This window comes from Cynocephalus volans, chromosome 2, assembly GCF_027409185.1.
Source record: "Cynocephalus volans isolate mCynVol1 chromosome 2, mCynVol1.pri, whole genome shotgun sequence".
NCBI lineage: Eukaryota > Metazoa > Chordata > Mammalia > Dermoptera > Cynocephalidae > Cynocephalus > Cynocephalus volans.
Genome location: NC_084461.1, coordinates 173,259,838 through 173,404,016, shown reverse-complemented (window position 1 = coordinate 173,404,016; position 144,179 = coordinate 173,259,838). Strand labels below are relative to the sequence as shown.

At 50.6% G+C, this 144,179-nt stretch overlaps 1 protein-coding gene across 1 annotated transcript; it reads right to left on the bottom strand.

Annotated features, from left to right (window-relative positions):
• Positions 1–29,502: 29,502 nt before the first annotated feature.
• On the bottom strand, positions 29,503–115,458 carry GFRA2 (GDNF family receptor alpha 2). Its single transcript, XM_063087715.1, has 9 exons — positions 115,419–115,458; positions 110,065–110,379; positions 103,792–103,875; positions 78,502–78,856; positions 41,291–41,400; positions 40,357–40,497; positions 38,637–38,809; positions 30,518–30,571; positions 29,503–29,625 (listed from the first exon to the last, which is right to left on the bottom strand). Exons 1-9 carry the CDS (start codon positions 115,456–115,458, stop codon positions 29,503–29,505), a joined length of 1,395 nt encoding a protein of 464 aa, XP_062943785.1.
• Positions 115,459–144,179: the final 28,721 nt, after the last annotated feature.

Here is a 144,179-nt window from a genome sequence, read left to right as displayed (position 1 = left end):
GAGGCGGTGCAGGAAGGCAGAGGAACAAAGCAGTAAGTCCCCAGAAGTGGAGCAGCTGGCCTTGCCGTGGGCTGTGCGGCCACCCTCCCGGCTGAGCTTCCGTGCCTGCCCTCTCACTCTGTCCTCTACCAACACCATGACAAAGGCCACACAGGTATGGGGCCATCTCCCCTTGACAGATGGGGAAACAGAGACCCAGCACAAAGCAAGTGTCTCAGGCCACATAGCTTTCTCTGTACCGTGTGCTCCCAGCCCCAGGAGGGCATCTGTATCTCCTTTCTGTGGATAGAGCAGGGAGAAAAGAAGGTAAAGATTGTCCTCTCCCCACTCCCTCCAGCTGGCAAGCGAGGTGGCAGTGTGTCAGCCACTGGTCGAGAGAACTTCCCATTAGCAGTGAAGACGGGGAGACAAAAGACCTCAGATTAAAGTTAGACTGCGTGATGACAGATGAGATTAAAAACCGGCGTCCCTCCCCAGTGTATGGCCTTCCCAGCCCTTGGAAGGCACCTGGTTATTAACCCTCTTTACTAGGGTGAGAGGGCACCTCTTCCCCACCCCCACCCCACCCCACACTCACACACGTTGCCCTCCAGACAGAAAACAAAAGGCACCCAAGGCTGTCCCATGTTCAAGGGTACAACTCTGGGGGGGCTGCACACAGGCCCAGGCCAGCCCCTGGCACCCCAAACGCATGGCTCACCAGAGAGGCAAAGTATAAAGCAGGAAGAGTTTGGGACCTGGAACCAAATGTCACCTGTCATAGTCAGTAAGTCTTCACTACTGAGGTGAGCTCTCTAAACTCTCTGAGGCTGTTTCCTCAACTATAAAAAGGGAAGTACCACCATCGCACAGGGGTTTTTTGGAGGATCAAGGGGAAGGTTAGACATTTTGCACAGTGCCTGGAACTCAGTAGGTGAGTTGTTCAGCCGCCTCTCCTTCACTCTTTTTTCTTTGTTAAAACATAACAGCCCATTATCTCTAAAAAGTTTTCCCCCAAGGTCAAGCTCCCCAGATATTCTGAGGCCAGGATTCGTATGCCAGCAACTTAGTAAGGAAGTGTTCCCAAGGGAAACCTCTAAGGAAGAGGGGGACACATGACCAAGATGGGGAAGAAGCCAGCACAAGTGGAATTTCAGGCAGAGTCCCATGTAGGTGACCTCAGCCCGATGCCCTGGGGAGCTCTCTAGCGTCAATTACACGTCGGAGATGTCCTGATTGTGAGGCCAGGGAGCTGGGTGCTTACAATCTTCTACACCCGGGTATTGACGAAGAGCTGGGGGGCACTTTGAGAAGTGGCTCCGGTACCCCCAGACTATTGTCCTCAGATACAGGTGTTGGAAGCAAAAGCTCACAACAGCCAGGAAGGGGAGCCCTCAGCGATGTGGACAGAGGGAGCCCCAGCTCATAACCAGTGCCATCCTGAGCAGGCGAGGAAAATCAGGGCGATCTGAGCACTTGGAAGAGACCTTTCCAAGCGTTGGTACACACTTACCCAGACACGCTCTAATCCTCTCTCAGCAGCTTTGGCATGAAGACAGGGCAGACAGCATTACCTTCCATAAAGACAGGGACGTCCAGAGACATGCAGTGATTCACCCCAGGTCACCATCTAATTAATAGAAACCTAAATCCAGGTTTCTGGACTCCCAGTACCTGCCTCCTTCCAAAAATAGTACCTAAGCACATGCACGCGGACACACCATATGGTGATCATTTATATGAGCACTTGGCAGCCTTTCCAATGTGAGGTGTGGTGGACATTAGAGTGGACACTGAGCAGTCCAGGGCCACAAGGAAGGTCCTTCCCACCATGACGTGCAACGGTCCAGTGTGGTTAACAAGCTCCTTCATGTAAACATGGTGGAAATAATCCAGAGAGAACTAATCTGTCCTTGAGACCTTCATGAGTTTTCCTCCAAACATCAGGATACTGTGGGAAGGCGAGGTGGGGGGAAGGGAGGGGGTGTTGATGTCTCTTCCTTCTAGAAGGCTCTGCGGACCTCCGCAGTCTGTGTTGAGACCCGCAGCATTTACTACACTGTCGCCATCACTGTGTTAATTACCTTTTCCTCGAAGGCAGAGCTGGCTGCTCCCCACTGCACTACACATAGCAGCCGCTCCACCCATGCTGGCTGGACAAAGACAGAGTGTCTGTCACTTGGAGTAGGGCTCTGCAGTGGGGACCTCGGGAAACAGGGGGCTTATGCCAGCACATGTGAGGGGGGGAGGACAGGGCAGGGGTCAAAGATAGAGGAGACCCTAAGGGCAGGGAGAGGAACACAGAAAGGAAAGTAGGAAGTCCCAAAGACATCCTCAGCTGCCCATGAAATTGTCCCGGAGCCACAGCTCCCTGCAGCTGCATTTCACACACGCTCGTCCAGCTGCTCTTCCTCAGAGCTCTATGGGCCCCAGTCCAGGTGAGAACTTTCCCACCAGCTGGGGTCTCTGAGGAAGTCCCCCAGACTCCCCAGAGCTGACTCATGGAAGGAAGGAAAGGAAGAAAAGGAAGGGGGTGCACAGAGGCTGAGCAGGGCGAAGGCGCTGGTCCAGGACCCCACGGGACAGCCAGGAGAGGGTGGGTGGCAGGAAATGGGGCCTGCACTCCTGCAAATCTTCCCAAAATGAAGGGAGGGAGGGAAAACGTCTATTTCCAGATGGGGTTGGAGGTGGGACGTGTTGTCTATTCTCCCTGGGGGCCGAGGAAGCAAAGGCTGCACAGAACAGAGCAGGGAGGGAGGGTGAGTGGCTGGGGACGCTGGCCCCTTGTCTGTGGGAGCTTCCTGTCTGGCCTCCCCGCCTTGCTTGCTGCAGTCTTTGCTCTGGCCATGTGAGTTAAACTGTCTGGCACCACTGTGCAAGTCAGGCAAAGCTGCTCTGTCCCCTTGGGCGAGGGGCCGGGACATGCTGTGTTTCCCAGGGGTTTCCACTGGACAGAGGCCCCGGTGCTGGGCGGGGGCCAGGCAGTGCCTCTAGAGATGACTTACAGCAGCCCCTCATTTTTCTGGGAGGGAAACTGAGGCCCACAGAGTAGAAGGGGCTGCCCTAGATCTCACAGCTGCTTCTCCCCCCTCCTACACGATGATGTGTCCCCAGGGGCAGCAGCCAAGCAGGGCGTGGGGGGTCACAAGCAGAATCCAGGAGGGCAGGATGGTGGGAGACAGGGAGCTGCCCTTGCCAACACCACCCACCCAATGCCTACCACAGGCGGGGTTTTGGCAATCAGACCTCTGTCTCTCAATTCCCAGTTGTTCACAGCATGTCCAAACCCCACGTTTTCCAAGGCAGACTCTCATTAGTCCCTGGGGACTTCAGGGAAAAGCAGGAAGAAGACAGACATTTTCCCCCATACAAACAAAAAACAACCTGGAAAATGGAGGCATTTGAGGGTGTGGCACAGTGCCAGGCATAGAGGACCTGTCCTGCCCAGAGTGAGGTGGCAGCTCCTGTGGCCCAGGGCATAGCCCTCTAATCATGTACCCCTTTGACTGCAGGTGGCAGAGAGCCTGGGTGGGAAGCACCTCAGCCAGAGGCCCCCAGGCTCTCCTGGCAGCTTTTTCATCTGCCCAGTGATTTAAGGGGCAGATGTCTGGCACCAGCTCGCACCAGAACACCTCTGGGTGGGTGGAGAGGGACACCTCTGAGTGGGTTGAGAGGGATACCCATTAGAGCCATCAGGATTCCCTGGGGAGGTGGAGGGGGGTTTGAAAAAGTATATCCAAGGTTATAATACAATTCCATATCTAAACACAAAAATAAATTTACATCATTTCACACTGCCAATTGTGGAAGTAAAATGTGACACAAGCCTCTGGCTTGCTGGACACGGGCACCGAACAACAGCACGGTGCTGCTCTGCAGGACCGAGTCCGGCCTCGCGGGGAGCATCACAGGACCTCCAGGTGAAGGAGTGGGATGTTCATGCCCGTCAGACTTGGGCATGGGGCTTCAAGTGTGAGGACCACGACACTGTGTTAGGACCTTCATGAGGGCAGTCTCTCCTGATCGGCTCCTTGTGGCCTCAGTGGCCTCAAAAGGATGAGCTTCCGCAATTTCCCAAACTTCTCCACTGCAGGGTAACCTGGTACTCGTGGGGAAATGTGCATTCCTGGGTCCCACCACAAACAGGGGCCTGGGACTCTGGATTAATTTTAGTAAGTAACCCAAGTGACTTCTCTGATCAGGCTGGATTAAGACACAGACTTCCAGGATAATACATCTGTATTCATCAAAAGTCCAGACTCAATACAAAGACATAACCAGAGAAGACTTGCTCCTTCCTGTACCCCCAAACCCCCCACCTCCCACACCACAGAACCGCTTTTATCCATTCCTGGTTTATCTTCCCAGTGTTTCTCTATACAAATACAGGCACTCATGAATATATATTCTTATTTCTTCCCTTTCTTTTACAAAAGATATGAAATTATTTATATGCTCTGTCCCTTGCTTTTTTCACTTAACAAAATATCCTGGAGATCTCTACATATTCATACATGGAGATTTTCCTCCGTCTTTCTTACCACCTCACAGTTTTCTACTAGGGTGAATGTACCAGAACATATTCATCCTGTCCCCCGTTAACAGACACCGGGCTATTTCCAGTCTGTTGCTATTATACACAATGCTGTAATGAATGACTTTGCACCTGTGTGATTTCATACTTGTGCAGGTGTATCTGCAGGATAGATTCCCAGAGTGGGATCACTGGGTCTAATGACAAATGCCTCTGTAGTGTTGGCAGACATCACCGGCGTTCCTTCTGTGCGGTTCTTCCGTGTCACACCCCAGCAAGGGTGGAGACTTTACACTTTCACCCAACTTCGCAACACTGTGGCTTGTCAAGATTGGATTTTTGCCCAATCTGAGAGGCAAGAAATGATATCTCTCAGTGTGGTTCTGATTTGCCTTTCTCTCACTGTGAATGGCAGCACATCTATTCAAATGACAAAGGACCGTTTGTATTTCCTTTTCGTGAACTCAATGTTCATGGCTTTTGCCCATTTTCTGTTGGAATATGGATCTTCTTCTCGATTTCTAATTCTTTTTATATTAGAGGGATTAGCTTTTTGTGATATGAGCTGCAAATACTTTTTTCTCAGTTCGTCATTTGCTTTTTGACTCTGCATATGGTGTTTTGTGTACATGGAGAATTTGTTTTTATTTTTATATAGTCACATTCATTCATTCTTTTATGGCCTCAAGATTTTGCATAATAGAAAACCCGTACTCCTCCCAGGTGATCCCCATGTTTTATGACTGTTTGTTTTTAACCTTTAAATCTTTGTTGCATTTGGAGATTTTACCAGTGCAGGGTATGAAGTATGGAGCCAAATTTATCTTTTTTCCAAAAATGGCTACTCTCCTGTCTCAACACCCTTTATTAAAAACTCATGTTTACCACATCAATTTGGGATGCACTGTGTATCACCTACCAATTTGTCATATATATTCTGGCCCATCCTGACACTGCCGTTCTGCTCCACTGGTGTGTCTGTCTGTCTGTCAGTACCACACTGCCTTCACTACTGAGACTGTACAGTGTTTTCAAATTGTCTGGTAGGGGCTAGTTTGTTCTTTTTCTGTTTTGGGGATTTTTTAAAGATATTTCTCAGAGGGCCGGCCCTGTGGCTGACTCAGGAGAGTGCAAAACTGGGAGCGCGGCAGCGCTGGGAGCACCGAGGCTGCAGGTTCGGATCCTATATAGGGATGACCAGTGCGCTCACTGGCTGAGCATGGTGTGGGTGACACCAAGCCAAGGGTTGCAATCCCCTTACCGGTCCCAAAAAAAAAAAAAAAAAAAAAAGATATTTCTCAGATTTCTTGTTTGTTTATATTTCCGTGTAAACTTTTAAATACCTTGTCTAGTTCAGGGGAGGAGAAGAAATCTGTTGGTGTATTATTGGGATTGTGTGAAATGTATCAATTAACCTAGGGAGCACTGACCTCTTTGTGATACTGAGTCCTTACATCCAAGGATGTAGAGGGGAAAAGGTGGGAAGAGAGAATCCATTTTAGCTGTAGGGTCTTGAGGGTGGGGCTGGTGTGACAGGGAAGCAATGGGGTGAGTATAAAATTTGAATTCACCATGTTACCCCAGCCCCTACTATAATGGCGTTTGTGGCCAAAGTTCACCCTGGTTTTTCCAGTTCTCTCCTATTATTTATTTGAGATTTTATGAGAGGACATAAGGGGCATTGAAGAAGTTTCACAGGATACACTGAACATGTGATCTAATTTCATAATCTCCTGAACATCCAGTTTAGGATTAGGACTGCTCGGTGTTACTGTGGGTGGTGGGGGAGGCTGCGCAGGCAGAATAGAGGAAGACACATTTGGTGGACGTTTCTTATGTGCTAAGACCAGAGAAGGGGTGTTGCAAGGAGGTACAGATTCTCAGACACCCCAGAGAATGTAGCTGGTTTCAGCAGCTTGTGATAATTTAATACAGAGTGTCTTGGTCTGTTTTGCTGCTATAAGAAAATGCCTTGGACTGAGTAATTTATAAGCAACAGAAACTTATTTCTCACAGTTCTGGAAGCTAGGAAGTTCAAGTTCAAGGTGCCAGTAGATTCAGTGTCTGGCAAGGGAGAGTTCCTCATAGACAGCATCGTCTCTGTGTCCTCACATGGCAGAAGGGGCAAACAGGCTCCTTCAGGGCTCTTTTATATGGGCACTAATCCCAGTCCCCTCCTAATCACCTCCCAAAAGTCCCACCTCTTAATGCCATCACCTTTGGGGTTAGGTGTCAACATATGAAATTTGGGAAACATTCAGACTATAGCACAAAGCGTAGAATTCTACTGACATCAAAGAGGACATGCAAATGGGCTTTAAGTGTTAAAGGTTAGAGAGAGAGGCATTTGTGGATAGCAGAGGTGAACCTCAACACAACATTGAGGTCAATGAAATAAATTTCCCCTGGTCTTTGCTTTGTTTGCTGGTTTTTATAAACACATGCATCTGAGCCTTCCCCAAAGACATATGAGGCTCCTTTTGGCTTTAGGGTTCATCATATTCCAGCCACACCAAACAACTCCAGGTGCCCAGAGCCAGCAGTCACTCTCACCTCGCTGTGTATTTGCACATGCTGTGCTGGGATGCCCTTTTCCCCATCTCTGCCTGGCATCTCTTGCTCATTCTTCCAAACTCAGCTCTAGCTCTCCCCCTCCTACCTCCAGGAAGCCACCTGACCCTTTCCTGTACACCAAAAGTCACTGACACTCAGCCACTGTGACAGCTAATTTTATGTATCAACTTGACTGGGCCACTGGGTGCCCAGATATCTGGTTAAACATTATTTCTGGGTGTGTCGGAGAGGGTGTTTCCAGAAGAGTCTAGCGTTTGAGTCAATAGACTGAGTAAAGCAGATCTGCCCTCCCCTGTGTGGGTGGGCATCATCTAACACATTCAGAGCCCAAGTAGAATAAAAAGGCATAGGGAGGTTGAATTCTCTCTGCCTGACTACTTGAGCTGGGACATCAGTCTTTCCTGCTCTTGGACTGGGACTCACACCATCAGTGCTTCTGGTTCTCAGGCTCTCAGACTTGGACTAGAATTTACACCACTGGCTTTCCTGGGTCTCCAGCTGACAGATGGAAGATCATGGGACTTCTCAGCCTCCATAATCACATAAGCCAATTCTTTATAATTAATCTTATTTTACATATATATTCTACTGGTTGCTTCTCTAGAGAACACTAATACAGCCACCTCCTTGATGCACCCTGGTGCTGTGTGCCATGTACATGCCCTTATGCTATACCCACATTGTATGCATCAAAGAAAATCTCCTCAATTAGACTCTGAGCTTCTCCAGGGCAAGGACCTCATTTGTATCTCAGTGCTGAACACATAGAAGACAGGCACTGTGTGTTTATAAAAACCAGCAAACAAAGCAATAAGCAAGAGGCCCTGAGTGCAAATCCCTGTCCTCTCCCATCACGTACCACAACTAAGTGACCTCAGACAAGGTATTAAACCTCTCTCAGTCTGTTTCCATGCCTGTAGAATGGAGAAAAGAATAACACCTCCTTGGTGGATCATTCATAGGATTAAATAAGATAACACATGTTAAATGCCTGGCCCAGTATCTGGTGCTTAAAAAGTACTCAATTAATGTTAGCTATTATCATTGCCATTAATGAGATTTTAGTTAATGGGGTTTCGAGATTGAGCTTTACATTAGACAAAAGGGTCTCAAGCTGGGCTCAGGTAACAGGGGCATTTCCTATAAGGAAAGCACTTTCTACTATTCTCTGCCCCATTCCAATAAATTGTCCCCACCCCAGCTATGGCCAGAGCCAGGCAGGCAAGGCCCTGCCTCTGCAGGTGGACTCACCGAGTTTCCTGGTTGTACTGTCCCTATGGCAGCTGCCTCCACAACAGAGAGTGCCTGAGCACACCACACAGGTTCTGCAGTCTGGGTTAGCACCTCAGTGGCACACAGAGCCCAGCAGGACAGAAGCACAGTCACAGCACCACGGACTTCCAGAGCATTCATCAGAAATGCTTACTGAACAGCAAACCCCAACTTCACAGACAGCCGCACAGGAAAACCTCTGACAAAGGCCTGGTTATGTGACCGAGGTGGCAAATAATTAGGACAAACACTCCCCAACAGAAGCAGAAGAAACACCCCCTAAGGCCTGAGTTATTCTCCAGAAGGACACAGCAGAGAAAGTTGCTTGCATCAGCCCAAGTGTTGGGAAAGGATTTTCCTCCCTAGACCAGACTTTAAGTCTGCAGAGAACAGCTTGTCTACCCAAAGGAAAGGAGGATTGGCCAGGGCTTGGGGGTCTTCCTAGGGTGGGGCTGCTGAGTGTATCCTCACTCCCTAGGAAGGTGTAGGGAGGGGCTGGCATGCAAGAGTGGATGGACGACCGTCCCCCACACACCAAAGGGAAAGGCCAGGCCACCAGCTTTGTCCTCAGCAGGGATTTTTGAAGAGCGTCTCTTTTGGATTCCCCACGGTCAACACATAGCAGGCTCTGGATAGAAGTTGCTGAATGAATAAATCTGTTTCCCTGCATCTTGGGCTCCTGGCCAGCAGGGATTTCCAGAGGACCAGGAGGGAAAGCAGGTCACCAGGGTGGAGGAGGTTGACTCAGGAGCATGTCCCAGGCCTCCTTTGTCTTACAGGCCCAGGATCTCGGCTTGCCCCCACCTGGGCAGGGAGACATGTGTTTCTGCTAGCTAAGGGTTAACACCTAGCTCTCAGCAATGTGTGGTGAGTTACCGTGTAGATTATAAATCGGTGATGGCTTCATAAAGAACTGCTGAATAAATAGGCTGTGCTTTAAAAACCGATAAATGTGGATTTAATTTTATATTGCCATTCACATTTGGAAAGTTGCTAATTGCCAGTCCGTTCGTGTGCTCAGTTCCCACTCCGAATGGAGGCACGTGTGTGCATATGATGCAGCTTCAGTGGCAGACTCCGGAGCCTTTGCTGTCTACACGTGGCCTCTCCCTTTCCCTCACATTATTAATACTCTTTGGCAATGCTGCCTGTTGCTGCTTTTGACTTTGAACCCAGACCCCTGCTGGGAGGGCTGAGGCCCCATGTGTCCCCAGTGAGCGAGCATTGCTGCTGATGGCCAGGTGGTGCACCCACAAGGCGGGAAGGTATTCTTGCCTGATGCCAGGAGCCCAGGCTGAAGCACCCACCTAGACCCCAATTTCTGCATAAAATGGGGAGTTAGACGACCTGATCTGAAAGGCCCCTCCCAGATCTGTGCTACAAGCCTACGAACAAGACTGAATGCCTGTACATTCTCTCCTGTGGTGTTCCAAAGTTAATTCAAGGATTTGCAGAGCCGATGTGGCCAGCACTGAGACAGGTGGTCAAGGTTGCATAAAAGGAGCACCAAACAAGGCTTCTGACCTCAAGGAGCTTACGTTTAAGTTAGAACAGCAGGGCTTATAGGGCACATCGCATCACTGTGCCAGAGATGAACTTTCACTCTTCGTGAAAATTTGCTGAGCACTTCCTGTGGGCCAAGAATCCTGTTACCCACTTTACTGACATGTGCTTGCTTAGTTTCCACTCCCCTGTGAGGGTAATGTCATTTCCTCCATTCTATAAGTATGGCAGTGAAGGTCAGAGAGGTGAAAGACCTGCCCAAGTTCATGCAGCAGTCAAGTGACAGAGCAGGATGAAACTGTATGTCCTGCTTTACTCCAAAGTTCTTGAGCTCTGGGGCCTTGCTGGCTGGAGTTGGCAAAGAAGACTTTGTGGAAGAGATATGTAGTTATTTATTTATTCATTTACTGACAACCCACCCCACATAATTTTGAGAAGCTTTAAAGTTGTGTTTATAAGAACAGGTGTGTACTCATTATAAAAGGTCAAAACCCATAGAGTACAGCAGGAAGGATAATCGTACCTAAAACCTGAACTAAAATTCTTTCTTCGGCCATTCATTCAATGAGCATTTATCGAGTATATGGTAAGTTCCAGATACCAAGTGTTCTGTGCTGGGTGTACTGAGCTGAGACACACTCCCTGGCCTCAAGAAACTTAAAGGGTTGTGTGTGTGTGTGCGTGAGTGTGCATATGCATGTATGTGTGTGCGTGTGCATGTGTGCGCATGTGCACGTGTGCTCAAAAAAAGGGAGGCTATCCACTTGAGTGTTCTGAGGGAGATCATCGCGGGTCAGCCAGGAGCACTGAAGTAGCCTCTTTCCCAGACGTGGGGAGTCGGAGAAGGTTTTCTTGAAGGATATGTAAAAGGAGGTATGTAATGCAAGTAGCTCAGAAGTGATAGCTTTTGAGCACAAACCTACCTGAATTGTACAGCAAGCAAAGAAAAAAGGGAAAATATGATCTATTCCATAGTAGCCTAACATCAAGGAGGACTTTATTTGTCCTGTACTAACATCTAAGATCACACACAGCTGTATTCAAGGAACATGGTCTACAAAGGACAGTGTCTTCCACAATGGGTTTGCAGAAAATGCTAACCTTCACAAAGCAATGGTGACTTGTAGCATACCCCAAGAGAGCCAAGAGTAGAATTCTAGGATGTCCTTCAGTGAACACATTTGCTGTAGATTGGATGCCCCGCAACCTCAGTGAGGCTTAATCCCCACTGTGACTGTTAAGAGGGTGGGAAATCCTATCATGGTAATTGAAAGGTGGAGCCTCGAAGAGGTGATTAGATCGCAGAACCTGCCTAGATTAATAATGGTGGTCAGGGGAGGACTTTAAAAGGAGAATGCATGAGGAAGTGTCTCTCTTTCTGCTCTCTCCACTCCACCATTTTCGCAATGTGATACTCTGCCGTCACTGTCGCCACCACCAAGGCTCTCACCAGATGTGTCCCCTGGACTTTGGACTTCCCAGCCTAAGAAACTGTAAGCAATAGGTTTTGTTTTTTGTTTTTTGTTTTTTATAAATTACCCAGTTCCAAGTATTTTCTTATAAGCAACAGAAGCGGACTAATACAATGCTCATGTAGGGAATCCAACTAATGCAGTCCCCTTACGTGGCTTTCCAATTCTCAAACTTGGTTTGCCAAGTGAGCGAAAAGAATGTAGAATGGGCAGTGAGGAAATCAGGGAAAAGGAAATTAGGAGGGAATCTCTTTTTTAAGAGCCTGCTATTGGGCCGCCCCGTGGCTCACTCGGGAGAGTGCGGTGCTGATAACACCAAGGCCGTGGGTTCGGATCCCTATATAGGGATGGCCGGTTCGCTCACTTGGGAGAGCGTAGTGCTGACAACACCAAGTCAAGGGTTAAGATCCCCTTACCGGTCGTCTTTTTTAAAAAAAAAAAAAGAGAGCCTGCTGTGTACCAGGCCCTGAGCTAGACACTTCATGTACATTAGCTCATTCAATACTTCCAATTCTTCAAAGTAAATGTCACTTAACCTCTTTTAAGGTGACAACTGAGAGTTGTGGAGGTTAAGTGGCTTCCCAAAGTCATACAGCTAGGGCTCACTGAAGGACCTGAAAATTGAGCTGGTCCAGATTGACAACTTACAGCCCATCCTTGTAAGTTGACTGCCCACAGCTCTTACCTGTCCCGATCACCTGCTACCAACTACTTATCTGACAGAAGAGGTAGCTGAGGCTGATGGAAGACAAGTGCCCTAGACCAGGAGAGGAACCACAGCCTTGCTTTCCTGACTCCCTGGCAGACAGCTTCTCCCTCCCACCTCTCCTCCAAGGTCCAGCAGAGGGATTGCTCACCCTACTGGAGCAGTCAGTCAAAAGCTGAAGCTTCTGGTACCCCCACTAGTGATGACTTCTCAGTGGAGAGGAGCTCATTAGGACCGATTGGCCCTCTGCCTATGCTCCACCTCAGCGACACAGCCATGTTAGGACAGCTCTGGGGGCCACACACAGGATTCCCCAAAGGGTGAACACATCCTGGACCCATGGGGGATGGGTGTCCAAAATCCTGTACATGTTTTATTAAGAGGCAATCTCCGCCATGTACAGGGGAACCAAGATAAGGAAAAGAAGAAATTCTTCCACCAGCCACCTCTGCAGATGTGTCTTTCCTTCCATCCACCCTTCCTGTGATTTCCCCTTGAATTCATCTGCAAGTAGTTCATGACATTTTTTAAAGCCCAAATGAGAGGCTTAGCTAAATTCTTCACCAGCTGAAAATTATCACAGAAAGAACGTCATCATAGGGCCACAGAGAGAGATGGCCCAGGACTGACAGGTTCTCAGACAGAGCCTGAGGCAGGAGGGCAGGCAGACAGGCAGCAGGACCAGCCCGCAGTGGGGCTCTCCCTCACCTCTGCCAGGCCCAGTCATGGCCCCAGTGGTGACCTCAGACCACAAGTAGCTGGGCCGATGCAGGGCCTGGCCCAGGAGGTCTCATCTCTGACATGGCCATTTTCCATGTTCACTTTGATTTGTTAGCAATCAGCTTCTCCTAAAGAAACTCAAGTTTTGGTTCAGAGAATTGTAAAAGAATAAATAATTCCACCCACCCTGCATGTTTTGCCAACAAGAAACTTCTACACGTGTACATATGTATACCCACTGGTGCACACATACCCACCGCTGTCCCCTTGCTAGACGGGAAAAAGGACATGCAAAGCTCCAGGAGGCAGCGCTCTTGCAGGCCTTTTAGTCTTCCCCTCCCCGGAAAGGACAACATGGCGTCATGCATGCTAAGTACACAACTGTTAGTAAATTTAGAAAACTTAAGACCTAGGGTTCCTGGTTACCCCATCTCCCCTTACCTTTAAAAGTCAGCAACTGCATAGTCCCTGACCAGAAGCGAAGGAAGGAGCCTGAAATTTCACTCAGCTAGTCTGTCCTTCCTCCTTTGCCTCTGACCCCGGACCCTTGGCCCCAGGCCAATGCCCCAGACGCCTCATCACCAATGGATGGGAAAATATAATTATCATAAGAGGCTTTACACCCGAGTAGACTTTTTATGAAGTTATGTTTGTTCGCCCGGCATGTTGGAATCTTTCCATTTGCTCGTTCTCCTGAGATTGTATCTATTTCCTTCCCATTTCGAGAGGCAGCTGTTGATCTCAGTTATAATGGCCTGGTGATTTCTAACAAGCTCCTGGTCCCTCTGCTGATGGCCTTTCTCAATCACATACCTGAACAAGCAAGACTCAATATTCCCTCTTTCTGTTATCATTAGCTACCTCCTAGTAAATAAAACCCACCTGCTCCCCTTCCTCCCCCTCTCCCCGCCCCGGCTCTCTTAACCCCTCCAGGCCCAAGCTCAGCAATGAGTAGATTCTCTGGGGCTAAGTTCTCAGTGCAGAGCCAGCATGCACTCCGGGTGCAAATTCAGAAAGAGGCCTGTTGACGCGTGGTATTTTTGTGCTAGAATGTCATTTTTTAAAGTAGGAAGCTGAGGCTGGGTAAACCAGGACAAGTGGTTATTTGGAGGGACGAGATGGAGAAATCAGACGACCATGAGCTTGATTATAAGATGAGCTGCCTGCACAGGAACGCACCGAGCTTGCTTCAACAGATGTCTAAGTCTCCAGCAGCCTCCAAGACACTCCCCCACCAGGAGGCTCTCATCAAACACCCTCATTCCAATCCCACCGGGTCTAAATCAATGGTGCTTCGCAGCTCGGATGAAAGCTCCCTTTATTCTACCCACAAGAAAAGAGTTTGCAAAGCAAATTAATCATTTTAAATGAGATTACAGGGTATGTATGTCACCACCTAAGAGAAGAAACCATTTTCAAAGATGGGAGAAGGGGACTGGGCTAGGAAATAGAGTCCAGGATCCTGTCTCAGCCCTGCTGTCAACAATACGCTGTGTGGCCTGGGATAAGGTGTAGGCTCTGAACTTGCTTCAGCAGTAAGGAAAGTGTCTGAGGCCACCACTCTCCAGGCTTCCGCTTTGAGACACTAATTCAAAACCCTCTCTGTTCCTCTCCCCACCCCATTTACCCTTGACATCCTACCTGAATACCCTCCCAAGAACCTATGGAAACTCTATGCCTACTTCCTTTCTGTCAATCAACAGACGTTTCCTGAAGTCCCTCTCTCTGCTAGGCACTGCTCTAAGTGCTAAGGACAGAGCTGTGAAGAAAGAAAGAAAGAAATACAAAAGCAGATGAAGATTCTGCCCTCTTGGAACTTACACTCTAGTGCAAGGAGGTAGATCATAAACAAATACACACACACACATATACAAGTATACAAATACGTATGCATATAAAGTCTGTCAAAAGGTTGTAAGTGCTTTAGAAAAGTAAAGTGTTAGAGAATAAAAATAAAAATAAAGTGTTAGCCCTGAAGTAGGGGACAAGAGAGGGAAGGTCTTTTTAATTAGCTGATATTTGAGCAGGGACCTGAAGGAAGTGAGGGGTTTGCTATAACAATGATTAGGAAAAGAGTGTCCTAGACAGGTGGAACAGCCACTGCAAAGACTCAGAGATGAAGTCAGCTGGGGTGTGCAAAGAGAAGCAAGGAGGCCACTGTGGCCAGAGCAGAGTGGCAGGGGGAGGGAAGCTGGACAAGAGGTCAGAAAGGTAGGGGGGCCAGACCATGCAGGGCCTCACAGGCCATTATAAGGGCTGGGGCCCACTTTAAAGAGATTATACTACATTTCTTTGTTTAAGCAAAATTCTGTAATTCACAGTTCTTTATTCATTTAAACAAGTCTCCTTTAAAATCTCCCAGTTGACTCCAGTGAGGGGTGTTTTGCCCCAGATTGGTAAAGAGATGCAAGAAAATGCACAACGAAATTTGGAGAAGCTAGAACCTGGAATAATATATAACCATACTTGGGCATGCCGCGTGGGTGGAGTACAGCTGGCCGACATGCTGACATGCACCTAGTAGGTTTCTTCTCTCCACTCCATTCCACATGGAGGGGACAGGGCCCCATGAAGGGGCTGAACTAGATGCAAGGAGGGACAATTGAGATGGAACCAGAGGGTGGATGGTTAAGGAACTTTGCATGGACAGATCCCCCAAACAGCCAAGAAGAAGAGCAAGCCTGACCCAAGGCAGAGGACTCAGAGGGGAAAAAGCCCTTCCTTCTCCAGGGCCTGCAATGCTGAACACAGTGCCCACACCTAAAGGTGAAAGACAGACAGACAGACAGGAGGAAGAAGGTTCTGAAGGACCAGGATGGAAGAGGGAATTCCTGGAAGAGAATGATTGGATCCCAAGTCTGTGCCAGGCTGAATTTCTAACAGGACACAGCAACTAGGAGAAACCTAATCAGCAGGCACACATCATACCCTGAGTCCCAAACCTGTCTTCTAAATCCCACACCTGTGTGCTTAAGTATTTGGCATCTTAGCCTGACAACAGTGGGTGGGGTGAGGAGAGGAGAAGGGGAGAGGTCTCTGGGACAGCAGCCCCACGGGGTGGAAGTCAGAGGTCTTGAAGAGGACAAACAGAACCCTCAGGAATACACCTGAGAGAGACTCCTGCTCAGGGGGTCCCTGGGAGCACCCAGCATGCTGCCAGAAATCAATCGCTCCATCAACCATGTTGATTGCTGGAGGAGGTGGCACCCCTCTTGAGCCCTCCTACTTTCCTTCCACGTCTAATTTCATTCTGAAGTCGCAGATACCTGAGTCCGCATGGAGATGCCCAGGATCTGGCCCTAGGCTGAGCTCTCCCCAGGAGGTATGGGGAAGAGGCCCTGGGCCACCTAGAGGTCTCCTAGTGGGGTCCTTCAAAAGGCACAGACCCAGCAAGGCAGGTCCTGGGTGACAGGCACTTCCTAGTCCTGCCAGCCGATGCACAAGAGGAAGGAGGCTCATGGGGCTGGCTCAGCCCCACTTTCCCACCTGCAGCAGGGACCAGCAGTTGTGACTGCATGCACAGACACTTCTCAGACTGCCCGGGTTCTTTGTAGACCTGTGCTTTCCCAGGCCGTCCTGGGGCGGCACAGTGAGGTGCAAGAGGGTGAATTCCAGGGGCTAGGGTGGGGCCATCACTGTCATCACCTGGCACCACAGTACTCCTGGACCATTTCCAATTGTTAGTGAGGTCAAGTCTCCTCTATTTGGAAGAGAAGGTTTTTTAGCAGCCTCCCACCACCACCAGGCACCCCAGTGAGAAATGCTATGCACGCACTCCCAAGAGGGATCCGTTCTAATACACTCAGCCAGCTTTCTAACAACGCAAGAATTCAGAGCACTTTCAGGTTGCTGGGGCCCCTTAAAAAGCCCTTTCATCTTCCATTGAAGATAAAAGTGAAGGATGATGGACTGGGCCAGCAGGTGTCATCCCACAAGGATTCGCTTGTCCAACCAGGCTGGACTCTGATTTTTAAATGGAGTAGGTGAAAGCAGCAGCCTTGATCTGAAACTGTTAACTTCCTGTGTGTGAGTGGGCAGGGAGGAGGTGGGAGGGGCGGTCTGCTGTGCGGTCCTGGGAAGAATCAAGAAGAGCTGTCCTGGACACCTGTCGTGTGGCTGCAGGAGCTTCAACACCGAGTGGTACTCACCATGGCGGTGGCACAGACTCCCCTCCTGCAGAGATGTTTGATGAGAAATGGTCACCTTCTGCCTGGGTGGTCCACACTAGGAGACGATGTGGCCACTGACTACTGAGCAGTATCCAGATCAAGGTGATGACTCCAGGGTGCCCTCCCCCAGGGAGGGAGGCTGGGCGGGGGGTGCATCTTGCTCCCTTTGGCACCAGAGGTTGGCTTCCCAAGAAATGCCATCTTGAGGGAGAGGGCTCAGGCCAGAGCATGAGATGTCAGACCCACGTGAGCCACTGGCAGCATTCCTCAGCTCTGCTCTAGACACAGGTGAAATATCAGAGCCACCAAGCGGGCTGGATGTGTTTACTGAAGGAGAGATGAATTCTGTCGGCTTCCAAGCCACTTTGTGCCAGACTGGTGAGTTCAGAAATAGCTGGCAAACCTAGAGTCACAGAATCCCCCTGCAGGAGGGACTTGGAGCAGCCCCTCTGACCTTTTCCTTTGTGGATGAGGACAGTGCAGTCCAGCAGGGCTGAGTGGCCTGCACCAGCCGTGCAGGGCTCTCAGGGGCACGGGCCTGCTCCTCTCCCACTCCTAGAGCAGACGCTCCACTTTCTCTTGGCCACAGGTCCTCCACCAGCACACACACAGGAATCTTTGTGCAAATTAGGAAACAGGGAACGATATCCTCTCTAGGGCTGAGGCTCAGGGCAGGCACACGGATGGGGCAGTTGAGTGTGGCTGGATTTCAGCCCCATGTTCCTGCTGGCCTGATGCCCTGTGCACAGTGGCACACACAGCCCCCACGCTCCAGCCCACACCTATGTGTGCCTGGCCACAAGCCACCCACTTTCTCCCCTTGCACCTCTGTCCCCAGTGAAGGGCTACTCCTTCCAGTCTTCTCTCCCACCAACTCACCTGTGAGTTCACGCTCCTTTCCACAATTGCCAGCCTGCCCTCTCTTCCTCCCACTGAAGGATGATTTCAAACCCATCACCTGTCAGTCACTCCCTGCCACCCACACTCTGTGGTCCAACTGCCTGAGTTTGAAAGCTTGGGCCCAGAAATCATCTAGAGCAGGGTTTGGCAAAGTACTGTCCAGGGGACAAATCTGGCCTGAGCCTGTTTCTGTAAATGAAGTTTCATTAGAACACAGCCAGGACCAGTCACTGACATATCACTTGTAACTGCTTTTGAGCTACAATGGCAGAGCTGGTCACTGCAACCAAGATGGTACAGCCCACAAAGCCTTTCATATTTACTCCAGGCCCTTTACAGAGAAAGTTTGCTGATCCCTTTCCTACAGCAACCTTTCTGAGGCTCTGAGAAGTTCAGTGACTCGGCCAACATCACTAGCTGATGACTGGCAAAGCCAGGGTTTGAGCCTGGGTCCCCTGACACTCTTTCCAGTATATCCCAGACTCCTTGAGGAAAGAAAATGACTTTAATATGTCATCAGACTCTCACCTCACTGTCAGCCTTTTTTCTATAGAAAAAAAGCACACAAAGTAGAGACACTTCTGATCAGAAAGCATCAGGGTGACTCAGACCCCATACCCAACAGCTGCCGCTGGGAGCCTGGGCTCCCTCCCTGCAGGGAGTCCCTGAGAGTCCAAGGTGGCAAAGCCCACTCTGCTCCTGCCTGGGGTCCCATCAGGGACCCTGCATCAGCCTGCCCTCTATGGGTGCTGACATGCCCCTCAGCTCAGGCCCCACGTCCAGTCAGTGCTTCCTGGCCTTGATTTTCTGGTGCTCAGGTGGTGTGGCCTTCATGCATGAGGAGGGGCAGCCAATCAAAGGGACTTAGAGAGTGTGATATTTGGATGTCCTGTAGCTGCCATCCCGGGGAACTTGCAGAGCAAATCAGCTCTGATTTACAAATATGGGGACATCTCCTCTTTTTTCTCTTTACTCTTTCTGCCCTCTGAACTCTACTTGGCAATGCTTCCAAGAGCACAGCGCCGGTGCCTGATACAGTCTAGTTCTCCTGTCTGCTGCAGGGAATCCACAGAAGATTCTTAGGACACAGAAAGGATGGAACTCAACGCAGCTCCACCCACTGCCAAGAGGCAGGGCCTGGTGGGCTGGGCAGGTGCTGAACAATCACGGAGACCTGGGATGGCTCGCTGTCTGGGTGAAGGGTGTGGCATGGCTGAGTGCCCACTATGTGCCAGGCACTTGGCAGGGCATCCCATTTAAGCCCAGAACCATTCCATGAGGCAGGGACCATCTCCATTTTCCAGATGAGAAAGCTGAAGCTCAGACTGGACGTGGTCACCCAGCTGGTCAGAGGCAGATCTGGAATTCAAACCTAGGTCTGCCTGATTCCAAATATATGCACTCTCGTCTTTAGGCTCCCATGTGAAGGCCACACGGTAGGCTGAGCCCTGTATCTGTCGGTGGTCTGACAGCCTTGACCCTTACTAGCGCTGGAGAGGGAGGGGAGGGCACAGCAGTGAAGCCCAGATTAACTGGACCACCCCCCTCCAGAGGAGTGGCTTCTTCCCCTAGGAGGGCACACGCATGGAGGGGGCAGCAGCCTGGCACAGCAGCTAAAGCTGAACCCCCAGAGCCAGCCTGCCCGGGTTTGTATCTGAGCATGGCCACACGTCCTCTGTCATATCCTGGGCAAGGCAGTAACTTCTCTACGCATCAGCCTGCTCATCTGTAGAATGGGGGGTACAGCCCCAGCCCCCCGAGCCGCAGTGGGGATTAAATGAGTTAATAGACATACAATTCTGGAACAGCACCTGGCACATGATGAGGGCTATGTAAGCACTGGTTAAATCTTAAATACATATATTTTTAAATATCTACATTTGTCTGTCTTCAGCAATGCTATTAAAATCCTTCAAAAATATTTGATCCCACTTTCCTGCTCTGGAGGTTATAGCACAAAACCTCCGCTTCATGCTGAAAGTGGAGTGTGGCCAGTAGTGTCCCAGTTCACTGACGCTCTGCACAGCCCTGATTTAGTAAACAACATATTTGTGAAGATTTCAAAGTCCTCACTGCGTGCACATATTTTAATGTAGGAAGTATAATGATGAAGTGGTGTGGCTGGGTTTTTAGAACACACATCAGAACTTAAAAATTCAAAGTGGTCACCTCAGCAACTGGGCTTGCTCAGGGAAGGGGACGTGCTGGGCAGGAAACCAAGCCAACTGCTCCAAGCCAGCCTCAGGGTCAGCCTCCGTCCATCTGTCTCTCTCTGTGTCTCTCTCTTCTCTTCCAGAGCTTGGTTAGAGTTGAGAAGGACTTTAATTATCATCTAACATAACCTTGTAGGTAAGGTAACCATGGTTGAACAAAGTGACAAGATTTTCCTAAAGCCACCCCATAAGGGACTAGAAACCAGCTTTCCCACCACAAAGAATGTCATTGCCCTAATTTACCAGTTTTGGTTCCAAATAACTTTGGCTTTCCCTAAAAAAGGTAATCCTTTTTTTTTTTACTCAAAATATTTTAACATTTACTTGTACATATTTGTGGGGTACAGTGTGTTGTTCCACTACATGCATGTACTGCACAATGATTCACTTAGGGTGGACAGCACACAGTTTTGTACCCGTTAGTTCAACACTTCTCCCCCCACTCCCCTCCTGGCCTCTATTCTCTACTCTCTACTTCTGTCAAAATCACTTTTTTTTTAGATTCCACGTATGACTGAATCATGCAGTATTTGTCTTTTTGTGACTGGCTTACTTCACTTAGCATGATGGTCTCCAGTTCCACCCATGTTTCTGCAAATTATATCATTTTTTTTAATGGCTGAGTAGTATTCCATGGTGTATATATACCACAGTTTTTTAATCCATTCATCCACTAATGAACATTTAGGTTGATTCTATCTCTTGGCTATTGTGAATACAGCTGTGATGAACATGGGAGTGCAGGTGTCTTTTTGATATGTTGATTTCATTTCCTTTCAGTATATACCCAGTAGTGAGACAGCTGGGTCATAGGACAGATGTATTTTTAGTTCTCGGAGGAATCTCCATACTGTTTTCCACAGTGGCTGTACCAATTTACACTCCCACCAACAACACAGGAGGGTTCCCTTTTCTCTGCATCCTTGCCAGTGTTTGTTACTCTCTGTCGTGTTCATAATAGCCGGTCTAACTGGGGTGAGATGATATTTTAGTTTGGTTTTAACTTGCATTTCCCTGACTAGTGATGTTGAACATTTTTTCATGTGCCTGTTGGCCATTCACATGTCTCCTTTTGAGAAATGTCTGTTCAGGTCCTTTGCCCATTTTTTAACTAGGTTATTTGTACTTTTGCTGTTGAGTCATTTAAGTTCCTTACATATTCTGGATATTAGCCCCTTGTCTGATGTATAGTTGGCAAACACTTTCTCCCATTCTGTAGGTTGTCTTTTCACTTTGTTGACTGTGTCCTCTGCTGTGCAGGAGCTTTTTAGTTTGATGCAGTCCCATTTGCATATTTTTGCTTTAGTTGCCTGTGCCCTTGAAGTCTCATTCCAAAAACTGCTACCCACTCCCATTTCATGTAGTGTTTCCTGTTTTCTTCCAGTAGTTTCATAGTTTCAGGTTCTAAATTTAGGCCTTTGATTCATTTTGAGTTGATTTCTGTATATGGTGAGAGATAGGTGGCTAGTTACAATCTTCTGCACGTGAATGTCCAGTTTTCCCAGCACCATTTGTTGAAGAGGATGTCCTTTCTCCATTGTATATATTTGGCACCTATGTAGAAAATCAGTCAACTGTAAGTGCATGGGTTTGGGACGCTCTATCCTATTCCATTGGCCAATTTGTCTGTTTTGTCCTTAACTTCCAAATTCTACCAAACATTCAAAGAACTAGTACCAATTCTTCTCAAACTCTTCCAAAAACTTGAAGAAGAGGAAATATTTTCAAACTCATTATATGAGGCCAGCATTACCTTCAAAATAGCCGGTACCATGCTGTTTTGGTTACTATAGCTTTACAGTGTATTTTGGAGTCAGGAAGTATGATGCCTTCAACTTTGTTCTTTTTGTTCAAGATTGCTTTAGCTCTACAGGGTCTTTTATGGTTTCATACAAATTTTAAGATAATTTTTGCTATTTCTGTGAAGAATGCCATTGGTATTTTGATAGAGATTGCATTAAATGTGTAGATTGTTTTGGGTAATATGGGCATTTTGATGATGTTAATTCTTCTGACCCTGAACATGGGATATCGTTTCATTTATGTGTCCTCTTAAATTTTTTTCACCAGTGTTTTACAGTTTTCATTGTAAGGTCTTTTGCCTCCTTGGGTAAATTTACTCCTAGGTATTTCATTTTGGAGGTAGTTATTGTGAATGGGATCACTTCCTTGATTTCTTCTTCAGCTGTTTGTTATTAGTATATAGGAAGACTACTGTTTTTTTGTGTTGATTTTGTATCCTGCTGCTATACTGAATTCACTTACTAGTTATAGTAATATTCTGGTGGAGTATTTAGGGTTTTCTATGTATAGGATCAAATCACCTGCAAATAGGGATAGTTTGACTTCCTCCTTTCTAATTTGGATGCCCTTTATTTCTTTCTCTTGCCTTATTGTGCTGGCTAGAACTTCTAGCACTACACTGAATAAGAATGGGGAAAGTGGGCATCCTTGTCTTCTTCCAGGTCTTAGAGGAAAAGCCTCCAATTTTTTGTCCATTCAGCATATTAGCTGTGGGTTTGTCATACATGGCCTTCATTGTGTTGAGGTACATTCCTCCTATACCTAATTTGTTGAGTGTTTTATCAGGAAAGGGTATAGGATTTTATCAAATGCTTTTTCTCTGTCTATTGAAATAATCATATGGGTTTGTTTTCCTTCATTCTATTAATGTGATATAACATGTTTGTAGATTTATGTGTTCTTCATTAGAGATATCAGTCTATAGTTTTCATTTTTTGTTGTGTCTTTTTCAGGTTTGGGTATGAGGGTAATGCTGGCCTCATGGAATGAGTTTGGAAGTATTCCACCCTCTTCAATTTTGGGAAGAGTTTGAGAATTGGTATTAATTCTTCTTTGAATGCTTGCTAGACTTTGGAAGTGAAGCCTTCTGGTCTTGGGGGTTTTTGTTGTTGTTGGGAGACTTTGTATTACTGCTTCAATCCCACTACTCATTATTGGTCTGTTTAGATTCTCTAGTTCTTCACAATTCAACTTTGGTAAGTTGTATATGTCCAGGAATTTGTTCATTTCTTCTAGGTTTTCCACTTTACTCACATATTGTTTGTAGTCATCTCTTATGATCCTTTGTATTTCTGTGGTATCAGAAATACATTTCTCATTTTATTTATTTGAATCTTCTCTTTTTCTTCATTAGTCTAGCTAAAAGTTTATTAATTTTATTTTTCAAAAAATTAACTTTGTTTCACCATTCTTCTGTATTTTTAAATCTTTTTAAAATAAATTTATTTCTGCTCCGATCTTTGTTATTTCTTCCCTTCTACTAATTTCAGATTGATTTTTTCTCTTTTTCCAGCTCCTGGAGGTGTAACAATAGGTCGTTTATTGAAGTCTTCCTTCTTTTGTGATATAGACATTTATTGCTATAAACTTCCCTCTTAGAACTGCTTTCACTGTGTCCCATAAGTCCTGGTATGTTGTGTTTATATTTTCATTTGTCTCCAGGAGTTTTTAAATCCCCTTTTTGATTTCTTCTTTGACCCATTCATTGTTTGGGAGCATATTGTTTAATTTCCACATATTTACACTGTTTCTAGTGTCTCTTCTGTTGTTAATTTCTGGATTTGTTCTATTGTGGTTGGACAAGGTAATCGATATGATTTTGATTTTTTAAATTTGTAGAGACTTGTTCTGTGTCCTCACATATGGTCTATTCTAGAGAATGTTCTATATGCTGCTGAGAAGAATGTGTATTTTGCAGCAGTTGGACAAAATGTTATATTCTGAGGTTATCTGTGAACTTACTTTACTAAAGAATTATGTATCTTCAGATGTTTTCTTGCTACTCTTTAGTGTCATCTTCTTCCAAATTGAAGGGCTCCCTTTAGCCTTTCATGTAGGGCAGGTCTAGTGTTGATGAATCCCCAAGTTTTTGTCTGTGTAAGAAAGACATTAAATCTCCTTTATATTTGAAGGTTAGTTTTGCTGGATAGACAATTCTTGATTGACAGTCTTTTTCCTTCAGCACTTTGAATATATCATCCCATTTTTTTCTGGCCTACAAGGTTTCTACTGAGAACTCTGATGAGAGACATATTGGTGCTCTGTTGAATGCTATGTGTTTCTTTTCTCTTGCTGCTTTCAGTATTCTTTGTCTTTGGTTTTTGATAATTTGATTATGATGTGCCTTGGGGTATTCATCTTGGATTGAATTTGACTGGCAACCTATCTCTGAGCTTCCTGTATCTGGATGCTGTCATCTTTCTCTATACTTGAGAAATTTTCAAGCATTTTTCCCTTGAATATACTTTCTAAGTCTCTTCCTTCTTCTCCTTCAGGTATGCCAATTATGCAGAGGTTATTTTGCTTGAAGGAATCCCATATATTTGCTGTATTTGTTTTATTTTTTCTTATTCTTTTCTCTTTTTGCTCCTCTGATTGGATAATTTTGTGTTTTGTTTTTAAGCTCATTGATTCTTGCCTCTGATTAAGTCTGCTATTGGAGCTTTCTATTGAGCCTTTTAGTTCAGATAATGTATTATTTATTTCTAGAATTTCTATTTGTTTTTTTTAAATTAATCCTATTATTTTGTCATTTCTTGTTCTGTTCCTGAATTGTTTTCCAGATATCATTTAATTTTCTGTCTGTATTTTGTTGTGACTCTCTGGACATCCTTAAGAGGGTTATATTGAATTCTCTGCCAGACATTTCATAGATCTGCTGTTCCTCTGGGTCCATTGCCAGTGCTTTGTTTGTTTCCTTTGGTCATGACATATTTCTCGGTTCTTTCTCAATCTTTGTGTCTTTATACTAATGCCTGAGCATTTGAGAAACTGCTACCACTTCTAGGTTTTATAGGTATTCTTTAGTTGTGCTAGATCTTTACTAGTTAATATCAGAGCTTTGACTCTGGTCTGGGTTGTTTGATTTTTTCTTGGTTTGTTTTCCGTTTTGTGATGGATTAACAGCTACCACCACCACTTAGATTCTGCACTGGAATTGACGTGCTGTCCTGTGGCTAATTCTTGAATTGGGGGAACTTCCTATGGGGACCAGAACGTGATCTCTGTGTTTGGTATAAGTTCCTGTTTTGCTACTGAGTCTCTGGGGAAGGCTTTTTGTGCAAATAAGATTTTAATAGTTGACATTAACCACTTCCAGGTCTCGGATGTGTGGAAGTTCCAGCCTGCAACTGAGTCTTTCCTACAGATTGTGCCTCCTGCCGTTCTGTCTCCCTGACTGATTTCCACTGAAGCCAGCTGCTCATGTTGTGCCCCACGTTCCCCCAGAAGACCAGCCTTTCTCCTGCACTCCAGCTGCTTCTCATGGGACAGGACATGTACACATCCCTCATGATAATTTGCCGGCCTCTGGAAAGCTCATTTCTCTAGTCAGCTGTGTTCACTTGCTCCTATGCAGGCCCAGGGGAATCCTGCCAGTGGTTTTTATGGCCTGTGGCCTGGTCTGGTGCTCTCTGAAACCCATCTGTTTCCTGCAGACTCCAAGCAAGCTCACGCAAAGGGTGCCACTGCAGGTTTTTCTGGCTTTGATCCATGTGCTACAGCTACTCCCCACCCAGTATTACACTGGCTCAGAAACAGCCAGGGCTCAGAATGATCAGCACTGTCCCTGCACCCTCTTGCTGTGGCCTCTCATGCCTTCACAAACTCAACTGCTCTCTGCTTTTTAATAGTTGTAAACTGGTTATTTATGGGGAAGAGCAAGGCTGGGAATCGTCTACTCTGCCATCTCGATGATGTCACTCCCTTCATAATCCATTTTTAGAGGATGAATATCTACCCCCACAGATACTCTTTAAAAGAATGGACAGCAGAATACAAACACATCTACTTCTATTAACATAGAATGTGTGGGTGGTTTTATCTAACCCTGACATCCTAGCCCTTTTGGGAAGGACAGCCCACTTAAACTCACTTCACAAATTAGAAAATGCTGGCAAAGGTTTTCTCTAGCCACAGTCAACACTGGAGCTTTGTCCTTCTGTGATTAAAGGAAAGTCTGTCTTATATGGGCACTTGGAAGTCCATGGTACGCACGCACGCACGCACACACACAGAACATTTTAGCATGGTTAAGCCATAGCAGGGGGACCATCAGACCTCAGGCTCCCAGGGTCCCACAGACAACCAGTGCAGGGAGGCCCAGCCAGGGCTCCTGAGTGGGCATCTCAGTGAGCATATGAGCCATGGTCCGGGGCCTGGGGCTGGCAGGTCTGGTAGAGACAGCAGGGGATACCAGTCAGGGTTTGATTCCTGGAAGGACCAGTGAGAGCAGGGTCAGGCCCAGTCCTCAGAAACCTGTGCTGCCAAGCAGGTTACAAAGGCAGGGCCTGGGATAGTGCGAACTAAGATGACAACCCTGTGTCTGGTTTCTGACTTGACAAGGTGCCAGAGCCTAGAAAACATAGGTAAGACAGCCTTGCAGATAGATGCATGCCCCAGATCAGGAATCCCCAGGGCAAAGAAAGCTAATTTTATCTACTTTTCTGACTCTAAGGTAAAGGCACAGTGGGCCTATACAGCATGTAGCTGCACTCTCCCCAAAATAACTCTAAAATAATTTAAAATCTATCTCTGGTGGTCCCTACCAATCTTCTCCTGATTCCATTCCTGTTTCTCTCCCTTTATCTATCCCCCAATCCCAATTTCAATGTCTAGGCCCAAAATCTTAATGTTATTGAGATTCATTCACAACATTAGTTAACATTAAGATAGTAATATTTTACTATTCCCAGTTTTATTTACATATTTTGAGAGGATCATGGAGAATCTTCTCCAAAGGAATGCATACTTAATGGTAAAATTTCAGCCATGTGATACTTGGATCGGGAGATGTTTTAAGGCAGAGTAAAGCTGCCTGGTATCCATTCCTCCTTCGTAATGGCACCTCAATTTCCTTTTGGGAAATTTTTGCTCCAGCATTATGTAGCCCAAGGGCTCACCTCCTATTAGGGACACCAGGCATGACATAACCTCCCTCTCCCACCCAAGTGTGGCAGAGAGTAAGCATAAGGCTCAGTTCAGCCAGCTGGACATTTGGTGGTCATTTCATCACAGAGCCAGCCACATGCTGAACCTGGAGACCCTGCCTTCTAGCCCTTCGGGTGGCCTTTGGTTCCTGCCCTAGTCTCCCCACGTCCTCCCACTCTCCACTCATTCTGTGAGCCACCTCCCCCCATAGCCTTTCAGTGAAGTACTTTTTAAGCTAACCAGCCTTTGCTGTTTGCAAAGAACATGGATCCCCAAACAGACACCACCACCACCTCTACCCACAGTTGGGCCAATGGTGGCTGGGAAAGGGGGCTGGCAGGCCCACTGTCCTCCCTCCATGCAGAGGCCAGAACTCAACACACCACAGTGATCACCACCATGACTAGATGTTACTAACACATGTGCAACCAGAAACAAGAGTCACTGGAAGGGACCCAGGATGGAAAGGCTGGAAAATGACATCCCGGCATCTGATGGTGACAGGATGGGATCACATGCAGCCCTGAATGCCAAGCTGAAAGGGGGAACATGCTCTCACCTGCTAGTCTTCCTTCCTCCCTCCTGCCACGTGCATGCACTCATGTGTGCACATGAACACACGCAAGCCCACACAAGTGCACATGCTCATGTACATGGACACACATGCACTCAGCCAACAGGCATCCTTCTAGTCCTCTGTGGGGAGAATGTTGTTGGAGAAATATGGCAGGCCCAGTGTCCGGGTAGGGCCAGGTGGCACACAGAGGAAGAGGACAGGAAGGAGGGGAGAGAGACAGAAAAATCCCTTGCTCTTTGGACCTCGATCCCAGAACACTCACAATCGTCTCCCTTTTCTGGTTTGTCCCAAGAGACTAGGTCCCTGCCTTCACAATCACACACTATTGCACATAACTGGCTGGGCCACCCAGGCAGCCTGAAAACAAAAACACGCATGAGGCGTGACACCAGGTCCTCTCTCCCCCCACCCTCCCCATGCCCATATTCATTCTCCAGTCTGGGAGCAGCAGACATCTGTGCTGACAGGGAAGGGGACAGGGAGAGACCAAGGCTCAGCACAGTGGGACTTTCAGGCCCCGAGTGCCAAATGCCTCCTAAGAGAACTCCATCCACGACATCGTGTGCACACACGCACGCACACTTCCCCAGGGCACTGGGAGCCCCAGGGAAGCAGCCAAGAGTGGGCCCTGAGTCAAGAAGAAAATAGGGCGCAGGCACCCCAGAGTGAGGCAGAGGCAGCTTGCTTCCTAGTTTGTTTATTGGAGCCTTGGTTAAGCATGAATGTGGATCAGAAGCCCCCAGCACAGCCCGGTCAGTGTGACAGCAGCAGGGCACAGGGGTTGGTTTCCTTTTTTCCCATTATAGACAACATTATTAAAAAAAATAAACTTTACAATAATACAATTTTGCTCATCTGTTGGGGTATTATCTCAACAATTTTGTTTCTTAAAAAAAGGAAACAAAGGGGAAACCACACGATATATGTATATGGATGTGTATATACATATATATTGAGAAAGGAGCCTTGGTATGTACATACAGTTGTCATACATCTTAGAAATGAGGAAAGTCAACACAGAAACAGGGAGAAGAGGAGAGGCCTTGGGAGGCCAGAGAGTGTGCAGACACACGTCCAACTGCGGTCTCTTCTGCCCCTCTCAGCAGCCCCTCTCCTCAGAGGGAGACCCGCCATATAGACCACAAGAAACCAAAAAAGCCAACGTGTCATTTCTCTTTGACTTCAAAATTCCTGCCATCAAGGAGGAAGAAGCGCCCCAGAGCTGGTGCCCAAGTTTCGCCTCCTCCCCAAAAGGGGATCTCTCCGAGGGCTGAGCTCCCCAGACCTCCCAGAACTGGCCCCTGTCCCCTCCCTGCTACAGTCAGGGGGAGCCGGTGCAGCACCACCCCTCCACCAGCATCGGTGGGGGTCCCCACACCAGATGCAGACCCACCTGGCCCACCTGAGGGTAGGTAGGGGGAGAGGGGAGAAGGCGAAACAATCTCCATCCTTGAAGCCAAGAGGAGGGGCTGAAGGTGGTCAGCCAGACCCCCACAGCCCACCCCTGCCAGGTCCCCAGGTGGGCAGCCTGAGAACGCAGCTGCAGGTGTCCCGCCCTCAGCCTGCATCGGCCACAGTCACAGTCCCTTCAGCTGCAGGGGCTTTGTCTTGGTCTCTTGCTTTGGAAGGGTACAGAGCAGAAAACACCAGGAGAAGGTGAAGAGCATTTCTAGAACTTTACACCCTCCTCAGCACTGGGCTTCCCTCACCAGGGGACCTCGGGGCCAGCTCTCAGGCTGTCCGCCTGCTTGTCTGTTTGGTTTAGAAAAACTTCTCCAGAGAAGAAACCTGGGAGCAGACAGGTTCAGAGACAAGGCGGGAAAGAAAACTTTTTTTTTGCAAGGGGTGTGTGGGTGTCTGTGTTTCCATTTCGTCAGGCGGGTGTCCTCGTCTGCAGCGCTTTCAGAAATCTTCCAACGCGGTTCCCAGCGCCTATGAGGCCAGTTTCAGCATCAGTAGGGAGAGAGCAGTCAAGGCAGCCGAGGGTCTGGCTCTGCTGGGGCCTGAGTTAGGTTTGATCACCTTGTTACTCCCTGGGATGATATTTGTTGTGAGCTGAGTCCACAACAGAAGGGAGACAGAAACAAAGAAAATGATTTTAAAAAAAAAAAAAAAAATCAGGCTGGGACCCGGCCAAGCAAAGGATCCAGGAACTAGATTCCTCAAGCCCCTGCCCTCTCTGTCCACCCAGAGGGACTCTCTTTGCACTCTGAAGACCCAGCCAGGCTTCTGTGGAGCAGGGATGGGCAGGAACAGAAGGGAACACTGTTCCTCTGGCTCTGTGCCCTCTGGCGTGGAGAGGCAAGGCAGTGATCTCTAGGAAAACAGGCTGCCCTTCCCTGCACTGGGGCTGAGGATCTGCATCCCAGAGAGAAGGGAGACAGTATAAAGAGCTCCAGGAGAAGAGACTCCCACAGTCCACAAGAGGAGAGGACAAAGAGCCCACACTCGCCCTGTTCCTAAATGTGTTTGATTTCCTCCTCCTGCATGAAGCCTTCCCTGCACGTCTCTGAGCTTCTCGCTCCTTCTTCCACAGCATCTTACACTGTGTTTTCTTCTCATTTAAGTGACCATCCTGGGTCTGTAAGTCACATATATATAAGGAAGGGACTGTGTCTTTCCATCTCTGTACTTCCTAAAAATCACAGAACCAGCACTGAGCAGCTGACCAACACATTTGTCATAAAGAGTACGGAAGGTGTAAGAAGGCCTCTGCTCAGAGCAGCCACACTTCCTGCCCCCAGAGATCACCACGGGCCCTGGCTGCAGCCTTTGCACTCCACTGCCACCTCTCCAGCAGCATGAGTTCCCACCCAGGTCCAGGCAGAAGCTCTGCTGGCCCAGCCCCTGCAGTGGGATATGGGGGCTCTGAGTCTGAGGCTTACCTGGGCAACACACCCCTCTGGCCCAGCCTCCTGCACCCACCCCCACTCTGCCCCTCACTCACCTCTGTGAAGCACATGCTTAACTCTTTGGAGTTGTTGGCCTTCAGCCCCTGCTCCTGCGGGAGAGAAGGCATTAGTAAGGACAGGTCACCAGGCTTTTTCTGCCTGGGCTTTGTCCGGTAACCTGCACAAGGTCCTGCCATCCACCACTGGCATCAAGCTCAGAGTACAGAGTGAAGAGTGCCCAACCCACACAGCACAAAAGTCCCTGCCCCTTTCTGATACCCTCTGCAATTAAGTCCCGGCTCCTCCAGGCTCCTAGAGAAGAGATCTAAACTCTGTTCTGCAACGTACGATATATGTAGTAATTAGCCATTCACATGTCTGTCTACATGCTCCGAGCTCCTCAACAGCAGGGACCATGTCTTCTTTTCCTCACGTTGAGCAGTGTTTGGCTCATAACAGCAGCTCAATAATTTACTAGATGCATGCATGCATGAAGGAATGAATGAAGGAATGACACAGATCAGAAATGGCATCTGCGTACCAGCTCCTGGTAATTTGTGAAGGCTGCTGGAGGGCTCCATAGAGAGAAATCATGAGCTCTCTTCTGGGCTCAGAGGGATGAGAGCTGTAATTGATTAGTGATGTCTGCCACTGGCACATGTCGGGCAGACAGCTGGCCACTGTGCCAGGCCATTTCCACCAGAAACAGATGTGCAGCACCTGGGAGCTCTAGGACAGGTGAGGAATGGGAAAGATGGTGTGCTGATGACTCCAGTATTCTCCACCCTGGCCTCACAACCTGGATGCAAGACCTGAGGGTACACACGAAGAACAGTCCTCTGTTATGGTCCTCCTAATCATGATCCATGGGAACAAGCTGGGGACTTGGTATTCTTCCATCCTGGCTTTGAATGGCTCGTTCTCCGGGCAACGGCAGGGAAGCACTGACCACCAGAAGCAACTGGGAAGCCCAGGAAGTTATGCCTAAATCATTGCTCTTGGCCAGAAGTATCGATAATCCCTCAGACATCACAGGCAATCTACCACCCAGGGCAACTAGTCAGCCCCACAAGGACTCAGCTGTCACATAGACACCGCAGCCAAGAGTGGAGTCACTGCCAGTGGTGGAGACAGGACCACGGTGATGATTAATACATCAGGCACAGAGCCAGGGACCTGACCCAGGAGGGTCCTATTCAAGAGCATAGCATCAGTGACTCCAGGTGCCCAGACATGGCCCAGCCACCCACCAACGGCTGCCCTCTGCAAAGGCCGTATGCTCTGAGACCCTTCCAACCCCAAGGATTGGATTCTATACCCCAGGACTTGGCACCACTCCAGCTAGAGCTGTGTGAGGCCACTGTGGAGACAGAACACGGCCCACTAGTTCAGAGGTTTGCTGTCGTCCCCACCTTCCACCTGCCCTCCCTCATCCCTTTGCTAATCCTCACCCAATCACCTCAGTCCCCACCTGTGATTTCCTATGGCCTGTCGGGTCTGCAGGGTATAAATAGCACCTATGTACAAATAGCACCTATTTATAAGTAGCAACTATTTATACCCTGCATTAGTTCCTGCTCTGATAGTCTTAGGTATAGTAGACCTGTCCCACCCCCCTTGGAGGTCCCTGTCTTATCTGTGTCCCACCCCCATAGCCCACGCAGAACCACAGCGACAGACAGCCCAATGGGACTCAAGGTTCTCACCCCTTTTCAACGAAAAAAGCTCCATTTTTATTTGTTTTAAATATTCGAGTTATGCATAAAATTGTTTTAAAAATACTCCACTGCTTAAAAAACAATAAGGTTTCAGAAAACAACTAAACTAGGTGGCCTCTAAGGAGAGGCCATGTGACATTCTGTGACTGGGATAGCAGCTCTCAGGGAAGCCCAGGGTCCTGGCCAGACCTGGTTCCATGCCAAGGTCAGCTTGCACAGAGCAGCTGGCAAAGCACCAGGACCAGAGTCCCTTTCTCCTGCAGCTTAGCAGGTGTGAGGGGCTGAAATCTGCAGGTGGAACCTCTCTGGAGCACACCTGGCCTGGGACTGGCTTTTGCTCTTCAGAGTGAGCAGGACTTGCCAGGTTCCTCTTCATTAAGGGAGAGTGCAGAAGGGTGTTGGCAAATATTACTCAGGAAAAATGAGAGGGAAGAGAGAATGCGGAGAGAGGGAGAAGTAAGAGGAAACAAGGGGAAAGTAGAGAAATAAAAAGGCAACAGCTGGCAGGGGGAGCAGAGAGAGAAGGGGGGGGGAAATGGAGGGGGAGGGAGAAAGAGGAGATGGGAGGGGGAAGGGAGGGAGGGGAGGGAGGGGAGGGAGGGGAGGGGGAGGGAGCAAGGTGGAGGCAAGGGGCAGCAGAGGACCATTTCATCCTCAATCTGACCCACAGTATCAGGAGACAGTGCAAGCACCTCCCTGGGCCAGCCCCAAGGGACATCCAACCCAGTGTGTGATCTCTGACAGGGGCCACAGGGCCTTTGGTGGGAGATCAGGACTGGCCTCCATGAAGATAAGGGATAATGGACCCATCGTGTGCACCTCTGAGTTGGCAGGAAGCGATGGACACCTCGGTGGGGCAGGCCTCCGGGGCTGGCCGGCCACGCCCACCCAGTGCAGCCGGCTAATCAGCTTCCCCTTGCTGCCCTGAACTACTCCCTGCAAGCGCTGCGAGATTTAGTTTCTAGATTTCTGTCCACACAGACACATCCTAGTCCTTCATTTTTTAGACTGAAGAGTCCTAATATCCTTGGTGTCTGTCTGCACAGCCCCTTGATCCCGAAAATAGAACAAGAAGCCTTGTTCAGGGCCTGAGAGACCACAGCCTGAACTCAAGTCTCGGTCCCCCCAGTGACCCAGGGCAAGCCTGGGTGTCCTCATCTATAAAGCAGGGACAGACAAGCTCACCTGGTGGAGCTACCGCAATGATTAGCTGAGACACCACATGGCACAGAAGTACTCCACGACTCTAAAGGCTCAGTGTCAGTTCTCCCGGGCATGATGCTGAGCAGGGCGCAGGAGCAAGACAGTGAAGGGATGGCCAGGGGGCTGTGAGGAGACCCCCAGGGCAAGCTGGTGGCCTGGGCTGGGGGGGGGGGGGGGGTGCGCTGAGGCAGCCTCCTGTGATGACAGGTGTGGATGCAAAGAGCAGGAGGAAGTCTCTGCTGAGGGGCATGCCTCCCCCCTCTGCCCGCCCTATTTCCAGAAAACACAGAGCAGACAGCTCAGGCTGCAGGAGCCTCCCAGATGGCCAACGTGAGTCCCCTCGCCCAGTCCTGGGCACACAGACAGTTGACCTTTCCTAAAAGCTGATCTTTCCTAAATGCAGCATATGGGGGGGGGGGGGTTACAGAGAGAAAGAAATGCAACCACCTAATGCCGAAACCACCAGTGGCCCAAACTCACTGCCTCCCCTGCCACGAATGTGCCTCTCTCCCTCCCCCAAATTAGTCACAGCCCCGCCCTCCAAGGCTCACACCCTGATAGGGAAATAAACCTCCACGCCAGTCAAATGAGCGGGATGGGGAGAGCAGGCTGCCCCCCTCACCCAGACCCCTCCAGCTGTGGCTGTTTTCCTGAGGTCATGCCTACCTCGTGCCCAGCTCTCCCTGAATGTGCTGGACTCTGGTGGAAGGAATCACAGAGCGGTCCCTGCCCCATCCCTACTCTGAGCCTCTCATCCCCTGGAGGCAAGTTCAGGGCCTGTGTGCACAGTGTCCCAAAGAACACAGGCCTGGGCTGCTAGAACGGCCTGACTCGGAGCTTCTAACAGCAAATCCTTCTGACATGGAGGCAAGCAGAAGAACTTCGTGGGAAGCACTGATGCATGAAAGAACTGGCCTCTGCAGGTGGCACAGGGGGAGGGATGCAGACAGGCAGGGAGGATGGCAGCAAAGGCAAGCTTCATCCTTCTAGAACTTTCTCCCAGAGAGGCCCCTTTGCCCAGGGAGTTGGGAGGAAATTATTGTCTTCCTCCTCTTCTTCCTTGGCCACCTCTGTCCCTACCCACCAGCCAAGCCCAGCCTGGCAGTCCCACAGCCTCACTGGGACTGGTCTGGCCCAGATGCTATTAACTAAGTCCAGCACTGTCCTGCTGGCCGGAGCTGGCGGCTCTCTGCTGTTCCCTGCTCCTGTTCCTGGCCCTGGCCCCAAACTTCAGTGCCCTTGTTCCCCTCCCTCCCTCTGCCCTGCTGGCCAGTACCTGGCCCTCCCTCCTGCACACACCCACTCCAGCAACTCACACCCCCCCTACCCCTCCACTCCCTGCCCACCCTAGCTCAGCCCCTCCTTTCTTACCCGACTATCACCACAAAGATCTCCTAACAGGTCCTCCTGTCTCTCCAGCCTCTCTCCTGCCAACCAATCTCCACCCGCTGTCAGATTAATCTCCCTCAATCACAGTCCCGATCGCAACTCAGTGCTCCCCTGTTCCAAAGCCTTCCAGGGGACCCCTCAACACTCACCACTTCAACTGCTCTTCACATTACACCCACCTCCCTTCCCATGTTTCCTCCAGATCAGGGGCTGGGAAGGGCCAAAGGGCAACTATGTTAGTCTTTGTGGGACATACAGTCTGTCACAATGACTCAACTCTGGCTGTAGCACAGACAATACACACACAGAAGGGTGTGATCCTGTCCCAATGAAACATAGTTCACACAAACAGCCAGACCACACCCCTACTCAACACCCTCTATGCTGTCCTGACCCCACATCTCGGCTCCTCCTTAATCCCCCACCAGGGACGCCCTACCTGCTCTGACCCCAGCTCTATGTCCCATGTATCCAATTCTCCCTGTTCTTCCAGGCCTGGCAGCCGGCTCCACCTTGCCTGTGAGTCCTCGAAGTCCACTCCCAGTCAAAGCAGTCCTCCTCTCCTCTGATTGCATCATGCTTCAGCAGTCCTCACAATCATCTGAGCACACATCCTGTCCCTCACCATCATCTGAGCTCACAAGGGCCACCACAGAGCCAGTCAATCAGAGGCCAGCAGGAAGGAGGGGGCTCACGGAGCTGAGGGACAGGAGAGGGTGCATCTGGGGAGAAGGAACCACACCTGCACCAGCCTCCAGGAGAGCCAAAGTCAGGGACAAGGACTTCTTCACTCCACACTGCCAGTGCCTGGCATGCTCATCAAAAAGAATATAATTAAAACAGAATCAGCGGCCTGCCCCTCCCACTTCTCTGGAAAGGAACCTGAGGAGCGATGGTGGGTGAGCACCTTAGGAGGGTCTGATTCTCTTCCTTACCACCTGGGACGGCTGTCCCTTGCTGTCCTGCCCAGAGTGACTTCATCAATAGGCCCCAAGTGGACAGTCACTGAGGCCAGGCAGCTCCCCCAGCCCGGGACTGATGGCACCTAACATTTGTGTAGCGCTCCTTCCTCAGCTTACAAAGCACTTCCACATACATACAGAACATCCACTGTCTCCACCGGAATCAAGCCAAGATTAAGACAAGCCCCCAGACAGTGAGTCTGCAGAAAACCAGGCTGGGGCTAAAAGAAACCAAGTGACAGATGGCTTAGCAAACTGCTGAGAGAAAACAGGGGGAAAAAAACGGGAGTCAGAATCATCAGACCCTGAAGGGGGCTGGGGTGGGGTGCAAGAAGCCACGGCTTTGAACTTCTCTACACCCACGATGAACCACATTGTCTTGGGAAAGGTCGGCAGCCATTTGCTAAGTCAGCATCTCCCCAGGTGAGTGGACCCAGGTGACCTCGTGGACGGACAGTGGGTGCCATATGGGAGGCTGATCAGGTCCGGAGGGACATGTGGACCACGCCAGCACATGGTCACCCAACAGGTGGCACAGCCCTGACCAACCAAGCTGCCCACCACTCTAGCATGAAATTGAGCTGGCAGTTGTCTGTGCAGCAGGACCCCAAGCCCCCCGCCAGCAGCCACTCAAGCATGCCCAGTGTAATTAGGAGCTGCCCAAGGGTGACACGGGCACTTCAGCCCAATCGGGAGGGGTGGCATAATGAAGGGAGCGGGACATGGAAGGCTCCATGCTGGGCCCAACAGGAGGACATGTGGAGGTCAGCTGTCACTGAGCAGGGGACCCCAACCAGGAGGTGAAGGGGAGGTGGGAAGAGGGCCTCCTAACTGGCACGGGCATCAGGACACAAGCTATTGGTGCACTGGGTGCCAGGAGGAACCAGAGCAGCTCTGCCAGGCCCAGTCCCTGCACACATCCTCCCCTGGCACCATGACTGCCTGCTGTTGATCGCACAAGCCTGCCCCACACACAACCAGTCCTGTTCCCCCACACCTTTGCATAGGCTGGGCCCCGCTGACTGCTCCTCAGACCCCACCAACCTGCATGGCAATTCAAGTCCCAACTCCTTCCTGAAACACTCCCTGTGCCCACTGACCACGACCTCACTGCTCCCTCCCTCCTCTGCTCTCCCTGGAATTCTGCATTTGGCTCTCTTCTGAATTCCTTGTTTTGTGTGTGTGTGTGTTCTCCGCCTAGAAGCAGAGAGCCTATCATACTGAATGGTGAGATGGTATGCAGGTAGCTCAGCAGAGAGAGAGGCCAAAGGGAGCCCTAGACTGTGACTACACAGTGCCACCTGTGTCCCCTGTCATGGCACTGACTGCAGTCAATGTCTAATGCTTACTTAATTGTTTAACCCTCAACAGGACCAGAAAGACCACAAAACCTGGGACTGTGTCAGCCTCATTCACCAATGTATCCCTGGCAGCTTACATATGCAGTACACTTTAGATGGACAGATGAAGTGATGGATAGATGGATGGATGGACAGATGGGCTGAAGTGATGGATAGATGGATGGATAGACAGATGGGCAGATGGGTGGATGGATGGAGAGATGGATGGACAGATGGATGGATGGATGAATTGATGATGGGTAGACAGAAAAATGAGTGCATGGATGGAGAGATGGATGAATGGATGGATGGATGGACGATAAACTGATGTATGGACAAATAGATGGGTGGATAATGGGAGAGATGGATGGGCAGATGGATGGGTGGATGGATGGATGGACGGACGGATGGATGGATGGATGGACAGCAGATGGATGGGCGGATGGATGGATAGATGGATAGATGGATGGATGGATGGATGGATGGATGGATGGATGGACAGCAGATAGATGGGTGGATGAATGGAGAGATGGATGGATGGATGGATGGATGGATTGATGGGAAGATGGGTGGATGGATGGAGAGATGATGGATGGATGGACAGATCGGCAGACGGGTGGATGGATGGAGAAATGGATGGATGGGCAGATGGACGGATGGGTGGATGGATGGAGAGATAAAGAGATGGATGGATGGATGGGCAGATAGGTGGATGGGTGGATGAATGAAGAGATGATGGATGGATGGACAGATGGGCAGATGGGTCAATGGATGTAGAAATGGATGGATGGATGGGCAGATGGGTGGATGGATGTAGAAATGGATGGATGGATGGGCAGCTGGGTGGATTGATGAAGGGATGATGGATGGATGGACAGATGGGCAGATGGTCGGATGGATGTAGAAATGGATGGATGGATAGGCAGATGGGTGGATGTATGGAGAGATGATGGATGGATGGGTGGATGGATGGAGAGAGAGATGGATGGACAGATGGGCAGACAGGTGGATGGATGGAGAAACGGATGGATGGATGGATGGATGGATGGATGGATGGATGGATGGATGGATGGATGGATGGACGGACGGACAGACAAACACTATGGGCTTTGGAGTCAGATGAAGGTTTGAAATCTTATTCCACCACCAGCCAGCTGTGTGATCTTGGGTATATCAACTAACCCCTCTAGGTCAGTTTCCTGTGTGTAAAACAAGAATACTAATACCTCAGTATGTGAGATTTCAATGAGATAGGTAGAGAGTCTACTAGCATACTACTTGGTAGTTGGCAGATGGTTAGTAAACGGTAACCATAAAATTTCTCTTGTATCCCCGTGGTATTTAATACAATACTGTGATGTGACACATGTTTAATACTTGCAAGATGCATTCCTAAATACATGAATAGGTGAAAAACTACTCCCACCAGCTCCTCCTTGCCTCTTGGGCCCCTGATATGAAGAGATGACCTTCAGCGCTCCCTCCCTGGCCCCAGTTTACCCATTTCCCACCCCACCTCCAGTATCATGGTGCTTCCCCAGACCCTCAGCCCCGACCCCTCACCTGGACAGACGTGCAGGTGGCCATGACACTGGTCCCCAGACTGGTGCTATCACTGAGGTCATCTGGCAAAGAAGGATTCTTCTCCACCCGTGGGGCCTGGGTGGCCTGGAATGAGGGGCCTTTAGGGGACACGTTCACATCTGTGCCATTGCCAAAGGCCTGGATGGCATTCCCTGGGGGAGAGGGACAGGTAAATGCAGAGAAATCAGGACCTACCTCCATCACTTCCACCTCTGCTCCCACCTTGACCACCACCTTCCCTGGAACAGCCCAGGGACTCGGGACAGTGCTGAAGCTCCTTTTCAGATATCTACAAAGATCTCACATTTAGATAAGAGAATAACAAGAGAGAGGCTGAAAGACAGAGAAACCAGAACAGAAAGAATACTCCTGATGAGGAATGTAGAAGAGGAAAGGAGGAAGAGACGAAGTGAGAGGCATGGGGAGTCTAGGGCAGGAATGGCCATGCCAAGGGCAGTGTCAGGGCTGCAGACCACTCCTGTGCAAACCCCCAGCTCCCTAGGCTCAGGACCTGCTGGAGCCCTTCCTGTTGTCACTGTCCTCTCTCACGAGCAGCAACTACAGCCTTCTGATGGGACCCTCTGTGTGGGCCACCCGTGAGAATCAGATCCCTAACCCCACTGCCTGCACACCACAAGCAGATGTGGTTTCTGAACCACCAATATGATCGTGACTCCACCTGCTGATATGCTTTCAGAGACACCCCGCACCACCACCACTGCCAACTACAGGACAATAAAATCCAAATGCCTTCAGGTGTGCAAGGCCTTTTTGAGGAGGATGAGCTCAACCTGTTCAGATAACTGTCACTCCAGTCATCTTCAATGCCATGGAGCAAGACTAAGCGGTGTACAGTTCCCTCAATCCACCACGGTCTCTGTGGAGCTCTGGCCCTCTGCCCAGAGTGGACAGGCAGGCCCTCCTCCCTGCCTCTTCCAACTGACCGATGTCCAGCTAGCCATCAATGGACACTCCTCTGAGAAGCTTTCAGGGCCTCCCTCCTCCTGGACAACGTGGGCATCCCCACCCTGGGCTCCTGAAGAACCCTGTGTAGACTTCCACCTAAGGATCATTTGCCTCCTACTGAGATCGCAGGTGACGTCTCAGTTTATCTCCACCAGGCTGCACACTCCTCAGTGACAGGCACCATAACTTGTCTCTCTGAATCCCCTGTGCCGTGCAAAAAGCAAGGAAAGAGGAATGGATGGACAGACTGACAGAAAGAAGAAAGGAGAGAAGGACAGAGGGGAGAGATTTTCAGGGGGACGTGGGTAGCAGTGGATTTCAGGCTGTAAAGATATGATTAGGAGTTTGATGACTTGAAAAGAAAGCACTGATTCCAAGGGGAAATAGACTCATTAAAGGCATAACTGAGAGATGCCTGAGCTCCTCATGAGACAGCTCAGTCTCCAAAGGAGCCTGGCTGAAAGTGTCAGAATAACAGACCAGAAAGCTCTGACCTTGACTTGCAATAAGTTCAGGGCCTCCGGTGGTAAACCGAGGCTGGCCTACTGACAGTTCTGGTGTGAATCTCTGAGAGCACAAAAACCAAGGACCCCGCAGGCAACACCCATGGTGAATAAGTCCCATATATATTACTGGCTATCCCAACTGAGGAAGAAGGAAATGGCCAGGGCAGACTCCAGAGCCCGAGCAGTGGAAGGGTTTCTGGGGATGGGGAGAACATTCCAGAACTTACGGAGGCATGGGTTCTCAGTGAAGTCCCTGAGGAACTTCTCACACTCTTCCTCCATGTTCCCACTGCCACGACAGCTACACCAGGGGGACACCACAATGCCAGTGGGGCTGGAGTCCACGTAGTTAGGTGTCATATCAAACCCTGGGCAGGGAAAAAGAGGAGGGAAAGGAGACACGTGCAGTAGGTCCTTCCCTTTGGGCCTGCAGACCCCAGGCACAGCAGGGCAGAGCTGTGGTACCCACCTGCCCCAAACACGCATACACCCCAACTCACAGTGCTAACTCTGCGCATTACTATCCCAATGACCGTGGAGGTCAGCAGGACATGGCGGCCATAGGCACAGAGGATCCTGGTCTCCTCATTACCAGGAAGGCTGAGCAGATGCCCAGAAGCCCCTGCCCCAAATGGGGGCATTGCTTTCTCCTTCACCAACAAACAGTGTGCGTGTTCTACAATCAGGGAGACTAAGGCTCACACTGTGCTGGATGCCAGTGCCAACAAGGACCAGCTAGGGGAGCCTGCACAAGTTACTCAACTGCTCTATGCCTCAGTTTCCTCATGTGCAAAATGCAGACATCAACCCCTTCTTCATAAGAGCTGTTGGGAAGATTCAATAAGACAGCTGTGTCAACTGCTCAGTGCAGCACCTGGAACATCAGAACCCTGCAATAATGTCACCTTTTCCTCCTATTTCAAAAGCCTTACGAGGCTCCTGGAGCTCTCCCCCACCCTCCTTCCCTGTGATTTAGGAGCTCAGACCCTCCTCCTTGACAAACAGCTGGCCTCCTTCTGGTTTCCTACTGCAGCTCCATCTGAATCTGCTGCAGAGAAGGCTGAGCCTCAGGCTGTCCCCAACCACAGCAGGGCAGGGCTGTGGCCCAGCCCAGTGGCAGCAAGGATCCACTGTGAGCCCAGACACACAGGGAGAGCTTACCAATCATGCCGGCATAGGAGCCCAGGCACGCCTGGTAATTGTCCGCAGGGCAGCTGGTAAGCGTCTGGTAGGAAGCTCGACAATTGGCGTGGAAGTCTGCCAGCCGGGACCTGGTGGCGGGGAGAAGACCCAAGAGAGAAAACAGGACTTCAGTCCAGCTGCCTTCTAGTCTCCTCTACCCGGCCAGTGGCAGAGCACCTCCTCCCTGCAGCTCCCAGGGCTGGAGGAGGCCAGGAAGAGGGAGGGGAGGAAAGTGGGGGGAACCAAGTCTTGGGGTACCCCAAACTGTGAGCTCCTTGAGGACAAAAACTTCCTGGAGAGCCAGGCACATGACGCAGCTTGAAAACTCAGTGGCCAACTGACAAAAAGGACTGACTTCAAAAGGTATAGACACAGCCTGCTCTGCATGGCTTTTGGTCAGAGGAACACAGACCGGACCCAGGGTGGGTTTGTGGAGAATGCCTGGGACATAGCAGGAAAGCAGGGCTCTGCTCTCGGGCTCAGACACACTCCTGGATGATCTTGCCCCAGTCCTCCTTCAACATGTCACTCTTCCCACCTGCAAAATGGGTACAATAATCTCTGCACCAGCTACCTCATCAGATCCATCAGAGAGTCAAAGGAGCCAGCCCCTGGGGGCCTCTTTAGGGGGAGCATTCCCAGCTGGTCTCTTTCACATCAAGTCAGAGCAAAGGCTCCCCTGCCATCCCTCCATGCCCTTCTCCAATCCCACCAGGCAGATCAGCCCCCTGGTGACCGTAGCATACTGTCACCCGTTCCGCTCTGTCGTCACCTAGGACACTGCATCATAACTGCTTGTGTACACTCTGTGCTCCACACTTGGCCATGAGACACATGAAGACAGCCACTGTCTGACCTGGGTCTGCCCCAGGTCCCCAGCACCAGGCATGGATGTAGTGAGTTATGTGGAGTGCAGGGCCCCCAAGTCCAACGTGCATAACAATCCCCATGCCTTCTTCCTCCTGCCCTGGTGACCTGGCCATGGATTGTCACCATCAGCCTGGGCCGGGGGAGGATGCTTCCCTCCCCACTGTGTCTAACAGACATAGGCAGCTCCCACAGGTGAGTGCCCTTTGCCACAGACCCACAGGTCTCGCGTCATCTGCATCTCACGGCAGCTCCAAGCTCACTGGCATTGTCCCCAAGATGGGCACATAGTAGGACCTCAGTAACCATGTGCTCAGTTAGAATTCCACAGCAGCTCGATGAGCTAGCTACAGGAAGGACCCGAACACAGGTCAACCCAGAACCTCAGTGAGGTACCTCACAAAGCCATCGCCAAGGTCACCCCAAATTTAACTCCCCCAGTTCTCCACTGGAACTTTGTCCCATTTGAGAAATGAACAGGTAGAGGGAGGAAGATGTAGGAGGTGGAGAGAGGCTGAGATGGCCTGAGGGAGGCAGCTTTGTACACAAAGGTGCCCAGGGCCTGCTGAGAGCGGATCTCTGACCAAGCAGGCCACAGGGCATCAGGAAGAAAGAGCACTGAACACATCCCACCACTGCACAAATTCCAGTTTGCCTAGAGGCCTCACAGTCCTGGGAGATGGTTTTAAGAGACTGAGGAGGCCCTCTGGAGAGATCCAACCCGAAGAGGCCTTGTAGGTCCCCAGCCCCGGGAAGGTCATAAGCACCACCCTAAGAGTCAGGGGACGGGAATTCTCAGCTCAGCTCTGCCCTAACTCACTGGGTGACCATGGACTCAGTTTCCTTATTTATCAAGTGAATAAAAAGTATTCTCAGTTTAAGGGCCGGCCCGTGGCTCACTTGGGAGAGCATGGTGCTGACAACACCAAGTCAAGGGTTAAGATCCCCTTACCAGTCACCTTTAAAAAAAAAAAAAAAAAAGTGATGGCTGCACAACCATGTGAGCATGCTTAATGCCCAAGTCATACACTTCAATAGTTACAATAGCAAATTCCATTACACATCTTTTACCACAACAATTTTTTGAAAAGGTACTTTCACATCCATCTTTTATCATATAATCCTCATAAACACTCTGTGAGATCTAACAAGCAGTCGTTAGCATTATCCCATTTTACAGATGAGGAAGCTGAGCCTAGGAGAAGCTAAATAAGTTTGCCCAAGATCAAGAGCTACTGAGCAGTGGAGCCAGGACTCAAACCCAGAGCCCCAGCGAGGTTAGTCCTTTCCACTGGCAGGCCCCACCACTCCTTCAAATGCACCTTCTACCTCTTCCCCACCCAGCCCCAACACAGAGAAAAGCAGCTTTTCCAACCAAGCCCTCCCCCTGCAGAATAAGACTCAGTCTTGAACATCGAGATCAACATCTGTCACCCTGTCACCTGGCAAAGAGAAAAGTGCTATGAGAGGATGGGTGTGTGGTGGTCTCTGCCCATGCCCCAGGCCTCCAGAGTCCTAAGAGATGGGAGTAGAGGGGACAGATGGGATTTGGAGACAAACAAAATGAAATCTGTTGTGGGCTGCTTTGTGTCTTCCAAAAAATATGCTGAAGTCCTAATCCCCAGTACCTGTGATTGTGACCTTATTTGGAAACCAGGTCTTGCAGATGTAATAAAGTTAAGATGAGGTCATAGTGGGTTATGGTGGGCCCTAAATCCACTAACTGATGTCCTTATAAGAAGAAGAGAGATACACACACAGGGAGAAGACCATGTGACGGTGGAGGCAGAGAGGGGAGTGATACAGCTGCAAGCCAAGGAACACCAAGGACCGCCGGCCACCCCAAAGCTAAGGGAAAGGTGTGAAACAGATTCTCTCATCCCGTCTTCAAAGGGAGCATGACCCTGCCCACACCCTAATGCCAGACTTCCAGCTCCAGAACTGTGCAAGAATACATTTCTGTTTTAAGACAGCCAGCTCATGATACTTTATTAAAGTACTTTTTAAGACTTTATTATTTGCTTTGGACAAGCGTCTCCCTCCAGAAGGAGCCAAGGGGCTAGCAAGGGGTTAACACTGAGGAGGGCTGCAGATAGACAGGACAGAACCAGAACTGGGCTCCTGTAGGGTGTGGGGCAAGAGGCTGCAGATCATGAGCAAAGACACTGGTTACTATCTTCAAGCCAAAGAGGTACCCAAGCATCATGGGCAGCAAGTTGAACTGTGTCCCCCAAAGTCCAGGTATTAGAAACTTGACCCCCACTGTGACAATGGTAAGAGGGTGGGAAATCCTATTATGGTCATTGAAAGGTGGGCCTTGAAGAGGTGATTAGATCATGAGGACCATGCCGTAGTAAGTGGATTAACCTACTGATGGTTAAATGGTGGTCATGAGCGTGGTTCTGATGGTTTTAAAAGGAGAGCTCATGAGAAACTCTGTCTTTCTAGTGCCATCATCTGCCATGTGATACCCTGTGTCACTGCAGAGTCACCAAGAACAAGGCCCTCGCCAGATGTGTTCCCTGAACTTTGGACTTCCCAGCCTCCAAAACTAAGCAATAAATATTGTTTCTTTACAAGTTTGCCAGTCTCAGGTATTTCTGTTATAAGCAACAAAATGAAGCCCATCCCAGTGCCGTGTGACCGCACACAGGGTCTGCCCCCCTCTGACCTCCTCCCCAAGACCCACTTCCAATGCCTCCCCATGAAGCCCTTTTTCACCAACCATGTGGATTTCTGCCATTTCCTTATTGCAGTTACATGTACATCTGGGCCAGGCAATTGAACACCTAATTGCACACAGGCACTTCATGATACTGCCCTGTCTGTTCTCTGCAACTGGAACCTGAGATCCCCAAGTGGCAGAATCTAACATTTCCTCCTCCACATCCTCCACAGACCCTTTGCACAGGGATGGGGTGGTGGACAGCCACCCATCATTTCTCTCAGTGATGAGAATGGTGTGCATGTCGTCACAATGTCAAAAAGGAAAGCCCAGCTCACGGGTTCGGGGCAGCATGCCTCCCAGGTGAGGGTCCAGAGCTCGAGTGGGAAGTCACTGTGGGCTCACCCTCCTGAGAGAGACAGGAGACCTGAGGGCCCCCACTCTATCTGCAGGCATTAGAAGCCTCACAGACAGCTGCAATTCTCACCCAGAGCACAGGGGGCCCCTCTACCCTCCTGCAAAATTAGTTCTCCAGGCACTGACGCTGGGAACCCTGAGGGTCTTTTTTGGCGTCACCATCCCTCCCTGAGCTTCTCGAAATGTCACTGGTCCCACAGGCTGGATGAGGAATAGAGTACGACTGCGGAGAATACAGCTGACTGCTGCAGGGGCCCTTTGGGGAATCCACAATGTTTCCCTGATGGGTCACAAAGAGAGTCAAGGCCATCCAGAGGAGAGATGGGAAAGAAGGAAGTGAGTCCAAAAACAGATGGTGAAACAGTTCAGACCCCAGGGGGCTGGCTAGAGGGACTCCTCCATGATGAGGGGAGGGGGCAGATCCAGCTGCTGGCAGAGGAGAGAGCGTTGGTGGCATGGCCACGCTCTGTCCCTCACTCACCTTCTGGTGACCGTGGGCCAGCCTGTCATGTCTCCGGTGCTCAGTGCCCCCAGTTAACAAACAGGGAGGGCCACACTTGCCTGTCTCCCTCACAGAGCCAATGAGATGGTGCATGTGGGAGCTGGAAACAGATGCCTGACGCAGACAGGAGGCATCACCCTCGTCTTCCTTCTGTACCCAGATGTCTCGTCCCCAGCACTGTGCCTGCCACTGCTTAGTGAACAGGTTCTCCTGGTGTCTAACACAGAAGGTACCAAATGGGTCTGGGCCCACGCAGGGCAGTGTCAGTGCCTGGGAGAAACGGCTCCCTCTCTCCACCTCACTGCCATGCTCCACAAGCAGCCTGCTGGACCCCAGGAAAACCACAGCAGACCCCACCGCCCCTGTCCATTCCTCGCTGAGGACATGGGAAGGGAAGCACAGGCCCTGGAAGCCAGACAATGTGCACAAGGCCGCTCTGCCAGGCCCCGGGGTGGCCAGCAGGGAAGGCAGCATCTCACCCCTCTGAAGCTTTGGCCTACTTGGTGCCAGGACTACTCAGCAAGGAGAGGGGGACGTGGGCCTGGACCAGCAGACAGCAGAGGAGAAGGCCAGGTGAGGGGAAGTGGCTAAGCCTGCTGTTCTTCCACTTCTCCCTTCCCAATGTCACAGCAGCCTTGGCAAGCAAAAGTGACAAATGAGGCTGTTTAGGAGCATGCCACATCCAAGTCTCCAGGAGGCCTCTGATTGCTCAAGTTTCTCTGCGCCCCTCAATGCATAATGAAGTCCACAGTCACGGGCTCCCTCTGCCAGCCTCAGAGACCAAGTGGTGTCAATTTCCTTTGAAAGCTTGACACTCTCCAACTCCAACCAGGACTGGACCAGCCGCATGAACACTCCCAGCCCTGGTAGGCAGCGTTCTCCAAGGCAAATGTTATACTTTTCATAATCCATGACGAGCCAGTTGGTGGTCTCTGCACCATCTCCAGGCCAGATGTCACTCTTCCTTCATACATTGGGAGGTCACCAGTCTCTTGGACTCCATTCTTGCTGCCAAGAGTAGATTCTTCCTGGGTCAGCCCCACTGCTTTGCAGATTTCTGTCTTTAAGAGCCCCCATGAGAGAGATGGCATAAAAGAAAGCATGAGGGAGACAGACAAATAGAGAAAAAGGGAGAGGCAGCAAGAGAACCAAAATGAACACAAGCCAAGTCCATCCCAGCCGAGATCAAGCAAAGACTGCCAAGTGAGCCCAGGACAGCAGGTGGGTCTGTCTGAAAAACACAAACCCTCTTTGGGCCCGTTTCATCAGCAGCTGTAGCCTATTCAATCACAGGAAAGCAGCAGAAGAGGAGATAAAGAGACACTTGACCCCCGATTTGATGAAAAGGTTTTCATATTAAATAGAGTGTCCAGTTAATTTGAATTTTTTTAATAGTATAAGTATGTCCCATGCACTATCTGGGACATACTTACATGAAACAGTTTTTTGCTGTTTATCTGGAATTCAGATTTAACTGGACATCTTATATTTTATTTGTTAGACCTGGCAGTCCTATGTGAAAAGCTCATGGGCCCCCAGCAAAGAGAAAAACAGCGAGGCTGAGTGTGCAAAGATCGACCCACACAAGCAGAAATCATCCAGACTGGGGGGCAAAGTGCTTCCTACAGGTCAGTGGTCCTCAAAGTATGGTTCACATATTCACAGCATCAGCATCAACTGGGAACTTGTTTGAAGTGACAATTCTCCAGCAGCCCTATCCCCAGACGTACAAGAATTGGAATTCTAGGGGCTGGGTCCAATAATCCATGCTTCAACAAGCCCTCCAGGCGATTCCAAGGCAGTCTCAAGTTTGAGGATACGGCAATCTTTACATTTTTTAGAGCTGTCCTTTCAGACCCCACCTTCTGGTCTCAGCATCATGGCTCAGCCATGGAAGAAAGAAATGTTTCAGGCCACAACCCAGGAAGGCTCATGGTGCATGGCAAAGAGTGCTCTTGTGTGCGTGTGCACACACACTCCTGTCCCCACAGACACAGTCACAAGTGGACACACTTCCCAGTGCTATGCTTTGGTCTTAGCCAGGAGAAAATGTATAGGCACCTGTTATCAGCAAAAGCCTCCCTTGGTCCATACTTTCCCAAGTTTGTCTGGTCTAGAATAATACTGGGGTGAATCACTCCCACAGAACCCCAAAACTTTCCAATGCTAGCCAACACATGGTTTTTTGGTCTGAAGTTCTCATCGACTTCCCAAAGTTCCCATTGACTTCCCAAAGTTCCCATTTATCAGGTTACACCTGCTATGCTGCTGCCATGGAAACCAATGGGTTTCTATTGGTTGTAGAAGTGGAGGAGGAGGAAAGGGAGCTAACGTTTATTGAGGACCTGCTGTGTGTCAGGCACTATCTCATTTAACCTTCTGAACAATCCCACAAAGTAGACGCATTTCACAATGAGGTCAGGGTAGTTCAGAAAGGCAAGACCACACAGTTACAACCCTACAGCCAGCACATGATGGCCAGGCACCTGCCAACGAGCCCTACATAGTGCAAATGAATGGGATATTTGCCAATTACTCACGATAGGCTTCATAGACCATTTAAGGAAATGCAGAAAAAATGGCTTTAATAGATTCCTGTGTCTCTGGAATGGCTTTCTGAGGTCCCGTCCAGCAGTGCAAGGCTTGGTTAAGTGGGTTCAACGTGATGAGACACTGAGAAAGGGGAAATGGATGACACCCATATGGCTGCTTCCATTACCTCCAGGGCTCATCGTGGACATCCTGATCCTCTGTCTTCTCCTGTCTCCTCCAGAAGACGGCCACCACTTGGTTCACGAAATCAAGGATCAACTGGGCTTCCTTCCGTCCTATTTATTCTTTAACTGTGCACTGGATAGTTATTTTCTATCTGCCCAGAATAGCAGCTCCCACGGGGTGGGCTGAGAGAGGGGGGTTCCTCCTCAGGCAAGGTAGTTCTCATAAAGGCTGCACACCACCTCCTGGGCCCAGGGGGACACATGACCACACCTGAGACAACCCCAGAACCCCTTTCTCCTGGCCTGGCCACACTGGTCCCTGGATAAGAAAGTAACACAAACCAGGCCAAACAGTGACCTTGCCTGAAGTTTTCCCAATGGAGCAGACAGGAAGAACATTCTTTTCTTTCTGGTTATGGGACACCACAGATGCGGGTGCAAATCACTGGGACAATGATTCTAGCATCATGATCATGATAAGACCTGCAGAGAGTGGCAGAAACAAGGGAAAGAAGAGACACAGATAGGGTCCTGTTTGCACCCGAGTCCCTGGGATACTCCTCTGCCACTTCTAAATTTTCTTATGTAAGCCAATCAATTTTTTTTTTATTTTTCTTAAGCTAGGTGGGTCTCCATTACTTAAAACAGAAAAATTCTTGACTACTGCTTAGCTTCACTCTCTGCTTTTACATAACCTTCTCTGTCCAAGTTCTAAGTAACCAGAAAAGGCACACACTAAAAAGAACACAGGCCAAAAATCAAACCCCCTAGGGTCTGTCTAACCCATGCAAAAGAGCCAGGATTGCAGGAGCACTTCAGCCAGAGCAACTTCAAAATCGGATGATGATCAAATTCATGAAGGAAGACAGACCTGGCCTTGACTCTTTCTCCAGCTTAACTAGAAAAGCACGGCTCAGACGGATATTAACACCAGGGAAATCTACATCACTATTAAAATGGACAAGGATGAAGATTGTGTCGATATATGAAACTCTAAACATGAAATCATGTCAAGGGAGTAAAAAGCAGGAAACAATGCAGTTTATACCCGCTGGGTACAAACAGGGAGAAACATTAAGTATATGATCTGATGAGATTCAGAAGTAAATTTCAAATGATGCTAACAGAAGATACTGTTCATTACGTTCTCTTTAAATAAAGTTGCTTTAAAATTGTAATTATTTTCTTAAGTTTCATTGAACTAGGCCTCAGGAATCCGGAGTTATTATAAACCATGACTTTTCTAAGCCTTTGGTTAGAGAAAATGTTCTTGGTTCGGGAAGCATGAGCAAATTCAATTGATCCTTTGTCCTGAGTCAAAGAGGCTGAGACAGAAAAGCCACCATCTCAGAGGAGAACTGGCCCCTCACTCCTGGGAAGCCCCAATTCCTAAGAGCTTGCAGGTTGGAGAAAGAGCCTGGTGCTACTCTGGACATGACCAAACCCTTCTGGACATGACCAATACCTCGGGGTGGCTGCCGCTAGTAGAAATGTTCGTTCGCCCACTGAACGTACTGACTTCTTTGGGAATCCATCCCAGCCCCTCCACGGAAGCACGTCTAGTCATGGACATCCAATCGCAATGTCACACTGACTGGGTCTGAACCTGGCCCCAGCTACTCACTAGCTGTGAGAACTTGACTGGTCGTTAAATGAGGCCTCAGCTTCCTCATCTGCAAAATGGAGTCAAAGGACAAACAGCTCACATGGTCTTTGTCAGGACTGCGTGAGAGATCTAACCAGTGAACGTACGTGAGTGTTTGGACAGTGCCTGGCACACCATGGGTGCTCTATCACCTTGCTGTTGTCAGTATTATCATTCAGTGCCAGACACTGTGTACAAGGCTCCGCTAATCATTCAGCGCCGGACACTGTGTACAAGACAGGGGCTCTATGCCTTCAGGCCAAAGGAACATAGTATCTCTGTGCTACTCACGAGCACCTCCTCGGTCAGTACAGCGCCACACCAAGTGCTCTCAACATCAACACATTGCCTCTGATGTTGATATCATCAGCCCTGTTTTACAGATTTTTTAAAAAAAAAAAAGGAGCCCTAAAGAGGTTAATTAATTCACTTCATATCATGGCAGCAAGAGGGAAGCCTTAGGTTCGAAACCAAGCTCCAAAGACAGAAAATTTTCTCTTCCAGCCCCCCTACTCATTCGCCCCCCTCCCAGTATTTTGAAGCCACAGAATGAGAGAGGTTAATTCTCTCCTGGAGCCATCCAACAGAATCACTGGGTGCCACCTTTGTCCTTGGGCCCCCTTTTCCACCCAGTCTGGAGCTCACCCAGCAACCCCCCACCCCTGTCTAGTGGGAATGTAACCATGGGAAATGGCCCGAAGAGGACTTTGGTCAGTGCCACTGGACCACAGCCAGCCAGAAGCAATGAATTAGGCCCAGGCCACCACCAAGAGACCACCATGCCAACCAGAGTGATGGGCCCACACCTGCTCTGGGAGAAGACAGGAAGCCTGGATGGGGCAGAGGCCAACCCAAGCCTTCGTGGATCTCCCCACAGCAGATGGGCAGATCCCCTTTTCTGTTTTTCCCCAATCCCTTCACCTGTGTTCCAGATCTATTATTACCCAGTAAGAGGAGAAAAGAATTAAACATATGCATCATTTGATTTTAATTGAAGGACTGTTCTATTTCATTGAACTGCTAAGTAAGCTGAACAAGAGATTGTGTTTACATAAGCAAACCCCGAGTCACTACAGAGTTGCTGTCACATTAAGTCAATACTTATGAAGGCTCTCTATTTAATTATTCAGTGAGGATTGACTTATTATTGTGTTAAGAGCGTGGTTAGCCTTGAGCTAGGTAGCCAGCCAGCTGAAAGATTTCTTTCAACTTTCTCTGAATGCTGATATGGTTCTTGCTGGTGGTACAAGGTTAGGTTTCTTCCCTTTCTCCCTCCCCATCCGTGCTCTACCTCCTGCTCCAGAGCAAAACGCTCCAGGTCTACCTCCCTTAAGCAGGGGTAGCAGGTGATCTTGCCGTCGTCAACCTCTCAAATGGTCTTCCTAAGAACGGTAATTTGTCCTAAGACCCTGACACTTAAGTCTCATTAGCTTAGTTCTTCTGTTCTTAGTTCCAGCAGTTCCAGTCTTTATTCTTCCCATTCACAACTCTGAGGACCTCCTGCTCAAAGACCCAGACCCCTCCCCAGCTTTGTCATTTCCAACATTTCCCCTCCCTTCAACCTCCACAGAATGTGTTTCTCAGTCTTGGCAATCCATCCAAACCCTATTATTCCATGGCATATTGTTAGAGATTTAGACAACTTCTTACATCAAATCCCATTTCCTGAAACATAACATGCAGAGAAAAATCCAGAGGTGGCTGCCTAGCCTAAATTGCAGACCAAATGGAGAGGCAGAGCGGCATGGTGGTCAAGAGCAAAATCCCAGGCACCTGATCACCTGGCCCAAACCTCAGTTCTGCCAATCACAAAGGGCACAACCTCGGGCAACTTCCCTGCCCTTCTGTGACCAAGCATCCTCATCCACAGGAAGGGGCTGGTAGGTTCTAGGAAGGGTAACTGATATTCTCCTAAAGCAGCTGGGACCATACCCAGCATGCCAGCCTTGGCTTTTATGAGCCCGTCATTTGCCACCGTGATCCCCACCCACAGTCAGGACCTTCTGATCTCTACCATCTCATCTCTCCTCACCCTCCCTTCCCTCTCTTCCACCCCAAACCCTTGTAGCAGCATCAAAGGGCACATGTTCCCCAACCAGGATGTTTCATGTTTTCATCTAGTGTTGTGCCCCCCGCCAGGAATGCCTTCCCCAATCTATGTCCTCCTTAAAACCTCTTCCAGTTAACCCTTCCAAACCCAGTTCAGGTGCCACCCTGAATGCCTTGCCCCAACTCTGAACATGCTTTGCAAACTCCAATTATTGATTACACTTGTAGCATCATATAATTCATATTTTTCATACCTGTTTCTCCCATTAAACTATGAGTTCTTTCAGAACAGAAACCATCCCTTTCATGTTTGAATCTTCAGTGCCCAGAGTAATGCCTGGTACCTAATAGGGACTCAATAGCTGTTGAACAGAGAGAAGAAGGGGTGATGGAGAAAAGGATGGACAGACAGATGGATGGAAGGGTGGGTGGATGGATGAATGGCTGGATGATGGATGGATGGAGGGATAAATGGATGGTGGATGGATGGATAGATGGATGGTGGATGGATGGATGGATGGATAGATGGTGGGTGGATGGATGGATGAGTGGATGGACGAATGGGGACTGTATCTGGAGGCACAAAGGACCTTCCTCTAAGCAGGAGATTGAGAACTCTCCTAAAATCTCCTCTTGAAAAAATAAAATTAAAAGCAGATCTCCAGCTGGCAGCGCAGCAAAATGGGTCAACATTGAATTAGCTTGGACATCAAGAGAGCTCAGCCCCCAAAAATGCCCTCCAGTGGGCATTTTTGTCCTTTCCCCTTCTTCTGATCCTGCATGGTGGCTGTCAGGACATTGGAAAAGTATCTCTGGTAATAACCATTCACTAAAGGAGGCCCCAGTGGCCTGCAAGAATTAACACACATCCTTAAGCACCACTCTTAACATGAAGAAGTGCCTTGGGGACCTGCAGAGGAGAATCAAACGGGTCCCTGCAGAGAAAGACTGGGCAAAGCATCCATTCTCAAACAAGTACAATGGCAAAGGAGGTCAGGGATGGGGCCGAGGATTTGGGTCAAAATGCCCGCTGCTTACAAGCCATCAACCCTGATAACTACTGCATCTCTCTGTGACTATGTGGCTGTGATATCCACAGAGAAGAGTGTTTGGGGGGACACTAAATCAAACCACATATCTAAATGAAACCACATATGCAAAAGAACTTCTGAAAAATAGAATTCACTATGTACATGTTCATTATTTTTCATTTTAGGAATAGTTAAAAAAGAATAAAGTAGTCGGATTGCACCAATTTCTCTTCTTTGGCCGATTCCACAGACAAGCTTTCCACACAGGATCCAGGGCAGGGAGGAGGAGGCCAGTGCAGGCAGAGAGTGCGCAGAGCCTGCCACGGCACCTGCCCTGGCAGCCAGGCTCCCAGCAAGCAGGAAGGACCAGGTGTGAGCAGGGTGTGCTCTAGGAAAGTGCAGGGAGAATCCATCCTCAGAGCCACAGTCTGCAGGTGGCCTGAGGCTCTCAGCGCCCTGCCCATCACCCTCTATTCCAGGCCTTCCAGAGCTAACTGCACAGACAAATATTTTTCCTATCAGGCAAATATCTGGGCAGCTATGCCACGACTAGGAGTCTTTCTCATTATATAGACTAATGAGAACGCTGTGCTTCTCAGGAGCAATTTATCAAAGCAACATCCATTATAAATGACATTTTTCCTGAACTAACAAAGGATGTGGGGCTAGAGAAACTGGTGAAAAGGAAATGTTGAGCTGATTCCAGAAACCATTCAGAAATTAATTACCCACCCCCTTGCTGGCCAGCGCTTCCCCCCCGCGGTGCTCTTCCTCCCACGTGGACTTCCTGCCCATTCTGCCCACCTCCCGCCACCTGAGCTGGGAGCAATGCCGGCTCCTGGGAATCTCCTGTCTCAGGAGGGGAGCAAAGTCCTCAGCAGCAGCATCACTGGAGCAAATAAGACCAGATTATTTGTGGCCCCAACTTGCTGATGCAAGATGAAAAATACAGCAAACGGCAGCTGCTAAACTCAGCTTTTTCTCTTTTTCTTCTTTCTTTCTCCTTCGCTGAGGTTAGTGTTTTACAAAAATGGCCTTTGAAAAAACACAATCTATAATCTGGGGGGTTCCGCTTGTCAGCTTCAGGTCAGGAACACAGGACATATGGGAAGGATGGGACATGGGCCGTTTGTCTCACCTGCACACAGTGAGCCCTCCCACTTCAGTCCCCACACACATACCTGCCACTCCAACACACTCCAGCACACAAGGCCACACACCTCTTAGGTAAGAAGTCCTCATTCCCCCCAATCAAGGCCCTTTCTCTAAGCCCTGGATCTTAGGCCCCCTCTGTTTCTACCCTCTAACTCCACAACAAGTGACAATATTAGGTCTCCCTTTGACATCAGAGGCAGGGAGCCATGCCTGGGACCAGGAGCCAAGGCCTCCTGGTGTGGGCAGTACATGCACCAGTGCTGACTACATGGAGCAAGAGTCTTGCAAAGGGTCAGCTCCCACCAGTGCCTCCTCATGTGGAGTGGGCTGGACAGAAGCCAGAGAAGACCCCACAGACCACTCAGGTCAGGGAGAGCATATGGTCACTGGGTCCCAGTGGATTGGTCACTAGCCCTCTGAAAACCTCTACTATGAAGAAACTGAGCATCAGGACCCTGGAACATCTGAGAATTTGATCTGGGGCCTTGGGCTTCAACCAAGGAGAAGATAAAGTGTCCAGGTAGACTATTCCCATGTGGCAGAACAAAAGATGGTGACTCCTGCGTGAAGACATAACACCAAGCGAGAGGGAACAAGGAGACCCTTAGCTCATCAAGCGCTTGAAGGCATTCATCTCAGCACAAGCAGATGCGGGGCCTGGGAGAGTTCTTCACTTCTTCTACTGGGGTCCATCCCACATACACTGCAGGGCTCTGCCAACGCTCAAGTTCAGGGGGCAGAGAATGGGGCCTAGGAGTACAAGGTGGAAAAGAAAGAAAAATCTGAATCAAAATCAAAACACAGATAAGAGCAGATCCAGGAAGAGAAGGAAAGCCACCAAGGTCAATGGTACTGCAGAGAGCAGGAAATGGATCCAGCAATGGGAAAGTATAAATGAATGGATTTTTGCCATAGAATCTAGAGAGACTCTCCAGAGAGTCTGGATAAATGAACAGAAGCCTTTCCAGGGGACCTGAGCTCCAGCCCAGGGCAGAAGGAGCCCAAGGGGTCCACCATGAACCTCTCATTCTCAGGCTAGAAAACAGGTTGGCCATAGCACCACTGGACGGCCGGCACTTCCTGTAAAACAAACTCCAGTTCCTTAACCCTGCTTCTGTGGTAGGCATCTTAGTGGATCAGCCAAGGTGAATCCCCACAGTAGGTGGCAGAAGGCAGGGGCTGACTCAATAGGCAAGGTCCCAGTGAAGAGAGCCAAATAGGGCAGAAGAAATGCAGGCTGGTGAGTGGAAAGCTGGAGACCACAGTCCAGACCCACCAGAAAACAAGAGGAGCCACGTGCAGAGAGTCCTACACTCTCACAGCCTCAGAGTCCACAGGGAGAAAAGTACACTGGGCTGATGACCTCTGACCCCAGGCTCCAGGGAACAATCCTCCAGCTTCCTGCACAGGGAGTTAATGTGTCCCAGAAGGAAAGCCTGCTGGTGTCTTCCTGAAGATGGTCTTCCATGGGGGTCCTGCTGTTGTGGTGTTCCTTCTTGCTGCCCCTAAGTCTATTGGAGGTATACCAGATGTCCTCACAGGCAACCTGAATTTCATCCAAATATTGCTGGTAGTGAGGGTGTTGAGAAGAGAGAATAGAATCCACCCATCATTGCTGTGGAGTGGAATACAATGAGTTCCGATATATGTGAATCCATGGCAATATTAGCCCATTTCTGTTGCTTGTAATGAAATACCTGAAACTGAGTAATTTGTAAGAAAACAAAATTTATTGCTTACAGTTTCAGAGGCTGGGAAGTCCAAAGTCCAGGAAACACATCTGGGAGGGTCTTCTTTGGTGGTGGCTTTACAGCAATGCAGGGGTCTCAGGTGGCAGAAAATGGTGGAACAGAAGGAGAGAGATTCTCACGTGCTTTCCCTTTAAAGCTCTCAGAACCATGCCTCTGACCACCATTATTAATGCATTTGCTACAGCACGGTCCTAACATTCTAATCACCCATTCAAGGCCCCACCTTTCAGTTACCATAATATGACTTCCCATCCTCAACAGTTACAGTGGGAATTAAGCTTACAAGATATGAACTTTTGGGGACACAATTCAATCAATCCACAGCAGTGGCCATGTCCTCATTTGTATAGCTGATAGGACATTCTTGGAATACCCAGTTGATAACACTTCTCTGCAGTAGTAGGTCTACAAATAATGGGCTGACAAATTTGCTGTTGGGAGGCCTTAAACAGATCCCTCCTAAACTAGCAGGAAAACTGGGGATGGGAACTCAAGACCGGGTAGCTGGTGATCTGCAAGCAAAGGGTCTCAAGGGGTGAAATCTGACACTTTAATGAAGGTATTAGGGATGCCAAGACAATGGTAAGGTCAAGTGCATAGAACTGAACATCAATAAAATCAAGAATAATCATATCCCAGAGGGATTCAGGAGTTTGCAGGGGATCTAATATTCAGTTCCCTTGGCATCCCCTCCTCCAAGCCACCCCTAGGCTCAGATATAGGTAAGCACACATAATAGCATCATTCAGAGGGTACCTCGTAGAGGAAATCCCTGTGGGACACATTCAATGTCTTGACCAGGCATCAGTGGCCAGCTGCAATAGAGTCATGGCCTCACACAATCCCTGCACACCAGCCTTCCAGGCTAGACTTGCTCCCGCTCACCCTCAAGACCACAGACCTTCTCAAAACCCATACTTCTTGACTGATCCTGCTCTGAAAGGGAGTGGGGGCCAGCACCAGGCACAAAGTATAGGATGCCATCCAAGCTTCCATCTTCAAGGCAGAACCAGCCAGTTTGCAGAGGCTGAGGTACCAGAGACTAATACCAGTTCATCCCAAAGAAGATTCCTGAGTTCCTCCCAAAACTGAGACATTGGAGCTGAGGTGTTCCGATCCAGCTCCTGACGAGGAGTAAGACCTGCAGACCAGCTCCTACTACAGTAGACAGCAGGCTGCTGCGGTCAGCAACAGGAGACTGAAGGGGCGGAGTGGCTTTGATAGGGCAAGTAAGCCAGGGCAGAACCCTCCACAGAGGCCCAGTGCCCAGCCTGAGCGCAGGAGAGCCCCAGGATGCTGAGCCAGCCCAGACACTCAGGCTGAAACCTGTACTTTGGAAACCTGTATTTTTATGCTGTTTATGTTTTCTATAATTATTTCCTTTTAGTCCTGCCTTTGCATTCACTAAGAGACCTACCAAACTAATAATAAATAGCTAACAACGTGGAGTATCTGCTAAGCACCTCTGAAAGCACTAATGCATTTAATCCTCACAAACACCCTGACACAGACAGGGAGTGCGAAATTCCCTACTTTACAGAGAACGGAGCCAAGGCTTGCAGCACAGCTGGGAAGCTCTGGGGCTGGACTGGAACCCGGACCTGCCTGCAGAGTACCCAGGCTACCAGTCCACTCTCCAGAGTGGACGAGCTTGGCCACTGTGTCAATGTGCCTTGAGCATCACTCTCTGGGGCTAGGTATGGTGGTGGCAGCAGAATCCAAGAGCAAGACCCCGAGGTGGGAATGATGGTCACAAGGGCAGAGCCAGAGCCACCTGACCTTAAACACAAAGGCGTTTCCTGTGAGAGTCACCTCCTGGCTACACCCAGAGGGCGCTGGGCTGTGTTGTTGCAAGGAAGGCTGGCCCCTCATAGGGCAACAGCCCACCTGCTCTGTGTCTCTGCCCTCTGGGTCATTCTGCAGCTCTTCCCTTTGCCTGGAACATGACAGTAATCCCATACCCCAGGGCAAACCCCACCCTATCCCCTCCCACGGAGAGTTCTGGCACCCACCACCCCCTCCCCCTCCTTAGCATTTCCCTGCCTTTCCTGAGCAGTACCTGCCATCTGAGCCCCGTCCTCTCTGCCTCTCAGGGGATACTAACTATCATGCATTTGCCAAGTCCCACCAGCCTTAAGGGTCACAGTGACAGCCACAAGCATGTCCCTCATGCCCTGGAGAAGTGTGGGAGACCCTGGCTCACTCTACTGGTTTCCTAGGGCAGTCGTAACAAACTACCACAAACTGGGTGGCTTTTTTTTTTTTTTTTTTTTTAATAAAGATGACCAGTAAGGGGATCTCAATCCTTGACTTGGTGTTGTCAGCACCATGCTCTGCCCAGTGAGCTAACTGGCCATCCCTATATAGGGATCCGAACCCGTGGCCTTGGTGTTATCAGCACCACACTCTCCCAAGTGAGCCATGGGCTGGCCCTAGCAAACTGGGTGGTTTATAATAACAGAAATTTGTTCTCTCACAGTTCTGAAGGCTAGAAATCTGAGATCAAGGTGTGGGCAGGGCCGTGCTCCCTTGAAGGCTCTAGGGGAGAATCCTTCCTCTACTCTTCCAGCTTCTGGTGGCACCTGGCATTCCTTGGCTTGTAGCTATATCACTTCCATTCCTGTGCCTCTGTGTGTCCTCCTTCTTATAAGGACATCAGTCATTGGATTTAGGGCCCATCCTAATGCCATACAATCTCATCCTAACTAATTATACCTGCACAGACCCTATTTCCAAATAAGGGCACATTCTGAAGTTCCAGGTAGACATGAACTTGCAAGACACCATTCAGCCCTCACGCTATCAATCCCCTCCTGTTCCAGTAGTCACTCCACCTCCCTTCCCCCACACAGCCCGATTCAGATGCAGCCCGAAGCCACTGCATGTCCAGAATGGGTGGTCACTCCTGCAAGGACAGGCTTTTACTCCCCAGGGTCACAATCTCTGCTGTCCGCCTGGGGCTGGGCCCCCCCCACACACAGGATCAGCCCCTCCAGTCTCAGTCCCCAGCCCTGCACCCTGCAGTGACTCCCTGAGTAAGCGAGTACCCTGTGCCCATTTCCCCTCTGCTCTGCCAGTGCCGGGGTAGTGGGGGCTGGGCAGGAGGCAGGTGGATGACCATCTGCACATCTCAGGTTCCTCCTTACCCCTGGGCCAGACATGCTCCAGCACGGTGCTTAAAGAGGCGGTGTAGGATGCCACATTTGCAGCCTCATTGTGAGACTCCTTGCAATGGTGGCTGGCCAGAACACTGGAGAGAACACGACTGTCTACTCCTGATCTGATCACAGACAGCAGCCGCCATGTCGGGCCTCCCTCAGTCTTTGAGGACCAGGCCAATCCATCTGTTCTAGTCCTGCCACAGGGGTCTCCCTGCAACGACAACCCATTTCCAGTGCTGTGTGGATTCATGGAAAATACTTTGATTATCTTCCAAAGGATAAGCAAACAGGGCTTATATTAACCGTAAAAACACCAGCTAGATATTAAAACAAAAGTGCGTGATGGTCCATGCAGGTAAATGACAGGTAAATCTGGGCCACTCTCTGTCCACCATTGGAAGAGATCTAGAGAATGAAGAGACGTGGAAGTCACTGGCAAGTAAACACTTCCCCACAGGTGGATTGTGGGAAGTAAATCACTTTGTCAGGCTCCTGTCCTGGGCCCTGCTCCAGGGGCCACCACGCAGCTGATTCCGGGCACCGGCCCCAGTACTGGGCAGGGCATGCCTGCGTGCAGTGGTTCTCAGCCCTCACCACAAAGAAAATCACCCAGGGAGCGGGAAAACTGGCTTCCTGGGCTCCACACACAGGAGTCCTGTTTCCACAGGTTTTAGGAGGGACCCAGGAATTAGCATTTTCATAAGCACTGCTATGGATTGAGACGTGGGATCCACAGACCACATCTGGAGACTGCAGCATCACCCACCTTGTTAGCCATGTGACCTTGGGCAAGTCCTCAGTTTCCAGATCTGAACACAGAGAAATCACAAGACTGCCTACCTCAAAGGTCTATAAAGGGTATATGAGGTTGGATGAAAATTCCTAACACGGTGACAGTGCCTAACATACAACAGCTCAAGTGTTACCTTAGCACCACTGTGCAGAAGGGAAGGTCCCCTCCAGCAGCCTTGCTGCCAGGTCTGGACAGCCAAGGGTCTGTGACCGAGTGGCAGACTCCATGGTGGTGCCTGCCACACGGGGCAGATCAAGATTAGAGGAGGACAGACCCTGCCAGCCCCAGAGAGCAAGCCGGCCTCATGAAAACACATGAAATGAGACAGCCCAGACGCCACAGATTACTCTCTGTTTATCTCCTTGTCTCCCCTGGGCCTTTATTTAGCAGCAATAAACCTCTGAGCCTGGTCCCGGCTGTGCCGTGGGGCATTAGAAAATGGATGTGGACGGGTGTTCCCAGTGGAGCTTGAGTGTCACAGGGGCTGTCCTCTCCCCTTCAGGCCCACAGGGAGTGGCGTTAAGAACCCCAAGGAAAACAATGTCCCTGGAGATGAGGGGCCTGCGAGGCCTGCCTGCCCCTCCTCCCCACTTACAGATGTTCTCTTCTCGCACCCCTGGAGAAACTGGGCTTCATTATCATTGACGAAGACGGCGATTTCTTCGCAGAAGCAACACCTCTAATTCAGAAACACTCTGGGGACAGCATGCTGTCAAAATCTACAAATACTCCCAGCCATGCTCACATGGAAAACCTCCCTCACAAGCCTACACACACCCTCATTCACTCACGCACCCTCTGACGAACACACACACAGCCCAAAGAATCTGCACACCGAGTCTCCCCTTCCTCCCGCCACCACGCGCAAAGGCCTTTGCCACCCTGGGCACAGTCACCAGAGAACAACTTTCTCCTCCCTGCTCTTGCAGCCCTTGGGAACGAAGAAGCTACATCCCACCTTGGCCTGCCTGGCCCCCAAGTTTCTGGGCCTGGGAAGCCCAAACACTACACAGACTTGCTCTCAGACCTGCAAGACCTAAAAGGAGAGATACAGAGCCCAGGATGCTCTGCAGAGGTAACCCATCACAGCTACCCCACCCCAGAGGACCCAAGGAGGAGGCAGAGCCACAGGGCAGACCCCCAGGGCCCTCTCTTGGCAGGTGGGGAAAGTGTTGTTAAGGCATTTCCTGGGTTCTCAGAGAACCTTCGAGAACAGTCAGCCCAGCCCCTCACAACGGAAATGAAGACGTTGCTGCCCAGAGGGGCAAGTGGCTGACCAGAGGTCCTTCTTTCAGCTCTCTCTGCATTCCAGAGCAAGCCTCGCATACAAAGCAGAGTGCTCCATGCTGGTCTCCCAGGGTAGTTCTCAAACACACATGTGCACACACACGCATACATGCACACACAAGTGCGCACCCAGCACTCACAAACACACTGTCTGCATATTCCCATGCAAACTTAAAAGAACCCCAGGACTTGCAGATTGGCAACAAAATGCAAAGGCTTTTCCACCTGGCTGGGTGGCAGGAACTTCATGAGCGCTCTAAGCCCATGTAAACTCCTTCCTCCCCTCCCCCACATTCCAGCAAGTCATAGTTTAGGAAGCACGGAATTTGAGACAAGTATTATTTGGTTCCTTTGTCATCAGATAAAGGAGGAAACCTCAATAGGTTAGAAGCATTCCTTGAGGTTTTCACAGCAAGATGGGGCAGATTTAGGGACAGGACCAGAGTCCCTGGCAGGGCTCTTTCCCCTCTCCATGCAGCAGACACTAACACAGCTTGCACTTCATATGTGAAAAGGGCCTTCCAGCGTGAAGTTCTCATGGGGGATGTAGTGGATTGAATTATGTCCCCCCAAAACTCCCTTAAGCTTGACTTGTGTCCCCCAAGTTTTATGTATTAGAAACTTTGCCCCCACTATGTTGAAAGGATGGGAAATTCTATCATGATCATTGAAAGGTGGGGCCTTGAAGAGGTGATTAGATTGAAGGACCACACCATAGTGAATGAATTAAAAATGGTGGTCAGGGCATGGTTCTGAGAGCTTTAAGAGAAGAGAGAGGAGAGTCTGTCTCTCTGTTCTCTGTCTCTGCTCTCTCTGCTTGCACCATCTTGCAATGTGAGACCCCTGGGTTGCTGCTGCCACCACCAGATAGACTTTGGACTTCCCAGCCTCAGAAACTGTAAGAAATAAATTTTATTTTCTTTATAAATCACCCAGTTGCACATATTTTGTTATAAACAAGAGAAACAAAATTAATATAGGGCATTAATTCTATTATTCATTATTATTATAATACATTATTCTATTATTTCAGAGTCAAAGTTCTGTGCTAGTGCCACGACTCCACCCACTTGGACCAAAACCATCCTCATCCAAATCCCTGGATCCTAGTCCAAAAAGACAGGGTAAAATTACATTGGGACAGGTCATCAAAGGAAGCTGGGGACAATGAGGATTTGCCCATATCCTTTTGCAGAGAAACAGAGAGGAATCTCTGGAAGTCCACTATCCTCACCCACCTCAGTGGCCAACTCTAACTCCAAAAGGCCTAAGCACGCTCTCTTGTCCCTTGCCCAACGTCACCTTAAAATACACATTTTTAATCTAAAAGGGCTCTGCCACAACCACACACTTGTAGGTCACTCATGTGGCAGCCTGCCAAGAATAAGGCAGTCGCCTGAACAGAGAGTACAAAGTCTGTGCATTTCCCTCCTGCAAGAACTCCTTCTCCCTCCACTCAAAGTCAAAGGGCTCCGAGGGCACGCACGATTCTAACAAACTCAGTCATAGAGCTGTCAGTCCCACAGGAAGCCAGCAAAGGAGAAAGGGTGGCAGAAAGAAGCTCCCAGGGGCACACAGAATCTCCAGCAAATACAGTGAAGGAGACAGAAATACCAGAAAAGCAGCCAACAGTGACTCAAAAGTCACAGCATCAGGTCTCATCGGCATAGGGGCAAGTGGTGCTGTGTAAGTCGGTGGCACCTGAAGGCACCACGACATCACATGTACAGCTTAACTGGGTCGAGGACAATACTGTGTCATCAAGAAAAGGTTAAGATGCCGTCTCCAACATCTGTTGAAGGAGACAAGGAGCATCCGAGAACTCCACACGTCTTTACTGCAACCCTGCGTCACGGCAGGCCCTGGGCCACATGCGGAGGTGAAGGAACAAGCCACCAGGCCAGCTCACGGTGTCACCACAAGGAGTGCCACCTACCGGAGAATGTGCTGGAGAAGGAACTGGATTTCCCCTTCCTGAAGGCACATCAGGCAGACAGAGAAAGAAAAAGATCAGAGGTGTCTTCCCTTCCACCTGCCCCCCACATGCCCCTTCCAGGGGGCGAGCAGGATTTCAAGGCTGGGAAGCCTGGGGGTCCCTGCCACTAAGAAGAGGGCTTGTTTTCAGAAGCCAAAAGCTGGAGATGTCCAGGCTTTGCTGAGTGGAGCAGCCAGCAGGGCAGGAGAGAAGGCAAATTCCCCAGGCTCCACTGCTCTAGGGCCCAGATCAGGGATGCTGGGAGCGGCTGAGCAGGGAACCCCTGGCCTTGAGGGAAGTGTCTGGTGGAGGGGGGTCTCTGGGCAAGTCTGGGGTCAATAGAGTTTATAGCCGTGGGGCGCATGAGTCCACCCAGGACAGAGTACCCACCCGGGAGTCCCCTGTGATGCTGGCAGGAAGAGCAAGACACAGACTGAAGATCTGCCCCTTCCTGTTAGCCCTGTGAGCCGGGATCCTGCAGGCCACAGGCAGGGGCAGCATTTCCCGCTAGCCAGGCTGGGGAGGGGAACTTGCAGCTGATCTGGAAAAATCAGGAAATGTGAACTGACCCCAGAGTATTGTGGAGCAAATTCCACACACACAGCAACTGCGAGGCATCCAAAGAACAGCTCTGATAGGGGTTGGAACAAAGAGGCATCAGGGCGCAGGAAACGGAGGACACAACTTATTGGAAAAGAGAAGCTTCCCAGAGGTGGTGACTGCAAAGGGTCATCTACGATGAATGGATGCCTCCCCCTGAGTCAGGAGGACATTCCAGGCAAGGGAGTTGTCTCTGCGAGAACTCTAGAAGCAGGAGAAATAGAGCCCGGGAGGGGTTGCAGGAAAAGCAGCTGCAGACGTGGGGGCCAACGCCGAGGGTCAGGGTATGGGTCTTAGACCCCAGAATCTTCTGGAACCAGAGTCAGGAGGTCCCTGGGGTTTGAGTGCTTTGAAAAGTTCATTCTGGGGAATTATTTGATGCCTGCTCACTGCCGGGCTGTTTGATTGCAAAATCCATTTCCAAATAGCCTGCTCATTTGTGAGGAGCTACCGGGCACTGTTTATCAGGAGCAGCCAAGCTCCCAGCATTCTGCATCCCAGGCATCCAGCTCCCTTGGGCTGCGGCCGTTCCTGTTCCACACGGACCCAGCCTACAGGACTGGACCTCCCTGGCCTTCGCCAAGCTCCCTGCAGATCAGCAGGCACCTGCCCTGTGCCTGGCTCCTGGCCTGCCCAAAGCCCCATATCAGGCAGAGGAGAGGCAGTTCTCATTAGAATGAGTGGATTCCAACTCCCTGCATTTATACACAGTATCCGGTTAGAAAGAAGGGTAGAAACCCATAGTCCCACCTCCAAGGCCTCCACCCAGCACCCCAAGCCTGAGGATTTGCTCGATCGATTCTCCAAGGAGATTGGGGAGGAAGGGAGAGAAAGCTCTCGCCCCTCCTCCATTTTAACCACCTGGCAGGTTACGCCAGGCCCAGCAGGCCTGAGGCTGGGCTGGGGGCCGCTGGAAACCCTGCTCTAGTTAAAATACATCTATCTGCAGCATTCAGAAAATAGCTATCTACAGTATTGCTTTCAGCTATAATGGAAAACTGATGGCTTTTATCTCCCCAACTTTATGACTATTGATGGGATAGAGGCTGAGGTTTGATGACCATTTAATAGCCGACCCCGCACCGTTAGAGGAGCATCAGAAAGCAATGAAAATGCCGAGATGATTGTCTGGCACAGAATTCTCTGCCGAGATCCAGGAAGCAAAACAACCACCCTCCCCAGGCTCCGACAGAAGAAAGAAAAAAAATCACAGTCATCATCACTTCTGTTTCTCCCCCCTCTTTCGTGCCATCGACCTCTGGGAGGTTGATCCAAAGGGGAGGCAGGGACGGGGGACAGGACTGTGCAGACTGGAGCCCTTAGGAATAAAGGGGAGGTCTCTGGACTGCAGACCCCAACTGATGGTCTCCCCGACACCCCACCCCTTCCTGCCCAGCCTTCGGCGAGCCGTGCACCGCCTGTGCTGCTGGCAGGAGTGAGGGGGCTCAGGACAGTCTGCCGGGCTCACTAGGAAAGAGCTGCAAGGAAAGGGAAGGAAGCAGAGGCAGTTTCCCCTTTACCAGGCCCAGGCTAGCCCGAGATCCAACTGGTCTTAGAAGTTCTGCCCACAGTTAGACACCAAAAGCCATCTCCAGGGCTCTGCATGTACCTAAGCACGAAACCACCCAGGCCATACTGCCCTGGACTGCTTCTGGGGGGCTCAGACCAATAGCCCATGGCTGGCCTACCTTTTTCCCACTGGAAAGGAGCCAGTCTGCAGGCCAGCACCGCTGCTGGGAGCATCCCGTTTTTAAACTTTGCAACATTCCAAGTAACTTCATGGCTATTCTCATTTTCTACAACAACCTCATGAAGTGGACAGGACAGACTCGATTTTGTCCATTCTTTTTCAAAAGAAAACAGAGGGTCAGGGATGTTACATTTCCCAAGTCTGGGGCCCAGGTTTATTGCTCACTGTCCCGTTCACCCGCTACCAGGCCAAGCTGTCTCAAGAGTGGGGCTCTTCCTGGGGAGGCAAGACTGATCTTTTGTCTGGATCCTGCCACTCCTGAGCTGTGTGACTTTAGGAAAATCACTTTACCTCTCTGGGCTTCAGCTTCTCCATCTATAAAATGAAATTTTGTCAGGACAATGTTTAAGATCTCCTCTACCTCTATTTCAAGGTGAAATCACAGATCCTTGGGGCTTCATCAGCCACATTTTTAGGCACAACATTGGCTTCCCCAGTCCCGTAGTTGCCACCCTTCCAGTTGGCCCACCTTCCTCCCATCATGAATAAGACTGATGCACACTCAAGACAGAGACACCCCCTCCCGCCCGTGCCTGCCCCCTCGGTATACACACCAGAGACTCTCCTCCACTCCAGTTCTCCTTCAGACACATGCAGGGGACGAGGCAGTGGTGCTCAGACCAGCGGCGGGGCTGTCCAGGGCACAGACAGCCAGCTGAGTGGAGGCCCACCCTTCCCCACCAGCTGCAGGTGCTCCAACGGGTACTCTCTCTGAGGACCCCCTACTGGCCCAACCTCCTTAATGGCACATGCCCAAAAGAAAGCAACAGGAAGACAATGAGCCTGCAAAAGGAGAGCGTACTCCTGACCAGAGATCTGCAGAAACAGGCAGAGGAGGTGCCCCAACCGCCCTCTCCTCCCTGGGCTTCCATGCACAAGTTCCAGCCAGGGGAAGGAGATGACGGGCGGGGGCGTCCCAGATCTGTTCCCTCACACCAGCTTTCTTCCTATCCTGCCCAACTGCTGGAGATCACGGCCCACCCCCATCCACGCACAGTTCTAACCTCTTCCCACCTGCAGGGGAAGTCGCACCCTAATTCCCCCGGCTGTAGCCCCCAAGTCTTATGAGCTCACTGGAGGCCACTTGGTAGCTAATACATGTTGATTTTGTAGGGATTTCCAATCATCCCTGTTGGAGCTAGAGGAGGATTAGCAAGGAGCAGGCAATGATCCCTGCTTGGTTTATTTAAAACTCTTCCAGAGAAACAAAACACTTAAGAAAACTGAGTGGAGGAAATCTGCCACCCCAGACCTTCGAGGCGCAGCCTTGCCAACAACACTCTGCAACTCTCTTGCCAGCCAGCTGATGCCAACACACATGCCAACACACATGAACTTTCCACTCTGGGCATCATCGTTCCTGGAGTCTTTGGATGGTTGCTAAAGAGGCCTCTGCATATTCCAGTCTAAAATTCATTGGTTCTATTATGGTCCTTGCCCCAGGCATTGCCTTAAGAACTTGTAGGGAAACAGATCACTCTCCTTAATGACACCCCCAAGCAGAGAGCCCAAGCCACAAATGGAAACTACCCAGAAACACGCCCCACCTGCTGTGAAGACAGCTGGTTCATTCCAGCTCCCCGTTCTCCGCTTCACATTGGGCAAGTCCCAGTCGGGGACCCAAGAGCTCTCAGGGGCCCATTGCCTGAGTATCCCCTTCCCCCTGGAAAGCCTAGGCTGTGGCAGTCCCCTACCATCTGGCAAGATCCGGTCCAGACACGCGTTTCTTGAATGATAAGAGTGAACGCACGAGCGTGCAAAGACAAACTGCTCGAGCCGTCCACAGGGACACAACCCATGAGGGAAAACTAGACTGAAAAAACAGTAAACCTATATGTGCTGAGATGAAAAACTGTTAACAATGTATTTAGGGAAAAAAAAAAACAGCTTATAAAATAGCACCTATGCATGACACCTTTTTTAAAAAATATGTGTATGCACAAGGAAAAAAAGAAGGCTGAAAGTGTATAATCTCCAACATGCTAGCCACGGCTTATTTCGGGGTGCTAGGATTGGGGGTGATTTCTGCTTTCCTTAGGTATGCCTTTCTGTCTTGCCTGAATTATTTTTTCTAATGAACAAGCACATATCACTTTTATAACCTGCAAAAACGGGAAAATGAATTTCATTTTGAGAATTAGGAAGGAATGAGAGAAAGGAGGAGAGAAAAAGAAGAGAAGTGGGGCAGGTAGGGGAGGGGAGAGGACAGGGACAGGTGGGGGGAGTCTCCTGGATCACACAATCTATTCCCTTCCCTTGCCTGAGGACACTGAGTCACACAGGTTCAGAGGGACCCACTCATCGGATGGGGCAAGGAGGCCCCCAGCCTCTGCTTGTGCACCTCTGAGGTTGGGGAACTTCCTGCCTAACAAAGCAAATCATCCTAATTTCCAACAAGATAACAGTTATCGCAGGGGAGGTATCAGGATTTAGTATAACTCCTAATCCCTTTTCACCCGACTCTGTTTCGTTCTCTAGTTCAGCAACAAGTTTACAGACCCCTGGGTCTGCTGGAGATGGGGTCACCCAGGAAGGAGGTCCTGTCTGCTCGGCATCTCCCAGGGCATCTCAAAGCTCCAGCCTCTCACACTCCCTCCAACCCCACCGTCCCCCGCAAACTCTCCCCCCACAGCTGGCACTTTCTGTTCTGGTCTCATCCTCCCTGCCTGGGACAAGCCATGCTCTGTCCTGCTTCCTACTCCTGACCCCTTCCTTCTCTCCGAAGCTTCTGCCCCCAGCACCCCACTCCTTCCGCCCCAGCTGCAGGACCATCTCCACAAGCCCTTCCAGCTCTCCAGCCACAGCGCTCCCCTTCTCCAAATGCCTGCAGCAAGCAGTTTAATCGCTGCAACACCTAATTAAACAGGGCCTCCTCTTAATAGTCAGTGGTTCACACGGGTGAGCCCTGCCTCCCCAAACGAGCTTAGGTGCTCTTTGAAGGAGCTGGTGTTTACCACGTGCCTATGTGCTGGGCGATGCTTGCTGCTCTTCACACATTATTAACCCTAATCCCATAATCTTGATTCCAAGCCCTGTCTCTCTCCTGAACTCCCAGATATACAAATATTTTTGTATTTGACATTTCCACCTGTGCATTCCAAAGGCTTGCAGACTACAAATTTGAAACCCAAGCATCCTCAATCTATGCCCCAGACCTCCTCCTCCTCCACCCTTCTCCCAGGAAATGGTACCACCCGCCAGACAGCCACCAGGCCAGAGGCTGTGGCATCTTCCTGGGTTCCTCCCCTTCACTGTGCACAACCAACAGGTCCACGAAACTGACCCCTGGAGTTCTCTGATGTGTCCCACCAATCTGGCCCCTCCACACTAACCCTCTCCCTTGGCCTTACCTAAAGCCCCATCACCATGCGGTCTCCTCACAGGACACCCTATGCCCCGCATCCCTCTCCTCTAACCTATTTGTACACAGAAGTCAAAGGAATCTTTCTAAAACACCAATTGGATCATGTCACTCTCATGCTTAAAACACTTCATGGCTCCCCATTGTCTTCCGGAGAAAATCAAACTCCTTGCAAAGTGTACAGGGATGTATAAGCTGGTCCCCCCCCTGGGCTCTCCCGGGCTCCCCCTTTTTTACACACATTCCCTCTGCAAGGAATAGAAGGGCCACCTCCTTGTCCAGGCCTGCCACTCCTTCAAACTCAGCATAGATAGCACCTCCTAGCCCATAGGGGCCAGCCTCATAGCCAGGACTTGCCCATGGGCTCCTGAAGGCAGATCTGTTTTATCTCAGCATCCCGGTTGCTTGGCACCCAGAAATAGAGCTCTCCAACAGTCCTGCTGAATGGGCTACAAAGCTTCCATGGGGGTGGCACTGTCCTTATTTTCACAAGGAAAGCAGAGGCACCGCAATGTTAAAGAACGTGCCCAAACTCAAGCCACCACTGAAGCGTGGATCTGAAACCAGGGCCAAGTGACTGCAGCTCGTCCTCTGCTCCGGTGCTTTTCCTGAGCACATCACAGTGCTCAGCACAACCCCCACGGACATAGAGAAGGAAGGATCACACTGTGCTCAGGAGCACTCCTGCCAGACTGAGGCCATGTGTCCTGGGTCAGGCAAGGTGGAAGCAGTTATCCCAAAGTTTCCTCCCGCTCTAGAGGAGCAACAGACAGATACCTTGCTGCTCCTCTGTCCACAACTCAACATCCCAGTCCTACTCCAGGCAGGAGGGCGCCAGCGGTGGTCTGCAATGCTCACCCAGCTCAGAGACCCTGAGATAACAGGGCTACCGCACAGGGTCTCTGGTCTTCCAAAAAGAGCCCCCGCAACGGCCCTGAAGCTCACAGCTGGCTCCAGGATACCAAGGTTCACATTACTTCACAAGAAGGGGGACAGGGCTGCCTCACCTCTGGGGATCTGATCCGGAAAGGCACAGTACATCCTGAGGCTGGCCACAGGGAAAGTCACATCCCAGCCCCAAAACACCACGGACAGGAATCCCACCACGGGAGCCCCGGGAGTGCCTCTGCATCCACCTCCGCACTGGTCTAAGCCTGTTCTAAAGCAAGGCTCCTCTGGGCAGCCCAGGAGCTGTCTTCTCTTTCAGGCTTCATATCTAAAAGATGCTTTTGGCCAAAGCAGGAGAAGCCGAGTCAGTGGCAACCACACCTTGGCCCCTCCAAGCCCAGGTGGGACGTTCCAGGGTCTGGATCATAGTGCAGTATATGGAGCCAGCACCAGAGACCAGCGAGTCCGTGACGCCCGTGCTATAGCTGTGTCTGTGGCCCTGCAGAGTACCAGGAGGAGCACCTGGGACTGTCCACGATAGCAACATTTCTTTAACACTGATCAGGTTTTTGTAATCACCACTTCCTCAAAACTGCTGTGCAAGAGTCACCAAGGCCCTTCCACGTTCCCAAATCCAGCGGTTACCTGTGTGTCCTCAGCCTTCCTCAATAGCTCTGGCACAGGCGTCCACTCTCTCTTTTCCAGAGCCTGTTCTTTGGACTCCTGGGCACCGTCATGACAACACCCCACACTTATGCACATTCAGGGGGCGCCAGGCACATTCCTGCACCCCCTCTCACATGGACTCTGCCTCAGAGGATCCTGACCATTTCTCTGGCTTTAAACATCATAAAAATGCTAATGACCCCTTAATTTATAACTCCAGTCGAGCACCAGATACAAATGTCTCCAAAGCATCTTGAACTTAACATGCCTGGAATGGAATTCCTGATTTATCTCCCCAAAGTCCTCACTATCTCAGCCAATGGCACATGCACCTCTGAAATGCTCGAGCCAGAAGCGTGTTAGTCACCTTGAGCTCCTCCATCGCCCTCACGCCCAAGCTCAAGGTTTATCATTCCCATCTCCAAAATATCTCCAATTCACCCACTCGTCTCTCTCCACACGGCCACCATCTCTGATCTGGTGACACTAAAATAACCGCCTCCTGTCCTCTCTGCGATCATTTCTGCCACCACGCCTTTATTACACAGTCACCACAGTGATCCTTTTATACCATAATTTTCATCAGGTCACTCACTACCTGGCTTCAGACACTCCTTTCCAACTGTACCCAGAAGTCCAAAGTCCTTGCCATAGCCTGCAAGGCCCTATGTGATCTGGCCCCAGGCAAGGAGAGAGCCCACGCCAACGAGTGGAAAAAGAAACAATCCAGGAGCCCACGGTAAGTGTAAGACCAGCAAAGCTGAAAGCGTTCCTGCCCCACGTGAGCCCAAGTGGAGGTGGGGTCTCTGGCATGTATTGATACTCTCTGCAAAAGTCACATCTCCTTGAATGGGTCATTCCTCCCCATCTACCCAGAAGTGAGCTGGGTCCTCAAGCTCAGCTCCACGTGGGCTGTGGCAGGAGCTGCAGCTCACCTGCCTTGGGTGGGAGCTTTGTGGAGCTGGGATGCCTCCAGAGCAGCCTGCACAGGAAAGTGAAAGACACTCCGTGCAGCCGTGCCGATATGCATGTCGTGGCCATACAGGAAGATGCATAAACCATATCTTGTAAATTAGACATCTAGGTTGGAGCTTCTCTTTGTGTTTATTTCCCCAGAGCCTTTAGTAAAGTGATATTCAACATTCCAGTCTTGTCTCAACATGCCACAGGAAATTCCAGGAAGGGTCACTTCCAGAGTTAAGGGCCCAGATTTCAGGGGTGAGCAGGGCCCCTGCAGACAGCAGCAATGGGAGCCAGTATGGAATCCCCAAGAGGAAGCTGGATCTCAGGGTCTCCAGCAGAACTAAGGATCCCACAGCTCCTCCCCACATAGAGAGTCTCCCTCCACTGCCAACACTGGCGGTTAGGTTTTCTTCCAGAAGGTGGTGACTTCTTTATCCCCTGGCACTCCTAGGTATAGCTCTGCTCTGATGCCAGATGCGGTTGCTGGACTGAGAGCTCTGCTCAAGGCCAAGCAGACCCATCAGCAAGATCTATTTGTCTGTGGCTCATCTCCCCCAAGAACAGGCTGCTCTCTGATGCCACCAGAGTGATCCCAGGAAGACCTAGCAGATAGCAGAGTAGAATCAGGTAATCAGGTATCAGGAGAACCCGAGTGGAAATGCCATCCTCTAATGATGGTGTGGCTCTCCAACCACTGCAGAGGCAAAAACACAGCGTCCTGTCACTAGATTCTAAGTGCCATGGGGGCAGAGACCTTTCTTTACTTCTTCATCAACTCACCAACCCCAAAACTATGCCTGGCCCAAAGCAGACAGTCAATAAATCGTTGTGAAATTAATAAAGGAATAGTCACCTCTATTCCTCATGCTATAGGCAATCCATGGGCCCAGAATGACTGGCTGGGTTCCAGCAGGGTGTCCGTTCTGCCCTCCCATGCCTGTGGCAGGTGTCACTCATCAACCACAGCCCTCAGTGCTGCTGAGCCAGGAAGCAGATTCATAACCTTTCTCCAGGAAGCCAATCCAAGTTGGTCATCTAGAGAAGGCAGAGGTTCTTAAGCCTTGGGAGATCAAGGAACCCATTCAAGGAGAATCTAATGAACACAATGAGTTTCTCTCTAAAAAATACACACAAAACTCTGCATATAATTTCCAAATATTAAAGATCTCTCCTTTAAAAGAAGTGAAGACCTGGAAACCCCACAGCCTACTTACTCCTACGCCAAAAATTATTTGCTGCCATTTAGAGTTAATTTGCTAAAAACATCAGCCAAACAGATCCTATAGAAAGTTTAAAAGAAGCTGAGGGACAGTTCCAAGGAGCCAAGAATCAAAACTCAGGCCTGTTAATCCACATTGCCTAAAGACAGTGCGCACTCCCCAGCCAGGTGAGAGGGACAGCCTGCCGAACGCACCTCCCCATGCCCCGAGGACAGCCTTGAGGTGGGGGAGCCCTACTCCCCCTGCTTCCCGACAGTCCTCTCGGACAAGGACACTGTCCGTTGCGTAAAGGAGCCCAGGTTACCAGGATAGCTCCAGGCTGGAATCTATTTATACACATCCTCAGCACCCAGAGGTTAAATCGCAGCCTAGAAGATGGCACAGGGCCAGCAAGGAACTATTTATATCCTCTTGGCAGACTAAGAGGAACAGGGCATTTTAGAGGGTCTCTTCCAAACGAGGCCTGGAGGGCACACAGTTTACAGGACAACAGAATCATCCTCCCCACAACCTCCAACCACCACTACACACACACGTATACACGTGCACACACACACACACACACACACACACACACACACACACACGCAATCTGAGACCATCTTTGCACTGAGTATAAGCTGGGATAGAAGAAACTAAAAGATTATATGTTTTTTTTTTTTTAAATAGACCATGGCCCACTGGGGGGGGGCTGGAGAGAATCGAGCCAAATTCCATGGATTCATTCCAAGAAGTTCTCCAGGCTTTCCAGGCTCCACATCAGAAGCCCTTTAAAGGAAATTCCTCTTCTGGTCTTCCCTGGCCCTTGATGAGCTCAAGTCTACAGCCCTGAAGCCTCAGACATGTGACCAGACAAAGGCAAAGGGCAGGGTCTGGGCCCCTGGGAGGCAACTTCAAAGCCAGCTGGAACCGTGGGCAGAGCAGGAAGCTTCCACTCCCAGAGTCTCCATCCCTCGGTCACTGACCCCAAGCTGCTCCTGGTCCAAAGGGTGGTGGGAAGATTTAGAAGTGCTTCCAATAACCCCAGGGCCTACCAAGCAGATATCCTTGATGAATCAAGCCTTCTTCAAACCCCAGATCAAAGAAAACCTCCAACATTTTATCATTAGTGATATTTAATAAGACAGCACAGTGGAGCCTGTTAAATATCACATGGGTGATATACGAGGCCTGCCACTAGCTGTGCAAATCAGTGGACTTGCTTTTTTGTAGCACCAGGTTAGTTGGGCTCTGGTATGGCTGCCCCCCAAGAGTCCTGGGCCAAGATTCACTCAGCAAGAAGACTGGACATAACTGGGCCAACTCTCTGAGCAAGAGGAATGGAGTGGGCCAGGCAGGCCTGGCTAGGTCAAGACTAGGTGCCACAGCACTTGAGCATGGAGAATGTTCCTGGAAGATGTCCAAGGACAAGGGTCTCATTTCCAAAGAGTCAGTCCCCAAAGAGGTTTCCCTATGACTCCCATGACTCCCTTCAGGACCAACTTTGTTCATTAAAGTGTCTTGGAAAGAATACCGTGCGGGAGGTGTCTCCAGTTCCTGCTCCCAACACCATGGCATTAGGATCCTCCATTTTCACAGTAAAGATTTCCACCTGTGGCACCCACCCTGGAGGGCAGAAACCTGGAGGAAGCCAAACCCGGGAAAAGAAGGAAGCACAGCCCTTCCTGTGCCCAGTGGACAGCCAAGCCCAGGTCACAAGCCAGGCCTGCAGGGGCATGGGAAGAAGACAGGTCATCTCCTGGCAGGCCTGGTCCTGCAGAGACTGGAGAGAAGGGCCCTTCAGCTACAGCCTTCCCCACACTCACACTGATGAGGCTTCTCTGGCCATTTCCTCTTACACCAAGAGCTCATCTCTCCAGCAATATAACCTCAGGTGGAGAGCAAGAGAAGAGGGAGAAGGCAGACTGGAAAACTACTTCAACAGAATCAGAACCATGTACCTGGAAGATCTGGAAGACCTGGAAGGGTCCCTCAAGATGCCTTGGTTAAGCTTCCTTGTTTGATCAATGAAGAAACCAATCAATGAACTCACAAGGAGTGAAATGGCCCATCTAGGACCACCCAGGATCCCACACAGGTGCCCCTGACTCTGGGCACCATGGCCACCAAGTCCACCCTGCACCTGCTGTCAGTGTTCCCTCAAGGCTACTCCGTCATGTTGTGACATCCCGAAAGGCTCATGCCGGACTCATAGCAAACACGGGTTCCGCCCTCGCTTCTTCCCTGCCTTTTCCAGGACCACACCGTAGATCTGCACGTGGGCAGGGAGCTGGGGAGAGACTGGCTGAAGGAGTGCCCTGCTTCCAGAGCAGCGGCTCACCAGCTGCATCCTGTTGCAACCAGAACATCCTCCTCATGACCCCAGGCCTCCTAAAGTGAGCCATGTACCTAACTCAGTACTTTAGACACAGCGCCGCCATGGGCCCAGGAGCTGCTGCTGTTTACACTCATCCCCCCGTGCAAAGAGCATGTCAACTCGGCTCAGCACCTCTCAGCACTATCAGCCCTTGGCTCCTGGGAGTCCTCCATCTTGACCCTCCCAATACTTAACCTTGGTTAAACTCTCCTTCTTTTCCACAGTGTGAAGTTTATCTCCCAATTCTCCAGTTCCTGGCTCCCCCCTCCTCCAGAAAAACAAACCAAACAACAAAAAACCCTTCTGGCTCTTTACCCAGACAGATGTCTTCCACACCACCAAATGCACCCTGCTCCAAACTCTCCCATCTCACTCAGGGCCGCAGACCCTGTAGGAGCCATGCACTATGGGTCCATCCTTCCTGAAAACAATACTAACAAAGCAGGTGCTGGTGTCCCTGCCACCCGTCTGCTTGAGACTCCCACTGCAGACATTTGAGTGGCCTGACTCCAGGCCCACCTTGCCAGGCCCCTGCAGCCACCCGGCTTTCTGAGTGCACCTGGGGTCCTGGGCTTGGACTCATGCCGGTCCCCAGCCCTCCCTTCAAGGCCCAGTTCCTCGTCTGTTCTGTCCTTCCACGCAGCTGTGGACGATGTGGCCCACCAAGGTCATTTCAGCATTTAGCACAAGGAGAGAATGTGTCTCGATTTAAGAATGAGCATGCTCCTTTCTATCATGCTTTGGGAATTAAGTGACCCTCCACACTTCCCCCTTATCCCAGCCACCAAGAGCTAAAAGCTCAAGTTCAGTATCTGCTAGAATATACGGGTGTCACACCCCTCCCTCTTCCTTTTCTGAGCAGTCGGTTTCTACCACTAGCCCTCCTACCGTTGTGTGCACAGTTTTATTTTATATCACCTCAATCCATGTGTGTAGGCGATAAGGTGCATTCTTTTTAAGTAAGCAAAAGAGAAAAGCCCCCTTCTTCACAGAGCTTTCCCCGAGCCCTGCAGCTAGCTCTGGGATCAGTCCCTTCTTTGAATTCCAGGAGAGCTTGTTTCCAAACCAAACAAAATAGCGCTTCCCCTTCAGCATACATACAACCTTCGTTCTCCCATATTGAAAAGAAGCCCTCCCTCACCCCACAGCCCTCTGCAGCCCCTGTCACTGGCCCTCTCTCCTTCTGAAGAAGGTGGTTTGTACCCAGTGCCTCCACTTCTGCATCCGCACCAGGCCGGGACTACTGCAGTCTGGCTTCCACCACACGCACGTACGCACATGCACGACACAAACACACACGCACACACATTCTGTGACACCACAGCTCAGCCACTCCCTCCCTCAGAACCCCGTTCTCTTCTGGCTTCTGGGCTCACTCTTCTCTGGTTGTCCTCCAACCTCCCCAGCCTCTCATCTCCCACTCCCCTTCCTCTACCCCTCCCATAAGCACTGGTGTTTCCAGTAGAATTCCACCCTCGCTCTCCACACCAACAGCTTCACATACCACCTACACTGAGGATGCCCAAATCTGCAGGCCTCTGTAGCCTAGACTCCTCTCAGGCTCTACCAACCCTTCCCAGGCCATCTCATTCACTGCTGTCGCTTTCCTCATCAACAAGGTGCCCAATCACTCCCAAACCCAGCTTTTGTCTCCAGCCTCATTACTGAGCCCTAGACCCACAAGTCCAAGTGCCCCCCAGGTGTTGCCATGGAGATGGTAATGGTCCCCCAGGTACCTCAAATGCTGCATGGCCAACACACCTCCACTGAATGGCTCCGTGCCCCATAGTTATTCAGCTACGAAAAACGGCAGTCACGATCCACATACCCGTTCAGGCAGTGTTTATGGAGCACTTGCCATGTACCAGGCTGTCTGTACAGGACAAGGTGTGAGTAAACAAAACAGAAACTGTTCCTGCCTCCAGGGGACTTGCAGACAGTCACCCAGTCCTGTCAAGTCTACTTACCAGTCTCTGAGACAATCCACCTTCCTCCATCCCCATAGCCACTATCTTAGTCCAGGGCACTATGCCACACTGGAAAGAAAGCAGCAGAGCTCAAACCCCAGCTCTGAGTTGTATGAGATGTGTGACCTTAGGCAAGTCACTTCTCTGTCTCCATTTCCTCATCTGGCAGGTAAAGGTGATAACAGTACCTACCTCATAGCCCTGTTGCAAGGATTAAATGAGACATAAAGCCCTTAGAACAGTGTCCAGAACATAGCAAGTAATCTGTAAACAACTATGCTGACTGCAATCCCTAAGTCTCCTGCAGCCTCATGTGACAGCCCGCCCCAAGTGCCACAACCTGCAGCTCCCCAGAAGCCCAGGATCTCTCCTACTCTCTAGCCTTTGTGTATGCTTTTCCAGCTGCCTCGTGCCCTGGCTTTCTCCTTCTCCTTTCCCAAGGCTCAGCTCAAGAGCCACCGCCCCCACACCCCCAGGCTGAGGCAGCAGCGCTCCCCTGTTCTCCCTCCCCTGGAGCCCACCGCCTCATCCTACTGAACTGGAATCACTGCTGCCCTGGTCTATTCCCCTGCTGGACTGTGTGCTCCTGGGAGAACACTGTGCCCAGACCTTGGAACCAAGCACTGCATACATTGGGGGCTCAATAAATACTTAACAACAAACAGGAAAAACATAAGAAATATAAGGAGCCAAATTTCAACTCGCTATAACCAAAAAAGCAAAACCTTCCTAAGAATAAGGCTATGCTTGTCAAGCATTCCCTGTATGCCAGACTCTGCACTAAGCTTTGGACACACATATGTAATCTAATGCTCACAATGACCCTGTGATGTGGCTATTTTTATTCCTGGTTTACAGGTGAAGGGACAGAGGCTCAGGAGGTTTTTAAAATTTTCACAGCTAGTAAGTGGTAAAGTCAGGATTCAGACTTAGGCTACAGAATCCATCCTTCACCCAACCCTACACTGGCTCAGAGCTCAGGACAGAATGAGCTGGCTCTCTGATTTAAGAGAGTACCTTCCCTGATAACCCCATGGCCTCTGTTGGGGTATTAGGCAGGGGCTTCCTTTAGAAACAAGATTAAATTCTCTGAAGGTCCCTTCTTATTCCAAGGCTCTAGGAGTCCATAATTTCATAAACTCTTGGGTTGTTCATCTTGGTTTCCCACACAGCTGAGCAGAGAAAGCACATGATAAAACTGGTACGAATGAATGAATGAATGGATGGATGGATGGATGATGACTCGTTTTGTACATGTCCATGTCAGTTTTAACCTTCCCGAACCCCTTTTGGCTGGGCTCAGGGTCATAATCCAATGGGTCCCAGGGAATGCAGAGAAGGGGGTACCCCAGCCCCCCACAGCATCTCCTGCCAACCCCCACAGCACTGTAGCAGGGCTCTCACCGGCACAGGTGATCTGTACGGCACACACTGCGAAGGTCCAGGCAGTTGGACTTCTCCTTGTCCTCATAGGAGCAGCTGGGCAGGATGGTCTGCCGGCGGCGCTCAGCGCATGCCTGGTCTTGGCAAGAGCAGAAGAGCATGCGGTAGGTGTACTCGCTGGGCACGCGGTCGAAGAACTGGCGCAGAGCCTTGTGGCACTTGCGGCGGTTGCAGCGCTCGGTGGGTGAGATCTCGCGGTTGCAGATGGAGATGTAAGAGGAGCGCAGCTTCTTGCAGTTGTCATTCAGGTTGCAGGCCTTGGCAGCATCCAGGCAGTGGTTGCTCTTGGCGCTGACCACCGGCTCCGCCCCTGTCCCTGCAGAAAGAAGGAGAGAGCAGGTCAGAGACCAACACAGGCATGGGAGGACACAGCTGCCCACTCACTGGGAGACCCCTCCCAGCGTTCAGTATGCTTTCACATGCCCGCTCCTTGCCTCAGTTCACTAATCTGTGAAATGGGTTATGCTGAGGATTCAGTGAATTAATATACAGGGCCACACAGTACTCAGGACAGTGCCTGGCACAGGGTAAGCTACACATATAGTCACTGTTGCAATGAGGAGTATTAATACAAAGTCTTACTTAAAATTCATCACAAGCCTAACAGGCAAGCAACTAGACGTGCATGGCCCTGTGGACAAATGTGGGAAATAACGTGACTGGCTCAAGATCACACGACCCGGGGGCAGCTGAGCCAAGACCAGCCTAGGGCCCGTGAGCACCTGCCAGCAGCACACCAGCACGAGTGGTGGGACAATTGTCATGATGGGAGCTACAGCAGCCAGGGTACAAACAGCACCAGAACCAACATCCTCACCTCACCACTATGACCACCAAAATTGCCCCTCCACATTTCAAATGCCCCCCTGGGAGGAGGGGAAGGGGTACTGCTACTGCCACCTGTCAAGAAACACTAAAAAGAAAGCCCTGGGCTGGGAGTCCTGCAAGCGTGAGGTCAAAGCTAAAGCCCAGCCTAGGACCCTGACATATGACCCTGCTGAGCACATAACCAACCAAAGGGCAGATGTGCTGGGACTTTGGTGGCATTAGTGCAGTGGGTTTTGTGTTTTGAGTTTTGTGCCACTACTCACGGGTTGGCATGGCTTGAACACAGACATTCCACCCCACTGGGCAGAATTTTGGGGAAGTGCCACATCCCCTCTGTGGTGGCTACCCCCACCACTCCACAAGCTCCAGCTGTTCTGAGGAGGCACACAACACAGAGACCACCAAGTGCTCCACCACCAGCCAATTCCCACCAACAGAGCATCTCTTGTCAGACCTGATCACAGGCAGAGGGAGGGAGGCAAGAATCCAGTCTGCCCGTGCGTTCCTTAAATGTTCTGGTAAGAGCTGGATGGGAGATCATCTAACCCAACCCCCTTATTTTCCAGATAAGGAAACTGAGGCCCTCAGTGGGCAAGGAGCCTGCCCAAGGTCACCCAGCACATGGGCAGCAAACCAGAGCAGGCATCCAGATCACACCCAGCATGGTGGGATGCCAGGGAGAACCATCAGCCTAGAGTTTAGGATGAGCCATAGCCTTTTCATCCATGTTCATGAACCCTAAAAATGCTTTTCAGTATTTCTTGAGCATCACTCTCTCCATGCAAAGCCCCACAACATGGTGGGAAGGACTCCGGATGACACAGGCTGAGGCCAGTCACCACCTACAGTGGGCCCAATGACGGAGCATTTCCAGCACTATCAAGTCTCACCTCTACACAGCCCTGTGCTGGGTGCTGTGCTGGATTTAAAAGTGTAAGAGGGGGCCCCACTCTGGAAGAGCTCACAACTCCAGCTGAGAAACCCACAGTGTTCAATTCCTGGTCTTGTGTGACCTTGGGCAAGTGACTGAATCTTTCTCTGCTTCGGTTTCCTTGGCTGAAAAATAGGACCCACTGCATAAAATTGTTGTGACCATGAACTACAGCTCAGGTGCTCCTCTTTCCTCCCGACATCATGATTTTGCCCTCTCTATTAGATCATTCCCATCCACTATTATATCATGCATCTTTAATTTTTTTAAAAAGACCTTCTCACGACCATGCACCCCCCCCTTAAGATACCACCCCATTTTTCTGCTACCTGTTAAAGCAAAACCCCTCAAAAGAGATGTCTATACCAGCTGTCTCCTCCTCTCCTGCCATTCTCCCTTGGACCCAAGTCAGCTTTGGTGTATGTCCCCACTCCTCACATCAGTGATCAGGAATCCCCAAGCCTGGTATCCCTCAACCCATGAGCAGCACTGGACACGGCTGACTGCCCCTCCTGCCCGACTCCCTTCCTCACTTACCTTCCACTCTCTGCTGGTCTCCCTGCTGCCTACCTGCACTCTCGTGCTCAGCCTGCTTCGCTGGTTCCATCTGTGCTACCCAGGGTTCAGCCTCTTCTCTATATACACTCACTCCATAGGGTTCTCAGCTCATCTCATGGCCTTGAACATCATCAATAAGCTTCTGACTCCCAGATTTATATCCCCAGACCAGACCTCTCCCCTGAACCCAAGACTCTTGCATCCAACTGCTTACTGGACAACTCTCCCTAAAACCCCAACAGCTGCATCTCAAACTTAACCCCAGATTTTCCCCAAAGGCTACCCTCCACCCCCAACAGTCTTCCTCATCCTGCTGAAAACAACTGCATCCAGAAGCCAAAACTCTTGGCACTTCCTTGGCTCCTGTCTTGTTCACACACCACATCAGGAAAAGCTGGCGGTTCTAATCCAACCACTTCTCACTACCCCCTGCTGCTACCACCATGATCCAAGCCACCATCACCATGTGCCTGGTAAGAGCCTCCTTCCAAGTCTCCCTGCTCTGCCTTTGCCCCCACTCCCTACCCCCTCTTCTCTCATCACAGCAGCTAGAGTGAACCTTCTAGTACCTACGGCAGAATGTTTGTGGGCCCCAAAGTATCCACACTGGCTTGCCCATGTCATTCAGAGGCCTTTGCATGGCCCACAAGGCTCTATATTTGTGCTGTCCAATATGGTGTCTGCTAGCCACACATGGCCATTGAACGTAAAATGTGGCTAGCACATTTCCAATGTGCACACAAGATATGGAGAGACACACCAGATTTTGAAAGCTTAGTAACAAAAAAAATCAGGTGAAGTATCTCAGTAATTTCTTATTTTGATTACATGTTGAAGGGATAGTATTTTGGATATATGGTGTTAACAAATGTACTATTAAAATTAATTGCACCTATTTATTTTTACTTTGTTAAGGTAGCATAGAAAATTAAGAATTACATACTTACCTGGCAGGGGAGATACCATGATCACGAAGAATTACATACATCAGTGAAACGTATTGAATTTCTGTTAGCCAGCGCTGCTCCATATGACCTCACCTCCTTCCCACCACCCCCACTCTGGCTCACTCTCCTACATTCCAGCTACACTGGCCTCCTGGATCTGGAACATGCCAATCCTGGCCTGGGCTCAGGGCCTTTGCAGTAGCTGAATAGTATTCCATTATGTATATATACCGTAGTTGTTTTAAACTATTGATCCAGGCACTGCTGCTGACAGGGGAGGCATTCAAGCAGGCAGGAGAACAGGCCAGCCACCCGCCAGACCCCTGCCCCACCCGCACAGAAGGCAGGACCCTGCATGCTGCGCCACTGCCATGAGGCTTCACACAGCTTCCAAGGAAGTAGTCTGTAACAGCCACCACCTCCTATTATATAAAATAATACTGTTATATTAGTATAACAATAGCTAATACTATTGCAAGGACAGCTCACTGCCTTAATAACATCCACAACCACTGTGTAGATGGCTCAATACATATCTGAATTCATTGACACAAGGAGAGTCACTGGAGGACCCTGGAAAAAGATGAAGAAGTCTTTCTTCTTAAAGTCCACTCCAGAGTAATAGAAGAAGCAACTGATCTAACAGATGACCAAAAATCAATGTAGAGATACTATAAATATTTTAAAAATCAGAAAATATGACACCACCAAAGGAATTCAGTAACTCTCAAGTACTAGACCCTATAGAATAGGTGACCCTTGAAATGACTGAAAAGGAAATTTGAATAACTATCTTAAGGAAACTCAATGAGATAAAAGAGGACTCTATAAGACAACACAATGAAATGAGAAAAAATATCCCGGATATGGAGGAGGAAATTTACAAAGAGATTAATAATACCTTAAAAAAGAATGTAGCAGAACTCCTGGAACTTAAAGATGCATTCAATGAATAAAAAACACAACCAAGAGCTTAAGCAGAATATTAGAAGAAGCTGAAGAAAGAATATCTGAACTCAAAGATGATCTTTATGAAATAACTCAGGCAAACGAGAAAAAGGAAAAAAAATTTTTTTAAATGAAGCATCTCTAAGAGAACTAGCACACAACCTTAAGTGTACAAACATCTGAATCATGGGTGATCCAAATCATGGGAAGATCCATATAACCAAAATCAGAAATGAAAAAGGAGACATTACAATTGATTTTGAAGAAATACGAAAAATCATTAGAGACCATTATAAACAACTTTATGCCAACAAATTTGAAAACTTGGAAGAAATGAATAAATTTCTGGACACATACAAACTACCAAGACTGAACCAAGAAGACACAGAAAACCCGAACAGACCAATAACAAGAACAAGACTGAAGCAGTAACCAGCAATCTTCCAACAAAGAAAAGCCCAGGACAGGATGGCTTTACTGCTGAATTCTACCAAAACTTTAAGAAGAATTAATACTAATTCTCTTCAAACTAGTCCATAAAATTGAAATGAAGGCCACTCTCCCAAACTCATTCTATGAGGCCAGTATCACCTTGAAACCAAAACCAAAGATACAACACCAAAAGAAAACTACAGACCAATATCTCTGATGAACATAGATGCAAAAATCCTCAATAAAGTACAAGCAATCAGAATACAACAACACATCAAAAAAATTATACACCATGGTCAAGTGGGATTCATCCCAGAAATGCAAGGATGGTTCAACATATGCAAGTCAATAAATAATACATCACATCAACAAAATCAAGGACAAAAATCATATAATTATCTCAATAGATGCAGAAAAAGCATTTGACAAAATTCAACATCCCTTCATGATAAAGACTCTCTACAAATTAGGTATAGAAGGGAAATATCTCAACACAATAAAAGCCATCTATGACAAGCCCACTGCCAATATCATCCTAAAGGGGGAAAAACTGAAGGTTCTTCCCTTAACAATAGGAACAAGACAAGGATGCCAACTCTCACCACTCCTATTTAACATAGTACTGGAGGTACTAGCCACAGCAAACAGGCAAGAGAAAGAAATAAAGGGCATCCAGATTGGAAAAGATGAAGTCAAACTGTCCCTATTTGCAGATGACATGATTGTATATATAGAAAAACCTAAAGATTCTATCAAAAAACTCTTAGAACTAGTTAATAATTTCAGAAATGTTGCAAGATACAAAATCAATGCCCAAAAATCAGTTCCATTTATCATCTCCAATAACGAGCTAACAGAAAGAGAAATCGAAAAGTAACCTCATTTACAATAGTCACCAAAAAAATAAAATACTGAGGAATCAATTTAACCAAGGAGGTGAAAAATCTCTACAATGAGAATTACAAATCTCTACTGAAAGAAATTTAAAAAGACACAAAAAGACAGAAAGACATTCCATGCTCTTGAATTGGAAGAATTAACACTGTGAAAATGTCCACACTACCCAAAGTGATCTACACATTCAATGCAATCCCCATCAAAATACCAATGACATTCTTCACAGAAACAGAAAAAAAAATCTTAACATTCATATGGAAAAACAAAAGACCCCAAATAGCCAAAGGAATCCTGAGGGGGGAAAAAATGGAGTATAACACTACCTGACTTGAAATTATATTATAAAGCTAGAGTAACCAAAACAGCATGATACTGGCAAAAAATAGACTCTTGGACCAGTGGGCCAGAATACAGAACCCAGAAATCAATCCACAGACTCACAGCCAATTGATACATGACAAACGCAACAAAAACATACATTGGGGAAAAGACTGCCTCGTCAATAAGTGGTGCTAGGAAAATTGGGCATCCATATGCAGAAGATTGAAACTAGACATGTACTTCTCACCATATACTAAAATCAACTCAAACTGGATAAAAGACTTAAGTATAAGACCTGAAACTAAAACTACTAAGAGAAAATATAGGGGAAACATTTCAGGAACTAGGACTGGGCACAGACTTTATGAACAAGAGCCCAAAAGCACAAGCAACAAAAGGAAAAATAAAATAGGATTACATCCAACTAAAAAGCTTCTGCACAGCAAAGGAAACAGTCAACAGAGTGAAACAGCAACCTACAGAGTAGAAGAAAATATTTTCAAACTATACATCCAACAAGAGATTAATATCCAGAATATACAAGGAACTCAAGCAATTACACAGCAAAAAAATGTATACCCAATTAAAAAATGGGCAAAAGAGCTGAATAGACATTTACCAAAGGAAGACATACAAATGGCCAACAGGCACTTTATGAAATGCTCAACATCACTAATCATCAGTTAGTCAAAGGTATAACCAAAAAGACAGAGAACGACAAATGCTCGAGAGGGTGTGGAGAGAAGGGAATGCTCCTGCACTGCTGGTGGGACTGTAAATTAGTACAACCACTATGGAGAACAGTGTGGAGGCTTCTCAAACAACTACAGACAGATCTACCATATGATTCAGCAATCGCTCTTCTAGGTGTATACCCAAAGGAATGGAAATCATCGTGTCAAAAGGTTACCTGCACTCACATGTTCAACACAGTTCTACTTACAATAGCCAAGATTATGCAACCAACCTAAGTGTCCATCGACGGATGACTGGATAAAGAAAACGTGGTATATGTACACCGGGGAATACTACTCTACCATAAAAAAGAATGAAACTCTGCCATTCGCAGCAACATCGATGAGCTTGCAGAAAAGTAGGTTGAGTGCAATAAGCCACACACGGAGGGAAAATTATCACATGTCCTCACTCATAAATGGAGCTAAGAGAGAAAGAAGGAAGGAAAGAAAGATCATGGTGGTGTGTTGGGCTTGCAGAGGGAAAGAGCATACATAGAATTGTGGGATGGGGTGGGGTGGGGAGGTTGGAGATTAACTGGGGGGCGAGGTCAGAGATTAACTGGGTGGGGGACATGGGGAATAATTGCAATTTGTGCTGAGGGGCATGCTGATAATGCTGATCTGACCATCACATCTTGGGCACAAATGGTGACGGTCAGCTTCATACCCTATGGATATGCATAACTAATAAAATTTTAAAAAATAAAAAAATAAACCATTCATCCATTGATGGGCATTTAAAGTGACTCTGTCTCTTGGCTATTGTGAATAGTATTGAGATGAACATGGGAGTGCAGGTGTCTTTTTGATACATTGATTTCATTTCCTTTGTGTATATACCCACTAGTGGGATAGCTGGGTCATAAGACAGGTCTATTTTTAGTCCTCTGAGGAAGGCCTGGGAGGCTATCCCCCATCCCTACACTTGCCTCAGGCAACTTTCCTCATTTCCTTTAAGTCTCTGCTCCACTGTTACCTTCTCTGTTTTTCCTGACCACTCTCCTCATAATAACAACCCCCCACATGCACTCCACTTATCCCTACACTGATCTGTTTTTCCCACAGCACTCACCATCTGCCACAGTGTATATCACTTACTAATTTGTTTGTATCCAATATAAGCTCCATGAAGGCAGGAGCTTTGTCAGTGGTGCTTGCTGCTCTGTCCACAGTATCCAGTGCTCGATACATGGATGCTGAGTAAGTATTTGCTGAGTGAGAGAATAAATGTACTTAGGACAGGGTCTGGTTTATAATAAGTGCTCACAGATGTGGACTAATACTATTAAGGACGCAAAACCGAGTAGGTGACAGTGGTCAATACAAGAGCATGTATGATCAGTTATCAATGTGGGGCCCAGAAGTAGCTCAGAAGTAACAGCTGGCAGATGATCATGAAGACTGCCAGCACCTGATCTAGCCAATGTCAGCCCTGGAAAGGCAAAGACAGAAAAGGTCCCTGTTCTTGCTGTAAACTTAAAAGGGGGGGAGGGGAATACATCCAGACAATAGGCTGTTATTCTGTGATTAAAGGAAATAAGCTATTGAGCCATGAAAAGTCACAGAGGAGCCTTCCGTGAAAGAAGCCATACACCACACTGTATGCTTCCAGCTATGTGACATTCGAAAGGAAAACTAGGGAGACAGTAAAAAGATTAACACTTGTCAGGAGTTAGCAGGGAGAGAGGGATAAACAGGCAGAGCAGGCGGGTATTTAGGGCAGTGAAAATACTCTCTATGATACTATAACAGTGGATACATGTCGCCATACATTTGTCAAAGCCCACAGAATGTACAACACCGAGAGTGAACCCTAATGTGACCTATGGGCTATGGGGGATAATGACATGTCAATGCAGGTTCATTGATTACAAAACTCTGGTGGGGGATATTGATAGTGGGCCAGGCTACGCATATGTGGGGGGCGAGGGGTAGATGGGAAATCTCCATACCTTCTTGTCTATTTCGCTGTGAACCTAAAACTGCTCTAAAAAAAATTAAGACTAAAAAAAAGAGAGCATTAGGGACAATTAAAGCAGAAAAAGAATCAAGGTTTGTTTTCCTCATCAATGAATTAATACATCTTTATTGAGGGCCTACTCTGTGCCAGGCACTTCCCCAGACACTGAGGGGCTGCAGCCTTGCCTAAGACTCAGCAGAGGACAGAGAAGCAGCCGGTGCCAGTACTGAGTTCTGTGTCGGGAAGTCAGGGCACAGAGAGGAAAAGTGTCCTGCCCAGACCTAGGGGTCATGACAGCAGGGACATCACTGCAGAAACTACAGAGCCAGAGGAAGTGAAGAGGGCAGAAAAGGGACTGCAGACAGAAGGAACAGCAGACTGAGAGAGGGAAGGATGAGAGAGGACGCCAAAGACCTAAACAAGGGCCCTCCCCAAGCAACGCCCTGAGCTGCTACCAAACTGTTCAGGACCCCAGGACTCTGGTCAACACAAAGTCTACTGGGGGGACACTGCCTCTGTGGGAGGGGTTCTCCCACACCCGCTGTCCATGCCCCCATCACATGATGGCTGGGGGGGTGGGCAAGGTGGAGGAAGGACGACCAGGAGGGACTCCAGAGAGGAGCAGGGCGATGACTGCCAACAGAACAGCAGCTAATTTAGACCTGTGGTCGCTTCTGGGATCCCAGGTGCTTGGTTCTGCTCTTCCCAGCATGTTCCTGAGCTAATGCCCCTGTAATTACAGCCTCGGTGGCTTCCTTTGGAGCTTGAATAGTGAAAGCTTCTGCTGGGGGGGTGGGAAATGTAAACCCCTGGGCCAAAACTTGGTAGATTTCCTAGGGAAAAAATAAATCAAGACACATGGCAACAGCAACAGCAACTGCCTGGCTATGTCCCCTACAATCCTCCATGGGGGAGCAGCAGTGCATGGCCCGATGCTGGGGGCCCCACTCCACCATGGAGCTGGCCTGGGCACCGACAAAGTGCCAGGCCCCTCTCCAAGCAGGATGCCACTATGGTTTTCACCTTGAGTGACAGTCAGGCCAGGACGGGGCACACAGCCAGGCGCATGCAAGCCATCAGTAACATGTACATGGCACAGTGTGCCTTTCTCAAGCCACGCACTGCCTTTCCATTGCCTGAGGCTCCTCTCCCTGGAGTCCCCAAGGAGAATCGCCTTCGTGGAGCATGAAGGAGGTGGAGGATTCCAAACACAAACCTCGCATGGCTGCTGCTGCAGGCCACCAGCTCTGAACTAGAATGTGCAAAGGGCAGCGATGAGAATCAGGAGTCCTAGACCCCTCTGCCTACCCCAGCCCATCCCTGCACAGAAAGCTGAAACCACACAAGGCCTGGGAGGGACTCAAGAGCTAGAAACGCACCCCAGGCCCAGGCTGACCCACGAGATCCTGCCCCCAACACATGTTCCAGCTCCCACCCCACGTGGGTCTCCCAGGCTGCTAAGAGGAGCCCACATCTACATGGCCAAGGGGTCAATGGTAAACTGCTGCCCAGGAGAAAGGGGGAGGGATTTAACAATGCTTGGCACTTGTAAAAACCTCAGTGAACATCCTCCCACCCCCTGCACTGGGACACTCTATGCCTTCTTTATCCCTTCCCTCCCTCCACCAGAGGTTCCAATGCACACCTGCAATGCACTGCCCCCCACCACACCCCCAGCCCGCCCAGTCTCTCCTCCTCTCTGCTAGGGTGCGGCCCTGAGCCAACTGCCCTCCTGCACCACCAGGCTGGCCCCAGACAGTGGGGAACCCCAGCAGGCAGGCATGTGAGCGCTCTTCCAACAGGTTTTCTTTAAATATTTGTTTGGCATTTATATAGAGCTGGGTTTACCAAGCTTCAACGGCCCAAGAACCGCCTATATAATTGAGGCCATTAACAGTACCACCTATACTAATAATTTTTTCTTTAAATCCCTTAATTCTTAAATGAAATGTTTTAATTTCTTTAATTGACTCACTTTGTAAATTTTTTAATACCTACCTAGATTTGTCCTAAATGATAATATTTACAATCGTTCTAAATTTTTCGAACACACAGTAAGATGCACAGTTAACGAAATGAAAATATTTATTCCTATGCCCCATCTCCTGTCCCAGCAGCGACGTGCATGCACTAGGGGGAAGAGACTGATTTGGACAGAGGTGCTTACGCTCTGGTGCATTTGTGACTCACAGACCCCACGCCAGACCCACTGAGGAAAGAGTTCTATGGCTCTTGCCCAGGCATCAGGATCTCACAAGCTCCCCACGTCTCAGAGGCCACCTTCCAAAGTTTGAGAACCAATACCTAGAGGAGTGGCTGAGCTTCCCGTGGCCCCTCCCCAAGCACACATAGCCCCCACCCAGCACACGATTTACCAAACCCATCCTCACACAAGATGGTTTGTGGCCCTCTGTTGTCACCTAAGCGTGCCACCTGGGCGTTGCACCACACCCCAACCAAGAGGCTCATCAAGGTAGACTTTCCAACCACATACAGGCCTTTCCCTGCAGGGGCAGCAGTAAGACGCTCACCATTCTGTAATGCTTCCAAGCCAATGGGGACCCAGGTGTTTCAACTTCCTTTCTTGCCTTCCAGGAAACTGCCAGCTGGTCATTTGCCCTTAATCCCATTTGGAGCTGCAGTGTCTGAACCTGGACCCCTGGGCCAAGCTGTGCAGCTTGCCACTAAAGTGCAGGTCAGACAACTTGGGTCCTGACTCTGTCTCTGCCTCTCCCAGCTGGGTAAGACCCCAGATAAATCCATGTCCCTCTCTGAGTTTCATTTCTTCACCTGAAAAATGATGGGATTTGAGATACATAGTCTCCTATATTCTGTGACTCTCCTGCCTACACACCCGACACACCAGTGCAAGACTCAGGGCTGGAAGTCTGGGAGAGCTCCCCTGTCCCACCCTGTTCCTATGAGCCAGAACCACAGATCAACCACAGCAGGCTAAGAGGAGTCTATCTACTCTGGTCCCATGCAAACACAACAGCATGTGTGCACACAGCGACACGCACATACACACAAGGGCTCCCAACCATGCCTGCCTCTCCATGAACGGCACCCATGGCCCTGCAGTTAGCAGTTGGTCAAATAGCAGTCAGTCCACAAATATTTTCACACACCAAGTACATGCCGGGCGCTGGAAATCCAGCTGTAAACAGGGAAGACAGAGCCCCTGCTCTCCAGGGGTCTTACTCTAGTGAAAAGAAGCCTGGTGATGAACACATAAAGAAATAAATAGGTAATTTAAAGAACTGGTAAGTGTTAGGAAGAAAATAAGGATTTCAGAAGAAAATGACTAGGAGATGAGGACGGGCCTCTTGTAAAAGGTGACATCAAGTTGAGATGGAAAGATGGAGCAAAACACACAAAAAATCCAAGGTAAGAGAATTCCAAACAAAAGGAAGAGCATGTGCAAAGGTCCTGAGGCAGGCAGGGGCCTGGCATGTACCTCGTCAAAAGGACGGGGAAAGTGGCCAAAACTTCCTGAATGAAGCAAAAGTTAGAGGGAAGGGAAGTCAGAGGGGCAGTCAGGGGACGCCACATGTGACCTTGCAGAGCAGGGTCAAAACTTCAGACTTTATTCTAAAACACAAAGTGCTTGGACAGCACTAAGCAGGGGAGCCACATGCCCGCATTCACTGATGTATGGAAGAGAGAATATACGTGGAGGGGGCAGGAGAGGGGACCAGTTGCAGGCTGCTGCAGTCACAGCTGGAAGATGGTGGAGCTTGGGTGGGGTGGTGACTGCAGAGATGGCAAAAAAAAAAAAAAATAATGAGCCTGTTTTACACATAATTTAGATGTAAATCCAAAAGGATTGGTTGAGTTTTGAGTGAGAGGAAAGAAAAAAATCAAAGAAAATTCTTAGGTTTTTGGCCTGAGCACCAGGTGGCTGGTGGTATCATTTCATGAAATAGGAGAGACTTGGGAGGGAGGAAGAGGAGCAGAACTAAGTGGATAATTCCGTTTCTGACTTAATTTTGAGACACCCGGTAGATGTCCAAGTGGAGATGCTGAAAAGGAAAAAAGATCAGCGAGTCTGGAGTTCAGGAGGGAGGTCTGGGCTAGAGACCTAAACTGGGTGTAATTGACATTAGAGAGTTTTTAAAGCCACATAACTAAATGAGGTTGCCTAGATTGAAGGTGAAAATAGAGAAGAGGGTCAGGACCAAGACCTGGGGCACCAGTATGCAGTGGGCACCGGGAAGAAGTGGATCTTGAGTTGGCAGAAAATCGACAGATGCTGGTTTCATGGAAGCCAAGATGTGAGTTCTCCAAAGGAGGACAGTCAAATGATTCCAAATAATCAGGGGAGTACAGGTGAGCAGAGGGGCAATTAACAATGAGATGTAGCATAAACTCTAAACAGGGCTGGAGAGAAGGCAGGAAGGAAGGTAGGGAAAGGGGGGCACCAGGGGCTGGGGTTCCCTGTGGGGTGTAGCCACCTCACCATCCCCTCCACACCTCTCGCCCACATGGGGCCATCCAAACCCAGATCTCCCTCAAGACCTATTCACTTTTACAACAAACACTTACCGAGGGTCCATTACAAGTCAAGCACCACTGCAGCAATGATCAGAGCCGACAAGGCTCCTGCCCTCCTGGAGCTTACACTCCAGTGCAGGTGAGAGATTAGAATCAAGTAAACAGAGGAAAACTTTCCCCTTGGCCCAAGGCTTACTCTCAGGTCTTGTGCCACTGGTTAAGAGTGAGGGCTCTGGTCCAGCAGGGGCTTGGGAGGTGGGGGACCTGACTGCGCTACCAACCACCAGAGCAGTGTACATAGACTATGTAGCCTCTCTGAACCTCAATCTCCTCATCTGCAAAATGGAGATATGACGCCCACCCTGCTGACGCACAGGACTATGCTAAAGATCTAACAGGGTAATGTATTATGAAAATGCCTCTCAAAGTTTCCAGCCCAAAGCACGTATGCAATAAAGGCTTGCTTAAAAATGTGCAACCTGGCTGGAAAGGTCCTCCCTCCACTCTCTCCATTCCCCCACTTTCACACCACCCTGCTGGTAGAAGAGGCCAGTCCCATGTGCTCCTGCCTCAACACACTATGTCCCAAAAGACAAAAGGGTCCTCCATGAGCAAGAGGAAGTCTTCCATCCAGAGAGCCTGGCAGAGCAGGACTTCGGGGCATCTTCTGACCTCTGAGCCCCACACCGCTAGGAGTGGTGGCCAAGAGCCCTGTCCATACCATCTCACTGGAAGCGGTACCTCAGTTTCCCCCAGAGATGACAGGACCAATCCCAGCACCTCGCCTCAGTCTTCTCAGGTGCCACTCAAAGCCCAGCGATCTGGTGGAACCCAAACCCCCATCTCTACTGCTCTGTAAGTCCAGGCTGCCCACCCTCCCCACACCTGCCCAGGAGTCTCCTCCAAGCTCCCTGATATCCTCAACTTTCTCTCCAAACTCTCCTCTCACCTCCCAGCCCTGCCACCACACCCAGCCACCCCAGCACTCTCCAGGGGAAGCTGTATTTTTGGAAGCAGGACAACCTGCCAAAGATTCATTTGGTGAACAGCAAATTCACTGAAAACCAATTCAGGAAAAAAAAATCACTTTGGATGCTTTTGAATATCATTTTATATTTTGTCAAATGTTAACCATGTTTAAAATTCTTTCTTCATTCCTTAAAATGCAGATTAGTCTTAATTTTGTGGTTCTAGCAATTAAAAATTTAACTTTCATTCTTTCACTGTGAAGGGAATTTTTTGGCCACTTTTGAGTGCTCTATATTAAATATAGTTTTGGTGTTTGGGGGGTTTATTACATTTAGGGTTTTTACCATTCTCACACCAATTCCCACAATGGCATATCCACTCTAATTTTGTATTTATAATTATTAACAACCAAAAGTACGGCATTTCATATTGATGTAATTGACCTAAATCCTCCCTCAGCATTTTTTATCTATGATGAATGGATATAGGATTCGAGATGCCAATCACAAGCTATCATTTTGTTTACTGACTATAAAATATACTTTTCTCACTAGAAGAAGTCCACCTCAACACAAGACCCTGAGATTCCAAAAAATTAAATATATCATAAAATGCAGCTATGAAGACCATTTGCAAAAATCTTCAACAGCCATAAAGACAATTTACAGAAAAAAGTCTGGGTAAATCAACGTGTTTGGTATAATCAGTGACTTAGTGATTCAGCATACTAATTCTGAAAGAAGTGACCAGTGGGCAGCTTGTGGGCGACTGAGCTCCAGGCCCAGAGGTAGAAAAGGGCCTCTGTCTCCTACTGGTGATTTCTGGGCCCTCCATCCCCCTGTAAAGGTCACCACCCCAGCTTCTCCCCAGGGCTGTCACCTACCAATCCCACCGAGCCCCTCTCTTGGGAATGACTCCCCACCTGGCTCACACCCAGCTCCCCCCATCCCTTCCCAGGCACCATTCCTGGTGGCTGCCACTCAACAGGGACAGTCTGTACAACAATCAACCTCCCTGCCCACCTATCCTCCTGCCTGCAGGGACCTCTTCCTACCCTTAGCTCCAAATCCACAGTCATACCCTTGGCCTCAACTTCACTGACATCCACATCATCCCTGGAATGCTGACATCCCAACCTCGGACCACTATCTCCCCACCTTCCAGCAACCTCTCTGAAATTCCTACTGCAGCAATCCCTAAACTTCCCCCAAACCCTGACCCACTGACCCAGCCACCTGCCATCCCTCACCATCCCACCATGCTGTGCTCACTTCCTCCACACCCAGCCTAGACTTCCTGGCCCCACGCACACGCCTGAACACCTCCACCCCTGCCTGCCTCTGTCATCCTCACTAACCAGCAACCCCGGTGAAACCAGCCACTCCTACTCCATGCTGGCTCCTGAGCAGCTGAATATCTCTAGGAACACACACACACACACACACACACACACAGGAACACACACACACACACAGGAACACACACACACACAGGAACACACACAGGAACACACACACACACACACACACACACACACACCCCAGCCTGACTGGTCTCACTTATGCCATTTCAAACCTTCTCTTGCCTCAGTCTTTCTACACTCTCTCTTCCACCCTTGTTCTAAGCCCTTGTGTCTCAGTCTGTCCACACTGCTATAACAAAATACCTTAGTCTGGGTGGCCTATAAATAACAAATGGATTGTTCACAGTTCTGGAGGCTGGGAAGTCCAAGATCAAGTTGCTGGCAGATGTGGTGTCTGGGGGGGCTCACTTTCTGGGTCATGGACAGTTGTCTTTTCTCTGTGTCCTCACTTTTTGGGAGGAACGTGGGAGCTCTCTGGGGCTCTTTTATGACACTGATCCCATTCCCGAGTGCTCCACCCTCATGATCTAATCACCTGGCAAAGGCCCCACCTCCTAACACCACCACCTTACTGGCTAGGATTTCAGCATACAAATGGGGGTGGGGAGGGGAAAGACACGATCATTCAGACCATAGCACTTGCCTTATACTTTATGAAAAAATAGCAGATTTGGACATAAATCCCTCACCTTCCCACCCCAGCAACAATCAACTATCTCACCTGTGCACTGCCCACCTTCTCTCTATCACTAGGGAGAAAGGACCCACCCCCATCAAAGGTTGCAGTGCCACGTGTGCTGGTGCATGCCACGTGTGCATGCCACGTGTGCCGGTGCATGCCATATGGGCAGGTGCCCACTTGGGCCTCCCCTCTTAAGCCTGCAGTCTCTCCCTCTCTCATGGATCTTTCCCAACAGCATACAAATGTGCCGCCATTATTGCCTATCACAAAACACACAAACTCAAAATCAAAACCTGCCGTGACCCCCAGCCCCTGTATTGCTGTTCCCCTTCCTGGCAAAGCCTGAAAAGGTGGTCTCTGGTTGTTTTTCCCTTCTCCCTTCCCATTCTCTCCCCCATCCTCCCCAAATCAAGCTGCCAACCCCACTCTCCACGAAGGATGTTCTAGAGAGACCACTGTGACCTCCATGGTACCCAACTTCTCCCACACGACCTCTCAGGGGCACTGGGCACAGCTGCTCATCACCCCTTTCTGGAAACTGCGCTGGCTGCCCCTCCCTCCCCAGCCTCCTTTACTGGCTCTTCCTCCCCTGCCTGGAGAGCACAGTCTCCTCTCTCCCAGACCATACACTCTCCCGCTGTGACCTCAAGGTGCCATGGCTTTAAGTGCCATCTATATGCTAATGACCCTCAATCTATGAGTCAACCCTGACCTCTCCCCAGAACTCCAGGTTTACATCTAACTACCTACTTGGTATTTCCAAGAGGTCTAATCAGCATCTCACTCCTAACGCTGCCGCTGAAACAGAACTCCTCCTTTCTGCGCACCCACCCACAACCAGTTCCTTCCCACGTCTCCTCTCTAATCTGGTAAATGGAGTTTCATCAATGTTCGCACCCAAAGTATCAGAGTTATCCATAGTTCCAGCTCTGCATCCTCTCAACCCCACCTCCAAAATCTGTCCCAGACCCAGGCTTGCTCTCCACCTCTCCTACGACCATCCCTCGCCTGGGCCACAGCAGCAGCCTCTCCAGGGGGCTCCCTGCTGCCACTCCTGTCTGGGAAGCAGGACAGGCCCCCATCCCCGTGAGCCATTCTTCCGGAGTACAAGAACCATCTTTCCAAGTGCATGAATCATACTGCACTGCATAACTGTCTGGTTTCTCATCACTCTCGAGATACAGTCCAAACCCTGTAACCTGGCCTGCAGCCTCTTAGTGGTAGGGATCCACCTGCCTCTGCATCCACAGGGCCTTCCTGCGGACCCACCCTCCACACGCAGGTTCGCACCTGGGGCTTCTGCCAACCCCTGACCCTCCCACAGCTGGGTCCATCCTGTGAGTCACATGTTGACACTCCCAGTCACCTCTGTCCCTCATCCTATTTCAATTCTCTGCTCAGCATTCATTGCTGTCTTACATTTTTCTTGCAAATTTGTTTCTTGGCTCGCTTTGTTCATTGATGCTTCCCTGGCACCTAGAGCCGGGCATGGCATGCAAAGGACACTCGTGAGTATCTGGGATGAATGAACACGCATGTTTCTTCTGCAGAGACTCCCTAAATATCTGGGCGCAGTGGGGCAGGACGTCTCCACATGCACAGAGGTAAGGCTACCGTTCTTTCTGCTGATCGGCCATGACAGCCTTCCCACCTCCCAGTGCCCCTCCGCATTTCTCCCTGTCCCACTATTTGCAGAGCTTTCCAAAGAGATAAGGAAAGGCCTAAGGCAGCAGCGGCTGTTCCCTGAGTAGAGACGGCTAAGACTGTTCTGAGCTGGGGAGGGCCAGTCTCCCAGCTCCACGCTCCCACCTTGGCTCCCCCTCCCTGTCCCTCCTGCCTGCCTTCCCCTCCACTTCCCTGTCCACAGACAGAGCCACAGAGCTGCTGCCAAAACCCAAGCCACTCCCCTACACACACTGTCACACACACAATCTAACATACACAACATCCCATACACACACTAACACTCACACACCAATCACATACACACTCTTAACACACACACCACCCCATACTCCCACTAACACACACACATATACCACCCCACACATACACACCAACCTCTACACACAAACCACACACACATGCACACACACCGGACCACACTCCCCACATATCTCTCTCTCTCTCTCTCTCTCTCCCTCCTCAAACACCAGCCCCCTCCTCGCTGCACTCCTTTCTCAGCACACCATGGGGCTCCAGGAGCACGCAGACAGATGTGGTTGGGAGAGGTTCCAGCGCAGGTACCAATCCTGTCCTATATCAGGATAAACTAGAGTGAGTCTGACACGTGACCAAGCCAGGCATGCGCGAAGGACAGAACCTGCATGCACTATCTGGGAGCTGGTCAGGAGCTAGAGGAGCCCAACATGAGCCACCCCCAGTCCTGGCTGCTGGCAGGGCCTGTCTCACACACAGCAGTCGGTCCCTGGAAGACATGATTCGAAGGGGACCAGAAAACACCCTCTCCCAGAAAAATCTCACCCCAGCCACGGCGCCTGAAATTCCACACTAAAAGCCCTTCTTTGGGTTCCATGTTGTTCTCTCCTGGTCCTTTTTTCATAACAGTCTCTTCCTTGGACCCAAAGGGAACCAGAGATGAAGTCACCAACACCCTGCTCACCCCCCTCAGCACGAGCAAATCGTTGGTGGGGAGAGACAGAAAAGGGAAACAGGAGAGGGGAAATGTGCATTCCTCCAGCTACGGCACCCCACCTGGGGAAGCCGGCTACCTCCTGCTCGATCCCAGGTGCCCACCTGCATGGCCAGAGCCACTCAGTCACCTGACCCCATCCCCCCAGACAGCCCACCTCTCCCTGTCCCCACACTCTCCCCACCCTACACCCTTCATTGGCCATCAGACAAATTCTCCCTGAAAGGGGAGGTGTCAGAGGTGACAGGGCTGCAGCAAAGCCCAATTTTCATTGACACTCCAAGTCTCTGACAGCTGTTAGAAGAAGAATGCGATTTTGAAATTTAAATAACATGCTTCTGCATTCAGTTCAGGGAGACAACCTGGGGATAAGCAGTTTATTGCCCGAGCCACCATGAAGGGGGCAGGGAGGGAGGCCGCCTGCTCCTCCATTCTTCCGCAGCCTGTCACCCCCGACACCCCCACCTCCTCCTGGCGTGAGCTGCGTCAGCACGGGGTCTCTGAGACGCACCAGCCCAACCTCCTGAAGCATTAAAGCCTCACTCTCCATCCTTCTGCTCAGCAGCCCAAGGTGCGGGGCCTGCCTCAGTGGGGCCAAGCCCAGGGAAGGCAAGGGGCTCCCCCCAGCATCCAGCAGAGCTAAACCCGGCCCAAGCCTTCCCCAGCCCCACCAGGGCCACTGACGGAAACTTCACGGGGGACTGACTCTTGAGCCCAGAAATATGTCCCTTCACCCCACCCAAGGGCAGCCCAGCCCCTCCCTAGGGACTCAACCCCACTAACTGAGCAGTCATCCCAAGCTCTGTCATGGAGTAATCCTGAGCCCCAAGGGAGGAGATCCCAGAGAGGCCATTCTCCTGTCTGCCACTTTTCACTGTCCCGAGCCCACTAGGATCAGAAGGCTTCACCACCCCAAGCTCGGCCAGGCCTCCCAGCCATGACGTTGCCAGGAAGGGGCTTGTTCCCAGATCCCACTTTCTCCTTTTGCACAACTTCTCTGATTTCCCCAGGCACTGCCCAGTGCTGCCTCTCCTGCACTCTTGGCACAGCGCTTGGTCTAGAGGGCCACTGACAATAAACCACCTACTGGGTGTCTAAGTGGATCTGCCCTCCCCACCAGGCAGCAAGGACACGGGTTCATTTACCATAGCGGCTCACACCTGTCTGGAACGCATTGAGACTCAGTGTTTACTGAACTAAATGGTGCCGCTCCGAGGTCCGGCCCCAGCCCAGCTGCCTCCATGCTGCCTCCTGCACCCCCACCCCCACCAGGACCCACCCCTCAGCTGCTTCTGAGAAGTAGCGTGTATGTGGCACCTCACAAGTGCCTGGACTCCTAGTCACCTTTTCCTGTGCAGGTCTAAGGCCTCCCTCTAGGCTATTGGCACACTCCAGTCCGTAGACAGTGACACCAACTGCTACCATCTGGGGAGCTCCTTCCTGTGTGCCGGCACCTGTGAGGAGCTGGCCGCGAATCGTCACTGGCCCTTGCAAGGCAGCTGACCACTCCATTTCACAGACAAGAAAGATGAGGTTTGGGAGGTCAGGTGACCCTGAGGTCATGCAGCTGGTAGGGCAAGGCCAGGATTCCAAACTAGGCCTAGCCAGCCTCAAAGTCCACCTTCTACCCACCTTTCCAGGATCCTCTGTGGCTGTGTATTAGGACAGAGTGCTAGGCAACCAGAGACGGACGCAGAGAGGACGGATGCACAGGACACAGAGACCCAAGCCCATGACGGCACACGTGCCCCCAACACGTAGGAGTGAGTGCCATGACAAGGTCAAAGTGCTACAGCACCAGGGGAAGGTGTTGTTCACCACCCAGAGCCATACGCAAGGCTTCTTGTTTGCATGTTTGTTCTCTCCTTTGATCCCAAAAGGAGACCACTGGAGCTTCCAGCAAGAACGTCCCTGGCCCTCACCTGGCTCCGTTCAAGCAGGAAGGCCCACCCCAGAGGCCTGCTGGCCAACCAGAGTAGACACTGACCTTCTCTCCTGCCTGCAATCCACAAAAGGCCACCAAGCAGCCTCCATCTGCCCCTGCCCAGTCACAGCCTAGCACAAGAAGGTAGTCATGGCCCAAGACTTCCACTGAGCCTCAGGGTCCCTCTGCCCACTGAAAAGCACCTGGTCTCCTCCACTCCAGCCCCCATGTCACCAAAAGGCATGCAACCATTTCTGTTTCCAGTATGCCAGGTTCTAGGCCGGCCCTGCCACAACCTGCCATCTGAGCTTGGAGAAATCACTCCACAGTAATGTTTAAGCAGCTAACATAGTTTAGCGCAACACAACAGGCACTGGGTCAAGCACTTACCCGCATTATCTCATTCAGTCCTTACAAAAATCCCAGAAGGCAGGGGTTCCACTGGCCCCATGTTGGGCAAGAGGAAACGGGGGCTGAGAGGGGAGGAACCTGCCTAAGGTACACACTGGGCAGGGGTGGAACCAGGACTTGGACCCTGGTCTATGTCTGCCCTTTCTCTCTGGGCCTCAGTTTCCTTTTCTGTGAGGTGAAGGGGTGGGCCGACTTGACTCTTAAATCCCCTTCTGGTTATAGAAAGGAAAACAATGTTTCCATAAATGCTCTCCATACCCGTGCCTCTGGTAGCACTTGCATGAAAAGCCGAGGCCCGAGAAACCCCCTGCCCCTCCCCAGAATGCACAGGCAGCGCCAGCCAAGGCCATCTGCCCGCCGCTTCTCCCTGGCCTGAGGCACGGCCACGGTGGCAGTGAGGGACACCGCTGCCCGGCCCACCCAGTCCCTCTCACCCTCGCTCCTGTCAGGCCCGCCCCTGCACGCCCCACACCACCCTCCAGAACCTCCTTCCCTCGGTGGCCTCTCTGCTTGAGAGATCTTCCTTCCCCACCTTTTCCACCTTCTCCTGCCTGCCCAGACGGGACCAGCTAGGGTTCAGTATTCACAGAGTCACAGAGGCCTGGGGAAGAGATTGATGCTCGACTTCAGCTCCTGCACCCCTGCATCCCCTTACATGACCTCCGGCCTCCACCAAACACCCTTGGCAGAAAGGAAGGCTCTTTATCAGCCCTATTAGTAGCGGTTACATGTGCATCTTATGGATATGGGCACCACTGCTCAAAAAAGCCACAATGAGACCCAAGACACCCCCCTAAGTGGCGAGTCAGGATTCGAACCCAGAACTGCCGGCTCAAGGCCCATGCTCTTGCTGTGCATCAGGGGCCACTAAACACTTGTGTCTTGTTTTCAAGGGGGCAGTTGGAATTGCTAGAAATGGGACAAACCTTACTTCTCCATGAAAACTCTCTTCCCATGTATAAGGCGAGAGCAAGACATCTGGAAACTTCCCACATAACTGTCACTGTGGGTCGGGCACAGGCAGACTGCTCCCCGCCTGGCCTTGGACTCAGGAATAGCTGACCCATCACTGAACCCGGGCCTGTCAGGTGGGACTAGGCAGAGAGGTGGGGAGAGCCCAAGGGCTCGCCCTGCCCCAGGGCTTCTGGCCATCCGAGGGTGTTATGGGGATCCCTGCAGCTTTCACTGCCAGCAGAATCCCAGTAGGACTTCCCAAGGACCCCAGCAGAGAGAGGGGGCAAGAGATGAATAACAACAGATGTTCCAGTAGGCCCTATAACCATGCACCAAATTCTCAGATGGGAGACAGTAAAGAGATAGCAGCAACCAGGCCCCAAAGACACAGCACCATCATTCCCTGGTGCCCCAGACGGGCCAGGGCAGCCCAGAGGAGGCCACCAAGACTCCATGCCCCTGCCACAGCCTCTCTACACAGAGACGGTGCCGGGGGCCACATACAGCCAAATACGGGTATGTGGAAGCAGGGAGGGGCCTCCCACCTGATTTCATACAGTCCTACAGGGTGGCAGCCTTGTAATCCTAAAGCACTAGGGCAGGATCTTGGGTCACCCAGGCCAAGACTTCCCAGCCAGCATGCCCCACACAGGTGGGCGATATGTGTCCCAGATATGGACCCCCCAGCCACAGGGCAGCCAGACTTGACTTCATTCTCCAGAAAAGAAACACGTGGTCTGGAGGGTGGAAGGGACCTGCCCGAGGCCTCACAGGCTGCAGTGGAATCCAGTCTCCCCACTCCCGATCCCACCTTCTCCTGCTCCCCACTAAGGCTGCTTGGTTTCTTGGTGGCAGGGCCAGGGTCTCCCCTCCAGCTATGTGTCCAAGTTTCCCCAGACAGAGCCACTCACCACCAAGCTGCTCTTGGTGGAGCAGAGTCAACAGGGGTGATGAGGAGGAACCATCACAGTCCCCAAAGCCTGGCCCTCACTTTGGGACGTGGGCCCCGGAGCACAGAGGCTGTGTGGGGCCCAGTTATCCCCAGGCAGCAGGGAACAGGGAGCCGATTCCTTGAGCTGCAGACCCAGTAATTTCCTCATTTGTCTTGTCAACATCCTTGTCCCACAGAGTGTCAAGTCCATTACGTAAAGATTTTCTGCTAGGAAGATACTTAACTGTGAGTCCAGGATCAAGCAAGGGCCCGGTCTAAGGAAAGGCCCTCCGAGCCTCGGCATTCAGGAGCAAGCCAATGTTATCTATTTACTGGAGTAAACCTGCAGCACCTGTCTATGCAGTCGTACTTAGCTGGTACCTGAGCTACTGATGGGGTGGGACATGGGTGCTTTTGGGGCCACCAGGGCATCCCCACTATAGAATCCACATGTGAACAGTGCCCTACCCCTCCATCTGAGCCCCAGGGCAGTGTCTCAAAAGAAAAGGGCCATGGCGAATTTCTATTCAAAATTAATCAAGAAATGTGAGAATCAACGTCTGTGTTAGAATGTGGGAATCAATGTCTATGTTAGGAAGGACCTCGGTTAGTCCAGCCCCGTCGGATGGATCTCACAGAGCTACCCCAGTGCCCACAGGCAGAACCAGCGTGGGGGCCTGCTCTGTGCCCAGTGCCTCTGCCATGCCCCCACAGGGCTGAGCTGGTGAGAGCAGGGCAGGATGCTTAACCCAAGTGATCGTCTTTGAGGTTTCCGTTCCATCCACCACCACCCAACAGCCACCCCAGCCCATGCCTCCTTTCTCACAGCATCCAGGCTTTCTCCCGCCAGGGAAGTGAGTGCCATCCCCTCCCCACCCTCTGGGACCTGCATTCTCAATGAGGGGGAGGATCACCAAAGGGAGCAAAAGTTGGTTCTTGGGTGGGCAACGTAGATATTACAATGGTTTGCAGCCCTCCAAAACTTGACCCTTTGTGATAAAAATTTATTCCTTTGTATTTAATATCTCTAGTTAGGGAGAATTAATTTTTCTCCTTGGAGAGCAATAACTGAGAAAAAAACAGTTGAGAAACATTGTCCTAGAGAATTCTTCATTGGAAAAGGCTCGGGGTCTCCCTGGAAAGTCTCTCGGTTCACACCTTAGAGCAGCTAATGTCAATTGTCAGGGACTGCGACCCCCAGGCGACAAGCAATGCCTGGAGACATTTTTGGTTGTCATGACTTGGGGGTGTGCTACTGACATTCAGTGGTTAGAGGCTAGGGACAGTGCTAAATGTCCTATAACACACAGGACTATTCTTCCCACAAGAACGAATGAGCCAGGTCAGAACATCAATAGAGCTGCTGTTAAGAAACCCTGGTTTCAAAAGATTTCAAATACTGCCACAAAACTGTCTGTCTCAGCCTGGGGCCTGTAAGCCAGATCTCTGTCCTCAGAGACCCCTGAGAACAGGACCCACTCTGGCCACCCCTGAGTACCAATGTTGACTCCTGGAAGAGCAGTCCCACCCCTCACAGAGCAGTCCCAAGACAGGGAAGGCTCTCCCCATTGCCAAGCAGAAGCAGGCTGCCCTGGGCCCAGGGTCCCCCAGCCAGAGGAACAGGCCAAGAAGAAAGAACCACAAAGGTCATCTGGCTTCTGCGCATGGGCCCTGGCAAGCAAAGCTGGAGCTCAGCATGGTCCTCCTTGGTCCCCAGGGCAGGCCGGGGTGGGGAGAAGCCTGGGGACCAGACATTCATCCCTGGGAAGCTGCCTTCAGGGCACTCAAGAGCAGAGCCCTCGGGGGAGTGTGGTAGCGCTAACACCGCCAGCCACGGCCAGCTGCACACTCACAGGCGCCCGCAGCACGCTGAGTGCTCTACCACCCATGGGCTCCTTCAGAGCTCACACCAATCCCATGAGGTCAGGACTGTTACTCCCCTGTTCACAGCTGAGGGAACTGAGGCACAGAGAGGTTAAGCAAGCTGACCAAGTAGAAAAGCCTCAAGTAGAAGAGCCAGGGGCAGGAAAGAGGGAATGACATCAAGAGGGACATCAGGTTCAGATTCAAGACCTGCTCCATGACATCATCGTGCACAGTAATTTTCACAAATGCTTTATTCCATAAACCACCGAGGGAGGGGGTTGTTATGGTCTCCTTCACCCACAAGGAACTGAGGCTTGGAAACATTAAGCCAATGCAGGGCAGAACCAACAGAAGCCCGGGACGCCTGAGTCCAAGCCCAGAGCCCTGTCCACCAAGCCATAGGGACAAGGGGCAACTGGCCAAGTCCCAGCACGAACCCACTCACCTGAGAAGATTGAAGCAAGCCTGAAGATGTCCGAGAGGCGGGAGGTCACCGGCTCGTACGGTGAGGCTTCGTAAAACTCCTCCCCTGGAAGAGAGAATCGGCGTCAGACACAGGCTCCCCTGTCCAGAACTCTCCCTGGCACTTAGCAAATCTACCCGAAGAACGTTCTGCCACTGGGGCTGGTGCTATCAGGAGCTGGAGATGGGCAGCCCTGCCCGGCGTGAAAAGTGCTACCCTAGGGCAAGTTAGGAGTGAAAAGTTTAACGTTTCATGTGGGCAAGCTATTTCTCTCCAGCCAGAGGACGAGCTCCCCAGAGCAGGTCGGAACCACCTAATACTTTCTCTCATGACCTCCCTGCATGAACAACCCTCTTCAAAGGACTCCCGAATACTCTGGAAAAAAGACTCAGGGGAGGAGGAACAGTGAGAGCCCGTGAAAGGCCAGGTACAAAGCACAGGATCAGCCAAAGGGCCCCTCACGAGTGTTCAGTACAATGTCCTCATTTCACAAGAGAGGGCCCTGAGGTGGCCCAGAGAGGTGAAGCAACCTGCCTGAGATCACACAGCTACTCCTGGAAGAGCCAGAGCTGACCTCTGGTGTCCTGGCCCTCACACCACTACTTTTCCCATCACACCACCCTGGCTCTGACCAGATCACTGAGGAGGACAGAATTTCCTCATTGCTTCCTGTCATATCACCAGAAGACTCTGGCTGGAGGGGCTAATGATCCAGAGAGTGGGAGGCCTGGTCCCCAGCTCCTGCCTGCCTGACCCCCCTCCTGCAGGCCCTACCAGTCCTCCCCACCACCTGCCGGCTGCTCAGACCTCTCCTGGAGGCTCTGGTTGCGTGGAGAAATGAACAGCAAGAGATAAAGGGCACAGGGCTGACCTGGAGACCCCGACAACCTCATCAGGAATCTTGGTCCCTGCCAGTGCCTCCACAGGAAGGGAAATATCCTCCCAAGACGTTAATGGTGAGGAATTGATGGACAGTCACTCAGACTGCGCATGTGTGAGGGGCAGGGGGGCCGGGGCCCAAAGTCAGGGCAGGCTGCCTCAGGGCCAGCAGCAGTGGACAGCATCCCCAGGACCACTTACAGGAAGGCACCACTCATCCAGGAGAGCAGCTTGCAATTGTCCTGTAAGGGGATGCTTCAGCCAGCCTATTATGGATTGAATTGTGTCCCTCCCAAAAGTTTGATGTGTTGATGGCTTGGTCCCCACCATGACAGTGTTAAAAGGGTGAGAAATCATATTATGGTAATTGAAAGTTGGGGCCTTGAAGAGATGATTAGATTGTAGGACCATGCCATAGAGAATGGATTAATGACGGTCAGGGGTGTGGTTCTGAGGGCTTTAAAAGGAGAGCATGTGAGAATCTCTCTCTGCTCCACCATTTTCTGCCATTGAGACCCCTGGGTCATGGTCGCCATCACCAAGACCCTCACCAAATGTGTTCCCTGGACTTTGGACTTCCCAGCCTCTGAAACTGTAAGCAATAAATTTTGCTTTCTTACAAATTACCCAGTTCCACGTATTTTGTTATAAGCAACAGAAACAGACTAATACACAGTCCATGGGGTTACCCAGAGGCTAGGACTGAAGACTCAACTAACCCCCCAGTTGGTTGACAGAGCAGGGAGTTTGCTATACCCAGCACACCCCCAGGAAAGGGTACAGACTCCTCAAAGACTAGGAGGCACATCCCCTCCTAAAAAAAAATGGCCTCCAGCCTTCACCTCACCCCTTATGCCTGCGAAACCCAGCCCACTGTGGCATTTGCCGACTGACCTAAGCAAACGCTGCTCCCTCTTTATGGCCTGGGTCTAATCCCACCTTCTCCCTGGGAAACTTCAGGGCCCATCACCAGCCTGTATGAGCTCAGTGTCCCCCACTCCACCCACTGGCACTTGATTTATACTCCCTGGAGAAACTACTTGTGGCGACGTTACCAGCCATTGCTAGTTACTGGGGCCAAACAAGATAAGAGCTTAGGAATCACTTTTATGATAAAAAAATAAGTTATTTTGTGCTTTCTGTGTGCCGGCACTACTGAAAGTGCCTTAGATACATTATTCATATTCATTCTCGTAACTACTCTATGGGGTAGTCACCATTATTCTCCTTAGCTTGCTGAGAAGATACCAAGGACACAGAGACACTGAGTGACTTGCCCAAGGTCACACAGCTGGTAAGCGGCAGAGCCAGGGTTTAAATCCAGGCAATTTGCTCCAGAGCCCCAGTGCTTCAACACTACAAAAACTGTCCCCCGATGTACAAAACATGATTGAAACCAAATCATTCTTAAATAAGTATTGTCATCGTTTCACTCTTCCCAGGATCAGTCTTCTCTTGCTAGCCAGACTGAGCCCCCAGAGTGGGGCCTGTCCTGCCCTTCTACCTCTGGCGCGGCTGTGCTCCTGGGTATGGATCAGCCAGGATGATCGACTAAAGGCATCTCTAGGGGAAAACAGCCTCTTCCAGGACTGGTTTAGAAGGGCCCATCCTCTCTAAGTCAATGCATGTCACCTGTCCCTGCAACAGAATCTACCAGTGGGAAATCCCAAGGCCTGGACTGCAGAAGCCAGATCCAGGATGTCAGATTCTGGGAATGGATGCGGGGGAGAGGCCTTTGCTCTTCACATTTGAAGAACAAGGAGACTCTAAATTTCAGTGTCACCTTTGGAGAAGGCAAGAGACCTGGTCTTAAGGCCCCCATGCAGCCAACAGTGACAGTCCCACTGTATAAACATGGGTGGTGGTAATGACAGAGAACAGAAACAGCCCCAGGCCTCAGGATCTCCCCCAAAGCAGTGGTAAAGAGCCTGGATAAAGAGTTGGGGTCCCTGGGTTCCAGCCTGGGTTCTGCCACCAGGTCGTTGTGTGTCCCGGGGAGCCATCCCACCTCTCTATACCTCAGCTTCCCAGCCAAAAGGGGGCTGGGCCCGAATGATCTCCAGGTCCTCCAGACTCTAGGAGCTCAGCAGCCACACCTTCAGAGGCCGCACTCCTGCCACTGCCAGCTCTCCATACATGCCACGGCCCCCACTACGCATGGTGAGAGGGTGGAGCAGAGCCCCACGGTGAATCACACCCACCAGCAGCAGCCAAAGAGAAGCCAGGCAGCAGCAGGGAAGTCCAAACCCACGCACATCCCTCCTCTCAGTGATTCTTGCCCCCGCCTTCAGCCCCGGCCCAAACCCATTTATTAACTGTAATTAAGGAACAGGGAGGAAGGACTTAGAGCTTCCCCCAGGGAAACTGCTCAACCCCAGCCATGAGAGGTCAACTCTCAGGTAGATTCTGTCACTCATGGGAACGTTACAGGCTGTTCAAAGGCCTCCTGGCTTCTCCTGGTCAGAAACTACCTCCAGCCCCCAAGACTCAGCAGAAAGTGTAATTCCCCGGGGAGAAGAGACAGGCCTCTGCAGGAGGAAACAAGCAGGGGTAGACTCTTCCAGATCGGGCCTAGAGAAAAGTCTCCTGGCCTGCATGCTGGCTGTCACCCTCTGAGGCACACAGTAGGTGCTTAACAGATGTTTGTTAAAGAAATGAATAAATAAACCATCTCAAGACCCTGAACCAGAGACAGACGTCCACAGTGCACACAGCAGCAGGCAGCTAAATGCACACAGCATTGCCGTCGCGAATGAGAAACGCCTCCCTTGTCCTGCGTGCTCTGATGCAGTGATGCCAGAGCCATCCGCTGGGACACCGAAGGCTGTTGGCACCAAAAGGCCCAGCCTGCTCTGATTGCTGGCACTTCTGTCCTCCCTCTTCCTGGTCCGCTCTGTAGCCTGCAGCAGGCCCACCGCCACCTATTGCTTTGAAACTGAAGGCTGCCAGAAACAAAACGGGAAACACAACTCCCCAGCTCCAGAATCAGGAACCTTCATTTTTTGTACACTACAGAGTCAGGCTCTGGGTGAAGACAGCTCCTGGTCTCTTGCAGAACAAAATGCATGTGCTTGATGACAGTATTGCCCTCTTTGCTGGTTCTAGGAATCGACACTGCTAGGAGATTAGGCTGCCGGAGTCATAAAGAACTACTTTGTCATGAGTGGTGGTCACACTAATAATGACATACACTGCTCATTCCTATATTCAGAGTACACTTGAACCATCTCAGCGACAGGGCAGGAGTCCCTCTCTACCCAGACTCCACACTCGCAGTGGGTCTCTTTCCTCCTTCCCTTCCAGCACCCTGGAGGGAGTGTTCCTCCTCCGCTCTGAGGCTAATCCCCCATCCCTACCCCATGCCCTGGGCCCACCCCTCACCTCTCCCAAGGGCACCATTCCACAGAGAACCCCTCTCTCTTCACCTCAACATCTCCATCACTACTGTCCTACCTTAGAATATAAACTGCCCAATCCTCTCCCATTGTCACACCAAAATTCTGGAGAGAGGTGTCCACACTCACCACTCCCATCCCCCAGCTACCCTGCACTCCCTAACCAGGCTCCTGCCCCAGCAGCCACATGTCAGTCCTTCTTGTGCTTGACCCAAAGCACTTGGTTCTTCCTTCTGAGAATCATCCCCTCCCTTGCTCTTCTGCTGGTGCTCCCACCTCTCCCCCAGGGCCCTCTCAGTCGCCCTTACAGGCTTCCCTTCCCCCTCCCATCCCTAAATGTCCGTGGTCCCGGGGGCCCCATCGCTGCTCTCCCCACAATGTGACGGCACCTTCTCCCTTGGCTCCGGTGATCACCTACAGGCTGACGTCCACTCCTGAATCTCTCTCTCCAGCCCACTTCTTCACCTGAGCTCCACACCTGCAGGTCTGCAGGGTATGGCCAGCAAGAGGCACATGCCCCCAAATAAACTCACCATCACCCACCCTCCCCCTCAAAGCCTTCCCTGTTTTTCTGAACAGCCCGAGCATCCATTCAGTGGCCCAAGACAGGAAACAGGGTGCCCTCCATGACTCCTCTCTCTCCTCACCCTCTTACTTCACCAGTCACCAAGACCTGTTGCTTCTACCTTCTGAACAGCTCTTAGAGCGTCTCCTCCTTTCCTGCCACTGTCCTGGTTCCACCACCATTATCCCTAGCCTGTATCTCTGCAGTGGCTTCTGAACAGTCCCTCCACTCTAGTCTCTGCACAGAAACCACATTAACATTTTTCGGAAGCATAGGTCTGACCATCTCCCTTAAAGCCTTTCAGGGCTCCCTACAGCCCACCAGATCTCATACCCACCCCCGCCGCTCTGTCCCCTACTTCTCCTCCCTGCTTCCAACTCCACCCTCCGCCACATCGGGTTACTTTCAGTTCTACAGGCAGGTTCCCGCTCTCACATCTGGGCCTCACCCATGCTGTTCCCTCTACTGCCCACACTCTTCCCACATCCCCTACAGAATTCTGACTCACTCTTCCATCTCGGCTTGGAGGCCACCTCTTCCAGGAAGACTCCTTAGATTTTGTAACAAGGGGTTTCTAGATGCCCCTCCAAGGTGCCACCACCGCACCCTGTGCTTTCCCATCACAGCCCCCACGCCCTCAGATGACACACACCCCCTTCCTTAACCTGCACCCCACCCCAGACTACAAGCTCCCTGAAGGTGGAGGCTGCACCACTTGTTCTCGACTATTCCTGCAATGCCTAGCAGACACTGAGTGCACTCCCAATAAACATCTGTTAAATTAATAAATGAATGCCTCCTAAAAAATATCCAGTTTGGAGAGGGAGGAAATGGAGGGTGTTGGGGAGGGGTTCACATGTTCTGCCTTGGACTTGGAGGCAAGCTTGCCAAGGGATGTGGGACCTGCTACCCACACACCAGCTACAGAAGGCTCCTCGGCCAGCCAGAGGGTCCAGAGCCACATGAAGGGTGGGCCTCCTGGAGCAAGGAGGCAGGAGCAGGAAGGATGGATGAGGCAGCCAGCTCTGGGCTTGGCTGCCTGGCAGGACAGGGCAGGGGAGAGCCAGGGGCTGGCTGCTCTGGGCATCAGTGCTCTGCGTGCACACGGCCTGCCCTTCTCTCTCCTCCCTCCTACTTCTCCACCCACCTGGTGACTCTCACCTTCTCTGGGACCACCTCACGCCGTCCTTGCCTGAATCCCGTGGTCCTGCTCTTTCCCCACCCTGCTCATCTCCCTTTCCTCCAGCCTTAGCTCTCCTGGCCTTCTCCCTCACCACCCTCCTAGGTGGGGTAGCTATGTCCTCTGGGCTCTAGATTCCCCTGGCAGATAGACACAGAAAGCTGGCCAGTCACCCCATTACCAAGTCCTCCCTCCTGAACCCCGGGCCCACCACCACCACCACCTCCCGGGCTTACCCTCGGTCAGCCCCAGGTGGATGCTCCAGTAGATCTGCAAACACTGCAGCTCCTTCTTCATGCCCCGCTTGCAGCGGCAGTCATAAAGCGGGCTCTCCTGCAGGACCTCCAGGGCCGCCTGGCACTCCTTGTTGGCCAGCATGGTGTTGCGATCGCGGCCTGCCAGGCACTGCCGCAGCGTGCGGTAGCGGGAGCTGCAGTTGGATTCGGCCGCACACAGCTCATTGGCCCGGACACAGTCCACCGGGGGGCGCCAGCCGTGGAGCTCGGGGCCCTGCAGGGAGGAAGGGCTGGCCAAAGAGCGGAGGGTCTCGTCTGGGTGGTGGGGAGGGAAGACAAGCATCAATGAGGACCCCAGAGGCCGGCCCAGGGGCGGGGGCCCTTCTGGGAACTTCACGCCCACTTTACACCAAAGCACACCAAGGCCAACGTGGTGGAATAGTCCTCTTCAAACCCAACGAGAACTCAGCCGTCGTTCTCCCCTGGCTCCACCAGGGTGGCTTCCTCCTTGGCACTGGCATTGGGGCAAGGAGCAGAGCACGAGAAAGCCAAGAAGTCCCTCGCTTGAGACTACAGACAGTCTAAGACACCAGGAGTCCAGAGAAGAATGTCACAGCCTCAGCACAGAGCTGGGAGCTGCAGGGCTTGCTGGGTGCAGAGGGGGACTCTCAGATCAACACCACCCCAGGCCTCCTGCAAACCCCGCTCCAGCCAGAGGCCCATCCAAGGCGCTGTGTGAAGCCGTGAAAGCAGCAGAAAGTCACTGAACTGGCACAGTCTGTTAGGACCTTAGAGAGACACACAGTCTGGCCCCCACATTCTATCCTTGGGAGACTGAGGCCCAGAGAACAGAGATGACAACTCAAGATCACCCACAGAAGCAGAAAAGCCCCTCCGACCCCTACTCTACTCGTTCTGAGTTGCTAGACTGTAAGAGAAGACAGGGAGAGAGAAGCCGAGCTCTACGGTCCAGGCGTGCCCAGCAGGGAGGGGCTGCCCCATTCCCTTCCAGCCCAGCCCAACTCTGCACCAGATGGAGACCTGAACTCTGCCTTCCATGGGACAAGTTCAACCCCAGCTCCCCCAAAAGCAAGTGCTTCAGGCAAGCCTGTAGAGCAAGTCCCATTCCTCCCTCTGGCCCTGCCTCTCCTGTCTCTGCCTCTCACGCCTCTCCTGCCACCTCACAGGGGGTGTGATTCTCCACCACCTTTTATCCGTTCTCCTTGACAGGCCCTCTCTCTCCTCTTCCTCTCTCTTTTTCCTTTTCTTTCCTCTCCTCCCAACCCATGCCCTGAAACCTTCTCTCCTTGTCTCTCCTTCTTTTCTGCCTTCCAAAAGCCAAATAAATCAATTGCAAATGGGAATTTTTTTCCCCAGACCTCCTTCGGACTCTGGCCTGGAAGATCGACCCTCGCTTCTCTGCAAATGAGCAAGCACCAATCAGCCAGCCTTCTCCATCCTTTGCCCCTGGTGTCCAAACCCATGGTGCTTCAGAAGGGAGGGCATTGGGGGGAGAAGATTATTCAGAGGTGAAGGGCAGGGAGAGGCCAGCCGGATGCCTTCAAGACCAAGCTCCCAAAATGGTTTCTTCCAGACATAGACATCCTCTTCCCCCAGACCCCCTGTCCTCTCCTAAGGCCCTGATTCCATATCCTGCCCCAGAAAAAGCCCATCCCATGTCCCAGAGCCATGACTGCTTTTTCTAAGATGCAAATAGTGACTTGGGAGACTTCCTCCACTCCATCCCACCCCAAAGCATAATAAAATCGTAGGCCACAAGTCTCCCCCTCAGAATACCGCAGAATCCCCTTGTCCTACCCAGAAGGGCCACTCCTTCCCTCAGGAGGCCCCGCTCAGGGGGGAGCTACTGCAGGGGGACAGCGACACCTAGAGGCAGAGCACAGCACTGCCAGCCTGTCCCTCCCCAGAGCCCCAAGGGAAAAGGAACCCACGCCAGAAGGAGACCACATGGAGAGAGTGCTGGGGTGGGCCTGGGGTGGAGAAGACCTCAGGGCCACAGCAAAAGACCTTTCCTTCTCTCAGTGACCATACCTCTGCCCCAGAACAAGAAGAGCTAAAGGCTGTGGCCAGACTGAACTGGACCAGAGAAGAAATCGCAGAGAGTGGAGTGTGAAGCCCAGGCAGGACAGTGGGGCATCTGCCCAAGCGCGGGGTGGAGAGGTGTCCTGCAACAAGCTGAGGCAGCATCTTTCTTTCTTGGCTTCAGCAGATTCCAACATCCCTGAGCAGGACCTGGGTGCATCTGGGCCACTCAGGAGCAGCTGAGCTGACACGGCCACTGGCACCTGCTACCCCAGCCCAGTATCCCGACAGGCTTCTCCCCTCCCACCTTGACTGAGTCAAAGCCTGAACAGCCAGAGGGGGTCTGGGAATGGGACATCCTCTCATCCTCGGCCTTCTGTAGGCTCAGAATTCAAACCACCCTTAAAGGTCAGGGTATTAGCCTAGGGGGGTTGGACAATAAGGATGCTTACTCTCCTTGCCCTGCTGGTGGGGCCTAGGACCCCAAGGGATGATCCTCACACAAGCTTAGGTAGGCTCCCGAACCAAAAGAAGGCTTCCCCATCCTGCCAATTGGCACGTGTGCCCAGGGCAGGGACATGCTCTGCAAAGGGCCAGGCATCCTTTCACCACACTGTGACCCCAGAACCAATCATGCCCAGCCAGAGAAAGGAATCGCAGCAACATGCAGGCCTCAGCAGAATCCTAGGAGAGTGAAAGGCAGAGGGCATACTGGTGATTTTTCCTAATCCTAGGTCAGGAGGAAACTCAGATCCACCAGGAACAGTCATGTGGAGCAGCTTCTAGAGACATGGGTCGACTGAGACGACACAGAACGACACCTGCCCTCCTGAGGTCCCCACAACAGCTAGAATGCCAGTCGGAAGTGGGCCCTCTGACCAGCTCCGCCACTCCAAGCCATCTTCCCCAGCTCATTCTCTCTTTGGGTATGCCAACACTGCAGGTCAGGTGGGCTGGGCAAGGAAGGCCCTTCTCTCCACCAACGGTCCTCCACCCACAGACCTCACTCAGAACCTTGGGAGGGCCACATCAAAGGCCCTTGCTCCTGGAAAGACACTTCACCATGCCCCCAGCCAAGACTGACTACCAAAACTCAAGCTCCAGAAAAACCTCTCCCGCATGTGGAATTTCCAACCAACTCCCAACTATGGGCTCCTTGCCAGGAAAAAGGCCTTAAGGCTAAAGTTTCCACCAACCTTATCCCTTTCTTTTGACTGGCCTGACCCAGAGACTCTCAATATCCTGCAGCCATTCGGTTAAGCCCTCAGCCCAGCTTTGGAAAGGGACTTCTCAAAGGAAAGAGAACTAAAGGGCTGTGCCCCGAGGGGATGCTGCCCCTGCTCCTCTCCTGCTCCTGCCACCACCACTACTCAGCACTCAAGTCACAGACACCAGGGTGGGCACCCCAACCATCCCCCCATGCACACACTTTCACACACAAACATACACACCCACCATGAGCAGGATCCCCAATGCCACTTCTGGGAAGGACAGGAGAGTCGACTCCTCAGCTGGGGAAAGCCTGACTACAGCATGGGGGCCTGGTCTGGAGGGGGCTAAGGGGCCCACGCTGCTCTCCTCCACCCCCAGCCCTCAGAAGGCGCCCACACCAGGGAGCCCTGCAGGCAAGGAGAAAGGGGGGTGTGTGCAGCTCAGCATCAGGCAATCTGGCCGCTTTGCCTGAAATACAATTTTCTTTTCTTATTGGCCCTGATCATTCTCAGACCCAGAAAGCTGGGTTTTCGAACCAGCAGTGGGAGAAAAGGTCAGGTTTTATAACAGCCCCTTCAGAATGAGAGGCCACTTCCCCAGGGCTGCTTGGAAGGGCTGGGGGATCACAGTGGACCCAGAGCATCTTCCAGCTTCCCTACTCACCCCTCCCACCCCAGAGAGAAGCTGCCTTCTGCTTAGGGAGGTGGGAAAGGCCACACCCCAGAGCCGAGCCATGCCCCCTGAGAACTCATGCCTGGGGCAGGGAGAGAGAGGGCTTGGGCAAAGGGCCCAGGGCCTGACCAACGTCCACCCTCGCTGACTCTGAATCCTCTGTCCAGTCTGGAGAGTTCTTCTTAGACAACGTACCTCTTCCTGTAACCAGCACCTACCTCCCCGCACCCCTGCCTTCCCAGAGCCCCTCCTGCAGGAAAGAAATGGTGTGCTCATGATCCCACCCGGCAGCCGGGCTCACAGCGGGCTACACAGCAGGCTACACAGCCAGGCAGGGCGGCTGGAGCAGCATGGGCACTGAAGCAGATGTGTGCTTCTTTAACACACACAGAGTAGTTCCCGGGCTCCCTCTATGGGGCACCTACTCGGTGGCAGCAGCCTTGCCTGGGACTCCTGTCAGCACACAGCCTGGCACACACTCTCTTCCGCACTCAGCTGGGCAACTGCTTTCTCTAGACCCCTTTTCCTAAGCAGCTATTTCACATAGTATAATACGGGGCGAGGACCTGACAATTCCGTGTGGGAAAGAAGCTGCTGTAGGGATCGGGGGCACCAGGCAGCTCCTCCTCCCTGCCCTGGAGGAAGGGGGCTTTACAGAAGGAGCAGTGGTCTTGGCCCCCCCCACCTTCTTCACCCTAGGAAGCAAACTTTGGCCTCCCTGCCTCTTCTTCCCACCAACTACGGGGTCCCCGGTCCCCAGAGGTGGGCGAGGGAAGGCCGGGTACCGCTGCTCACAGCCCTCCACTCCCACCCACCCATCTGGCTCCGGTCGGGGTGGGTGGGAGGGAGGGAAAACGGTGGGGAGAAACTTGAAAAGTGTTCCGGGGGGTGGAGCCGCTGGGAAGGGGCTCCGGGAGTGGGGAAATGGGGTGCATTTTCCAGAGGTTGATTGGCAGGTGACTGCCCGCGCTCCCCCACTGATGTCCAACCAGGAGCTCCTGGAGAAACCCATGCCCTGCACCACGATCGACTGAGAGCCGACCGCGAACGGTGGACCTGGCACGATTTTTCCCTCCCAGTCTCTGAGACTCTCCTCTCCTTCCCCTATTCCAGATCAAGAGTTGGATTTTTTTTCTTAAGTTGCCGCAATTTGAACCCATTAATTTGGGGGAAATATGTGCGATCACGGCGTGTGAGCGAGCGAGGCTGTCTGTGCGCGGGGATGGTTTGGACGTTGGAAGTCTCCTTCCCAGTCCCCCGCGCAGCCAGCCAGCCGCGACTCCCGTCCCTCCGCCCGCGTCCTCGCCGCCCGGCCCCGCTCGGCTCGCCAGCGCCCGGGCCCGGCTCGCTCCGCGGCGCGCTGTCCCCGCCGGTCCCCCGCCGTCGCCCCGCACGCCCCCCGCTGCTCCCCGCCCGCAGGTACTCACCTAAAAAGAAGAGGAGGCAGAAGGCGTTTGCCAAGATCATGTTAAATAAATCCCACAGTTTTTTTGTCTTTCTCCCTTGGGTAAAAAAAATAACAACAATAATAGTAACAGCCAAGCAGTGATAATCAGCCCCAAATCCAATGCGGAGATCCCAGCTAGTCCACCCGAGGAAGATCCTGTGTCCTGCGATTCTCGCCTGTGGCTGGAGCGGGCGGGGTGGAAAGAGGGCGGTGGGCTGCCTCTCGACGCCCCCCTGCCCACTAGACTCAAACGCACACGTATCTGTGTGTGTGTCCGCTCTGCGCGCCAGCAGCCGGGTCCGAGGTCAGCCCGCCCCTCGGCTGGTCCGGGAAGGCGCGAGTCCCCGCGGGTCCAATCCCCCTGCGCTTACCCGGGAGGGACTGGGGAGGTGGGGAGAGGCGATTTGAGAGCGGAGGGCTGGAAGGAAGCGGCGAGGGAGAGGGTCAGAATAAAATGGAAAAAGGAAAGAAATCCACAGACGGGCGTTAGCGCCCAGGAACGATCCGGCTGGAGCTTCGAGGACGAGAGACCCGAGTCGCTTCTTTCGCACCGAGACGAAGCAAAGATTCAAAACAATCTCCCGCTCACCCTTGCTCGGCTCACTTTCTCCTAATGGAATTCCGGTGGCCGTGTGTCCGTGCGTGCGTGTGTCTTTCTCTCTGCTCTCCTCCCCCTCCCTCTCCTCGCTCTGCTCTTTGCTCTCGCTCTCTCCAGCTCTCCCCGCTCCCCTCTCTCCCTCCCCCTTCTCCCTCTCCCCTGCTCCTCCCTCCGCCCGCCCCTTCCCCCTTCGCGGCTCCCTCGCAGCCGCTCTCGCGCCCGCGCCCCTCTCCTCCGCCTCGGGCTCAGCGTTCGGGCTCCTGGGCGGCGCGGAGAGCGGGCGCGCGGCGGAACAGCGACACTCTGCAGCGGCGGCGGCGACACGGCGGTGGCGGTGGCGCCGGGGAACGGTGGCTCCTTCTACCCAGCTGCCCGCCCTTCCCCGCACTGACCCGCTGCCTCGGCCGGAAACTGACCCGCTCCCCGGCTGCGGCTCGTGCTGAAACCCACCAAGCCTCGGCGCCCTCCTCCCCGCCCCCCGCAGCGCCCCCCACCCTGCGGGCAGGCTACGCCCTGCAACCCCCGCAGCCCCTGCCCTCGCCCCCCGGGCCGCCGGATCTTGGAGGCCTAGGGAGGCTGAGCCGAGGCTGGAGGGCGCGGAGTCCAGGGCGCCGGATCCATCCCGGGGGCATGGGGGGCAGGGCTCTAGTAAAACCCTGGCCTGGTGCAGGGGGCTCCACCCTCCGCGGGCTAATGCGTCCCTCTGTCCGGGAGCCGAAGCAGAGCGTCTCCCCCGATGGTGCAAGGAAACAGAAGGACCCCCTACGGCGCCAGCCCCCGCGCCCCCCAAACCCCCACGCAGCCTGCCTGCCTGCCCCGGTCTAGCCCTGCGCGCACATACACGTGTGCAATCCACGCGGAGCTCGAGAACTTTCCCCGCACGCCTGTGGCGCGATCGTCCCCCCGCCCGCCCCAGCCTCGCAGCCCTTCGAGACTCCCCTTCCCCAGGTGGTTTCCCCTCCCCCGAGAAGGGGAAAGGCTTCGGGAAGAAGGCTGCTGCGCCGGGGCGTCCTGACCGCCTCCTCGGAGGCCGGCGAACCTGCCCGCAGAGCGCCGGACGGATCGGACGGGGGCTCGCACCCCACTCCGGCGGGAGCGCCCCAAGACCGACCCGGGCCAGGGCTCCGCGCCAGGCTCGGCGGCCGCTGGGCTCCGGGGAGGGGAGCTCGTCCCGAAGCAGCTCAAGGCTCCGGGTGGGTTACTCCTCCCCCAGCCGGGAAGGGGCGCTGGATCCATCTGTCGGTAGAGCGGGCTCACCGGCGTGTTTTAGTCACGGAATTTACGATAAACGTCCAGAAGCACCAAAAAGGAAGCGTCTAGCTGGGAAAGGGCTGAAGGAGAGGAGAGGTTGCTGACACGTTCCGACAAGAGGGCCTGCGGACACGCGGGGGCACACACCCAGCACGCCGGGCACCCCGGTTTCACACTCCCTCTGACACGTCGTCAGCTGCGTTAGCGCGGCCCTGCCTCCCTCGTCCTTGCACGCGGCCCCGCGCGCGCACACAGGGGGGCGGGGCGGGGTACACGCCGTGCCCCGTCAACTTTGCTCGCTGCCCAAAACCGGATCTGGGTCGGATCTAAGGTATATCTGGTAGTACCTTTTAAGATGCATTTTTAAATAACGAGACTCTGGAATACAGTAGATGCTAGAAATCTACTTGGGCGCGAAGGGAGGGGTCACTCACAAAACCAGCAGCCTTAGCTCGTGGGAAAGCTAGAGGGAGCAACTTCCTTCTGGAGGATTTAGGCGGAACGCGGCTTCTCAGAGCCTTGGAGGCGCGGAGTGCGGGTCTCTTCCAGACTCCTCTTCCATTTAGACCACCCTGGGGAGTTGGCCCCCGCTCTCCCAGCCATCCAGTGGTGCCCGCCAGAGGCGCGGCCCTAGCTGCGTAGTGGAGGGTCTGGGCCGAGAGGGCCTGGGGATTGGAGCCGGGGAAAGCGCCCTTCAGGCCTGCGCCCTTGTCCTTCCTCGGGGTCTCTCCTGTTCTAGGAAATGACTTCACATCTGACAAGGTCTCCTGGCTTCTCTCCAAAAATTTGGGGAACTTAAGGAACCAGCTTCAGATGAAAAGCGATAGGAATTATTCTGCCAGGGAGTCTTGGACCCATCGTCAGAGGCTAGGAGCCTGAACTTTCTCCCTCTCCTCCCTACTTCCAGAGTCTTATGTCGGTCCAAATACTCCCCATCTCCATCCATTTTTGGTGTCCCACGAGGGCTTTCCCTCTTCCAAAGACCCCACTCCAGACTCCAAAATTAATGCTCAGCACATCCCTCTCCCTCCCCCGAAAAAAAAATTTTTTCACTTTCTTTTAACCCCAGCTGAGCATAAGGACGAAAACTCTAAAACACATATGGGAACTTTGCCTCCCCTCTCTTCAGTGAATGGGGCTGAGAAAGCAGCAGCAGACTCCAGGGATGACTCCCACTGAGTTCTCATGGGGATGGGGAGAGGGGATTCTGGTGGCTGAGACTCTTCAGGGACTCAGGACCACCCAGCCATCACAAGGACAGTGGATAACACCAGCCACCACCAACATTCAGCTTGTGGCTATGGGACACTCTGACCTTGGAGCCTCTCTTCCCTCCTGTCTATACAGATGCCTCACACTACACTGCACCCTCTGCGGACCTCAGCCCTCTACCTGAGCTGCTCTTAAATCTGGCATAGTCCAGGTATCCCACCGTTATTTCCTGAGCATCTGCTGTGTGTAAGCCAGCCCCCACCCCCTTCCCGTACCAGGATCTGCAGAGGAAACACAGATGAAGTCGTACTATGAGTGATTTAATCTCTCTGAACCTCAATTATCTCACCTATAAAATAGGGATTTATACCAGCCAGCCACCAATAAATAAATAAATATAAAATGGAAATATTTTTAAAAAACCAACCTTATGGAAATTAAATGGGATACTGTGCACAAAGCAGCTAGTGAAATGCCTGGCTCACAGTTGTCTACACCTTTCCTCTGGGACCCAGAGGAATTAGGGACCTATGAAAAAATCATAAAACCTAAGTGGCAAATGAGGAGCAAAAATGAAAAACTATGAGGGTTTAGGGAACTAGAGACTACTTTTTAGAGGATAGAGACAGATCTCATACATTAGAGGTAGTCATGGGAGGAGACCGCCTCTCCATGTGCTCCAGCAGGTGCAAACGAATGCCGTTAGGCTCACTGGTACATGTTCCCGTGCCCTCAGGTTCCTATGTCCTATAGACAGCCTTCCCAGGCCCATCCCAGCTGCTCCTGAGCTCGTGGGCAGACAAGCCTCTGCCCACCCGGAAGGCCCCTCCACATCACAGATCAGGAGTCATAATGTGCAAGGGGAAGGAAAGAAAATACTTAGACCTTCAATTTCTCCCCTTTCTCTCATTTCTCTAGTCCTGTTTATCTTTGGAGTGGCTTCTCTGGAGGGCAAGAGCAAAAAGAAGCAGGGAGCGGGAAGAAGGGCTGGGAGCAGGCTACAGCTCACCCCAACACACAGGCACATGCACGAGCATGTGATGTCCACACAGCACAGCCCTGCTGCTCCCTGGCCACAGTCTCATCCCCTCCCTTCCTTTGGTGGAGGGAAGAAGGCTGAGGGTTCCCTTGCCCCCAGAGATCAAAATCAGGCAGGAGTGAAAAGAAGGAGGTGCCTCGCCTCCAGAGAAGACATGTCAGGAACCATGGAGCTGGCAAGGTGGTGCCCTGGGCCATGGGACAGCAGCCTGACCCAGAGCATCCCACAATCAATCAATGAACACAGACTTATTGAATGCATTCTCTGTCCCCAGCACTGTGCCGAAGGCTGTGGGGAACACAGCAGGATTGCCCCCGCCATGGAAGCGTTTATAGATAGAGTTAGTCATGTACCCTTGAAAACATGTGGACAGCCCAAAGTCACGCTGGGACCAAGCGAGAGAGAGGAAGAGTCAGTGCCACCAGATTTCAGGAGAGCTGCCAGGGACGACTTGCCACAGGAGGCGGGTTTCAAACTGGACCTGGAAAGATGAGTAGAATTTGGCTGAGCACAGAGGAGGACACTCCATTGAGACCACAGTGGTAAAAAAGATTTGAGGAACAGTCCAGTGGTTGCAGGATCCAAGAACACACATGGTGGGGGGTGCTTGGTGGGAGAACATCTGGAAGGTCCAGCTGGAACACACAGAGGAGGACCAAGCATTGCCCTAGGAGCCACTGAAGGTGGCGCTTTAGGAAGATTGACCTGACAACCGTGTGAAGGATGGGGACCAGAGATCAGTTAGGAGGCGATTGTAACAGTCTCCACCTGAGATAATGGGGACCCAAAGCAAGGGGTGGGGTGGGCATGGACAGGTGGAGATGCTTGTCAGAGGCAGTGTAAAGATGAATACAGCAAGGTGCCAGCAATGGATTAAACACAGGGACAGGGAGGAGGGAGATTTCTGGGATAAGGTGAACAGCCCTGACTTCCCAGGCTTTGTCGTTGGAAAAAATGATCAAAGTAGCCAATTCATGGCAAGATACATACTACTCCTTTAATTCTTACAATAACTTTATAGACTAGGTACTATCAATAGCCCCATTTTACAAATGAGAAAACAGAGGCGGGAGAAGTGATTTAATGTGCCCAAGGTTGTATTTTAGGTGTCAGAACCAGGATTCAATCTCAGGCAGTCAGGATCCAGGGTCGTGCCTTGGTAAATTCCGTGCCTGTATAAATAAGCAAAGTGACAGCTCTCCAGTCCTATAAATTTTCATGTCTCCATACAAAAAATCAGAGTTATTCCTTTTGTCCCTGCCTTGTCCAGCAACAGTGTTAAGAAATCATGAGAATGGAAATTTCTTTCCTTATATTTACTGTGGACTTTGTCTAGGCTAATCCTTGAAGTTCAAATCTGCCCAGCTCGGTGCCCTGGGCTGGATCATCTGTCAGTTCTCCCAGCCCTCTTCTAGCCTCTATCTCCCTCCTTTTAAAAGCAGGCTAACCTCTCACCAACATTCCCGCTGCACCGGCTCACTCCAGATCCCCAAGGAGCGAGCTAGTCTGGGAATAGACACCAGCAGGGATTTAACTAAATCATCTAATTCCCAAAGAGTGAACAGGGCGGCTGGGGCAGGGTGGGTGGGACGGGGCTAGGAGGGAAGAAATGTATACTGCATTCAGGAGCATTGATTTCGCTCTAATTGATTTCGGTCAGTGTTCTCAGTACTTCTCTGTACATTCTCCTTAGAGGTAGGCACCCGCAGGAGGTGGGGATCTGCCTTTACTAAGCCTCTCCCCAGGGCCTCAGAGACCTCTCTGCAGCCCCACCCATCCCGGGAGCCCCTCTAAGCCCCAGGGTAGGTCATTAGAGAGGGAGGACACTGCTGCTGCTACAGCTCCTGCAGGGGTGGGGGAAGTGGGCAGGAGAAGGAATGCAGACGGGAAGTTACTCCGACAGGAAGCCATCCATCCCACCTTATGTGGGTACAGCACCCCACAGCTGCACAAAGCACCTTCCACATCCATGAGCCCCACAACATCCCCGGGAGGAAGGCATGACGGAATTAGCTTCCCTTCTAACTGAACAAACTCAGGCTTCAAGATGCCATTGATGTGGCCAGAGTCACACTCGGCCTTGCTCACGGGCCAGAAATGAAGCATACGTCCTGCCACAGAGTGGCCTCTCTGCTACTTTCTCCCACAATAGGGGATCACGGAGGGCAGGAAGAAGGTGTCCAAGGCAATTGTGGGCACTGTCTTTGTGTCATCCAAGACAGGCCTGGAAGGGCTTTTTCTCTGAGCTCCTCTTCACTAGAAATCCTAGAATTCCGAGAAGACTATGAAATCCCATGCCTCACCTGAGCCCTTCACAACTCCCTTATGGCAGCAGGAACCGAGCTAGGAAACTGCCCTTCTGTTGAGCTGTTGTAAGCCTAAAATATCCCAGCTCCTCGTCCAGCCTCCTCTCACTGCCCCCTTCCATTGTGCTCCTCTGTTGTTGGCACCGTACTGGCCTCGTCCAGCTTTGTCCTGACACCAGTGCTGCACTTGGCAGACCCCAGCTGCCTGGAACAACCCCCAGCCACTTTCCTGAGCACACACGCCCACCCCAGCTCACAGGCACTGGCCATCTGCCTGGTTACCGAAAGTCAAGGCAGAATCCAGAGAGAGGGGCAGTGACTGATTCTGCTAAGCCATGGGGAGCCGGCTCCTGCTGCCTGGCACCCCCACCAGGAGCACTCTCAACCCCAGTGGCTCCCCACAGGGACCATGTCTTTATTTATCCCAGCCTGGCAAGGTGGGTGGAGCATCAGCACTAGGTCTAAGATGAACTGTCACTTGAAGGGCCCAACTACATCTCCAGGACCTGGAAGGCAGCTCACAGGGGGCTTTGAACAGAAAATGGAGAAGAGAGTGTTCCTCTAAGCAGACACGCCTTCCTTGGGCCTGACCTAGCATTGAGCCAAATGAGCACATTCACCTGCAGGCCCACCCTCCTCATCCCAACCTCTCATTTTGGGAAATTCTTTTCCCATCATCCAGAACTTTCTCTCCTTATCCCCACTGTCCCCATGCACTAGTTCTTTCCTGCTATCCTATCCTTCTTGCCAGAGGAAAAAATCCACGGGGAGGTGTAATGCTTAAGCCAAAAGAATGAATCACTAATGGTAGGATTTCAATCATCATCTGCCCTCGGCTCCTAGGGTTGGAAGGAACCTTCCATGACAACAATAAGAAACAGCCAATAAGCACACAGCCCTCACAGCTTACAAAGTTTTTTTCTACAACTTCAGGTCCCTTGGGCCTCCCAACAGCCCTCTGAAGTTGGTGTTTCTCAAATGAGAAAAGCTACAGTCAAAGCACTTATCCATGGTCACCTCATCAGTGAGTCCTGCTGACCCAGGACTGGACCCAGGTGTCCTAGCCAATTCCAAGTGCCCTGTTTGTGAGGTGGCCTTTGCTTAAACACTTCAGTCAAATAAAATATAAAATAAAATACTTTTTCATTTTAAGAACTAAGACAATTTCACATAAACCCTTCCAATAACAGGGTCTTGTTTGTCCCGGGGCCCCCATCCCAGCAGTTCCAGACAGCTTGGATAATCAAATGGTTGTTCCTTATGCCAAGACAGAATCTGTCTCCCCATAACACCCACATCCATGAGGATTGGACCTATGGGGGTGAGTCTCCCAGAAGACCCTCAGACTTCACACACCCTTGGACACCCAGCTGTCCACCAACTTCCCCGGGCGCTGGCCTGTTGTGGATGCCGTTTACTTTCAGTACAGCAGAAAGGGGCTGCTCCCATCACGGTGACCAGGTCCAACTCCCACCTCCTACTCCCCAGCCCGAGTCACCACAGGGAAGCTATCACATCTACAAAGTGGGCTCCAGGATGGGACATTCCCAGGAGCACAGGCACCTGCTGCCTCCCTACTCCAGAATGGGTGAGTCCCTTCTCTCTGAGAGGGGGAGGGGCCAGCTGGACTAGGTGGGCTCTCTACTGACAGCACAGAAGCTCGGGATTCTGCAATCTTCCCAGTGACCCCAAGAGAATGAGCCCTTGCTTTGGGGTGATCTCATCCTGTCATATACTTGCTACCTGGCTCCTGGGACAACACCCCAACCCACAAGGGTGGCATTGTGGGAAGAGACCCGGACTAGGGTTTGAGTTCCAGCTTTGACCTGGGCTTGCTGCCAGCCCAGAAAGGAGTTCCATGTTGTCAGGCAGTAGCACTGTGCCTGTGGCCACCCACAGCACAGTGCACACAGTCAGCCCTCAGTAAGCGTTTCCTTGTTGAAAGAAAGAACAAAAGATAGAAAAAAGAAAAAAGGAAGGAAGTGACCTGCATACTGCTGGAATCTCAGACTTCTCCTCACCTCTGTGCCGTCCTAACTCCCCCAACTCATCTTCCATCCAATTCACCCCCTGGAATAAGCCAGCAAAGTATACTTGGGTTCCAGCCACCAGCTGACCATGTGGCCTTAGGTCCTCCAGGACAATAGTCCCCTACCCTACCACTGTACAAGGGAGACAGATGATCAGATGAGAAGCTGAATATGACAGTGCTTTGAAATTTACAAGTATGAGACACCCTGCAGATGCAAGAAACCGCTATGACTTTTTCTGACAGCCCACATCTCATGGTGAGTTCACAGGACCACCCTTCACCATCTGTTTCAGGAATGGGTACCCCATACCCAGTACACCGGTTGGGACAGCTCTTGCTACAGTAGTGACTTGGAGCTTTGTGGTAAAGAGGAACATTGTGTTTTCACAGGTGGGAAAACCAAGGCCTCCAGGTCACGTGGAGGATGCGCCTCTCATACCTTGTTGAAAATGCCCATACCCTTATCTGTACTCTTCACTCAACTCAAAGGTCTATTCAGCAGGATCTACATCTTCTTCATCACCATAGTAGATGCTGGCATATAAGAAATGCTCAGTAAGTGTTTGTTGAATGAATCAGTGAGTATCAATATAACCTTAGCACAGGGACTCAGGCTCAGGGTCACCGGCCTGGTTCAAATCACTTACCCACTGTCCCTAGACTCACTGGGGTCTAACTGACCCATATAATAAATGGTTCTCTTTCCTCCCATTCTGTTTTCCTTAAGAAAAATTGATAAATCTGACCGGAGGATTTTTTGCTACTTAAATTATTTTAATCCAAACTAGATTGGCTTATGCTCTTGACTTTCAAGTCTAATTCTATAAAGACATAGTACATTCATGGGAATTGGACTTGTTAGCATTTGATCAACACAATGAACTGCCTCGTTCTTACTTGTTAGCAGTGTAATCCCCCACGCCCCTGCACTCTGACACAGTGACCCCAATAATTTTTTAGTCTGCAGAAACAAAGGAGCTATGACCTCAGTTCTATCCCCAGCTCAATCCCCCAAAAGTGGGTGATGGAGGCACAGCCCACAGAGAGCTGGCAACAGTGCCAGGCACACAGGACCCTCCTGACAAGGAACCTCCATCCTCTGCAGACAAACCAACCACAGCACTGGGGGTGGATGTAGGGGACCAAGAGCTGGTGCTTTCTGTAAGGCAGAAAGAGTAGCACTGATCTGTACCCTCCCACAGATGTCAGCGCCTCCATACCTCTGGGGTCCCCACTGCCGGGTACACTCTGGCCAGGGGGCACCTCCAGTTTCCAATCTCTCCTTCCACCCAACTGACCTGCTCTGCATTTCTTCTCAGCCAGCTGCTGCTTTGGAAAACAGTCTGATAAACAGATCCTAAGCGAAGTGATAATCTATTTATTTTAAGAGTTGCCAGTGCATCGCATTTTCCAGAACCAGCAAAACTGATAATGGTCTTTTTTTTGTAATCAATCTCAATCAATCACTGAATTCTTCAATACCTTCTTGCTACTCCTCTCTGACACATATGCACTTTAAAGAAATGTTAACAGAGAGACAAGGCCTTAATGCAATGTAATGGCTCTCTAATGGTAGAAATCAGGCACCAGGAGAAAAGGATTCAGATGAGATCCGAGAAGGCAAATCTGCAGGCTTCAGGTGCCACGCCCTCTCCTAACCACAGCAGATATTGTGCATTGATCACAGCTAAGACTTCTCAATGCAGTGCTCCAGGAAGCCACAAACAGTCACTTGAAGTGGGCACGCAAGTTCATCTAATCCATTTGCAAATATTGGTCTCATGAATTCTGAATCCCCTTCAGTTCTAGGATCTGTGGTTCTGAAAGGTGACTGGGAAGACCTCGCCCCCCCAATCACACCATGGACTGACCTGTGATCTGCCCAGCCATGCCACGAGAGTCCAGTGGGGGCGTCTACAAGGCTTTTCAGAAGGGAGAGACCTTCACACTTGCCTGAGGAGGACAGGGAAGGGGTTTGAGGGAGGAGACCTACTGTACTGAGAAAAATAGTCAGCCCCTGTTGGAATCCAACGGCTAATTGAAACAAATCCCTCCTGCCGAAGGGCGTCCACGTGCTATCGGTCCGGAGGAGCGGGGCGCATTTCTTCACAAGGCGTTGCTCATGGCTCCTGCTGAAACTTCCACGCCTGATGCTCCATCCCTGGCTCTCCTCGGATAGGACCCAGGAGTGTGAATGATGTGGGACTTGGGTGCAAGAGAATAAGAAAGGGTCTCCCCTCAGGCCCCCAGCCATGAGAGAAGCAGGGACGCAGGAGCCCTTAGATGTGCGGCACAGATGTGACATTGAGCTGGCCACTCACAGTATCATCTGCCTGGCACCAATCCAGGCCTGCCATTTCACAGGGGCCCAAGAAGGACACCATGTGGGTCCCAGGGGATTCACATAGTCAGAGGGAGGGCAGGAAGGGGACCCGGGCATATTCCCTGTCCTACCCACCCCCTTCACAGTCCTGTCCTTCAGAGTTCAAGTTAGAGCCTCCTTTCCTGCTCCCCTTCACCTGCTCCTCCTTCCCACCTGTTCAATGGAACAATGTACTGAACACCTGCTATGCTCCAGGCACTGGAATAGACACGGAGATGCAAAATCTGCAAGACATTGCCTCTGCCTTCAGTAAGACCGGATCAAGGAGCTTCCAGCCTGGTAGGGAGAGGCAGATGTACAAACAAATAAGGACAATCAACATTGGAAGCTCCCATGGTGAATGAGGGCACAGTGGGCAGAACGAGTGACTAAATAATGGATATATGTAGAAATGGGGACTTTGGAGAAGTCATTATATAAAGAAATAATACTTGCTAAGCTCTTGCCAGGGAACATTTCCATATATACAATTATTCGAGGATCAGAAAAGATAATGAGTGTGAACCTACGCTATAATAAACTGTGGAGAGCTATATAGTACAAGGAATTCATGTAAAATGTCAGACTTCAGCCAGCAGGTATGGGTCATATTGGTTAAGCTAGATTAAGCTAGGTTCGTTGCTGCAGCAATAAGCAACTGCAAGGTCTCAGAGGGTTAATACCTCAAAGGTTTATTTCTTCTTCATGCAACATGTTCAGCATAGGTTGGCTGGGGCCTCTGCCACTCAGAGATCCAGGCTGACTGCTGCATTATCCTCCTTTAGCTGCTGTACCTGGAACACAAGCCCACCTCAGTCATTCAGGCAGGAAGAGAGCTGGATGGCACAGACCTGGACAGAAGGGATACTTGTCACTTTCACCCCCACGCCATTGGCCAGAACCAATTATATGGTCCTGTCCAACAACTCTGGAGCTGGTAGGTGTGGGAAACAGATGGGATGTCTGGTGGGTATCAATGTCTCTATTACAGGGAAAGAACTCTCTGCATCCTGCAGAACTCTGGTGTTTGGCTAATCAAAGAGTCCTTTAATCTGAGTATGACCCCCTCAGGGCCAAGCAATCTCTGGTGCACAGGACTGGACATGAATTTGTCCTAACTCCAAAGTGACTGGCCATGGCAGAAAACTGAGGAACAACCATAAGATTCAAGTTATTTCTGTGACTCAGATGAGCACAGAGCTAAAACAAAAACAATCATACATAACATTAACTGAGCACTTACTATGTGCAAGTCCATATCACTGGTATTCTCTCATTTAAGCCTTGTAAAAATCCAGGGAGGTAAATAGTACTGTTAGCACCATTTCACATATGAAGATAATAAAGAGCAAGTCCAAGGTTCCTCATAGTCTTCAATTAGTAAAATAATGGGGGCTGGCTGGTTAGCTCACTTGGTTAGAGCATGGTGCCCATAACACTAAGGTTAAGGGTCAGATCCCCTTACAGGCCAGCTGTCAAAAAAAATAAAAAATAAAATATCGGAGCAGGAAATTGAACACAGAACTAACCTGTCTCCAAAAATTATTTACTTTGCCACTAACCTATAGCACTTCCCACAGAGGATTGGGGCCACTAACTAGATAGACACACACACACACACACACACACACACACACACACACACACACACACACACACACACACACACACACACACACACAATTTGCAGTCCCAAAATCTGCATTCTCAGCCTGGTTCTGTCACTAGCTATTTGGCCTTAGGTTAAGTCACCTCACCTCTCTGGACCTCAATTTTCTCACTTGTAAAACGGGGAAAATAGAAATAGCTATTATCTCTTTAAAATATCTTATAGAGAAGTGTTTTTGTCAACTATAAACTTCTCTATTACATGACCAAAAAATAGCATGGATTGGGTTTGCCTTAGGGATAAGGCAAGGGTGCGAAGGGAGATCACACCTGCTGGATGGGGGTCCCCTGAGGAGTCTCTCTGACACACCTGAAACAGCCCCCAACAACGCCAAGCAGGCCTTCCTCACCTCTGCCCCTGTCCCCACACTCTCTCTGGCAACTCTGCCACAGCCTTATGTTTATTTTTCCTGCAGAGATCTTTGCAGGATTTCTCCTAAGTGGGACAGCTACATCAATAAGCTCCACCGCATCACGAGTATTATTGGAGAGCAGTGTGCCTGGCCTGCTGGCCAGGCTTCTGGTCTCATAGGCTCCCCCCCCACCCGCTTCCTCTCCTGCAGGCCGGCCCCTGCTGCCCTTTCCAGACGTTTCTCCCCTACTTGAGCCTCTGATTCCATTCTGCTCCAGGAGCCCTCCTCCCACCTGTGTAGTCCACACATGGTCCCCCACAGTGCCCATCCCACGTCCTACCCTTCCCCACCCCAAGCCTCCACTCAGGGCTTGTCTTCCACTTGGAATATCCTCCCTCCATCTTTGCCTGTCAAAATCCTTCCCAGAGTGTCAACAGCAGTTGTCTTGGGGTGATGAGATTACAGATTATCTTTATCTTCTTCTTTTCCAATTTCCTCTATTTGGAGATCTGGGGGGATAAGTACATGTTATTTTCACAATGAGGAAAGCACAAGGAAGTCATGCTTTATGTCCCTGCCCCCTGGGAGCCCCCTCCCCATCATCCCAGGTTACAGTTCTCTGTCTCTTGTGAAATTCTATAGCTCTCAGCCCTATCAGAAATTGCTTTATACTCTACAGATGCTCCTGGACTTACAATGGGGTTACATCCTGATAAACCCATCATAAGTTACAAATACCATAAGTCAAAAGTGCATTTAATACATCTACCCTACAGAACATCATAGCTTAGCCTAGCTTACCTTAAACAGGCTCAGAACACTTACATTAGCCTACAGTTGGGCAAAATCATCTAACACAAAGCCTATTTTATAATGAAGTGCTGAATATCTCATGTAATTCATTGAATACTGTACTGAAAATGAAGAACAGAACAGTTGTGTGGATACTCAAAGTACAGTTTCTACTGAACTGTTTGCCATATGGAAACATCTGATATCCCCAACCAAATTGTAAGCTCCAGGAGAGCAGGGGACATATCAAACACATCTTCACCTCACTGCACAGCCCTCCGTGCAGTCCAGGCGTACCTGAGGACTTGCCAATTACAGGTGATGGTGGTGGTCCCCGCATACCTTACAGTGGCTTGGGGAGGTGGAGTCTTGGAATGTGAAAACTAAAGGGGCTTAGAATTTATGGAATCCAATGCTCTGCATTCATACAGACTGTTTTTGACATTTAATTTGCCCATTCTTTGGATTTCTTTATCCCCACTCCATGAGCAGCCAAACTAAGACCTAGAGAGAAAGCGATTTGGCCCAAGGGTCCCGAACCCACATCTCTTGTCGTCCTGCCCAGTGCGTTAACCACTAAACCACAGCTGCCACTCCAAGACCTTATTAATAGCCATTTCTCTCCCCAGTCAGTGGCTGGACATGGCTTGCCAGGTTAATAATTTGTTCATTAGGCGCCTAATGAATTACTTGTTAATTGCTAACTTGATGAACAGCCAGCAGTCCCCATATGCCTGGAGAAACAGCAGCAAATAACCGCAGACGGGCCGGCCAAGCCCCAGTGGCTGGAGAGCAGGAGCTTTTGGCCCCAGAGGGTGGTGACTCCCGGGGGAAGAAGCCTGTCCTGACCAGCCACCTGGAGCACAGCCCGCTTCCCAGGGAGTGGACACCCTCCAGGAGTCACCTCTTGCAGGGACCTGTAACTGCGCTGCAGGCCAGATCCTCATCTCCCCTAATCCTGCAAGCCCCCTCTCCACCAAACCTCCCCCTTTTACTTACTTTTATTTTTAGTTTCTCTGAGCTTCCACCACTTGACGTCAGCACTATTCGACTGAAATTTTGCACATACACCTGTCATGATATGCTTCATCCTTTCCCAGAGTGTTGGCCCCCATCTCGAAGGCAGCTGCCATGTTCTCATTGGATTTTAAGCTTCCTGAGAACAGAAACCTCTCTTGTCTTGCTCACGCTTTTATCTCCTGTACCTAATACAGTGCCTAGCTCAAAAGTATTTATTAAAGGAGCCAACAATCCATACTTTTCTGTATACATCTATATGCATCTGCTCAGACTGCCATAACAAAGTACCACAAACTGGGTGGCTTAAACAACAAAAATTGAGTCTCTCACTGTTCTGGAGGCTGGAAGTCTGAGATCAAGGTATGGGCAGGTATGGTTTCTCCTCAGGCCTCTCCTTGGTTTGTAGACAGACCTTCTCTGTGTCTTTATGTGGCCAGACCTTCTCTGTGTCCTTACGTGGCCGTTACTCTGGGCATGTGCATCCCTCGTGTCTCTTTGTGTGTTCAAACTTGCTCTTCTTATAAAGACACCAGTCAGAGTGGATCCGGGCCCACCCTATGAGCTCATTTTAATTTAATCATTTCTTTAAAGACCCTGCCTCCAAATACAATCACATTCTGAGGTACTAGGGGGCAGAGTTTCAGTATAAGAATTTTGAGGGGACCCAATTCAGCCCATAACAACAAGCTGGGCATGTATCAAACATTCACTGCATTCTCTAAGTAGACAGGCATTCCATCTTCCCTGGGGGAATGGCTCATCTTTGTGGCCTGCATTCCTAGTTCTGCACAGACCCCTAAAAAACTCGATGGTGGAATATTTAAGGCAAACCTCCTTGGTCATGTCGGCTCCCAAATCCTAATGGCTCTGTAATTTTGAAATCACTTTAAAGCAGGACTGAATAGAGACAATGATTTCTTGCATTTGCATAGCAATTTCTCTTATCAGAGCACATTCTCCTATCCTTCCAGCAATGCTGGAAGCACTGGAGGAAGAGGCTGTATTACGATGTCCATCTTGTGGACAGAGAATTGAAATAAGAAGGAATAAGGCAACTTTCCCAAGTCAAGCTAAGCCTAGTATGTGACTTTCACTCTCAGGCTCCTTCTTTGGGAGTCAGGGTGGGACAGGACGTGGTCATTTTCTTCTCTGTGTCTGAGCACCCCACTCAGGGCCAGGCAAAGAGGGGATGCTCAGAGGAGGTTCAGCATTAACGGACAATGGAACTGCTGGTAGATCCTCTGCCCGGAGCAGTGGAGAATTGGGACTCACCACTACCCAGCCACCTAAGCCCCCTCAGGCAAAGCCAGCCCTGGGGCCAAGTAGATGCTTTCAAGTCCGAGCTTCCCATACTAGGCCTGTTTTTCAGTGAAGACTCTGAAGGCCAAGGTTAAATTGAAAATGAGTCTGGGAATGTATCTATTATCACTTCCACACCGCAGGGAGTGACAATAAGAAAAACGTGTTTACAGTACAATTGCAAAATGATTTCACATATTATTTATTTTTATCTCTTTATATCGCAGGTATTTTTAGAAGCCACTTCAAATACGTTATGGAATGAAGCAGGGTATGAATTTTAAAAATACGCTATCTCATTCCATCCTTGGGACAATGACTCAGAGTGAATAAGAAGGAGTTAAACCCATTTGGCAGACGAGTAAAGCAAGTCAGAGAGAAGGTGAGCAACTGCCCAACCTCATGCAGGGAGCAGGTTAATGAGCTGGGCCCTGGATTGGTATGGGAGGAGCTCTGAGGAACTGGACCAGGAGAGATTCCTTCCTAGGGCAGGCGGATAGGAGTGTGGGTTCTGTCTGCAGGTGTATCTTCTTTGGCAGACCCCGAGTTTTTGAACAATTTGTATCTGACTGATTTCAGTTGGGGTGCACACTCCCCAGCCCCCCAAGGCCCTGCCATGCCCCTCTGCATCGTCCCAGTGTGGTGACCCGCATGATTATGTTGCCATCTGGCCGGCAATGGCTCTTGAGTTTGCAACCCGTTTGATGTTTGAACAGCAGCCCGTCAGTGACTACCTTGGGAAGCCCAACAGCATCAGGGATGGGAGAGGCCTGTAGGTATGGAACAGCAAGGGAGGTGGGATAACTGCAAAGGAAACGTCACACGCACCCTCACCCAGCAATGTAACTTTGCACCAGCTGATGGGGTCCGGTGCTTTATGCCACCAGATGCTGTTCGTCCTACAGTCCTGGGCATAACTGGACCACATCTTGTACCCTCCCTGGTCATTCCCAGTGCCTGGTCTGAAATGGCTGCAGAATCAACCAGCCATGGTCTCCCCCAGCTCAGTTCAACGAGGAGAACTAGTGAGCCTCCCAGGCTCCGTGAAAAGCCAAATACAAGACACACAACAGATGACGCAACCCATTCTGCTCCTGTAACCCACCGCCTTACTTCCAGCCTTCTCTGATGAGTAAGGTGCCCCAAATCCAAATATGCACCCGGACACTATCCATAATCTGGACTTCAGGAGTGGAAGGGACCCACGATGTACAATTCTCCAGTCCAGCTCTCTAGCTTGGGTGTGTTCGGCCTCCCTCCCTCCATCCCTCTCCCCTAATTGACCTGGAGCCTTAACCCCACACTGATTCCCCTTCAAGTCCTTCCCCTCCCTGGACAGAGTCCTTCCTGGGCATTTGCTGCCAGGACAGATCAAAATCTACGACCACTTGGTGCCAGCTCCTTGGCATGCTGAGGATACCAAAAGAACTGGGCCCCAGGGAAGCAGGAACGTGGCAGGTCCCAGCTGGGACTGGGTGAAATGGAGGTGTCAAAGGAGCTATCTCTCAGAGACCCTTTCTCAGCAGGACTATGGCAGCAACAAGGATCTGGGAAAATGCCATCACAGGCATGGGCTGTGGGCACCCGATGGGGGCCTATGGTGATGGTAGGGACATCAGATACAGGGCCTGAATTCTCAGGGACTTGGTACAGGCTCCTGGAAAGGGAAACCTGGGAATGAGATGAGCTACGAAATGAGGTATAAGGGAGGCTTACACCTTGGGGACACATCCTGGACGGACTGGGAGGAGCCCCCAGCAACCAAACAACCCTGGAAGAAGAGGAACCTGGAAAGCCACCTGGCCTCCCATCAGGACATCAGGGGAGGGGCTGCCTTTCGATGGCCCTGCAAAGCACTTGACACTTCCATCCTCTCCAGAAAATCTATCTTCAAATTGCACTGGAAACAGACCTGTGGCTGGTGCCTTCTGGGCCCTCGGCGAGAGGGGGAGCAGCCTGCACAGAGCAGGACACTCCTGGACACATGAGTGGGCCAGGACCCAGCAGACACATGCAGCCAACCTCCTTGAGACCCACCATTAGGGCCGCTGTGGAGACCCACCTGGCAGCATCCCTCTGTATATCCTGCCTGGAATAGAAGCAAGAACTGGCCTCCCTGTGAGGACTCCTCAGCCAGTGCTGCAGGAGGTCTGGACAACACTGGGGGGCAGGGTCTCCCCTCGTGTTCTAACCCCTCCTAAATTCCCAAGCCAGGAAAGCTTAATATTTCACTTCATCAGCTCTTAGAGAGCTCCTGGAGGGCTTTTCCAGCCTGGATGAGACCATTTTTACGTGCCCCTCTGGGATTAAATCCCAAAGCATCCCTCCCCAGCAACCACTAACCAAACTCATAGGCAGGAACCCATGAATGTGTAGTCTCCCTGTCCTCCATCCACCTAGGGCACTCAAGGTCAGCTCGGCCAACAGCTCTTGTCTCTCTCTCTTGCTTAAACTTCATATTCCCGATGTCCTGGGCCACTTTTTCTCAGCTCTTCAATTGTGGGGACCCTGGGGTCCTCCTGCATACAAACCCTCCCCCACCCTCCCCACAGGCTGTCCTAACAGCTAGTTTTCCCCATAAGTGAATGGAGATCTGCCCTCCCTCACCCCCACTCCCAGGGCACTCAGTACAGAGGAAGACTTAGCTTTCTTTTTTTCTTTAACTTTAAAAAAATAATTATAGATTCATGGACGTTGTAAAAATAGTACAGAGCTGTCTCATAGACCCTTCACCCAGTTGCCTTGAACAGATACAATTTATATAACTATACTCCCATATCGAAACCAGGAAATGGACATGGCGCAATGTGTGTGTATCGCTCTGTGCCATCTTATCCCATGTGTAGATCCACATAACCACAGCTGAAATCAAGATACAGAACTGTTCCATCGCTGCAAAGATCCGTCTCATGCTAGCCCTCTCCCTTCCCCTCCCCCACCCCTAGCTACCACTAATCCGTTTTCCATCTCTTATCATTTTGTCATTTCCAGTCTCTGCCCCCATGAGCTTGTGGCCAGTGAAAGCCACCCAGAGACTGGGTAGATCCCAGCTGAGAAGAGGACTAACCAGAGCAGGCAGTTCTGGGACAGGAGTAGTCCAGATATAGGGAACCCAGCCTCACCGGCAGGCAGCTCACATACCTGCAGCCTGTGTGCCACAACTCAGTCCTCACCCACCATTTTGGGCGTGCCTGATCACTCGTTGTCCCATGCAGACTCCGTGTCCATTACTGCCCTGGACACCCCTCACCTACGTGGTCCACTCCCCTGGCACTGTCTCTAAAGCAGCCTGCTCTCTGCTGCCCCCATCAGGCAGTCTGCCTCTCAAAGCTTCCCAGCCTTTGAGTTTTAATTTGAAATTCTCCCAAGTCATGCTTCCCCTGTACTGTACCTACATAATTCACTTTTATTACCTAAATATAGGGCTTAATATTTGTCCCTGTTAAATTTCATCTTGTTTGTTTCAGGCATCATTTCAGCTTATCAGGATGTTTTCAAATCCTCAGCTATCTCTCTGGACCTCAATTATCCCTTCTGTCATCTAAAAATTTAATAATCCTGCTCTGTGTCTTCATCTACGTCATAGATGAAATTGTCGAATTGAACAGAATTTACAACAGAGCACTATGGAACAATACCAGGAGCCCACTTGTAGGTCGAGAAGGTTGAGGCTCGAGATTTAAGCAATCCCCTTTAGGAACAAGTGTCCAGAAGCTCTAAGTCCACCCAAGTGCACTGTCACCTGGACTTCACTCATTCACAAGACCACCAGGAGCAATTTTACTTTGCCTGCTCAGAGATGGGCCAGCGTGAATGACTAGGCCTCATCAGCCTGTAAGTATAAAAGGAGGTCACATTTCCTTTCATTCAAGTTACAATGGCTTTGAGTCCCCACCCACCTAACCAAGGATCTAATTCCCAGATATCCCCAAGAACACCCAGAGTTGTACACACTTGCCTAAAACTCAGTCCCCTCTGCCACCCACAGAGAAAGCAGAAACTCAGAGGCCTGCTCTGCTCACCGGCATTGCCCACACTTCTGCCTGATTTGCAGGGGCCATGACAGCTCTCTGAGGTAAGTCAGGGGACAACAAATCTGCCCAGGACCCCAGTGGTGCACCTTTAATCAGAAGTTCACAGCTTTTCCCCAAGGCCCACCCGGAATTATAAGTCAGCCCCAGGTCACTGTGGGTTCCAGCCGCAGCCACATCATCCAAAGCCAGTGTCCTGCTGACGGTCCTGGAGGCCTGGCCCTGGTCCCCTTATCTTCTGCTGAGCTTCCTCTCAGGAAGCTGCTATCCTCTCCTGCTGGCCCACCTCAACTGCAGCCAGCCAGTACATCAGTGTGAGGAGAGGGGTCCCATTCCCTAGTCTCTGTGAGGACCCCTCTGCTTCTGTGTAGGCTCAGAGTAAAAAGAGAGATATAAGAGAGGGATAGCCCAAAAGGCCACCGTGCATTCCCTAGGTCCCATGTGCACAGGGATAATATCAGGAGAAGGGTAACCCCTCATCCATCACCCCAGCAGCCCTGCCAAGAGGGAGTGCCCTGTTACACTGATTTGCCAATCAAAGAGCTATCAAAAAGAGGGAAAGGAGTTGGGTTGATCTGCTTTGTTCTAAGTGAACTCATGCTGGCTTCTAGCAATCACCTTCCTTTTCCAAGAACTCACGACTCATCAGTTCCTATCATCTGTCTTGGAATTTTGCTGCGAATCAACACTGAAATTACTGAATAATCATTTCCAGAATCAGGGAAGGTTTCAGACTATCTGAGCCTGATGCATGAGGAAGAGCCTTCCATGGAAGCCAGGCTTCTCCAAGCTCTGCTGGCTGTCCCTGTCCTCCTGCTCACTGTCATCATCATGCACACATGCATGCACACGTAAGGCACCCCCAGAGAGTACACTCAGAGGACCCCTGAACACAGACACGCCATCCAGCACAAAGACGTCCAAAGCCAACATCCCTGATTCGTCCCTCTCCTGTCATTTTTTGCCTCATTCAGAATGGCTCTGTCCTCTCCCTGTGCCACCCCCACCCCTCCCCCCAGAGGTGGCAGATGTCTTCATATCTCTGCAATTGTGACTATGGCTAAGCAGCCATTTGATCACAGGGAAAGGGAGCCCGGAACGTGGGCAGGGTGCTCTGGCAGGCTCTGACCCATGCTGCAAACACAGCTCCATCTGTCACGGTGGCCCTCCCTGCATGGGGGGCTGATGGAGCATTGACTGCCAGTTTGCTAATGTCCTTGTCTTCGGACACTGCAAAGACAGTTTCCAAGAAAGAGTTCTAAGGCTTAGACTTGAATCTTCTCAGAATTATAGTAATTAAAGTTGAGAAGAGCAACATGCCAGAACCCTTCCTTAACCTGTCGTTTCTGGGCTAACAACAGGGCTCCAACTTCAGAGTCACTCTGTCCTCCTCTCAAGGGGTTTCCCACTTTTCTTCCCACCCCTTCTCTCCTCTCCAAGCCAGGCCTCAGACAGCCAAGGACCTGACCCTCCCCAGTCACAAATGAGGGGGCAACCAGATCCCCTGGAAAAGTAGGCACCTTCGAAATCCAACTCTTGGGATTTTAAATTAAATTTTCCTGGGTGGGTTCCCAGCAGGGAAACATTTTATCCAGGCCTTATGGGGGCTGGGAACTAGGTCAGAGACAATAATTACAACTGGAAGGGACTCAAATGCCATCCAGACCTGTCCACTAATTCCACAAATGAGGAAACCGAGGCTTCAAACAGAAGGCTCTTGCTCAAGTTCAGCCAAATAGTCACAGAGCCAGGACGAGGACTCGATTCTTCTGACTCCTGGTTCATTCTGCTACCCCAGGGCCATTTACAAAAGCCAGGCATCGTGCTAAGCACTTCACATAAATTATTTCTGATTTTCACAGCAACTTTTTGAGGTATCATTATCCCCATTTCGGGATTGAGGTAATGGAGCGATTTGCCCAAGGTCACACAGATAACAAGTGGCAGATGAATTCAAGCCCATTACACTATTCTTTCTCATAAATATCCATCAAGGACAGAGAGAAGCAAGTCTCAGCGGGTTTGTGAACACATGAGGGTGACGTTCTGAAAGCTACCTGCTGGAATGTCCCAGCTATAGGTCTTCACGGATTACACAGAAGCATGCCCCACATAACATGAACAGAAAGACCACACGTGGCCAATTGTCAACAAACACGGCACCCACAGAGAAAGAGGCACCTGAGATCAAGTGCCTGGAGGTCGACCTTCAAGGGGGAGGATCTGGAAAGGCAGCCAAAATCAGGGAGGACCCAGGAATGGACGCGCTCCCGAGGAGAACCTAGTAAGACCCATAGCCCCTTTGTGGGGTTGTGCATATGGGAGAGAGAAGGAATCCAGACTTCCAACCTATTTCCAGATGTCTGGACTGAAACATTTGCAGGAAGGAGGATCACTGCTCTCATAGACACCATAACAGTAGCTCTCTATGAAGTGCGACAATTGGAATGTCATTGTCACTTGAGTTATACCAACTTTCTCATCATTTTTCTTTGCAAAATGGGGATGATAACAGTATGCACTACCCAGGATGTTTGTGAGGATTAGATGAGATGCAAAGTACCTGGTATAGTGTCTGGTATATAATCAGTGCACAATAAATGTTAGATTTTTATTATTGTTTTTATTTCCACCTTGATGAAAAATGTATTATTTTCACACTGTATAAAACTAAGAGAGCCATGAGTTAGGTTCCACAAATTTCATTGCTGAAATCATGTACTTTGGACAGTTCTATTACGTTTGTATTATTTAAATAAAAATTCCTTTCTTGGGAAAGTTGGGATGAACGTGATCCCTCTACCACCTCAACGCGGTGCTTACGCTCATAAAACACTCCTCCGTTTCAAGGTGGTTTCTCACAGCACCTCATCATACGCTCACAGGATAATTCTGAGGTCAGTGGGGTGGTCGCTGTCATACTTCCTTTATAAGGTGATGTAACTGAAGGTAAAGGAAGGTTGGGGAGTTGGGCCAACAGTCAGGTCCTGACGGCCCTCTCAGCCCTTGGTCCAGCAACCCTGAGCAAGACAGCCAGGCAGTCTGCCTGCCTGTCTGCCCCTGTCCCTGGCGCACACAATGAGTCCTACTTGTGGCCCATCTCCGCCTTTGCTGGTTCTTGCAGCTCTCCCAGGCTTCAGCCTGACCAGCCCCTCACTGAGGATGCTTTGTCCAGAATCTTGGGGAATTCAGAATCCTATGCAAAGATGATAAGACTGCTCTTTGAACAGGAACAGACCACAGAGCTGTCTCTCCATTTGACAGGGATTTCTGGTACCCAGCCCTGCTCCACCACCCCCCGCCCACCCCTGTTCACACCCCAAGCTCTCTTCCTGCCTAGTCCACTTCCAGGGTGATGGTCACCCTCACTTCTGTACTGTTGCATGGGGGGTCACAGCTAGTGCATGGTCTGATCGGTTAGAGCCCATGCTGTTCCAGGCATTAGAGCTGTTCCAGGTGTCAGCTGTTTTGAGTAACATCCCTGCCTGTTTCCATATTTCCCATCACCTCCATATGCCCATCTCCCTATGGAGAGAGAGGCTGACCACCATTCCTCAAACATCTCCCCTCCAGTGACCTCCCTTTAGTGATCCAGCTCCTACCCATCCTCCAGGACACTGGCCAAGGCTTTTTCCTCCAAGAAGCCCTCCTAAACCATTCCTAGCCCACAGTATTTACCTCCATTTTCTAGCTCCCTAAAGTCCCTATTGCCTATACAGTTTTTTTGTTTTTTTTTTTTCAAACTTCAGGTTATGTGTCATTGTAGAGTCACGGGAATCAATTCAGTGGATCACGATGAGCATTCTTTAACAAGATAGAATAAAAATATCAAACAATATTACCAGTGATAAATATTGGTCCCACATGCACATGCACATATATCTGTGTTGCATACTGATGTAATGCAAAGTATATTCCTTACTGTGAGCTGCAGTCAAAACTTTTTGACAAACATTGGCTACTTGTGCCTTCCATCCTAAATAGTACTGTGAACCTAACATCTGACTAACTTCTCCAGCAAAAATCCCAGTAGTGAGGCGAGAAGAGAGCAGGTGGGAGGTGAGCCAGGATGGAACCACTTCCCCTGGGGAGAGAGCTTGAGCTGGTGGCACACTGTCAGAAGTGGCCAGCACATGGCAGGAGTGACAAGATGATAAGTGCACCAGGCAGGGACTGGGCTTCTCTGCTGACCTCTCTCCCCAGCACCTGGAACCAAAAACAAGTGTTGATGAATGCGGACAAAGATTAGGCTTCCTAGGTGCGGTCAAATCTGGGCTGGGTCCTGAAGGTCAAGTAGGAGTTTGCCTCTGAGAAGAGGAAGGAGAGGAGATGCGGTGGGTACCACTGGTTGTCTGCCCACTACCTGCATTACCCCTCTCCTTCCCGCTGACCCAGTCGTGCTTAGGGAGCAGTGTGTCCAGTCTAAGCCAGTCGTGGAACCCTTGCACCCACTTGCCAGAGTCTTGGTTTTCCAGCCTCTCCTGCACCTGGCAGTGGGCATGCAACCCAGTTCTGGCCAGTGAGAGGGAAGGGGAGGTCTGCTGGGGAAGGTTCTGGCACTGCATTTGCTTTCTGAGAAGAACAGATGGATGTGCTGCTGTCCTTTCCTTTCCTCCTGTCTTGAATGCAAATGTGATGCCTAAAGCCACTAGAGTCATCTTGCAACCATCAGGTGTTGAGCACGAAGACAAAAAGCTAAGGACGGCAGAGTGGAAAGGGAGAAGGAATTTGGAATTCTGACAGCATTCCCAAACAGCCAAACAATGTCGGGCAACTCCCTGACTTCTCATCACATGAGACATACAAGGTCCTTTAGGTTTCAGTCCCATTTGCTACAGTATCCTCTACTTGCAGCCTAACACAATCCTGACCAACCCAGTGGGACGTGTCAGGCAGAGGGATGTTTGTGCAATCACCCATGCCTGGGACTGGGGAGAGGCTCGGTCTGGCTGGAGGATGGAGTGTGCATTACAGAGTGGAGGAAAAAAAGCTACATGGGAAGGTGAGGAACAGGATAGGAAAGGCCATCTTGTCATGCAATGAAGTTCAAAGGAGAGGTTTACAGAGCTTCAAACGAGCGGGTAAGATGATTGTATTTGTGTTCTAGAAAACTATGGTATCGATCATATAAAGAAAAGACTATCACCCCCTTAAAGACATAACCTATGGGTCATGTCCAATAGTATTTTGTATTACCTATGGCTCTAATACAGTCACCTTTTAATACTTGTTGAAATGAATTGAAACAAAGTTTCCCTAATTATTTCCATGTGACCCTCACTGCTTCAGTCGACTACTACTAAGAAAGATGGCGAGTGTGTTTCTGGCTCTGCCACTGACCCATTTATGACCTCGGCCAGGTCACTTTCTTCTCTGGGCCTCAGTAGCCCCATCTGCACGTTGACAGTGCAGAACTTAGTCTGTGACTGACTCCAGCTGACATCCAGGAGAGCCATCCTGGGCACCCTCCTTTTCACTCCCACAAAATGGGCAGGGGACATTGGTGGGACAGCTGAGCACAGAAAATGGGTCAATAGCTATGCCACCCCAAGCCTGATTTGGGAAGAAACATTTCAGATTAAATATGTATTTTTCTGTAGGTCCCAAATTACCCAGGTCCCAATCTGGCTCTTTCTCTATATATAACATATATGCAAGTTTGAGTTTCTTTCTTTTTTTTTTGTTTTTTTAACTCTCCCAACTATTATTTCAAAACCGAGAATGAGGGGAGAGAGAAAATCAAATGTTTTCTCATGTGGCATTCAAATAAAGAGTGATCAGTTACCCCCCCCCAATTAGGTAAGAAGCAGGAGACACACAAAGATGAGACATCGGACTTCGTGTTGATACGCCCATCCGCACTCCAGCCCTAAATTATATTTGACATTTAATTAAAACCCCAAGGCAGTGAAGTCAAGAGCTGGGCTGCTACAGTACTAGAAAAGGAGCTGCTCTTTAGGATGGATTCATTTATCTCCTGTCACCAAGAACATCAAAACCCACCCCCTCCCACCACCCCCTCCACCCCAGCCCAGATCCACTCACCCCCTCTGGGAGAAATCTAATAGAAGCGTGACTGGAAGAGGGGGTCCTCTCTCTCCTGCCCTCGCCTTACCCCCCACAACTCACACACACTCGGATGCTCTCACTGCCAAATGGAACCGGCCCTTCCCAGGGCCTAACATCCCTCCTGGCCACCCACTATGCCCCATCCCCAATTCCCCATTCATTTCCTCTCTAGAGACTGCACTTTTGCCTGTCCAAAGAACACAAAGGTTCCAGCACTGAGCCTCTTTCCAGCACTGGGCCTACTTAGTGACCTCGTTTTAGCTCAATTATCTCATTAAAGGCCCTATCTCCACAGACAGTCATATGAAAAGTCTAGAAAAATAAAAACACATACAGTGTATGCAAAGTCTAGAAACAGGATGGAACAGGACATGAGGAGCAGGCCTTTCTGCCTCGAGTGGAAGGAGGGTAAAGAGGGGTAAGGACACCTGTTGATAGGAGGCAGGAAATGATAGCTGTGGAGTCTGAATGTCCTCCTGCAGGTGGGAATCCTGTAGGCCCCGCAGGAATTCCAGGGGCGCTGGTGGCAGGTAAGATTGTGTCATGTTTCTGACTATGCTGGGGACTAGCTGCCTCCCTCTCTGAGATGGATTTTCTCCCCTATATAAAGTGGGGAGGGTCACTCTTCTCCTGTTTCCCCCAACCTACCTTTTGGGACCAGATCAATCAATCCCACATGGCACCACGTACCAGGTTGGGGACACAGGGAGTGTCTCTGGACCCCAGACACTGCTCTCTCCCAACAAGTTTGGAGATATCAGAACAAAATGACACTTTCCTCATACAGATCACAAACCCAGCACAGAATCAAGACACACCAGGAACAATGCAAACCTGCACAAATCTCCCGTTGTTAAAGACAGAGCCTTTCATGACCTCTTGACTCCCCTTGTTCAGAATCTCATCCCCAGAAAGTTTAGGAGGTCTCAAGAGCAACAGTGTTCTCAGGCTCAATTCTGACCCATGAGAAGAAATTACTGGGAACTGGAAATAACATAAAACTACAGGCAAAAAAAAAAAAAAAAAAAAAAAACTACAGGCAGAAGAGACAAGATCTTAGAAGAAAGTGAACATGTCATCTCAGAGTTCAGAAGAGGCCAGAAAGAGAATAATAGAGAGATGTGTGTCGCCGACTTTAGGAAACGTAATTTCCACACATTTAGAGAAAAGGTGGCTACAGTCCTGTGACCAGAGATTCTGCTGGGGAAGACAGCTCGTGAGCAATGGATAGAAATTCCTGGCAACAAGGTTTTTACCAAGCAATTTTAAAATATTCCAACAGGGGAGAAAAGAGAGAGAAGGCTAAAGAAATAATAATTTTGGCTACACTAGCAGCTCTCCAGTGTCAGCAAGAAAGCTGAAGGACTAAGCTCCTACCTTCTTCTACATCAAGGAAACTGAGCTTTGCCCTGAAAATTCCGTTTTAGTCACAGCACTCTCCTGCTCTAAAAAATTCTGTGGCTCCCTCTTTCACTGTGAAGTTTAAAGCTCAAGAAACCCTCAAGGCTCTGCCCAGTGTGGACCCTTCAGCCTCAGCTCACTCCACCCCACACATCGTAGGCCCCAGGTTAGGGTCGGCAGGCTACAGTCCCCAGGCCAAATCCACCTGCTTCTGTACAGCCCACAAGCTAAGGATGGGTTTTGCATCTTTAAATGGCGGGGGGGAAATCAAAAGAACAATATTCTGTGAATATGGAAATGATATGAAATTCAAATCTCAGTGTTCCTGGGTAAAGTTTTATTGAAACACAGTCACGCTCATTCACTCACATACTGCCGGCATCCATCTACCAGGGCTGCCGCTGCAAAGTTCCATGGGTGGGGTGCTGAAACAATAGAAACTTATCATCTCACAGTTCTGGAGGCTGCAAGTCCAAGATCAAGGTGTCAGCCAGAGTAGTTCCTTCCGAGGCCTCTCTGCTTGGCTTGCGGACGGCAGCTTCTCTCCGTGTCTTCACATGGTCTCCCCTCTGTACATGTCTGTGTCCTAATCTCCTTTTCTTATTAGGACACTAGTCTCCTCTCCTTATAAGGACACTTGTCACATTGGATTAGGGTCCACTCTAGTGACCTGATTTTAGCTAATTTACCTCATTAAAGGCCCTATCTCCACATACAGTCACATTCTGAGGTCCTGGGGGTTAGGGCTTCAGCATATGAATTTGGGGGGACACAATTCAGCCCACAACAGTGTTCATGGCTGCTTCTGTGCTACAAAGGCAGAACTGAGTAGCTGCCACAGAGACAGGATGGTCCACAGAGACTATTACGGACAGTCTTTTACTCTCTATAGCCTATTCACTCTCTGGCCCTTTCCAGAACAAATTTGCTGACCCCTCCGCTAGACAATCTGTTCTTGCTATGCATTCTCCAAATGCCACTTCACACATTGTTATTGCTGGACCTGAGCTCATGCTGAAATCTAGACATCCCTCATTTTCACCAATAAAGCCTTTCCTGTTCTTTTTTTTTTTTTTTAATTTTTTTAATTGACAAATAAACATTGTATGTAGTTATGGTGCACAGCGTGATGTTTTGAAATAGGCACACATTGTGGAATGGCTAAATCAAGCTAATTCTCTCCCAATTCTTCAAGATGCCAGCACTGGGAGTGGCTTCGTGTGTGACCACTCCCAGGGGCATCTGCATTTAAGCCAAATAAATGAGTCTCTGATGAGAAACTTTCAGGTAGTCAGATGGACTGAGAAG

What these genes read in the sequence shown, in the direction of transcription:
- GFRA2 (XM_063087715.1), bottom strand. Translation starts at nt 115,458, where the DNA reads ATGATCTTGGCAAACGCCTTCTGCCTCCTCTTCTTTTTAG. An exon ending in CCACCTGCACGTCTGTCCAG is followed by an intron (nt 30,572 to 38,636) that starts GTGAGGGGTCGG and finishes TCTCTCCCGCAG; the next exon opens with GAGCAGGGGCTGAAGGCCAA. An exon ending in TAAGCATGTGCTTCACAGAG is followed by an intron (nt 29,626 to 30,517) that starts GTGAGTGAGGGG and finishes TTGTGGACTCAG; the next exon opens with CTCACAACAAATATCATCCC.